This window comes from Papilio machaon, chromosome 1 (genome assembly GCF_912999745.1).
Source record: "Papilio machaon chromosome 1, ilPapMach1.1, whole genome shotgun sequence".
In the NCBI taxonomy this organism is placed as follows: domain Eukaryota; kingdom Metazoa; phylum Arthropoda; class Insecta; order Lepidoptera; family Papilionidae; genus Papilio; species Papilio machaon.
In genome coordinates, this window is record NC_059986.1 from 7,429,256 (window position 1) to 7,540,980 (window position 111,725).

A 111,725-nucleotide genomic window follows, 5' to 3' on the forward strand; every position below is an offset into this window, starting at 1 on the left:
ACATTCACATCAAATTTCATCGAGATCCGTTGAGCTGTTCTGGAGATACCTTCTAACAAACAAACATCCATCTATCTTTACATCCAAACTTACGCATTTATAATATTACTAAGATTACCCTATACTATACTTATATTACCCTATTTATAGCAGTCGTACTTACACTTTGTTTTGTCGCAGTCCTCTGGAATAAGTTAAAAGGTTGCCAATGCATTGTCTACTTTAACAGAGGATGTGTAGATCCACATCCCGTTGCCAACCTTTACTTATTAAAAAAGGCTTAAAATGGCCTTTGGCACAACATTTGATCAGCATATAAAATTACTTGTGAATCAGGTATTGCATCCGTTGAGTGGGCATTTGTGCAACAGCTAATACTGCTGCAGGGCTCTACCAATGTTCAAAAACATCATTTACAATGTAAATTCCTTTTAACATCAAACTCCTTAAACATCGAAATTGCCTGACTGGTTGTTTTCTGTACTTACAATCCATATAACATAACAAAAAAAGTGAGGGGAAAATCAATTTTACACATATTATATCTTTTATTTGTGGATTCATGTATGTAAAAAATGATTGCAAATACATTTATTTTGAGATAGTTATTAGATTATAAATAAATATTAAGTTATAAATTAGTGACAATAACCGCAAGAAGGATGACATCGTTTGCCTTCGACGCCACATCTGCAGCCGGCGCTCGTATCGCCGCGACCGCCCGGTCCCCAGCGCCGGCCGCGCGTCACCCAGCAAATCTCAGTTTTACACGCAGAACATTTTACCCAGTCACAGCCCCATTTCTTTGTGATGATAGCACTGCACTCTGGACACTCCAGAGCTTCGCCTCGACGTTTGAGTGAGTCCAGCAACACTCTGGTGCCTTCATCAGTTTCATTTGTTTGAGCTGCTGTGACGGCTGTGCGAAGTTTAGTTTGATAATGTTCACATGTTTCGCCGTCGTGTATGGCCTGGAAAATATATTTGATACATCAAATAATCATTCCTAAATTTCATAGAAAAATCAGTAATATCGCTTTGGGAAACTAATATCAGGTCCAACTCCTAGGTTATGGAAAAAAGGAAGATTTGTAATCTCTACACCTACAATACATGATGAAAGTAAAGAGTAAAATCACTAATAGTGTCTTTACATTACAAAAAGTCTAAGTGTAAAAGTAACTCTGTCTCTGAAGATTGTATTTCACCCGGACGGAGTCGCGGGGCAGCTAGTTATAACTATTTATACTATTAACTTTAGTCGAGTTACAAATAAGCGTTCGATTGAATACTTATACCAGGCTTTTGTTTTACGGCTTATTGTACTATACAACATCGCATCGTTAGAATATTACCTGGCAGGGCACACAATTATTGCATTTGCATACTGGACATGGGAACTTTCTGACTCCAGGTTCACAGAGAGCCCAGCCTGTACAGTCACGAGTGCGACAGTGGAATGCGTTTCGAGTTCCACATTCGGCGGTGGCTAAACCTCGTGCTAGCCATCGCTCGTACTCCTCTGTAGATAATAAGGCACGTATTTCACGCTCCTGTAGCATTCCAGGACATCCGATAGCCGGACACGACACTGCCGCCTCCTCGCAATGCCTTACAACATCAGCAAGACAATCTCTACAAAATGTATGGATGCATTCACGAAGTACAACGCCTCTCCCGGCTTCACATTCGTCTATGCAAACGCCACATTCAAACGCATCCATATTTGGAACAATGGCTTGCTGTTCTAGCTTCATCAGTTCCGTATAAACATCCCCAGTCCCATTATCCGGAATCATTTCATTACTTTGATCATCTTTACTGTCTCGACTGTCATTGCCTGTTACTTCCTTCTTAGTTTCTGAAATAAAGTTTTATCATCAAACGAGGAAATTGGCGCAATTGACCTAGTAGTTGCGCTACTAAGTGCAGCAAAGAAATAAGACAGACATTATGGCGACACACTTATTAGCCTTTAATAGGTTGCACATTAGTGCCACCAAATGGTTCCCCATCATTGTTTACTAAAAATAAAAGTATTTATATAACATTTATTGGTGTCGGTTCGAAATTTACACTGACGAATGAGAAGAATGTTAAGTCGCATACGGATTCCCTAGGACCTAAGTACAGTCTAATAACAAATCTTTAGGTTTCTCGATCAAATAGTTAGGATGACTTACCAGACTCTACTATACATAAGTAGAAGGGTGCACTCAAGTCAGGACCAGCTAGAGTTGTTAGTGGTGTGGAGTCATTCATACATAAGGTTCTGCCAACTATCCATCGTTGTAATCTGGAATCGAGACCCAGCGACGCCTCCGCCTGTCCCCGCAACTCCCCCATCGTTGCTTGTCTTGATATTCTGAACTGTATCGGCCCGCGAGTGGTTTCTTTATCCTCAACCCATATCTTGATACTGCAAGTAAAATCAAATTTTTGGGTTTAATGTTACCCTAGTAGTAACCCTAAACACAAGAATTAAACTTGTTATAGTGTCTATAGGAATGTTACAATTTTTATCTATTGGTTAATCTTACTAATATTATAAATGCGAAAGTTTAGATGGATGGATGTTTATTAGAAAGTATCTCCAGAACGGTTCCAAATTTCAGCGTAATCCATGAAGGATTTAATATATAATTAGGAAGGATATAATTTGGAACATCTGTTCCAAATTATATATGTATATCTATACAACGTAGTCTGGAAGCTTTTCTGTTTTGGAAGTTTTTTTTTTAATTACGCGCGGGTGACAGATAATATCGCATAAATGTTAATCAACCACATGAATCGTATTTCCATTTTTAAATTTATAAAAACCGTTTTATCAAATTGAGAGGTGAACGTTTACGTGCGGTAAAACAAGTACTTACGCCATTATCTTATTTTCTACATGACTAGATTTTGAGGCAGGGATTTTGTGTTTTAAATCTATCTGTGACATTACGCTTTTATCTTCTTTAGATATTCCTCCTTGGTATTTTGATGTAGAAGGTCTATTCGTATTCTCGTGCTCGCCAGTTTTGTTTAAACAAGTGAGTGGTGATTTTTGTTCTGGTGAATCTTTTCGCTTTGGTGATTCATTATTGACCTTCACTTGCACGGGATCGTTCTTTGAACCGCTTTTCATACTTTTATCATCTTTTTCTTCAAATTCTGGGTTAGAATCTATAATTCGTGGAACTGCAGGATTCCCAATTATTTGTGAAGAAAAAGATAAAACGGAACACGACAATCGCAGCTTAGCGAGTTTAACGGCAGCTTCAGCAGCTGCCTGTTCATCTCCTGTCGCTATAGATTGCTCTAACTGATTCACTAGCTGTCTTCGCCTGATATGATGTTCCGCCTTACTGACACCTTTATCCTGCTTGTCTTTGGACGATGAAGGTGTAACGCCTAAAACTTTACATACAGACGTATTTGTGCTATATTGGCTCTTTGTAAATGATAGAGATTGCAATTGTTTATCTTCAGTTTCCTTCTCACTTGGTTCGGATATTTCTTCGATAGGCATTAGAGATCTTTGATTTATCAATACTGTAGGAGGCTGTGAAATTACTGCAGATGATAAAGTTACGACATCGGATTTAGTGCCTATAATATTCTTTAAATTCGCCTCTGATGCAGACTTAGGTGATGTTATCGGGCGATAAACTGGATTCAAAAGCGATGAAATTCTCAAAGGCGTGTGAAGGCTCGGTGCGCTACTCATAGTTGAAACTTTAAAATTATCTTCATTTGTTTTAACTTCTATACTTTTAGTAGATTTTACATTTTTATCTAGATAATTTACACGGGTATCAGTAGCAGGTACTGTACTGATGTCAATATCTGTTTTCTCTGTTTTTCCATTCGTTGGCAGTTTCTTATTAGAAGTCTTTGTAAGTGTCACTTCAGGTTTAGGATTGCCTAAATTTTCTATGGGTTTTGTTCTTGATCCTTCACTAACAAACAAGACTGTTGTCAAGTTTTTGTGTTTTTCATCTGTTGACATATTTAATTTTAATGGGCTCGATGTTTGAGCTTTTACGTCAGATGAGGCTTGTGTTACAGCATTATCAAGTAATGTATTCTGATGGGTTGGTTGAAATCTTTTAACTTTTTCCGTATCCTCGACATCCTTTTGTGTTTTAAGTAATGACTCTTTTACCTGAATTGTTATATGACGAGAATCTTCTTTGTAATTGATAACATTTGGTATATCGTGTAAGTTTTTATTCATTAATGGTATACTTGAAACTTTCTTGGATTCGGTATTGTTAGAAATTAGTAACGTAGAATTCTGGTTTAATGAATCTGATTTAATTTGAGAATGTAGAGAATTTTGTTTTCCGCTGGTGGAAGGCGGTATAATATCATCTTTGGTTACTGTTACATCTAGTTTCTTTGAAGTGCTTCCGTTTTTAGTAGGCGGATCAGATATGCGTTTGTTCCGCGGAGATCCTATTCGAAGCGTAGGACTTTCAGTGGATAATACATTTTGTTTAGGCCGCTTAGGAAGGGAATCTTTCATTTCCTTCAACATTTCCTTAAGCTTTTTCTTCTCTTCTTCTTCATTTCGTTTACTCGTTGAGCCAATTTTTGTTAAGTCATTGTCGGTTTGCGTGTAAATATTTGAAGCGGCATTTGAAATGCTTAGATTATTTTCCGAAGCCTTTTCTGAATATTTTTTAGTCAATAAACAATATGAACAAGAAGAAACCGCATTATTATAATTTCTAAGACATTGCGCACAAATCCAATTCCCTGATGGATCTGAACCAATGTCATTAACAGAAACAGTTCCTTTTGCTTCCAATAACTTAAGTTTCTTGTTTTCAATAATTTTTGCTGCTTGTTTATCTAACTCACTAATGTTTGGTAATAGTTTTACATAGTTTGGCTCTATCGCAGAATTTCTTTTTCTATTTTCAAAAATTTGTTTCAAAAAACTTTTATCTGTTTTGATTTTTTCTTGTTTAGATTTTTCAATATTGATATCCATAGAGACATTGTTAGGTAAAGAACGTCTATCACAATTAGGCTTTGGATTCATTAGTCCAGAACGTAAAGTAACGCTGTCGTCGACTATTAATCTATTGGGTGGCTGAGGAGCTGGTCGCTTCCTTGAAAAATTTCGTGGAAGAGAAGCTGTGATCGCCGGAGGCAAAGGTGCGCGTCTTTTACCAGGAACGTAGGGAGCTCGCCTCTGAAAGCTTTCACTCGTCGCTCTTCGTCCCCGTTCAATATTATTTCCGCCGTCGGTTATATATTTGCGTTCAGACGGAAGGCTAAATGCGTCGTATCTATCGCCGTTTTCTCCTTTAAATAAACCGTATTTCCGATGTAGGGTTAGATTGCGCTCTCTTTGCCTTCGAAAATTACGATCCCGCACCCTTTTCTTATAAGAATCTGTGGGCGGGCTGAGCGGCGGCAAAACGATCGGTTCTGTAGCTGCCTTGTAATTCAGAGGTTCTAGGAATGCGAAGCTGACGGCGGTGTGATCAGATCCTGCGCTAGAAAGGCTCTCGCTGGAGATGGAACGGTCGTCGCGACGGAGCCACGAGAACAACGTCCAAATACCACCGGAGAGTGGTCGCGGCCGCGGTGCCTCCGCTTTTATATCGCCGTTCATCACCTTCTGAAAATTCAAACAGAGCAACATAAATTTCACTTCAACAAAGAGTTCATATCTGCGATATTTGCCTTAATATAATAAGCGATTTGAATTAAATTTCATCTTGAAATAGTACAATTCATACTTACTGCGAAACGATGAGAAGTAACAAAAACCGAAACTAGAGCATATTAACCTCGATTTCGCACGGATCGTGATATATTTAAAACGTTGTTAACGCCCTTCATCGTAAGAAAAATTGAATTAGTAGATTCGGGCAGAGGTCAAACACGGCAAACAATCATAATGTAACAACCTTTGTCAACGACCACAATTGTCAATAATAGTGTAATGCACGGCGCGGCGCGGCGCGGAGGTGGAGCGCAGTGGAGAACAAAGCGAGGTCGCGCGGCCACTGAGTCGCCAGCGCCGCCCGTCCGCCGCCCGCCGTCCGTTGCCCACCGCCTGCAGCGCGCCGCCCGCTCAGCTATATTTAGCCTATCTTCGCGATTCACTTTTTGCTATTTCTATTTCATTTTAAAACACTCGGCCCCACTTAAATTAGGATACTTCCCGGCTTTTTGGTAGCACCTCAATTGTTACGATCAAAAATTTAAGAGATGAGTAATACGCTGCTGTATATTTCACAACTTTGTCGATAAATTAAAGGTTTCTATATTCGTAACGCAATTGAGGCAATTTATTGGTAAAATTATATTCAGTATTGCACACGTACATTCTTATAAAATCATTCATGTCAACAAAAGTAAACTAGTTCAAAAATTTAATTGTAAATGACAAATAAAATTATTTAATTGGTCGTTCACTCTAACCTTGTTATCTCCGCTCTTGATTCATCTCGACAAGTTACCACAGTTAAATGATAGTATCCTATTCGCGTACGTAGACATTGTACAATTTAACATTACAGGTACGTATGCTCAGAACCAGACGTGTAGACAGAGTATTACAGTTTTCCATTTGGCTCGTGATTCATGATCAACACTCAAGGGTATCTTTAAAAGTCAAGAAAAAAAAATGAAACAACATATTCTTCTAATTTACGATCACTTTAATAATTTAAATTGACTACATAACAAAATTATACATTTAAGATCCTTGTTCGCTACGATTTTTTACGGAGAGGGAATGTTTCTCGACGCAGGACTGTATAACGAGGCATGAGGCTGCTACACGCGCTGTCAGCTCGGCCTGGTTCAGTTCGTGCGCCCACGGCACGCGACCCCACCGCACCAACTGACACACACAAAACACGCTCATATTTTCATAACTTACTAACTTCATAACCCCATACACACTAGTCATTTAAATACTTTCGTCCCTTTGGGGTTCTGAACTAACGAAAATAAGTTATTTATACTAATTGTAACCTGTTTATCACGTCTTAACAACACTCCTGTTCATCACATTTTAATGACACTGAAGATATCAATTGAATATTTTTCATCACAGCATGTTAGATTTTAGGGGGTGTTAGAAAGAGTTAGGGGGTCTACTTTTATTCTGGAGGGGCGTAGACGGACATAACTTTGGTTTATTAATTCTTTGTTAAATTATATTACCTGATATTCCTCTTCAAGACGGGCGAGCATTACAGCCTCAGTCGGTTCTAAGTACCGATCGACGCACGCCAACATTAGAACTGGTGATTTTAATGCCTCCATTCCAAATGTGAAAGCTAAAATATATATTTTTCATACTTACAACTCATAAAAATACATATTGTTTGTGATTAAAAATTTAATTAATAATTGGAAACATACCATTTAAAGCTGCGAAATCATATGATAGAAAATGACGCGCCAACACTTCTCTTGTTTTGAGGCTGACTGGAGGAGGTTCTAGACCAAGCGATATTTCTTGCTTTATACCAAATCTGTTCTGAAACCAGTCTAAAACTGGTCCCCACTTTTGTTCTTGTAATACTCTCAAATCTTTTTCTTCCTGAAACATAGCATGATAAATAATACATACATCTCTGTACTGACAACATCTAGATGTATAGTTAATAAATATTGAGTTATTTTCTACTAAATTTATAACTCCATGCATGCAGTCATGCATAGGTAATTGTGTCTAGCCTTTATCCAGCTATGTACTGTTTTTTCATGTCAGCATGTTATTTCATTATAAAATAGGCTTTGTTGTTGGCATCTCACTTTTGTTAGTATTTGTTAAGAGTAACATTTAAAGGCATTTTTGTATGAACCTTGTAAAATACAATATTATAACTTACATCTGAATGAAAAAAAAGTGTGTCCGTGCTTAGATATTCCAGTAAATATGTTGTTATATCATGTGAAGTTAATTTTCCTGGATTATCCAATGCTGTGTTGCATAGTGCAGTCTGAAACAACAAGAATTTTTATTTGTTTTGTAATAGCCATACTGATCAACAGTTTTACCATAAAACATTAGCCATCCATATTTTTTTTATGAAATTAAATTTAAATTTATCTAAATATTTCAACACTTCCCATGAAAACAATGTCTAATATAAAAATTGTGTTTATATCTATGATAGCATTCACCCATGACTTTGTCCGTGGGGAAATAAAAAAAAATTCTAAGAATATATAAAGCCTATGTTTCCAGGGATCATGTCGCTTTCTAATAGCAGTATAATTTTTGAAATTGGTCCAATGGTTTGTTTGAAATGATTGGTGAAATGGTTATTGAATTGTTATATAAAAAAATACAAATGTGTCCAATTTTAACATTAGAATTATCTATTATTTACCAAGTGCATAGAAGGCTGAGCTATATTCTCTTCTTGTGAGTCCCACTCAGCAGCAATGGCTCTTGCTAATTGTTCACTATCAACTTTGAGCACTTTCCCATTAGGAGTTTTTAGTCTCCGATGGTCCAATGTTATTTCCCATTTATCTTCATTTTGAATAATATCAGTACGACGATAAAATCGCTTATGAGTTGCTAAAATGTAAATTTTATTTAAATAATCTTTCTTTAGTGTTTGAAATTTTACCATGAAAGAAGCACAAAACCAAAAAGGTGGCAGCCCTACACAGGCCATGTTTTTAACTATTGCTGCTAACAAAATATTTATAAACATCCATTTCTATCAACAATTATCTCTCACTCACCATAAAATTGAAATCCAAGTAATTTTGGACTTTGACGCCTTAATATATTACAAAAAGGTTGACTTGACTTAGATAAAGTTTTAAAAATAGAATAAGCCAAAGCTCCAGGAACCATTGTGAGCTTTATTTGCAGGTTATAAGAAATCAAACACTGTAATAAAAAAATTTAAAAATTACTAAGTGACATCACACAGAAATTGTTTTTCAAAATCATTCATATCCACACATCGACAATTATACATCATTTTTTATCTTTAAATCCTACATAATAACATCCTTATCCCAAAGTGGTAAGTTTGAGTTCAAAACACCTCGATACATAGGTAATGTAACTTATCAAACTTTGATTATTATTAATTATACAAACTTACACAGTGAGAAATATTACATTTACATCAAAAAATAAGTAGTAATTGAAAATCTTTTACATTTTGAATTTGTATTCTAATTCCCGAATTAAAATGAATATTTTTTCAATGCTTTTGACACTTGATAATAATGACAGAAAAATGGAAAAATGACAGATTGGAACAAAGAACAAAGAGTTTATAAAATGGAAGGGGTTTAAAACATAGACCAGTGAAAAGAGACCTCCGTGAAGTTGGCCCCCTCACTTTAATTTTTTTAACTTTTTTTTAAGCAAATCGTTTGAGAATCGTTTGAGAGGGTTTGAGAGAAAAGAAATATCGTTTGAGAGTTCCTACTTTCTCCGTAAAAACAATTTCAAATTCTAGTGTGAAGTTGGCCCCCTCACTTTACTTTTTTTTATTTTTTTCAATGCGAATCGTTAGAGAGTCGTTTGAGAGACATTAAGAGAAAAGAAATATCGTTTGAGAGTTTTTACTTTTTCTGTAATAAATATTTTAATTCTGGGCATCGAAAGTTACAAATCGATTTTCCTTTTTTTCCGAATTAAATATGGCAATCATGCACTTGGACGTTTCAAATTTATTGTGTAGGTAGAGAATGGTAAGAGAGTGATTGAGAGAAAAGAGAAATCGTTTGAGAGTTAATACTTTTTCTGAAATATATATTTCAATGTCGGAATCGAAAGTAACAAATCGATTTTCCTATTTTCCGAATTAAATATAGCAATCATGCACTTAGACGATTCAAATTTATGGTGTAGGTAGGGAATGGTAATAGAGTGATTGAGAGAAAAGAGAAATCGTTTGGGAGTTAATACTTTCTCTGAAATATATATTTCAATGTCGGAATCGAAAGTTACAAATCGATTTTTCTTTTATTACGACTTAAATATGGCAATCATGCACTAAGACGTTTCAAATTTATTGTGTAGGTAGAGAATGCTTAGAGAGTGACTGAGAGAAAAGAGAAATCGTTTGAGAGTTAATACTTTTTCTGAAAAATATATTTCAATGTCGGAATCGAAAGTTACTAATCGATTTTCCTTTTTTTCCGAAATAATTATGGCAATCATGCACTTAGACGTTTCAAATTTATTGTGTAGGAAAAGAATGATTAGAGAGTGATTGAGAGAAAAGAGAAATCGTTTGAGAGTTAATACTTTTCCTGAAATAAATATTTCAATTTCTGAATCGAAAGTAACAAATCGATTTTCCTTTTTTCCGAATTAAATATGGCAATCATGCACTTAGACGATTCAAATTTATGGTGTAGGTAGAGAATGATTAGGCAGTGATTGAGAGAAAAGAGAAATCGTTTGAGAGTAGATACTTTTCCTGAAATAAATATTTCAATTTCGGAATCGTAAGTAACAAATCGATTTTCAAAAACTTACAAATCTCAAAAATTGAAATATTTATTTTTGAAAAAGTATTAACTCTCAAACGATTTCTCTTTTCTTTAAATCAATCTATAACCATTCTCTATCTACACAATAAATTTGAATCGTTTATCCTCATGATTCCCATATTTAATTCGAAAAAAAGGAAAATCGATTTGTAGCTTTCGATTCCGACAGTGAAATATTTTTTTCAGGAAAAGTATTAACTCTCAAACGATTTCTCTTTTCTCTTAATCACTCTCTTACCATTCTCTGTCTACACCATAAATTTAAATCGTCTAAGTGCATGATTGCCATATTTAATTCGAAATAAAAATAAATCGATTTGTAACTTTCGATTCCGACATTGAAATATATATTTCAGAAAAAGTATTAACTCTCAAACGATTTCTCTTTTCTCTCAATCTTTCTATTACCATTCCCTACCTACACCATAAATTTGAATCGTTTAAGTGCATGATTGCTATATTTAATTCGGAAAAAAGGAAAATCGATTTGTTACTTACGATTCCGATATTGAAATATTTATTTCAGGAAAAGTATCAACTCTCAAACGATTTCTCTCTTCACTTAATCACTCTCTTACCATTCTCTACCTACACAATAAATTTAAAACGTCTAAGTGCATGATTGCCATATTTATTTCGGAGTAAAGGAAAACCGATCTGTAACTTTCGATTCCGAAATTGAAATATTTATTTAAGAAAAAGTATTAACTCTCAAACGATTTCTCTTTTCCCTCAATCACTCTCTAAGCATTCTCTACCTACACAATAAATTTGAAACGTCTTAGTGCATGATTGCCATATATAATTTGAAATAAAAGGAAAATCGATTTGTAACTTTCGATTCCGACATTGAAATATTTATTTCAAAAAAAGTATTAACTCTCAAACGATTTCTCTTTTCTCTCAGTCACTCTCTAAGCATTCTCTACCTACACAATAAATTTGAAACGTCTTAGTGCATGATTGCCATATTTAAGTCGTAATAAAAGAAAAATCGATTTGTAACTTTCGATTCCGACATTTAAATATATTTTTCAGAAAAAGTATTAACTCTCAAACGATTTCTCTTTTCTCTCAATCACTCTATTACCATTCCCTACCTACACCATAAATTTGAATCGTCTAAGTGCATGATTGCTATATTTAATTCGGAAAAAAGGAAAATCGATTTGTTACTTTCGATTCCGACATTGAAATATATATTTCAGAAAAAGTATTAACTCTCAAACGATTTCTCTTTTCTCTCAATCACTCTCTTACCATTCTCTACCTACACAATAAATTTGAAACGTCTAAGTGCATGATTGCCATAATTATTTCGGAAAAAAAGGAAAATCGATTAGTAACTTTCGATTCCGACATTGAAATATATTTTTCAGAAAAAGTATTAACTCTCAAACGATTTCTCTTTTCTCTCAATCTTTCTATTACCATTCCCTACCTACACCATAAATTTGAATCGTTTAAGTGCATGATTGCTATATTTAATTCGGAAAAAAGGAAAATCGATTTGTTACTTACGATTCCGATATTGAAATATTTATTTCAGGAAAAGTATCAACTCTCAAACGATTTCTCTCTTCACTTAATCACTCTCTTACCATTCTCTACCTACACAATAAATTTAAAACGTCTAAGTGCATGATTGCCATATTTATTTCGGAGTAAAGGAAAACCGATCTGTAACTTTCGATTCCGAAATTGAAATATTTATTTCAGGAAAAGTATCAACTCTCAAACGATTTCTCTTTTCTCTCAATCACTCTCTAAGCATTCTCTACCTACACAATAAATTTGAAACGTCTTAGTGCATGATTGCCATATATAATTTGAAATAAAAGGAAAATCGATTTGTAACTTTCGATTCCGACATTGAAATATTTATTTCAAAAAAAGTATTAACTCTCAAACGATTTCTCTTTTCTCTCAGTCACTCTCTAAGCATTCTCTACCTACACAATAAATTTGAAACGTCTTAGTGCATGATTGCCATATTTAAGTCGTAATAAAAGAAAAATCGATTTGTAACTTTCGATTCCGGCATTTAAATATATTTTTCAGAAAAAGTATTAACTCTCAAACGATTTCTCTTTTCTCTCAATCACTCTATTACCATTCCCTACCTACACCATAAATTTGAATCGTCTAAGTGCATGATTGCTATATTTAATTCGGAAAAAAGGAAAATCGATTTGTTACTTTCGATTCCGACATTGAAATATATATTTCAGAAAAAGTATTAACTCTCAAACGATTTCTCTTTTCTCTCAATCACTCTATTACCATTCCCTACCTACACAATAAATTTGAAACGTCCAAGTGCATGATTGCTATATTTAATTCGGAAAAAAAGGAAAATCGATTTGTAACTTTCGATGCCCAGAATTAAAATATTTATTACAGAAAAAGTAAAAACTCTCAAACGATATTTCTTTTCTCTTAATGTCTCTCAAACGACTCTCTAACGATTCGCATTGAAAAAAATAAAAAAAAGTAAAGTGAGGGGGCCAACTTCACACTAGAATTTGAAATTGTTTTTACGGAGTAAGTAAGAACTCTCAAACGATATTTCTTTTCTCTCAAACCCTCTCAAACGATTCTCAAACGATTTGCGTAAAAAAAAGTTAAAAAAATTAAAGTGAGGGGGCCAACTTCACGGAGGTTGAAAAGAGGCACTATAATTAAATAATTAAATACCGATTTAATCTAGGGATGGGTCCATAATATTTTTTCGTTAACGAAAACTTTAACATTAACTTCCTTTTTCTACTTATTAATTTTGTCAAACAATTGAATTGAATGGAGGGGTTACTCCTACGTTCCTAATATGTACTTCTTGTCAGACAACGGTTGATCCATTGAAAGATCACACCGCAGCGATTAATTCATTAATAAATATATATAACATCATAACATAGCAAACATAAGATTTTGAAGGGCATTCGCATAGTTATTGTGTTTTTATAAATAAACGTATTTTTACAAATACATTAATGATCAAAAACAGATCCATATTAACTGCTGCATATTTTCGTACAAATGCAGCTCTAATAATTTTCTTATTTTTACTTCTTAATCATTAGCTAAGGGAAAAGGATATCAAAAAATAAAAACGTAACAATCTATCAAACTCGGAAACCGTATAAGCAATGCTGATAGCAATCGGTATTCGTATCTTTGTATGTACGTCACTATTGTGCTTTGTGTTTGTGTAATCGTTCCGTTTCGTTTTTTTTTTAGACTCCATTAGACTCTGTTTTGAGTATTGTGTAATGGTACTGTGATTGTGAGTTTAAAAATCAATTGTACTTCGATACTCGCTCAATTGTAATTGATAGTTTATAATTATTACTTTGTTGTGTTTATTTAACTTTTACAACGATGTCTTTCATGGATTTTGATCTTTAACAATACGATCTGTGTTTGTGAAAATTTGTAGGACAACAAGTGTAGTGACGCGCTATTGTAGACAGAGGGCTCAGCGAGCTAAAAATACACTGATACGAATTCTAACAGCAATTAGAAAATCTCTACTTCTACTCTTATTTGTGATGTTCCCGCATCCCATCAGCGCGGAAGAACAGAAGTCGAATTTAATTCCGAGTGTCAATCTTCTCCATTCAAAAAGAAAAGGAATATTCATACACCCCTCTGCTATGTACAGAAGTAATGCACCGTGCTGCAAATATACAAGCACAGCATTTATAAGAAGTTTTAGTGGGTAAAACAAAACTCAAAATACTGAAGATGAAACTTTTGGAAAGCGGTCGCTTGGAAGCGCTTAGCCGCGCACTTTCGATCTTGAACGGCGACAGCGCCGTGCAGGGTCGTGTCGAAAGTTACAGCTGTAAGATGGCGGGAAGCGAGAAAGCCTTCTACAAGCGTTTTACTGCTGATGGAGAGACCACTCACAACCTGCAGGCACTGTCACCTCCAGAAGGTGTTACATACAGGTATGTATTACTAGCTTTTACCCGCGACTCCGTCCGCGCGGAATAAAAAATAGAAAACGGGGTAAAAATTATCCTATGTCCGTTTCCTGGTTCTAAGCTACCTGCCCACCAATTATCAGTCAAATCGATTCAGCCGTTCTTGAGTTATAAATAGTGTAACTAACACAACTTTCTTTTATATATATAGATTGTATATGTTCTTCATAAAAAGATTTTTGATTCTGCCTTTCAAAAGATACCTACTGTAGTAAATTTATAGAATCTCATACAGTTGCTTATTAGGTTGCTTTACAAGGTAAATGACAAGTAATAGATGGTCATTAGGTACTTGTTACTTCCACTTCTTTTTGCTGCACTGATGTCAATAGCCTATGTATAAATTAACAAGTAAATTTTATGTTTATGTTAGTAAATAATTTAACTGAGAGACAGTTTACATAATTTACTTTGATATAGACTTAGGTGAGTTATATTTACTATTTAAATGAAAATTTATGGAATAAAATATAATTTTTGTAGTCGCAGCCTGTCAGGAGATGAGGATGGCGTTCTCTGTGATACAATATCTCGGAAGACATTATTCTATTTGATCGCCACATTGAATGCGGCATTCCCTGATTATGATTTTTCAATGGCAAAGGTAAAATATAAATACTTAACTCCTAAAATGTCAGTAATAATCATTACTACTTTCTCTAATATTTATTGTTTTTAGCGTCAGAAATGATTTCCTTAATGTTGGTGATACTTCTGTAATGTTGTGTACCAATAATATAATGTAAACATCAGAGCAACGAGTTCAGCGCGGAACCGTCGGTGACGTGGGCGCAGGGTGCGGTGGACGCGGCGCTATCGGCGGTAGGCGGCGCGCGCTGGCGGCAGCTGCGGCCGGCGTTGTGGGCCGCCATAGACGATGAGGTGGCACTCGCTGACTGCCGCATTTACAGCTACGGACCTGACCTCGCTAGTGACCCCTTCGGTGAGCCTGGCTGCCTCTGGACATTCAACTACTTCTTCTACAACAAGAAGCTCAAAAGGATTGTGTTCTTTACATGCAGAGCAATGAGGTAATATAAAAATAAAAAATTTCTTTATTTAACTATAAGCCATTTTTCACAAAATTAGTGGGGCTCTGTCTCCCGAACTAGTTAAAACTGTGTTTCGGGAGGCAGCGCCTTCTCTTATATAATATATTTAAAAGCATATCATTTCTTTATTTTTACATTATATATCTAAGTTACCACCAATTTTTTTTGTGTTTTTGGACTTGCCTTTGTTCAGAAAAGAATAATAACTAATTATCTGTTTTTTTTAATTCTGCGCAGATTCTGAGTCTTGGGCAAAAGCTAGTATATAATATAATGTACAACATTTTTTAAATGTGTTTTTAAATGTTAAACTAAATGTTACATTTTGTTAAAAAATAATTTGTGCTCAAAAGTAACATATTACATACTTTTATGATGTATTTTTATTCTTCTTGCAAAAGACAACTATTTTTCCATTACCATTATGTTTACCATTTATTCTCGTTATTCCAGCCCCGTGTGTGCTGTGGACTCTGGCGTGGACTTTGCTATGGATGAAGATGAAGAATATAACTAAGTTTTACAATCAAATTTTTCTGTATTGCACTTTTTTTTCTTCTTATTTCAAAATATATTTACATTTATATTACTTAGAGCAACTCTTAGTAGAAAATAGAAGATAATCTATAGGTAATTGTAATTTACCAATGAAGTAGTTATTCACAAATTTACTTATAGCAATTGTTTTTTTTTAAATAAACGCAGGTTATTGGCGTCATATCAATTATTTTTTCGTAACCATGTAGCTGAAGGTTTCCAGTACAGTGGCTAATTGAGAATGAAGTTTGTGTAATATGTTTTAACAACAAATTTTTCATGTTGGTGCTTGGTGTATAGACATTATTTTACTTGAGGCGTCTAAGTCTATGTAGGTATCTCTCTGTCTACCAAGGAAGGGTAACAGTCACTAGAGGTTAGTAGATAATAACAATTTTTCGTAAGCAAAGATACATTTTTCTTATTATATAATTATTTTTACACTAAGTCTAACCACATATGTTTATCGGTATAGACACAAAATGAACGGGACATTTCTATCAATTTTTTATCAATCTTAAGGTAGAGCTAAAAGTTAAGGTAAAAATATTGTTCATGGATAGATTTGATAGTTATGATGATAGTTTTAAGGAGCGATATTTAAGTTGATTACAGACACTACGCCCAAAATATGGCAACAATCAGTTTTTATAGGTTCTACATTTGCACAATTTCTTGCGTATAAGCTGAACATATAGTATTATGTTACACAAAAATTAATTCGTTCTCAATAAAGATTGGTTAATATATATGATAAATTACAATGAATAAATGATAAAAGTTAAGACTTGGAACTATTTATATACGAATTAAGAGAAGTCTCAAAAAATATGTTATTTCTACATTATATTAATACTGGAAGTAAAAACATGTTAATAATAAACGACTATCAAAGTATAAAAATAAATCCGACGAAAGTTTATGATAAAAAATAATGGAAATGGCTAGCTCAAATTTTAATAAACTATGTCTTAGAAAAAACAATCTGGAAATCGTTAAATTTTAAATAAGTTAGCCATTTCTATATTAACTGATTATTTAACGTGATTAATCTTAACGAAGTTTCGATGTGATCTGTTTCGTAAATCCGCCTGTAATTTGTTTTGGCATTCTTCTAATTTAATATAAGACAACGTATGTATTATTATTTTTTAAATATATTTTCTTTCTCTAAATGTTTTTTTTTTTTTCATTCTGAACCCCCATCCTTTAAACACCTTGAAGAGTGACAGGAGCTCCACATCATTTATATTATTCCTCGACGTGTAAAAGAGGTGCAAACAAAATATATTTTTCTAATATATTGACTTGTTATGTTATCATTTTTAGAACGGCTAAGATTTGATTTAAAAAAAAAACATCCAGTTTCTACAGAAAAAAACATAAATTTCACCAAAATTCAAAATCTGTAAATGCATCTCATTCGATTTATTCAATTTTGATTATAAGAGAAAAAAAAATCTAAGAAATAAAAACAACGCGAAGCAGTAAAAAAAACAACATGATTTTTTAAAAAATATAATGACGAACAATCAAAATATATCTTTATCGTAATTTACAACAGTGAAAAAGGGTCTCTTAAAAGAACTTACATTAAGTAAATAAACAAAATCATGTCGAAAATTATGTACATTACGCGATTCTATGTACAAACTCTACATAATACTATATATAAAGTCCAAGATCCTCACGCGTTCACCTTTATAACAATAATTAGGTAAGCGACCTGCGCTCGCCGGAAGACAGCCATTATAATATTTGATATTCTGAAATTTACTAAAGGGATAGATTGGACTTAGTTAAACCAAAACATTGTTACACTGTTAGCGGCCGGCTCCCGCATTGTACTTATAACACATTGATTAAGAAATATGATATCTGTAATAACAAAAAAAAAAGGCACCGTTAATCATTAGAACCTCCACAGTGTTGTTAGAAACGCTTTAAAAAATAATTCATAGAAATTACACTTTAAAGTTTGAAACTAAGATAATATTATCACATTTTAAAATTGATTTTAAAACTTATAATTGATACAAACAGATAAAAATTCTTAAAAGTAGTATAACATTATACAAGTACATATCTCCTTGGGATCCCATTGCCGAAACATGTTGCACAACAAGCATCGACTAATACGAAGAAAAAAGTTACATCTGTAAAAAGATCTTATAGGATACACTCTAATAAGAGTTACAACTCTTTTCATCAGTTGGTTCGATATTGGTGTACTGTTTTTTCAAAGCTAATGAAAATTACAATAATCTTTTACATCGATGTTTCGTCAGTGGGAACCGACATTTATATAAAATAAACAGTGAATTATAATGGTCTTTTTAATATAACTGATGGTATGAAAAGGATTAAATTTCTATAGAAATGAATATAAAAGATAAATAAAAGATAAAGTTTACTGCATTTCTTTACATCGATTGGCAGGAATTAGGAGGCTATCGCCTAAGTTGAATAATTGTTTTTCTTATTCAATATAGATATTTATGATTTCTTAGTTCTACACTTAGTTTAAGTTTAGAACATAGACCTACCATTTGTAATATTAAAACAGTATTTAAATTTGATTCCAATTTTTATATTAAAATAAATAAAAAAAGAATATTAAAAAAAATACATATAAAACTTTCAATCATAATGTACATATTTAATTTATTACATATAAAAGTATAAGTTAAAATTTCCAAAAAAAATAATAATAATTGATTCGATAAGTTGTGTTAATTGATTTTATAGATCTATATCAAAAGTAAAACAAATGGCAGTCCTACTTATCTTATATATTATTATAACCTAACCATATAACCTCTACATTCAACTGTAAACGTCGAATATTCATCTTATTTATATTTATATATACATATATATATATATATAATAGATTTATATTTAACTATGTAAAAAGCAGCTCGGTGAGCCATTTATGTATTTGTCTAATAAACAACATTTTATAAGCATTTGGTATGTTAATTATATGCACATAGAATTCATTTTAATAAATATTATGCTATGTCATGACAATTAAATGTAATTTTAGAAATTCATTGGAAAAAAAAATCATCAAGTTTCCCTCAAGCTAAAGTAAACTGTACTTTTTGACATTAACATAACAAAGTGGAGCCCTTAATTATTTATTATTGCTTTAAGAATGTAACGATGTGCGTTATTTGAATTATTTCTGTAACTACATCAAGTGCTTTATATATAAAAGATATTTGACATATAGATAGGGTCCTATGTATACAGGCTATAGTAACAAATTGACGATTTTTACTTTTTTCTGTTAAAAGTTATCCTTCAATTTAGTTCATTAACTAAACTAAATACACATTTATAGGTGTAAATGTAATTTTTTTGCTGAAATAAAAGGGCTTATGCGGCCTATTTTCTTATATGTTTGAAACATTAAGAGTGTCTACTGAAAAGTTTTCAATTTGCACTTTGTTCTTATTCATAGGAGGGCATATGAACCCTACTGTCAATAAAATGTACCACCAGTACAACTTCTGTTGTCAAATTTAACACTTAGTTACAGATAGCGGTATTAGCAATTAATTGTATAAGTTCTCGTAACTTTCAATTTATAATTAGTACTGTTAGTAGTTCTTTGATGTCAAACCAATTAGAGGAAGTCTGCGAACATACATATATAATTTTATATATTACATTGTTCTGAATCATCAACATATATTGTACATACATTCTAAAACCCTTACCAGTCTTTATGCCGCATTCCTATATCTATTCATACTTAATTAAATTCCTCAAAAAGTCACAAAAAACTTCTTTTTGATGTATGAACACAAGTTAATAGATATATTTATAATTATTTGGCTATAAAACATTTCAACTATTTAGATGTGTACAAATTATGTCCTTCATTTGCATATATTTTTATTTATTGAATTCACATTATTTAATAGTTTTCTTAATTTTTAACTAATGTTGTATGCAATTGGAAAGCTTTTTACTAAATTATTTTAGTTAGTGGAGGTTTGTTTACTTTTGCATTTAATTATAATAAATTGTTTATTGTTTAATACATTATGTACTGCACCATTAAAAAAAAACACGCGCTACGTATCTTTAAATTTAGATGCGTTGTTAAAGCGCATAGATTAAAAACTATTTGTTTATATTTTGTAAATAGTCAATGTGATGTTGCGTTGTTATTGTGAAATTCTTGAACCACGACACTTGTATTGTCAAATGTTGTCTTTGATTTATCATAGACAATGTTAGAGGTAAAATCACAGCTAGCGTTTATCAGCGGGTGTGGCGTTACCGGGTGTGGAGTTGGCGTTATTGGTGTTGGCGTTGTCTGTATCGCCGGCGGGTGGTGGTGCGGGGTTTGCGGGTGGGGGGGAGCGAAGCTTGGCTCGCGGCCGCCACGCATCCAGTAGCGCCTCCACGCGCTCCTCTGTGGGCCCCCAACGTGCGAACCCGGCCGCGTTCTGCAGCCACACCACCACGGTACCACCACCCCAACGGAAGTACACCTCGTTCCTGATACATCATTTCTACTGTTATATGTTCCAATTAAAGAAGAAGTTGAAGCGATTTTTTAAAATAATACTAGCTGTCGCCCGCGACACCGTCTGCGCGCAGTTAAAAAAAAACTAAATGGGGGGGGGGGGTATGAAAAATAGATGTTGGCCGATTCTCAGACCTACTCCAGAAAATCGGTCAAGCCGTTTCGGAGGAGTTCAAGTTTTATATAAATTTAAGTAGATAGTGTAGTGATAGCCTTGATGTGATAATTTTGTAAATGTGAAATCTATAGTGATGTAAAAAGGACTTACTTTGGAAGGACATGTTGGAATCCATGACGATATTCATGTTCGAAAGCTGGTATAACGACCTGAAATAATTTACATTATCATTTTTATCATTGCTCCGATAATTAATAAATTAGAATGCAACGAGACAGCTCAGTTAATGTACTTATTTTTAGCAAATTGTGACATGGGTCTTTTATTTTATATTTTAAAATACGTATAAAGTAAACCTTATCTGTATGCAATTGTGTTGCTGAGTTACCTGTTTCCGTTTGAAATGGCTGGCCTGCAGTTTGTGCAGCGCATGCGTGTGACGGTCTGGCCACTCGGGCAGCACCACCACGAAGCTGAGCGGCTCCGCGGACTCCTGCAGCAGCCGCTCCATGTGCCGCAGCGCCGCCTCCAGCAGCTCCTCGCAGTAAGGCGGGTGCGCCACCAGAGACCCCGACACCGGACGCAGCTCCAAAAACGGACTGTACCATAAATATCGCACACTTTTACTATGATTTTCATGGCTGAGGTCTTGAAAAAAAACTTTTAAACTTTTATATTTATAATAAATTTTGTACAGGCGTTTCGTCAATGAAAACTCACTGTTATGAATCATGTGACGTAATACTTAAACTAGGAGATCTAGTAAAATTATCGCTTGAGTGGGGAATCCCCCGAAGGTATATTTTTATGAAAGTACTTAAAAAACCTTTTTCAATTCTCTTTTATTAAAAAAAAAAAGTAACATTTCATATCCTAATAAATATTGACGTGTTCATAGACTGGTATTCCCAGCATCGCAAATAGTGTTTAAACAACTTAATGATCATTACGACATAACAAGCTGCATTAGTCTAGGAATATTAATTTACAATGAGTCACCAAAACAATTATTTTGCTATTCTACAAGCCATGACTAGATAATTATATCTAGTAATTAAGACATCTTACTCATATTATAAATGCGAAAGTCTAGATGAATGGATGGATGTTTGAAGGTATCTCTGGCTGAACGGATCTTGATGAAATTTGGCACAGATGTAGAACATAGTCTAGAAGAACACGTAAACTACTCGTTAAGTTTTTTTAGAGCCGCGAGGACAGCGACAGCTAGTCAGGTATAAAGCTTGAAGTTTAGTTTTATATTTTCAAGCAAAATCTTAATATAGGCTACGAAATATAACGATTTACTCACCCTCTAGAACCGAAGTAGGAGTCTGTATCGGCGAATGCTGAGCAGTACTGCCTGAAGTAGCAGTCGAGGGGGCTGGCGAAGCACTCGAAGGTGACGCCGAAGCAGCGATGCAGACATTCAAGGACGGGGACGGGCAGTGACATCTGCGTGAGGTGCGCGTCTCCGCCCGCCCCAACCCACGCCGCGTAGCGCCGCAACAAGCACCACACGCGAGACAGGAACTGCTCGAACTTCTTGTCGTCGAAGCAGCTGTATCTGTACAGGCACTCCTGCAATAACACACATTGTTTCCAAATCGTATCGATCATAGAAATATATCGATAATATATAACCATTAAAGGTAGACAACGCATCTCAATCCTTTCAAACTAATTGTAGAAGTCTTGAGCAACGTTCGATTCTGTATTTTAGCAATACCAAGTTACCGCTTGCTCGTTTGCCACCTTCTGGCATAATTTTTTTCGACCATGTTGCATTATGAAAATCAAAGGACATTTCACTGAAATGGTTAAGAAAAAAACATCCTTAATTGTACACATATAGAGTTGCCAAGTCGCCAAACCTAATAGCCGGACAGACCAGCCAGTTTGGCCGGACATTTGGGTAGAAAGGTCGGACACGACCGTAGGTCGACTCTCGTCGCCGGCGCTCGGCCACTCTCGTTTGCGAAATGTAAAAAGCCTAACAAAAGCTGGACAACCCAGACACCGTTTATTTTGGCCGGACACGCAATCAAAAAGCCTACCTATGTAGGGTTTATCCGGACGCCTGGCAACGCTATACACATATGAAGGGGTTGAAATATTTAATCTGATTTATTTACCAATTTCTGTAGATATGTGGCATTGATGATCTGCGTGTCTCCGAGGTACCGCAGCAGCGCCTGGTCGCGGTCCAGAAAGTGCTCGACGAGGGGTGCGCGGGGCGCGGGGATGCCGCACTGCACCGGGTAGCACCACACCTTGCGGAGCGCCGCCTGCTGCAGCGGCGCCGTCAGCTCCTGCAATAACACGCACGCGCTCCTACTTCGCTCTTACGCTCTTGAGCAGTAACTCAGTGGTTAAGCACCAGATTCATAATCTGCAAACCTAGGTTCGATTCTCGTCATGTGTATCCACGTTTTAACGTAATAAGTTTTAAATTTATATAGCAAACCAATTGCAAAGCTCAAAAGATATAACATTTTCCTTTCATTTTTTAATTATACTTTGAAGAATTGTGTTAACATAATGTAACATTAATTTATATTTTATAATACCTGAATTCCATTTTCTTTTAATAAAAAGCTATGTTTTTCTCTAATTTTTCTCGCATATTCCGCTGATAAATGATAGATTTTGAGGCAAATTCCTTCAACTGATGCTTTTGCTGTTTCAGCTAAATGAGGTTGGCATTGTCTCTAGAAAAAAAAAACGAGAAAAAAGATTTTTTAGTATGCTGTATTAAACTTGTACCTTGGTTTTTATTTTATTTGCTTAATTGTACCTATCTGACATATATTATAAATGTGAAAGTTTAAATGGATAGATAGATGGATGTTTTTTTTAAAGATATCTCCAGAACGGCTCAATGGTTCTTGATGAAATATGGCAAAGATATAGAACATAGTCTGGAAGGACACATAGGCTACTTATAAAGTAAATTAACTGCAACATTATGACCACATTGAAACAGAAGTTTGGTTTGGTTTAATACATACTCTTAGATGTGCCAATCTGTCTTGAAAATCATCATACGTAGCTCCAACAGTTCTCCGCAGCCACTGAAATGTATCCTCTGCATTCCATTTCACTACTTTACGACTCTCAGGTGATGCATTCCGTGACTCTATCATTTTCTTTGCTGCCTCAGCATACCGTGATAATTGTTTTCGAGCATCGCCCGTAAATTTCGTATGTGTCAGCTTTATAGGTATATCATTCATTATTTCTTCATACATAGACCTTGATATTTCAGGAAAGCAATGACTAGGGAGCAGCGGATCTGAACCACCTTGATCGTTAACCTTTCTCTCCATTAACCAACGATTAAATGAATCCTTTGGCGCATCTATGCTTTCTCTTGTGTGACACAGCTCTTGATAACATTGCCTCAGTTTATTAGCTAAAGTGAATCTAAATCCTTCTATTTCAGGATGGGGATGCGGACATATAGTTGGTGGACGCTCATATATTACAACATTTGTCGGTACTTCTATATCCCAGGGACCAGCCAAAACAAACTTCTTTGGTGGAGGGCCATTATCCTCAGAAGGTCGTCGTTTGCTAGCACTCGGTGTGACACTGCCTGCAGGAGGCGGGGCAGTGTGGCATATACCTAAGGGGTCTGTAATTGGATCAAAATCTCTTTTTACTGCTGGCAATTCCCACATGGATTCTCCTGATATTTTATTCCAAAAGTATGGTCTATTCTCTCGTTTAGACCAATACTTCCGCCATCCCTGTTGTAAGAGGTCTGGATGCAAATCTGCAGCGAGATGTTGGGCTAACGGGACCGGCGCTCCGGGGGTTTGAGGGGTTTCTCCGCCAGCGCTTGGCGATGATTGCGCTTCAGGTGGTGGTTCACTGTGCGTAATGCCACCCTCCCACGTTGAAGAACCGGCAGACACTTTGTCACGGACATCATTCATCGTGTATTTTGTATAAATGATCAATAGTAGGTACACAGTAAAATAAAAATATAAATAAAGCTGTAAATAAAACTGCAAAATTGTATCTGTAACCTTATTTCCCAATTACACTAATGAACTAATAAGTTTCCTATTAGAGCAATATCTTTGTTGATATTCATCGTATTCTTGCCGCCAAGACAGAGTGCAATAGAAAATTCGTAAACTTTACACAAACACATGATAATAATCGGAAATTAATATTTAAAAATATTAATTTTATGTTAGAAAATTTATTATCACGAACGATATAGTAACACTTTATTTTATATCAACAAATTACGCGAAGAACATATTTTTTGTTGGAACTCGGCGGAACGTATCACTTCCCAAGCATCGCCATCCTTGCACAGATTATGACATTAGCTTGTGTAGAAAGTAGAAAGATTCTGTCGAGACCGAGTTGAAAAATTACGTAGAAATACACCTAAAACCGTAAAAAAATATAATAAACGAATGGATTAGTCATATGTTATTCTATTATATAAGGTGTATTTTCCCAATTTTTATTTTTGGGCATTACTAAATTTTTTATTATCTTTGTCTTTGGCATGTGATTTTGACAAGTGACTATTGACCAAAAAAAAACAAACAGAACATTATAATTTTTTAATACAGTTTTGTTTAAAATATTTATATACAAAAAAAAATCATATCGTTATATGTTTCATTCTGAAATATAATGATTGAAATTGAAATCGGGTACGAGCATAAATGTATTCCAAAACATGACTACATAAATTGTACAATTTCAGTTGTGGATGGTTGTAATTTGTCATATGATTATTTTTTTGAGAATTTCATGCTAAATAATTTACCCTGCATTATTAAAAATATAAGCTTAGATTGGAATTGTTCCAAGAAATGGATAAAAAATGGAGATATAAATTATGAACATTTCACTACAGAATATGGAGACCTAGAAGCTCCTGTTGCAGACTGCTATAAAGTCAATTATAACGCACATTGCAAGCAATACATGAAAGTTCAAGATTACATGTCTTATTTGAAAAATAGTAAGAGAGATAAGCTCTTGTATCTTAAAGATTGGCATTTAAGAAGAATAAAACCAGATGATATGTTTTATGAAGTACCTAAAATCTTCGCATCGGACTGGCTCAATGAATACGCACAAGATAATAAGGACGATGATTTTATGTTTGTATATATAGGACCAGAAGGATCTTGGTATGTGTTTCATTTGGAAATGTAGTAGTCATTATTTGAATGTTTCTAAGTAAACTTTATTTTTGCCAATTTAATGAAGACATGTTCTAAAGGAAAAATTTGCACATAGTGAATAATAAGCTAGGATGGATCACACTCTTATGGCAACTATGCTCAATGGAAGGTCCAACCTAGGATTTAGTAAATAGCATGAGTTCACTATTTACTAAAAATTATTGCAATACAAGGACACATGACATTTTTCTTTTCAGGACTCCTCTGCATTGTGATGTTTATTCATCATATAGTTGGTCGGTAAATATAGTAGGCAGAAAGAAATGGACTTTGTTTCCTCCAGGTGAAGAAAACAAACTTAAGGATAGTTTTGGCAACTTGCCACTATTGTTTAATTCAAAAACATATCCAGATGTAAAGTATTTTGAATTGATTCAAGAAAAAGGTGATGCAATTTTTGTACCTACAGGATGGCATCATCAAGTTGAGAATACACTTGATACAATATCAATTAACCATAACTTTATTAATGCCAGCAATTTAGAATTAGTTTGGGAAGCACTTAAAAGTAATTTGTCCTCTGTTGAAAAAGAAATTGAAGAATTCAGAAATACACCTGAATTTGTTTCTCAGTGTCAACTTATACTTAATTCTGTATTTGGTATGGATTATATAGCATTTATAAATTTTATCATACACATAGGTGGTAAAAGAATCAAACAATGTCATGGTGAAAAACTATATAGTTTTAATAATTTCACTATTGGAATAAATCATTTGAAATTTGATTTACATATTTTAATAAAATTATTATATAAAATACAACAACATCCCTTATATCAAAATGACTTCCTTATACCAAGTTTAAAAAACAATGTAGAAAATATCATCGAAACAATTAAAGTATTACTGAATTAAGTATTCAAATTATTATTTAATCATAGTTTAGCTTTCTTATCTGCTTTAACTATGCCCTTCTTAATTAAGTCATCAATTTCATTATTTTTGTATCCCAACTCTTGTAGTATTTCAATTGCATCTTCATCACCTTTTGGCTGAGCTCTTTTACCTGAAGAATGTCCTGGAGTTGCTGATAATTTTGGTGCTGGTTCTGGTACAATAAAATTGTCACTATCTTTGTAAAATGACTCTCTTGATTTGTTGCACTCATGTGTATCCACAGCATCCATCTCAAGGACAGGGGTTACACAAGCATCAAGTTTTTCAAAAATATTACTCCATTCCTCTTGAGTTTTTCTCAAAAACACCTCCTGAAATTTTTCCTTACGCTCATTATTGCCATCTGGCAAATCATCCTCAGTCAAATTTAAACCCTGTAATAAATTTGAATAAAAATGAGGTTCTATTGCCCCAACAGCCATAAATTTATTGTCTTTTGTTCTATAAGTTGCATAGAATGGTGCACCACCATCTAACAGATTTGTTCCAGGTTCCCCTTGCCAAATAGGTAATTTTCTTGATTTATACACCCATGTTCCTAAATAAGCAGCTCCTTCCGTCATACTGCAATCAACAACTTGTCCTTTGCCAGAATTACTTCTTTCTAAAAGTGCCATAAGAATACCAAGAGCACACATTAAGCTACCACCGGCAAAATCAGCAACTAAATTAACTGGTATAAATGGTGGTTCATTATTTTTTTTAAATAATGAAAGCAATCCTGACATTGCAACATAGTTTATATCATGGCCACCTTTGTGCTTATAATACCCTTTCTGACCATAGCCAGATAATCTAGCAAATATCAACTTTGGATTGATTCTTGATACTGATTCTGGGCCCAATCCTAATTTTTCCATAACTCCAGGTCTATAAGTATCAATCAGAACATCTGAAGAAGAACACATCTTGGTTAGAACTTGAACACCTTCTTTAGTCTTTAGATTTATTTTTAGGATTTTTTTCCCATTTGTCATAACATCCATCATGTTGGCGATGCTATCAATCTGTTAACAGAAAAGTGTTTATTTCACAAAAATTCTAACAAATAAATAGCAAGTATCTTTTATTACTTCTTTAATATCAGCATATTGTGCTTATCACATATTTTAAATAATCATATTTATGAATTGGACTTCGAAAGAACAGCTTGGGCTTAATTTAGCTTCAGTGGAGAAGCAATATAACTAAAATCAAATAATTCTGAATTGACCTTGAATTTAAGTTGCAGCCATGTTACTTATTTAATAAGCATTTTACTTACCTTTTGAATTACTGTGACTGACGCACCAAAATCAGCAAGAATAGTGCCACATAAAGGACCTGGAGCTAATCCCATCATCTCAATCACTTTTACACCTTTAAGAGCCATAGTTACCCCAAAATTTGTTGTTTAATCAAAACAAAATTGATAAGTCTAAAGTCTATTTTGTAAATGTTATCAGTGCATATTGAGTATAAAATTTATACAGTTGTATAACATACAATAGGTTTTTGTTATATTTTGTTTGGGTTATTTATTTTAATTGATATAACATACATTGCTACGAACGAATCTTGATTGAATTTTAATTACAAAATAAACAGTATAAAAGAACAATTTCTATTTACAGTGCACTGAATATAAAATTAAAAACAAATTAATCTAAGAATACTCAAATCGAAGAGTATATAAGTATCCTGTATTAGGACTAAAGTAGTGAGTGAATAATTTATGTATTCAGATGTCGCCCGCGACTCTGTCCGCGCGGCATTTAAAAAAATAATAATAAGTATCCTTCAGACTGTTCTACATATTACATGCCAAATGTCATCAAGATATGTTGAGCCGTTCCGGAGATACCTTCAACATCCATCTATTCATTTAAACATTTACATCTATAATATTAGTAAGATTTGTGAATGATGCAGTCTGTCTGACCCACTTGTTAAAAATCTGCCAAACCAGACTCGAGAGAATGCTCAAAATAAGCCGTAATATTATGCAATGGAGTGGGTTTTAGAGGTGGATACTTAAGTTAATATTTAAAAGTTTAAATTTAATTCTTAACGTAATTTTCTATTCAAAATCAGGATCATTAGTTCTAGAAATATAAAAAAGCAAAGCAAAGGATCCAAGTCCCCATGGACTATACCATTATAGTTATTATAGTTCGGTTGTACGAACGCTCATATTTTCTCCATCATATACGGAACACAAATATACACATTGAAAGTTAAAAGGCACTGATCTGTATAAATGGATAGGCGATTGCTTGGAAATGACAGCTTTACCTCATTCCGTCCAAGTTTGAGTCCCCAACACCGCTACCATCAGCGCCTAAAAGGCGAAAATCAAATAGGCACAAAATACTACGTCTCATAGCCAATCCATTTTAGAAGTAATAAAAAGGAATAAAAAAATATTTATTTGAATCTTGATAAAAAAATGTAACTAAATTAATCCCTGCAATGTCCAGTATAGGAATAGAACAGAAGATGACCTCAGTATATAATTTTTTAAAGTCTATGTTAGTCTACATTAATATTTTACCTATGTTTATCGTATAATCTGTAAAAAACAATTGAAATTGTTGATGGTTGCTAACGCTTTGTTGAGTTATCGAGTGATTTGGATTTGTGTTATAATTTGCAATTTATGTTAAAATAAAACCTAAACATTTTTTTATTTTGTGATCGAGATATTGTCGCAGTAAATTTATATTGCTTGTGATAATATCTTGTAGTGAATCTAAACAAAATGTCTGTGGCATTTGCTCCAAGGGGAAATAGACCCCCTTTGACTCCTGCCCAAATTCAGAAAATGTTAGATGAAAATGCTCATTTAATACAAACTATTCAAGAGTATCAGGCAAAGGGCCAATTAATGGAATGTCACCAATACCAGCAAGTTTTACATAGGAATTTAGTTTATTTGGCATCCGTCGCTGACGCTAATCAAAATATTCAAGCAATTTTACCGGTAAATAACTAGTTGAATTACACTTCATCGACTTGTTTTTATAGAGTGTTTCCCGTTGGGCTGATCCGGAAACACTTTTTTAGATATAGCTAAAAAAATCATATCGTGAGCACTAAGCAAAGGTTTCTGTAGCATTCTATTTTTACCATACATAATATGTGTAAATGTCTCATTAAAGTTGTACAACATAAATTAATATCTGAATGTATATAGTCAAATATGAGTTTGTATGTTTCTAATTCACTCATTTGGTTAGCTACTTTTATAATATTCTATAATTTTAAATAAAACTTTAAATCTACTTTGCTACACATTAAAGGGTGTTTCTGTTTTATGATATTTTATATTTCCCATTAACTTATTTGAATTTCTGCTTTTAGATAAACATAAAATTACATGACTATAAATCCTAACAATTTATAACTTTGTAGATAAAATTTAAAAAATACCCAATTCTTTAATAAGTCGGTTAGGTAATCCATTATATGTGTTGAATTTTATTATGTAATAAAGTTTATTTCATGATCATTTCATCTGATTAAATCTTATTTACAATAACTTTTATCTACTATTTTGTTTGTAAGGAAATATGTATGTATACATACTATTTCATTGCATATATTATTTATATATGCTTTTAAAAGTCAACTTCAATTATGATTTACTAATTTATTTGTTTAATAAATTAATTTGAATTAATAAGTCAAAAGAATAAAAATGTTTTTCTTCCCCTTGACAAAAAATTTGTTTCTTGCTACAAATTTAACCATAAATCAAGTCTAAAAACTGATCTATTTAGAAGGTTCACTTTCTCTTATAAAAAATGGATTTAAGTTAATCTGCAGATTAGTTTTAAGAATTGATTACTTAGCATCAGATCCATGGCATAATAAAATCTAATTGATCCCTATACTGACATTCAAATAAATTGATAATATTTTTTAAATTTCAAAGTGTTATAGCTAGTTTTGAAGCCATATTTGACCTGTGGACTGTGTGGTGATTGTGTAATTTTATTCTTTTAATGCTTCAGCCACCCCACCAACTTGCTGCTGGTAATGTACCACAAGGACCAATGAATACCCCATCAAGTGCTGCAGAAGTGCCTGGATCACCACAACAAGCATATAGACCACCCTCAGGAGTTTCTTCAGCACCAACCAGGCCCACACAGTCCTATGGACAAAGACCATATCCACAGAATCAGTATCAGGGCCAATATCAAGGAGCCCCAGGTGTTTATCCTCCCCAAAGTGGATATGGTCCTCCTAGTCAAGGTTATGGACCACCAAATCCATCACAACAAGGACCCCAAGCATATGCTCCTAATTCTAGTTATGGACCACCCATAACCACAACACCTAGCAATTATCCACCATCTACACATCCTGGTCCAGGATATCCACCATCAACTGCTCAACAGCCGTATGCACCTCCCCCTGGAAGTCCAGCTGCTTCAGGCTCGCCATACCCTGTTCGTGGTGCGAGTCAGCCTGTCTATACTGGCAATTCTGCATACCCGCCTCCACAGTCAGGTGCAAATTACCCAAATGTTGGTGTCAGCACTTACAACTCAACATCTGCCCAACCTCAGCCATATCAATCTCAACCATTTCCTAACACTACCCCCACTTCTGCATATAGCTCCACCCCAATTTCTCAACCGAACCGTTCCCCTCAGCCACCGCCTAGTGGATATACATCGCAAAATCCAACAAGTACAGGCTATGGATCCCCCTCAGCACAGTCACCAACTTATAATTCCAGTTCTCATGGAAATAATCCCCCTCCTTCAACTGTTGCTTCTGGGGTACAATCTCAAGGTGGTCCACCTGTGCAACAGTATCCGCCTTCTGGGCAGCCATCACCTTATCCTCCAGCGACACAACCACCATATTCTAATCCTTCCTCTCAACCTGGCAGTCCTGCACCCTCAGTGTCAACTGCACCCCCACCTCAATCAACATACCCTCAGAATCCACAGAATTATCCGCCCAGCGGCGGGGCATATCCTCCGCATGCATATCAGCAAGGTTATCCTCCTTCTCAATATCCTCCATCTCCATACCCTTATGCTCGGGCACCGGCACCTGGAGCTCCGCCATCTGGTGCACCACAGCCATACCCAGGCTATGGTTTCCAACCTCCCAACCAGCAGTAGATTTCATTGAATAGAAATGCCTAAATGTTAAGCTTTGTGTCTAAGGAAGTACTGCTCAAATGCTTTGATTAATCAAAATACATTTTTTATTTGACACTAATATTCATTGTGCATATGAAGTAAGCAATTTACTGGACATAGATATTTATTTTATCATGCTTCGACATTACATCTTTTGTATGTTTTATTATTGTTTAATTTGAAAAAGTAGAAGAAATATTATAAATAAATTTGTTTAGGGTAGTCTATAATTAATAAGTAGTTAAGTGATTATAAAATTAAATGATTTTCTTATTGAAAAGCTGTTTTATTTTTAATTGCTCTTCTAGTACTATTTAGGGTTGTGGACAAAATTAATGTTATTAAGTTTTTTTGTGACAGAGTAGTCACTGTTTGCCGTGAAGAGGCATTTACAGTTTCACCAGGCTTGAGGTGGCCGGGCGCAGATGGCGCTTAGCCCAAAACCTTGTTTTAAGAGTGCCTCGAGAGCTCTCTCGGGAGCCTCAGCTGGGGCTGTTACTTCATTATTATTACTGGATTGGTCTATAATAAGCTTTAAACATATAGAATTTTATAGAAATTACTGAGATAGGAAAATTTCATAGACAATCAATATAAAATTCAATTAGTTTGTTAAATTATGAATTAGTATAAAAAAAACTCAATTTTGCATTTCTACTTTATTATAAATAAATCAACTACACTTCATCAAATAAGATTGTTTCTCCTTCAAATGGATGTATAGTTTCATCATAGTATTCTAATGGTAGATCATCACTGGCAGGGTGGGTAGGAAATGGTGGTGCAGTTTTAAGTTTCTTCAGAGGTAATACAGTATCATACAAATAACATACAGCTCCTGTTTCCCCAGGAATGCCCACTCCTAATGTCCAAAGTATGTTATATTTTGTGTTTATACGAAGTATTTTCACACCCCTTAACGTTCTCCACCTAAAAATATATGCATATTTTTAAATTTTAAAAATTCTGTCATAGTTTCCAAAAAACTATGTACAAATTTCATTTCAAAATGGTTGTTATTGATACAAACCTGTTACCCATGTGACCAGGCATTTTAGTACCAGGCCATACCCTGGCCTTTTCTCCACCCCCACCTATGTTACCTGGCCTCCTGTGTGTTTTTGTAACACCATGAGATGCAGGCATACCACTAAATCCCCATCTTTTCATTACACCTTGAAATCCTCTGTCGATGCTATAATTTAAAAAAAATATTAAAAACTATTGACAATATAATAAAAAAATATACTTCGAAACTTATATATAATGTAATATTGAAAAACAGACATTTAATATGCAATATTACAGCTGCATAAAACCCATACTTACGTTTTAGCTCTAACATCAATATGATCTCCAACTCTAAAATGTGTGGCAAACAAAGGTGTGCCAGTTGGTAAACTTGCATGTGGTGAAACCATGAATCTAAATAAATGTCGCTTTGGCAACATTCCAACACTGTTAAATATTCCAGAGTATTCTTTGGTGACTGTGCTAGGATCTACAGTTTCTGACCCCACTAAAAGACATCCTAATGTTTTCTTTTCTTTCCACTGTACTTTTGCTGTTTTCATGGGATTAAATTGCTCTGGCGGTATATACTTTATAACATGATTATCGACTACCTGAAAATAAATAATAGCACTAAAAAACAGTATTAAAATTATAAAATAAAAATTTTCCCGAAAATCATTCTCAGCCACTTTAGATAAGAAGTTAGTAATTAAAATATTTTCATCACCTGCAAAAGTGTTGTTTGATATTTCTTTCCTTCTTTTGACCATAGTGGATAGTTACCAATTTTTCGCGCTATTAAACCCACTCTTCGTGTAAAAGGATTCCACTCATTTGTTTGCTGTTCTGCATGTGCTAAAGGGGATTCTAATGCAATTTGTGAATTACGTTTATCTTGTATTATTTCTTCAATAAAATCTCTATTTTCTTGGGTAAGAAGATCTTCACTCATCTGTTAAATACATTGAATTATGTAAATATTGATAGGAAATCTCAGAATTAAATTTATGACAGAATATTGTAAACATAATCTTACCACTCTCTCTTTTGGTACAAACCAATGTGGAGGTCGATATCTTGGAGGTTTATAAAAAGCATTTTGTCTTATAGAAATATGGTCAACTCTGTAACGTATATTTTATCAGGTTAATTTAAAAATACATTTTGAGATACAACTTACAATCTAGTCTATCTATTTACCTTAACCTACTAAGAGTCGAGCACAATATTTTCATATAAGATGTAGCCATTATATGCTTAAAGATTATATTCTTTTTAATGCAGGTAAAATGTGTTGTACATAGTCTGAGAAATAAATAATTGCAGATTTAAAAGTGAAACTTAACCTACGAAATTAAATTCAGTACTTTGGTAGACAGAGACAGTAGACAGTAGACACGGTAGACACAGATTTAAGCACAGATTAAATATACAATTCAAGATAAAATTTTGACAGCATCAAAATGTTACCAGCTGAAATTTTTATAAAAGCGGTCATGAGATAACCATAAAGTTATGTTTGATAAGTCAATGAACTTTATCAACTTTATTAATCTTAAACTCTATGAAATTCACCTGTAGCGGTGATTATAAATAAACACATTATTTATTAAATCTAACCAAATACTCTCTTTAGCTTTCTTTTCTCTTTAATGTTGCTAATTGAAACTAAAATGAATTATAAATGGAAATATTTTATCATGTTAATACATTTATCAAGTGCATTTAAAGTAGAATTAACAGGACCGGGTTTACACCCTAGAAATATTGTGATGCCGGCTAGATATTTCTTTGTTAATTTTACTTCTTTTAATGAAGACACGTAAGTAAACAGATTAAATATGGTAAACCTCCAAAGAATTCTGTGTAACAACTATACAAGATTAAAATATTTAATATATAATATTAATATAAAATAAAGATATCAGGTACTGAATGATCTCCAATATCTATAATTATATATTAGTTTACAAAATAAAAAGTACAATGTTTTAAAAGTAGACAAAGTTATGGTAGAAATCTATTGGAAAAAATCCATAACATATTTTTCAACAATGAATGAGACGAGAATAAAATTTTGTATGCAGGTTTCAATAAAAATCAAATTTCTTAACATTACAGTTACACACCAGAGTTAGGAAAAATTTTTGCAGTGGAGATAAAAGGAAAATCAGTGAAAAATCACTTTTGCCGTGTTTGGGTTAATACACTTGACAGGAAGGATGGCAGTTTTATAGTTAGATACAAGACTTATGAAACATGTTTGGATCTTGCAATTAGCATTTATTACAAAAGCAAACTCATAAAAGACTTTCCATTAAAATTAGAAGGTATATAGATATGTACATTTAAAAAACTTGTATCCACTTCCTATTACTTCATGAAATCAATTTATTCTAGGTACTATTCAAGCAGACCAATGCGATTGTCCTGAGAAAGACTTGAATTTATGGTTAAAAAAATATGAATGTCCATCCTCATATGCTAGTATTATACAAGACCTGAGACCATTTAACAACCAAGATATGTTGAAACAAGTAAAATTGATTGTAGATAAATATCACAAACCTGAAAGCACTAGTTTCTGCCACTATGTCATAAAGAAAAATCAAATATACAGGGATTGTTACGGCAAACATATTGGATTTAATATGTTTGCCGACAATATCCTCTTATCTCTCACAAGAAAGGTTGTGTTACCTGACATGGAACTAGTTATAAACTTAGGTGATTGGCCATTGATACATAAAGACTCAGAGCCACTTCCTATGTTCTCATGGTGTGGTAGTGTTGATACTATGGATATTGTAATGCCTACTTACGATATAACAGAATCAGCATTAGAAAATATGGGAAGGTATTTAAATTGTTTCTGTCTTTATTTTGGTTTATGTACCATTATTATAGTTTCTAACATTAATTTATAGAGTTACTCTTGATACATTATCAGTGCAAGGGAATGTAGAAAAGAAGTGGGAAGATCGTAAGCCCATGGTGTTTTGGCGCGGACGAGACTCACGGGCTGAGAGACTTAAATTAATTGACATTGCACGAGCAAACCCTGAATTATTCAATGCATCTCTTACTAATTTCTTCTTTTATCGAGAAAAAGAAGCTCAGTATGGCCCAAAACAACCACATGTATCATTCTTCAAGTTCTTTGATGTAAGTTATAATACAAATATGTTTAGTTCTTATTAAAATTATTTTTTTATTAATACTAATTATGCTGCCTCACACTTTTTTTCTGAGGCAACAATCATTAATATATACTCAACACTTGTAAAATATAAATACTATTAATTTAATTTGTTATTGTTGTAGTACAAATATCAACTCAACATAGATGGAACTGTAGCAGCGTACAGATTTCCTTACCTTCTTTCCGGAGGTGGAATGGTTTTGAAACAGGAGTCTCCATATTATGAACATTTTTATAGTCAACTTCGTGAATGGGAACATTATGTTCCTGTGGCACGTGACTTGAGTGATTTAGTAGAAAAAATACATTGGGCAATCAAAAATGATGATAAAGCTCACAATATAGCTAATAATGGACGAAAATTCGCACAAGAAAACTTACTTCCCCAACATATTATATGTTATCATGCACTGCTATTCTCTGTAAGTATTTATATGCCTTATTACCAACCAAATGTAGTGTTCCAAGTGCTAAATATTACATGTAATTTTAATAAGATGATTCAACTTGTGCGTCGGTGGCTCAGGGGTTAAGCACATAACTTGCAATCTGCAGGTCCTGGGTTCGAATCCCGCCATGTACCAATATGTTTTTCGATTTACATATGTACATTTATCCGACGTTCTTACGGTGAAGGAAAACATCGAAGAAATTCAATATGTGTGAAGTCAACCAACCCACACTTGGCCAGCGTGGTTGACTATGGCCTAGTCACCCATAACTTGAGGTAGGCTCCGAGCCCCTCAGTGGGGTCATATAGTGAGCTGATGATGATGATTCAACTTTAACTTTAATTCAGGAATGGAGCAAGAGGATATCAAGTGAAGTGACCATTCGTGAAGGTATGACCCATGTACCACAACCCAAGTTTGAGTGCGACTGCTCATTAGGTCAAGAGGTTAACCATGAAGAGTTATGATACTCAAATAAAAAATAAGAAAAATAGTGCAGAATGTTACTGGTTGATGTAACTTGAAAGTTGACACATATTGTTGTCACTGGTTTTTTCAAAGGGACAATATGTGTCAAACAAGTGTCAATGCAGTTAAAACCCACAATAAAACAAGAGTGCCTAATTACATTATAGATTATAGCTATAGGCAGAATTTTATTAGGGGAGGTGAAGCAGAAATGTTTACAAGTCAATTATTTCCAATTTAAGCATGCTACTTAAGAAAATGGGAGATTCACAGAGTTACAAGAAAAAGTCTTGTGATTACTGAGTGCGGCAATATTTGAAATAGACTCTAATGAATATAATAAACTCATGTTATTGTATTTATAACAACCAATTTTTTTTACTTAGTATTCTAACCGGCTGCTCTATATGGAGAGTTCTGTGTGGTGGGAGTTATTGATAGTGTATTCCCTTCTTAAGTTTTACTACCAAACTTGAGGTAATCCCAAAATCCTTGCTTCACCTCCCCTATTATTAAGGATAATATAAGAAAAATGCATTACTTTTAAATTAAAATTGCTTTATTTTGATATTGAAATGAAGCATTCTAAGAATTTTAAAGTTTCTATGACTTACTCGATACTACTTTGATTTTCAGTCCATAACAAATTAAATTCAATGACCTAAAAGAACGTTGTTTTAGATAAAATAGGAGATATCTACTTGTTTAAAAAGTAGCTACATTTATTTAAGTTTTTATAATATTGTACAGAAATTGATAAAAAAACCTTTGAATCTCTATGATATAGACCTACGGTAAATAAAACTAATCAGTTAATTTTGCGAACTAATTTGTAGTGCAAATTATTTAATAAATAAAAACTAATATATTATTTATTATACAACATCTACTACTAGTGAAATAAATATAATTATAAATAATTTCAAATACAGTTTTTTTTTTCAATCACACGAAGTCAACAATTCTTTTGTCTAATTTTTGCCTTCATAGAACAATTATTTAAATTAACTCCACAATGTATTTTTAAATTATGAGCAAGATAATTATTTATATAAATAATATTAACTTAATATTAAAAATAAGTTATTGAAAGATAATTATGAAGTCAAATTAATAGTAGTAAAATGTAATGTTAAAGATTTATTCCAAAAACAGATGAAAGGTGAACAATTCTAATATAGTCGAATCTGGATAAGCGAGAGTCCAAAGGACCGCGATATTATTTTCCCTTATAGAGGTCTGTCTTTAGACGAGTTTCTTGTTTATGGACACCGTTCTGGGCCTGATACTTATACTTTAGCTTATAAAGGTTTCTCGCTTATCCAGGTTCGACCATAGTATTACTATAAAATGTTGTAATGGATAAACAGTTTTTTTTTATTTATAAAAAGCTCTACATTAATAGTTATGTAGATGCAAATCGTTTAGGTTGATCAGACTACAATCATTGCCATGTCAATATATACACTGTACTAATATATAATGCCCCGCTACAGTTAAATATAAATAATGTAACACAGGATGCTCACAATCGAAAATTATCAAACAATATCGAGATTAAATATTAGATTTATTTATTTTTAAAAAAAAAATTGTGTTCCCTGTATATGAAATGAGAATTTGTCCCAGTCACTCATCTTTAGTATCATCATTACTTCATCGGGTGGGATAGTGCTCAAGCGTCTAGATTATTCAATATAAAAAAAAAATTCAAACTTTATAGGTGGTAAGTCCTGTATATAATCAACAATGCGAGATTTTGCATTTCTATAGCTCTTATATACCAATCTATTATGTAAACGTATTCAAACCTAAACGTAGTAGACGTGTATGTGACAGATTACATAAGTGGAGTTCTAGCGGTACATAGCGACGTCGTGATTGCGATAGAAGCACATGTAGGCATCGGAGAGTAGTCGCTTGGAGTAAGCAGGCAGCTGGCGCTCACATGCGCCTTCGCGCGCCAGACATGCACCCAGCTCCGGCAGCGGGACGATCTCAGGGATGTTGTACCCGTTGCGTTCACCTGTACCACCACATTACATAGACCTCATGTCACTACCCTTAACCCCCTTCAAATCACGTTTACTAATGCGTATTTTAAAGCGCTTAGTGCATACCATTGGTAAAAAAAAACTAAGCACAAAAACAATAAATTTACTCGCTTCTATGAATAATTTATATATTGACTAGCTTTTACCTGCGACTCCGTCCGCGCGGAATAAAAAAAAATAGAAAACGGGGTAAAAATTATCCTATGTCCGTTTCCTGGTCCTAAGCTACCTGCGCACCAATTTTCAGTCAAATCGATTCAGCTGTTCTTGAGTTATAAATAGTGTAACTAACACGACTTTCTTTTATATATAGATAGATATAAATCAATATAATTTATTACAGTAAATTAGAAACAGCAAAAAGAGTAGACTTGGTAAAAGATCTCTGAAATATGAAGAATATCGTTTATGTCATGTTTTGGATTTTAGGAGTGTCCCGCAGTATACTACTGACCTTTTCTGTCAGCCATGGAATCAAAGAAGCACCAAGGGGCGTCATGTCCGACACCGGTCTTGACAAACGCCACGTAGTGACTGGTCTCGATACAGAGGACCGCAAACAGCTCCATGAACACTCTCGGACCGTCAAACGGCTCCGGGGTATCTAACATATCCTCGCAAATTTTTAGCGGAGTAGCCTAGGAAACGAAAATGAATGTTTTAATTTTTTTTTTATCTGAAATATATATTTTTTATGAAAAAGAACAAAAAGCCTTGGGGCTTTGGCTTTTGTTGGTAACAACACTAAAAGATAACAATAAAGATATATTTTATCATTTCGAACAAATCCTACTGTGCTGCTATGTTCGTTCATTAAGGACATTTAAAAGCCCATTTTCACAAAGCGAATGCTATATCTATGGAAGTGTTGATCGCTTCAGTTTATATTTCACATTTATACACACTCATAGAAATAGTAGACGCACTTAATATATGTCTTTTCAAATATTTTGGCCGCTCAAGGTCATTTGCGCGCAGCACAAAGTTGAGTTGTTTGCAACACGTACGATATTCCGAGCTGCCAAGATATATGAAAACCTCTATACCACTGAATTTATACACGGAGTCGCGGTGTTTTTTGTGTGTAATTTACGTACCCTATGTCGCGGTGTTGAGGGGTGTGAGAGACGCAGACACCTGTCGCAAAGTGTGGAGCCGTCCATTTCGCAATTACGTTGACATGGCCCGCACTCCCACGTCGCAAGCGCACCGCACAGAACACACTGCTGCGGCACTGACACAATACAACACACACATATTATTGTATTATACTACTACTACTTATAATATTATACGAAATCATGTAAAAGTTACATAGAAAATTAAAAAAAAAAAACATGACGGTACGGACAAGGATTTGGTAAGGATGGTAACCTCAATTATCGCTTTTAAGTCGGAATGAAGCAAAAGTTGTATTTCCAAGCAGCGACTTGTCCAGTTTAGTGGTTACTGTATAATTTATATAAAAGAGGCTGGCGAAATAATAAAAGAACACATTTATCTATGTTTTGTTCGGTGACAATTTTTTTTAAATAAATTTGTTTAGAATTGAATGATACGTACATCCTTCAATAAGATCGGTGATATCAAGATGTGGTGTAGGCAGGACACGTTCATAGGATTTATATTGTTTACCAAATCGAGGCATTTGTATTATTAAAGTTGAAGGAACCTGTAACAATATTTGTTTTTTACCAACTTAAATTGTGTTAAAAAAAAATTAAGAAAAAGTTTATTTAACAATATTTGATTAAATTATTTAAATTGTAGATTTAATTAAATATTTATTTATATTCCAAAATTAAAGGCCAATGAAAAATGAGTTTACCTCAGTAAGTTTGACACCCGATGTACGGAAGGACTGTTGCACCAAACACTGCACGCTGGGGAAAGTCACCTTTCTGTCTCTTTCCACAAACACCTGATAACAGTACGACTCCTGTCCTGAAGACAGTTTGAGGAATGGTTCAGCTCTTAATATTTGCGCTACTAAGCCGTTCAAAAATTCTTCCGGATCCTAAAAAATAACCAAAAATTAAATATTAAAGAATTAAGTTACATTATAAGAGCCCCTTACAGCCCAAAGAAGTGACTAATTTGATATCATTAGAGGAAAAGCGACCAAAAGGCAAAAAAGATATAAAATAAGTTGTGGACGAAGCCGAACTGGTCTTGGTATTCAATAATACTTGCATGAGACTTTAAACATATTATATTTAAAATTTATTCTTACTGTCACTTTCAGAATAGTCCATTATGCACTAAGGGTTTAACAACATTAAGGGTTCTGGTAGTGAGTTTTATTTTTTGGATTCTATGGAGTTAATGGGTTTGAGCGCAAACACCATGTTAGTGCACCTTCTCCTCAGAGGTGAGTCCGGGCACGTCAGAGAGGCGCTCCAGCAGAGTGCGCAGCTTCATGACGCGGTCTGCGCGCACGTAGCCATGTCTCCGCAGCGGGTTCACCACCTCCTCCCGCAGCACGCGCTGCACCTCCGAGTAGTGCGGGGAGTCCTACAACATAACTTACTATATACACTTCATTTACTTTTTTATCACTTATAAAATGCAATTTATAAATTACCTCCGGCTCTGGAGGTCTATACAGCAGTGAGTCAAAGACGCTCGTAAACGTAAACATTGCGAAGAGAGTGGCGTCAAGGTAGCAGGAGTTGTGGTGGCCCTGGATGCCGCGGTTCTTGCCCGCGATGGTGCCCAGCGAGCTCAGCGGTGGCACCACACCCGTCACGATAGGACAGTCGGGCTGGACAGTGCACGACATATAAATATATAGCGAATGCAAATCGGATAAAATAAAATCAAATCACATCGACATCATTTCAAATATCAAATTACTGATAAAAGTTTAATAAAGTAGTACATTCAGCGTCAAAAGTTATTGCAAACTTATAAACTGTAGCAGGAAAAAATCATTTAGAAATTAAAGGAAATATGCTTGTTCATTCCAAATAGAATAAACAGAGAATGAAAAAAAAAGTAGTTAGCAAGTAAAGACTGAAATTAAATATGGTGGTAAAGTGACCTGATCGTAGTGCTGTGCTTGTTGTAGGTCGGCGCGGTCTGGAGGCGGGGTGTCGCGGAAGCGTGCGTCACGCCGGCACAGCGGCAGCGGCACGAACAGCGCGCGGCCAGGCGCACACGAGAACAGCTTGGCCCCACCGCGGCTGCCATCGCCCAGCCCGCACACGCTCTCCTCCAGCTCCACGCCAGCCGTCGCCGTGTCTGATTATTACAACATACATTTTTGCAATATAATTTAACAGTTTTACAAGTTTTAAGTAGGCCATAGTGTCTGTACTAGGACGAAATGTGTGACAAGCATCTGAAAAATTGTTAACACATTTTCATAATTTAGTAACACGTCGCCGAATCCTTAGTTTATACACTGGATATAGGTACTGTGTTAAACAACAACATACCATCAATAATCCCGATCCACTTGACGACGCCGTAGTAATGTTGATCAACATCAGTGGCGACCTCCACTAGTGAACCCACGCCGATGTCTTCCGGAGCGTGCACTGGCGTGGATTTTGGTTGCGCCGAGCGCGGCGACCCCAGCGCTGGTGAATCGTACGACTGTTCGGGCGCATCGGCGCCTGGCACGTCTAAAACCAATTTAAAACTGCTTTAACACAAAAATTTTATTAAAGAAAACTATCCAATATTCAAAAGATAGAATAAACCCGCTCCGCAAAGAACGCCTCAATTTTTTTACTTTGCGAAAAATGCTTAAATATTTAGCCTGAAAACATTTCAAAAACTATAGCTTTCGAAACGTAAAAGCGTTAAAATCAAACTATGATCTCTAGTAGCTACCATCCAACGGATTAACAGTTTATACGTAAGTCTAACGTGATTTATAACAACCGATTTTGCGTCTAGGGTAAAAAATTGCAACAAATAACATACTATCTTCATATTGTAGCACACACAATGGTATATCGTTGATATCTATGTCTTGGTAATAATAAGTATGGGCCATAGTTCCGTCGACTAGAACTTATGCCAAACTCTCGTCTACTGCGCCTCTACAACTATTATTAGAAATTAGTCTACCTATAAATAGATAGTGTAAAGCTGCATACAGCCCGTAATGTTGTACAAACATTGTCCTATTTGACATCATTACAGATATTTGCTAAAATGTGTTTAAATGTATTCACACAAGAAATAGTGTTACGTGAAATATTTTTAATACTTTAAGGAAGTAATAATTACTTCAAAATGGTGAGATTAATGTTTTTCTTTACTCTCAATTCTCAAATACAAAATATATTTCTTCTTTACGTAAATATTCGATTTAGTAACGAATTATAAAACAAAGTCCGCTGACTTAATATTAATAAATACATCCTTTGAATTTGTAAACAACCAAAGATAACATGTACCTTCAAACTTATATTTAAATTAAACGACATTGTAAGAAAGTCTGCGAAAAACCTTTTTACCTTAAGATAGTGTTGGCTTTAAGATAAATTACATATAAAAATATATGCATTTTGTATTTGCGTGATAGTTTGTTGTTATATGTGTTGCCGATAAGATCTTTACAGTTTCTAAAAATGAAGTGTCTGTGCGTAATATAAAAAAACGTATTTCGCGTACATCATGTCTTTGCGTTAATTACAAAATCAAATTTAAAAAATTTTGTCTGTCTACATGTCCATGTTTGTTCCACCTGGACTGACTTTGACGAGACTTGTAATGAAAAATAACTTGTGGGAGTAACATATTTTTACAAAATTGACTGTTGAAACAAATGTATAGACAGAGAAAAAAATTTTTATGCACATCGTAAGCCAGCAGGATTTCGCCCTTAATTTTTGGTTTTTAAAATATACAGCATTCATACTAACATTGTATTGAATGTAGAGAGCCAATGTTTACTCAATCATTTCTCAAATTATTATATTATATATAGAATTAAAAAAAAAAACATAGTAATAAAATATAACCTACTAGCTTTTACCCGCGACTCCGTCCGTGCGGAATAAAAAATAGAAAACGGGGTAAAAACTATCCTATGTCCGTTTCCTGGTTCTAAGCTACCTGCCCACCAATTTTCAGTCAAATCGATTCAGCCGTTCTTGAGTTATAAATAGTGTAACTAACACGACTTTCTTTTATATATATAGATGTCGACCGGGCATAGTGTAGCTTCCCAACAGTGAAAGAATTTTTTGAATCTGTTCAGTACTTTTGTAGCCTATTCAATGCAAACAAACAAACAATCAAATCTTTCCTCTTTTTAATATTAGTATAGATTTGGCATAAAATATATTTTATCTCACCTACTAATATACCTGTTTCAACTTTCTCTGGCTCATTAACCATTTTGGTTGGACGTTGAACTTCTTCAGGATTTAAAGACTTGGCAGTTGATGGTAAATTAGGCCTATTTCTTCTTTTTTCTGGAGCTAAGTGATTAATAAGATTTACAGACTTAATTCTTTCATTTTGAGATGGTCGTTGCATAGTGTGTCTATAAGTCTTAGGCACTGTCCCATACTGGGCTTGTTCTGGCTCACGAGGAGCTGGGGGCCAGCTGCCTCCAATTAAAGAAAAGAGATCCAACTGAAAAAATAAGAGTAAAAGTAGAGTGTAAGATAAATAATAATATTATAATTTTTTATATAATAAATTAATTACATGTTATTTTATTAAATTAATAATAATAATAAATATTTTGGTATTAAATGAATGACAAAATGATTGGTCATCAGTGATAATAAAAACATTTCAAGATTGCTCTATTTTTGCCATTTCTTGTTGCTGTCATGTTTGAATAGCTATTAAATGTGTTCCCCATTACACTTCCAAACAAAAAATTATATTCGAATACAAAATATATAAATAGATGTTAAAAAAATAATTTAAATATTTTGTATGAACTTAATAAAAAAAAAAGAAAACATAAGATTTGTGTAACAACTTAGTACACATTTCATAAACTGAAATAGCTGTTTCTAAGCATGTAATATAATATTATGAGATTTTAATCTAAAAAGTTATTGGTAGTAAGTTAATTTAAAGTCAAATTAAACTGTAAGACACATTATTTTATATTTATGGTTAATAACAAGCCGAATCCCATTATTAAACCAAAAAAATAGTGGTGTAGTGCACAAAAATTTCAGTGTGGTTAGTGGTAATGACCATTCATAAGGCCAACCTGTGTGTCTCGGTTGTGGCCCGTAGAGTCACGGGCTTGATTATTTTCGTTACTCATTGTTCTGCTTGCTTTGTACTAATTTCATGTACTTGTGTTCAGCTACTTAGCGTGCTATTAAAAACTCATATCTCAATTAAAAACAGCACATATTACGCATGATTATTATCTTATCGTCTAAAGGACAAACCTGTTTATATTCTTTCACTAAAACTTTTCTTCTAATATCTTCAATATGTTTATGATTTAATTGAGTTTTACACAATTATACCGAACGAAACATAATTTTGTTCATTATATTTAACAATCCAAAGAAAAACAAGGATCATATAAATTTAATTGTCATAAAATCAATAACATACATAAACAGACGTCATTCTCGTCATTCTACTTTTCTACTTCTACAGAATATAAAAAAAGGTATACGTGATTTTGATTTAAAACTGTTGGAAGAAATAACAAATTGTTAAATAAACAAGCGCGTTTAAATTAATTTTAATTTTGAAAACTAAATATTTTTATGTGATTTGATGATTTGAAATTTGAGTGTTTACAAGGGACAGTTGACACTTTGACATTAGTGTTCTTATGTCAAGTCAAGGATAATAATGTAATGTCAAACAAATTGTCTTAAGTAATTTAATCTTAAAAATGATCAAATATCAAAAAAACAAAAACTGAATACAAGTTTGAAGAACCAAAGATATTTTATTATTTTAGATTCTTCATAAATGTATCAAACTCAATAACTTGACAATTATAAAGTTTGAGGATTAGGTAAAGTTTTACAAGTTATATATCTTAGTTGAACCTAATATAAATTACGGTTACTTATTTTCTTCATAGTGTGTAAAAACTCGAAAAGAATATGTTCTAAAGTGTTTGATAATTTTACTATAACTTTGGGCTCATTATTAAAGGGATATGTTATTTAAGCAAGACAATTAAATTGGAAATCATTAAATTTAAATTAATATTTTTAGGCGTTCCCAGACATAATGATCCGGCAAGGAAGTATAGACGATATCAATGCCCAACAATTTCTCAAGATATCTAATTATGAGGACACAGTCAGACAACTCGATATTTACTATGCAATAGGTATATCATATAATTAATATATTTTTATAACTGATCAATTACTGCACATCAAGTAGCTGCAGTCTTTTCGTGATTTAATTACTATATATCTACTCTATATCCTTACTGATTTATTATTTATTTATTTTTTTCAGTAAAAAGGCAATTGCTTAGATTCCAAAGTCCCATAACTGGGTTATTTCCAGTTCTATCATCTGATCTGCATGTAGCAAGTGTAAGAGATAGTATTTACTGTGCAGCTGCTGTATGGGGTCTTTACCAGGCCTACAGGTATCTATTTTAACTTATTATTAATTATAAAGGATATCATATACATGCATTGTTATGTTTAACTTCCATTCGTTTTGAGAGTTATTGTATTGTATCTCTCAAACAGTTAGGTTGCAGTACTCCTAGACACTTAGTTATAATAAAGATTTAATGTTTTTTTCATAATATGTAATTTTTAAACCTTGGTTATATTTCAGGCGCATTGATGATGACCGTGGTAAATCACATGAATTGGGACAGAGTACTGTCAAGTGTATGCGTGGCATCTTAGAATGCTGGATAAAGCAATCGGCTCGGGTGGAAGCTTTTAAGACTAGGCAGAGTGCGGCACATGCACTACATGTCAAATTTCATCTCACCACGGGAGAACCTGTGCTATCAGATGAAGAGTACCACCACCTACAAATAGATGTTGTCTCTCTATACCTTCTTTTTCTTGTGCAAATGATAACAGCTGGACTGCAAATTATATATACACAGGTAACACTTCTGTTTCTGTGTGATAATAATTGAAATAATTAATTAATAATTATTGAGAATATGTTATATTACATTACTAAATACATGAAATGGTATATAAACTAGTTGTGGCATTCAATGTGTTAATTATACAGAAATTGTTAACATTTTTTTTGCCTGGTTTTATTTGCAGGATGAAGTAGCATTTGTACAGAATTTAGTTTATTATGTAGAAAGAGCGTACAGAACTCCAGATTTTGGCATGTGGGAACGAGGTTCTAAATATAATGACGGCAAACCAGAAATTCATGCATCCTCCATAGGTAAACAACATTTGGAGAAAATATTTTTCCAACATTTTCTACATGGATCGTATAGTCATGAAAAAAACACTTGACTTTATTACATTTTTGTTCTTTTATTTCAGGAATGGCTAAAGCTGCTCTGGAAGCAATAAATGGCTGCAACCTGTTTGGTGATAAGGGTGCCTCGTGGAGTGTTGTCTATGTAGACATTGACGCACACAACCGAAACAGAAGCATTTTTGAGACAATGCTCCCACGAGAATCTAGTTCTAAGGTCAGGTGAATAAAAATGTCATTATAAAAAAAACCAATTTCAAACAAAATGCACTCAAAAGTAACCTAAAAAAACCAATTTCAAACAAAATGCACTCAAAAGTAACATAAAAAAACAATTTTAAACAAAATGCATTCAAAAGTACTATAAAAAACAATCTCAAACAAAATGCACTAAAAAGAAACAAAATAATGACATGAAAACTTCTTTCTTTCTTTCTTCTCTCTTTCAAAAACCCTCTAAACTCTAAAGAAAGTGCTCTTCTTTCTTGTAACATGTCTATATTGTATAATTATTGTTATTTTGGAGTCGGTTTCGGCCTAAGTAGGGACATAAACGTAAGTATGTCTCATACATCTCAAATATAAAATGTATAATATTATATTTACTTCGGCCGACACCGTTCTTTTTAGTGCATTTTGTTTGAGATTGTTTTTTATAGTACTTTTGAATGCATTTTGTTTAAAATTGTTTTTTTATGTTACTTTTGAGTGCATTTTGTTTGAAATTGGTTTTTTTAGGTTACTTTTGAGTGCATTTTGTTTGAAATTGTTTTTTTTAGGTTACTTTTGAGTGCATTTTGTTTGAGATTGTTTTTTTTTTTGAAGTCGGCTATTTTTTTTTCTTAAAATTTTTGTTTTATTTCACAATTTTTAGTGAATTTGAAGTTCAATTACAAATTTCCTTAATACATATAAAGACATAAATAAGACAAATAAAGAAAAGGACTTTCCTATTTGATATGTGTGTACTTCAATTCAAAAACTAATTTAGAATGCAGCAGATAACCACTTATCCTTTAAACAATGAAATAATTATCAAAATCGGTATACAAATTGAAAATTAACGAACTAATACATCGTAGCGTGCCTTTAATTTTGTCCAGCCGCGCGCCGCACTAGCATTTTTCGAATGCGCGTAGATTTTAATTATTTAATATCTCCCAAACTATTGATCAGAATTACATAGTTTAAAGGCTAATGTAGCCATCAAACATATTTATTTGGATAAGGATTCATATCGAATATAATATAATAGCGCCGTAAGCTTACGACGCTGATTTTCGTGTGCATTTTAATCGAAGTTTGTTCACAATAACATGGTTTTTGTGAGACATCCATAGATGATAGATATATGCCACCGAAGACTGTTATTTAGCAAATTTAAGGATCTATAATTACTCCATACATCATTTTTATGTAAGTCATATAGTTTGACCTACGTAAGCCCAGAAAGCAAAATTGTGCTTTTCGTGTAGCATTTTTCGTTTCCGCGTAATTTTATTCTTACAATATCTCCTAAACTATTAGACAGAATGATATAGTTTCAATTGCAAATATAATCTACATTAAATTCTCTTGATAATGAACATGTTTATTTACATAAGGGTTAATACTGAACTCGAATAATAGCGTCGGAAATAGGGCATGAATTTAATTGATGTTTCTGAAGAAAAAAATGGTTATTGTGAGAAAACTATAAAAGATAGATATATGCTATCGCTGACTTTTATTTAGCACATTTAAAGAGCTACAATTCGCCATACATCATTTTTATGTAGGTCCTATAGCCTACGTAAGCGCTGAAAGCAAAAATGTCCCTAATTTTCACGACAAATTTTGAAGCTATATTCAAAATCTACTAGTCTTCTAGTTATTTAAAAAAAAAAACAAAAAAATGGGACCCACCTGCAAGCACTTCCTTTCGATTAAAATATTTTTCATCAAAATCGGACCACCAGGGGCGGAGTTTCGCGGTAACACACATAAAAAAAAAAAATACAGTCGAATTGATAACCTCCTTCTTTTTGAAGTCGGCTAAAAATTCTCTCCCTCATTTTTTTATGTAAATTCAATGTACAGACTTTTGTATAGCATTCATTTTGCTCGGAATAATGTTCATATATTATTCCGCAATAATTTGCCTAATTATTATTTGTATAAATATTAGCTTAATTAGTTATTACATTAATAAGTTTATCAATCCAGTTTTGAAAATATAAATTTTAAATTCTTATTTACTTTTTTAAATCATATATTTTTAGGGTGTTGATGCAGCATTACTACCAACTATATCATTCCCTGCATTTGCTACACATGAAGAACTTTTAGTTCAGTTGACAAAAAATAATATTCTTTCAAGATTACAAGGGAGATATGGTTTCAAACGTTTCAGCCGAGATGGTTATAAATGTGCATTGGAAGATCCAAACAGGAGGTACTACCATGAAGGAGAGTTGAAGGAGTTCGAAGGGATAGAATCGGAATGGCCACTTTTTTATGTTATGATGATAATTGATGGTGTATTTAGAACATTACCTGAACAAGTTGAGGAATACCAAAAGTTGTTGAAGTCACGGATTTATATGGATGAATATGGAGGTAAATAAAATTATAATAATAGAGATGGAAAGTCAAATTGTATATGTATTTCAGATGAAGCATAAGTTTTAAAATGTGCTTGCCGTTTGTTGACTTTTCAGTTATTTTGAATTTATAATTTTTTTTTTAAATTGTTTTTACAGATCCTGTAATTCCTTGGTACTATTATGTTCCACGTGAAGGTATTGAGAATGAGCGCAGTGAGCCATACTCCGTTCGAAGGATGCCAGCTAGTAAGTTAATTTTTTTTTCTTGTTAAATTGAACAGGTACAATTTTTCAGCCATTTTTTTTATTTTACTTGTGTAGTCGTGTTGTTAAAAAATAAATTTTAATATAATTACAGACCAAGCGGACGATAGTGTAAATAAAGGTAACGCGATTTTGTTCGGCAAAGAATTTTTCTGTTTTTTACCTTTTAATGTAATGAAATGTCACTAATTTTCCTAAAATGCTTTTTGTTACTAATTAATATTGCATTGCCTATTTACTTCTTTAACTTTTATTTATCAAGCAAAATTATGTTGACGACAATAACATTTTTTTAGTAGCTATAGCTATAGTGAATAAAACATGTAACTTTAAGATTTTCTCTGTTTTAACTTTTTTGTGATGGAAAAGAAAGAGTAGTCTGTTGAGTTGCTATTAAATAATAAAAAAACCTGACTCATTTTTTTTAACAATTTTCAAACAAAAATCAATTTAGAAAAATATTAATAAGCACATATAACTAACTATTAATGGCTTATATTACTGTGACAATGAACTTTCGTGACACGTGACATGTTTTAATGAAAGACATGAGAATACTGTCATACATAGTGTTAAGACAATAGACACTTGCCTTTTCTAGTGCTTATAAAATTGTATTTATTGATAAGGAAAGTAGTTATTAGAAATGGAATTATTGAATTCTTCTTCAATTTCTATCCGCTTTACAGCTTTTTTGCTAATATTTGTAATAGTGAATTTAAATATATTTATTGTTAGACATAGGTGGTTTATTCCTGTGGGCGCAGTCGTTATTCGTGCTGGCGCAGTTGTTAACCGGCGGCTTGTTGCACGTTAACGAGTTGGATCCCATACGAAGATATCTTCCCTCTTACAATCGTCCGAGAAGAGCTGGCCGGTACTCCGCTTTTCAGGTCCAATATTATTTTCTTATGCGGTTAAATAACATCGTGAATGTAACCTTTAAGTTAATTGAGGGTAAACTAAATACAATCCAAGGGACCACGATATTTTTCTAGCTTATAGAGGTTTCTGTCTAACCCGACTTTCTCGTATATGGAGGTTTCTCGCTAGTTCAGATACGACTGTATTATTTTTAGTTTATTGCTAAATTTATTGTACCAACTTTTAAATTTTCTTACCCATATTTTTTTCATGCAAATCAGGCCAAACCAGCATTTGTAAGTACGGGTGTTGTTTACTCGAATGTACCATGACAAATGTAAATGTTTAGTTAGCACTCTATATAATATTGCATTTGCAACTAAAAACACTTCACTTGCAACTGTGATTTTCAATATTTCATGGCTCTCTTAGTGCCTTACCTTAAGCAAGGAAATATATTTCTATGATATAATTATGTATTCGTGCAGCTTTGAAATAGAATGCTTAATGCATACATTACACAAAATTTTATCGCGCACAGCTAGCTAAGTTATGAATCACATATTAATTTTATTTTCAACTATATTAAATTTCGACGATTAATAGTTACTTCGCTAAATTCACTCGATATTTGGGCAATATAAGCATTTATAGTCTCATACTTTATGACTGCTCGCAATTCCGCACGAACTACGAAAAACACAATTTTAGGTTTAGGTGGGACTAGAGGAGATCCGAGCACAGACCCCTGCTTTCGCTTTTATCGAACCTTAGACCAACGCGACACAAGCTGCAATAAAGTTGATATTAGCAGATAGATATTGTGTAGTGATTTTGACTAAATATTGTGAACAGGGCACGGCGACAGATCTGGTGGTGCAAGTGGTTCTGATCGCGGAGTCAATGCGTCTGCAGGCCATGATGGGCACCTACGGCATACAGACGCAGACCCCGCACGAGGTCGAGCCCGTACAGGTCACTAATTCAATACAAAATATATAAAATTTTACTTACTGTTTATTTAACCCCATATTTTGAAATTTTTAACATATTATGATAACTATCTTAATATGTTTCATTTTATGCGACTATGTTTTTTCGTATGAAATTCATTGAAATGTTTAAACGATCTGCTGGAGACGTTCTTGTTCTTTCTCGGTGTATTACAATTTTTTTATATATATTTATTACTTAAATCATACAATGAATAGGCTAAGTATCTATGCCTAGGTTCATTTTTCGACGTCCATAGATATCGGGGCGTCTTGTACAATAAATTAAGCTATTTTAGGTGTGCAGTTCCACACAGTTGGTTCACGTGTACAGAGAACTCGGCGTATGCCCAAAGCTGAAGCTTACCGGACGTCCGATACGACCTGTCGGATCTTTGGGAACCAGTAAGGTATGTAAAACTTTTTTAAATTAATAGCGAAGGAAAATTAATTTATTTTACCTAATCTAAATATGTATTTATGTTTTTTTATTTTGTTAATAGATTTACAGAGTGTGTGGAATGACGGTACTCTGTTATCCGTTGATATTCGAAGTGTCTGAATTCTATCTATACAGAGACATGGCGTTGTTGATAGACGATATAAAGACTGAATTGCAGTTCGTTGGCAAGTAAGTGTATGAGTGAGTGAGTGTTATGTACATTTCTCTTAGTAAATGCACAATTATTGATGTTCTTAGTGACCATTATTCTACTCAATGCATTATTACTTTAAATATAAACTAAGTAGTTGCATAAGATAAGCTAATTCTTATTAAGATTACTTTTTACTTTTCACAAAAGGCGACTATGTTTTAAGTACATGATTTATAACTATTTTATTATTATTGTTTATAGATGTTTCCAAGTTTTTGTTCTTGTTGTATTTGTTCTGTTTCTTTACTTAATTCTATTACAATAATATATACCTTATCATAATATTACACGACTGAAGGTGTATCTAACTGTTGTAGCTGTTTATAAATGTTGGTAACTTTATAAAAATGTACACAGTTGTTAATAAATTACTATAAAAAAGCTCTGAATTATAAATTGCGAGTAAGTGATGTGGTGTGTGTCAGATACTGGCGGCTGTCGGGACGGCCGACAGTGTGCCTGTTGGTGCGCGAGGAGCACATGCGAGACCCGCACTTCAAGCAGATGCTAGACCTCTTCGCGATGCTCAAGAAGGGTCACTGCGATGGCGTCAAAGTGCGTCTAGGTCGTCTGCAGAACCTCATCTCCAGTTCCTGTATAGGTAATGCCTAACTATTATACTGGTCGCTAAATTAACAACAGATTATGTTAATGGGACTATGTCAATTTTCATATATAGAAAATTACATTTTGTATAAAGAATTAAGACAGCTGCTAACTTTAATTTTGAACTTCGATTTTTTTTTTTGTGTATAACTAACAAAATATCTATTTCCCGCATATTATTATTGTTCGGACGTGAAATTACTATAACCAGGCTTTTATTGTACGAAATAAACTAGCGCTAAACCTCAATGAAAGCGCTAATTGAGGATATATTCCGTGATCAGAACACTTGGACTTCATGAGTCAGGGCGAGTTTCCTTCGGAGATGTTCAGCCAGTTCCGTCAGCTGGAGCACGAGTACATCGGCTACCAATCGCTGACGGATGTACCGCGCACTCTCACCTACAGAGAGGAGGACCTCAACTGTGAGGAGTACAAGCACAAGCCCACGCACGACGTGGTGCACGCGCTTCGCTCCACTAATAACATCTTCGCGCAGTGTCAGCTCTGGGGCATACTGCTGGAGAGAGAGGGACCCATGTATGAGGTACATTTCATTTACAACGCCTAATTGTGCCGTTGTTCAATTTTTAGATACTTTATATAATTTGCTCATTTGTTGTTTGTATATTTTCTGAATAATTTTTAAATAAAATAAGATAAGGAACGGACTTAGAGTATCTGTATCTTACGATCTTCAATTTGGTTTACAGTAATCTTAATCTATTTTACTAATAGTATCTAGAATGTTTAGATGGATGGATGGATAGATGTTTGTTAGAACGTATCTCTAGAACGGCTGAATGGATCTTGATGAAATTTGGCAAAGATGTGCCTATAGTCTGGAAGAACACATAGGCTACTTATCATGTTTTTTTTAATTTTGCGCGGACGGAGTCGCGGGCGATAGCTAGTTCAAATTTAGTTAGGTATGTTAGGTAAGGTTATGTACGTAAAGATAATGGATTATTTTGCTATTGAAGATTTAAAATTAACAACAGAATAATGTAGTATTTTAATTTTTTTTAGCTAGTAAGCTAATGATATAAGTGAGATGATGAGGTATGAGATATGCTGCAGGTGAACGGCAAGACAGCGCTGGAGTCGCTGAAGGGACTGTATCACAGCGCGGGCGTGCTGCGACACTGGCGCGCTGTGCGGTACTGCTCCTCCCTTCTCAACCACACAGTAGATTCCATCAGCCCCTTCATCACCACGGTGCTCGTCAACGGAAAACAGGTCAGTTCTGAATCGCGATAATGGAAGCCAGGTCTTAGAAAAACTTAAAAATGTTGATCTATTACTAATGCAAAAAAAAATTGATGTTTAAGATATCTAGGTTTATTAGGTATAAGTCCATATTTGTCGAAACGGTACTAGCAGAATGTGTCAGTTAAGTCAATATTTACTTGTGTCAGTTGACGGTGGGTGTGATCGGACGCAAGGAGACGGTGTTTGACAAGCCGATGACACCCGGCGAGATACAGTCCGTCATGTACTCCACCATACAGCCCTACGACGTCATCGGCGCAGTGCTGCAGCAGGTATTACTCTTCGAATACTTGACAGTCCAAAGTCATCTTTGGTCTCCGCAGTTCCCTCCCCCCCGCATCCCGCTACACCTAACAATGTGTTAGATCCACCAATATATCTGTAAACATTTATAACTACTTTGAAATTACGAAAAGTTCTAGTTTACATTATGCCAGCGCTGGTTTTGAGCGTCACTGTCCTACTGTACTGGCATAATGGAAACCAGATATAAATTTAAGATGGTAACATAAATAATTCGGTCAAGATCGGTCGAACTGATTTAGCTGAAAATTAATGAGGAGGTAGCTTAGAACTAAGAGACGGACATAGGATTTTTTTTTATCTTGTGTGCATTTTTTTATTCCGCGCGGACGAAGTCGCGGGTAAAAGCTAGTTCTGAATAAATGCTAGTATTTTTGTGATTAGATGTTGTGAGATTGTTTGTAACTGACAGGAGATAGTGTTGTACTGCGGACGTCTGATCGGTACGAACCCGGACATGTTCCGGGGCATCCTGAAGATCCGCGTGGGTTGGGTGCTGGAGGCAATCCGCACCTACCTCCGCCTCAGCCCGCGGGAGGGGCGCGCCGAAGCCCCCCTCGAGAGCCTCTCCCCTTACCGCCTCCGCACTCTGCTGCATAAAGTGCTCACCGTCTCTGACTGGGCGGATGAACAGGGGTTCGAGACTCTTTAATAATTTTTTATAACAAATAAACTAGCAATTGATTATCCCATCAGATGTCATATGATCGAAAGATTTTATGCGCTTTTTTTAAGTAACTGTGAATTCGCTGTTTTAATCATCCGTCCATTCAGCCTCGTTAGGCCCACTGGTGGGCATAGGCCTCCCCCAAAGAACGCCACGAGCTGTTTTAAACCATAGTTAAAAATTGGCAAAAATTTCCTAGTATGCAAAAAAAATCAATGAAAGTGAAAAAAAAAATATTTTTTTGAGATTAAACAAGTAATTGAATATTAAATAACTTGGTATTATATAGTCGTAAATGTTATGTAGGTTGACTCCCCTGCAGCGTCGTGAACTGGAAGGTTGTCTGTGTCGTGTACCTAAACATTTCTACATACAAGTATGGGATATACTTTTACGCACGCCCAAAGGAATTATTGTTCAGGTACTTATATGAAAAAAATATAATTCTATCTATATTTTCACCAAATTATATAAAAGATAACGAAGAGAAGAACTCAAGCGTTTGTGCCATAAGAAATAATGTAAATCTTTGAAAATCTTCCTTCTTTTTCGTACATCATAGCTTTAAATTGTATAGTAGTATTTGTATTCAAGGAATTTATTCAATTTATATCGTACTTATAATATAAATGTAAACGTTTGGATGAATGGAAATGTTTGTTTGAAGGTATCTCCAGAATTGCTTAACTGATCTCTATGAAATTTGGTACAGATACAGAACATAGTCACAGATAAGACATAGGCTATTTACTTAGTTTTTTTAATGTTTATTTTAGCTTGTGTATATAATGTGAGAGCGTCGGTGGCTCAGGGGTTAAGCACTTGACTTTCAATCTGCAAATCCTGGGTTCGAATCCCGCCATGTACCAATGTCTTTTTCAATTTTCGATTTACATATGTACATTTATTCGACGTTCTTACGATGAAGGAAAACATCGTGATGCAACCTGCACATATCTGAGAAGAAATTCAATGATATGTGTGAAGTCAATCCGCACTTGGCCAGCATAGTTGACTATGGCCTAGTCACCCCTAACTTGGGGTAGGCTCCGAACCCCTCAGTGGGGACGTATAGTGAGCTGATAATAATATAATATTGTGTGGTGCAGGGTCACGCGATCCCGGCACAGCCGACGCTGGTGAACATGTCGAGGTCGGAGCTGTCGTTCGCGCTGCTGGTGGAGGCGGCGCTGGTCCGCGTGGAGTCTGCGCCGCGCCGGCAGCTGTGTGTGGAGCTGCTCTGTGTGCTGGCCACCATCCTGCGCCGCAACCCCGAGCTCTACCTGCAGCAGCCGCTCGACCTCGACCAACTGCTCGACGACGCGCACTACACATACGCCAAGGTATACCCTGGTCTGGGCGCTTCAATCGCCATTTTTATTACACTTTCTAATGTGTGCAAGATATTACTTTTATATTTTTCCGCAATATGGCGAGGATTTTTATATTTCTGGTCAGGCTATAACCATCTGCAACTGTTCTTGGCTGCTATCTTACTTAGCGAATTTACCTCGTCTGATTTTTTTCGGCCTAAGGTAGATTTTGGTATTATTAAAGTTGTAAGCAGAATATTGAACGAGTTATTAACAATGAAAATATCATCATATTTTAAAATGCATGTATGTTTAAAAATATTTTTTTATTACACATTTACGCTTTAACGGTAAGTTAGCTGACACTAAGAAAGTTCACAATATGTGGGAGGTTTGACAGTGGTAGATCCCGCAATAACAATATATGTTGGGTCCACGAATTGTCCGGCTCACCTGGTGTAATACCACGACCACACAGAAGACAGGCGTCAAGTGGAAGCAATTCCGCGTTTTGTCCGATGAGTGTGGTGCCGGAGGCCTAATTTTAGTCCATGTTCCCTTCCCACCCTTTTTATAAAGAAAGGATGGGAAAGGGTATTGGATTTGACAGAGGAGGGGACGCACAGAAAGAGGATATATCCTCTTCCTATGCCTCCTCCTATGTCGATGAAAGGTAGGCAACGCATCTGCAATTAGGGATGTCTATGGGCAGCGGTCGCTTCGCTGTTTAGGCGGATTTAGGTGACCGATTGCTCGTTTGCCATCTTATGATATAAAAAATGTGGGTGACAATGATGTGTTTGTACATGATCATAATATATAACGTAAACAGGACAGTGGTATGTCTGAGAGTGAGGCGCGAGGGCGAGGTGGTCTGAGTGCGGCGGCGCCGGCTGTGACGCTGGGCTACCTGGCGCGTGCTGTCGTCAACAGCGTGCTGCAGGCAGCAGCCGCTCCACATCTGCAGCCGGCACCAGATGACTCCTGTCTTGTCTCTTAGATACCTATCACGTGTTACCGTTGGGCCGATCGCCTTACACGGTCAAACGGCTCAACGGGAATTTTCCCGATCATCACATCTCTAATACAGAGTAAGCTCGAACCGAGGTTACGATGTTTAAATTACGTTAGATATTTTTAAACCATCTTCTGTAAGTATGTGAAGGCCGTAAAAGACATTTCAGACTGTGAAATATTCTTTAGAATCCTAATAACACGCTTTGTAATTGAAAAAAAATCAACTTTTAAATCTACAGAAGTCTAGGCAAGTTTGGAATCATGATCCTTGTAATACAAATTGATTTCATACATACTTATTGGTTTTTATCAATAAATACTTCTTGGATTAGTTATTTCATGAAAAAGAAACTAGTTTAAGCAAAAATATCTTACGATTTGTATGTATTTTTAAAAAAATGTATATCTTTTAGGCTATAAGGCAAAAATATTTATCAGTAAATATAAGTGCCATTTTATTACTTTTAAATGTTAGTTCCTACATCAAAATATATTTAATATTTTAGTTACAAATTTAATCATTATTTTTTTTAGACAAATGTTATATATACAATGTTATTAACATAACTTTGTAGATTAATTTTTTAAATAAAAATGATCTTAAAAGTTGTTAGTTTTATTTCATCAGGCCGCAAATCCATGAAACAAAATCATTAAAATGATTTTAAAATTTAAATTTTATTTTAAATGCGTTTTTTTCTATTTTAATGAACAAATCAAAATAAGCAATAATGGTTAGGTAAAAGTAATTCTAGATAGTTTTACTAATATAGATAAAAGAAAAACGTATTACATTAAAATGGTTTATTTTGCAAAATTGACAAATCTCACAAGCAACACATGTAACTCAGTTCACACCACACGTATGAAACATCACCAATCACATACAATTTACTACTTAAATAATTTATAATATCACTAAAGTCCATTATAAAGTTTGTTATTCTTTGACTGCTTAAGTATTTTTCTCAGCGCTGAAACAAAAATAACTTAATGAAGAACACAGATTCATATCTATCTTTATATATATAAAAGAAAGTCGTGTTAGTTACACTATTTATAACTCAAGATCGGTCAAACTGATTTAGCTAAAAAATGATGGGGAGGTAGCTTAGAACTAGGAGATAGACATAGGAACTTTTTTATCATGTATTTTCTTTTATTCCGCGCGGACGGAGTCGCGGGTAAAAGCTAGTTTCTACTAAAGAACTTTTTAATTTTTTTATGGATTTGATTGTTTTTTCGCAACTTCATGTTTAGCGCTTAGTTTGTGTGAGCAGGACCCAGACTCACTCAAGCCAGCACAACTCTCAAAAGAAACCCAAGAACCCTTGGATGTAGAACTTTATATTTTATTTATCAAAAAAAAAAAAGTTACTAATTTAGCTTAAATTCACAAAGAACAAACATATTACAGTGCATCTTCAATTAAATAATCTCTAATTGGAAATTGGCATTTATTTAACTAGCGCATACCATTTTTTGACCACATCATCACTTAACATCAGGTAGGATTGTGATCAAGTGCTAGCTTAATCAATATTAAAAAAAAATCAGATATATAAAATAAACTTAATACTATTCACCAACCTTCTTTATCTTCTTCGGAGAAGTCTTGTTTAGGGAACTCAATATCAAATGTGACATACAAGTTACCATGGAGGTTGTTATTTTCAAAGTTGGGCATGCCCTCACCCTTCTTGCGTACCCGAGCCCCCGCCCACGTCACTTTGTCTCGTGAAACTGTCACTTTGTGTCCATCAAGATGTACCAGCTCTAATGTGAAGCCAGTCAGAGCATCCTGTAAAATATTGCTCAAATAATGAAAAAAACTGAGGGAAGAAAAAATAAGTTGATCATTTAAAAAGATTCTATCCCTCCTAGACAAAGTAATGTTTGATTAATGACATTGCTCATAAGAAACTCGAAAATGTACAGAACAATATTATTTGATCATCTCATCTAGTTATCACATATTTACATCGCTAATTGAATATGACTGCCTAAGGGCTTTTATCTATATCATACCAATAGAATTATATTTGAAAAAACTAATCATAAAATATTAATAACATTGACAGTGCTCATTGATTATTAAGATTCAATTCATTTGGTTTATCTCTACAATTGGGCAATGTGTTAAAATTAAACTGTATGTACCTGCAATGAGATTGTAACATTGGTGTACAAATCATCTCCTCGTCTGCTGAACTGATGATGCCTCTCTGTTTTGAATACAATCACCAAATCACCAGGGTCTCCATCCATGTGCGGTTCACCCTCTCCTCTTAACCTAGTTTTGTAATTGTCAGGAGCTCCTACTTCGACCTAAAATATTAATTACAATATAATACAGTTATATTTTGTTTTTTTGAAAATGTAATATAAGCAAGTTATAGCAGAATACTTATAGTATAAAATGAAGGAAAATAAGTAAACTTATAAATGCTCTTCCAAACTAATAATTGTCTTGGAGACAACCTTTTTTTCTGTGTTTTTGAAGAGAATCCTTATCTCCTATCCTTTGAGGAAAGCCACTGTTGACCCACTGGAGATTCATAGCCAAATAATTAAATTTATTTGAACCCACTGTTATCTATACTTGTTGCAAAATAAAGTTCTTGTTATATCTTTATTTAAAATTTGAGCAAAACATGTTTGTGATAACACACCTCAATTTCCAACAGTCTTTCTTCATTAACCAGCTTTACATTGGGGCATTCATCACACACTGTTTGTTGCATCATTTGGAATCTTCCGGGTCCTAAGTTTCTAGTCACCATTTCCTGCCTACAGTTACATTTACGAGTACCAGATGCTGGTTTAATTACTGGTTTATTTCTTGTCATCTGAGAAAAATAATTATATTAGTATATTAGGATTGATTTATTATTATAGGATGTAAAATTACAGTACTGTTTAGTACAGTATGTGGTGAGATTTGCATTTATTTTAATTACATATATTTATTACATCATAGATATTGATTATCACAATGCATTCAATACTCCCACTTTTCTTTATTTACACTGAGTAAATGATTGATTGTTTAAAGTATTCAAGTAGTTTTAGATTTATTTTCTATTATTTAAAATACTTTTTGAGAATTACTTACTTCTATGAAATTCCCATTATAGAGTTCCTCTAACGACACAGTCAACTCCATGACAATGTCCGCACCACGAGGAGTCTCGTGCTGCTGAGGCTCACCTCCGAAATGAAAGCCAAAGTCTCCGAAAAAGCTTGCGAATGGATCGTTGTTATTCATCATACCATCTTTCTTAAGACATTCCTCACCGCACCTATCGTACAATTCTCGCTTTTCCGGGTCTGAAAGAGCCTCATACGCCGCGCCGAGATCTTGAAACTTTTGTGATGCATCTGGATCATCTTGATTTTTGTCTGGATGTAAGGCTTTCGCAAGTTTTCTGTAAGCTTTCTTTATTTCATTGGTACTAGCTGAACGAGACACACCGAGTATTTGATAAAAATCACGACCGGCTAAAGTTAACAAAATTGATGATATTAAATAAATTAAACACACGTATACTTTATTAATTAACATTTTGAATTGTCCTCCCCTAGGAACTGTATGGATTAAAAATTGTTAACTTGTACTAATACGCCTGTTACACATTTTCATTTTTGACTTGACATGTAATATCATTTGACAAGTCAACTGAGACAATTCGTCTGGCTTTCATTGGTTCAATACCCCCTAAAAGAAAAAAGACATAGGTCGCAATCCTATCGTTTTGTTTTTAGGCCTTCGTACCACGTCATAAGGGCTATTTCTGGGACGGTTACAGTAACCAATCAAATGCGGACTCGTACTTACATAATGCTGCCATAATCGAAATTTTAAATGTTTATTTTCAATTTATTTGCACCAATGCAACTCGATAAATGGAATTTATGAAATTGAATGATATATAGTAACAGTATTTTATCCACAAAATAATTTATAATGTCACATTTATATCATAACATAAATCAATTCCGGATTCAAATGAAAGTACCCCCTGGAAGTTTGCTCCATGCTGCTGCAGCCAAAACACAATTATAAAGACTTAAAAATGTCAATTTCTTTCCTGTCACTGTCATATCAAAGCTACAATTGCTGGCTCATGCTTATCATTATTCACTGTATGTGTGGTTTACTGCTTTTGTAATTGTTGTATATGTGAATCAAAGTAATTTATCTTTATACAACTCCTTGGACCAACACCATAAACAATGGCGTCTGTTCTGATCCCTGAGGTACCAGCACCCGGCTTCTCTTTTGAGAATTGTCAACGGTAAATTTTGTTTAATTTATATTCGATATTTTGCACAGTTTAAAACTAAATTTAAACCAAGGGTTCTGTTTCAGCAATGCCTTCCTTGCTCAAAAAGGATTTCCTGCACCGAAGGCAACAAAAACCGGTACAACGATAGTAGGCATTATTTATGCGGACGGAGTAATCCTTGGAGCCGATACTAGAGCAACGGAGAACACTGTTGTTTCTGATAAAAATTGTCAAAAGATCCATTATTTGGCCTCTAACATGTATTGCTGTGGAGCTGGTACTGCCGCCGATACTGAGATGACCACTCAGACAGTGGCTTCTCAATTAGAATTACAGCGTCTTCACACAGGCCGTACCGTACCTGTCGAAACCGCATCGACTCTTTTAAAGCGTATGCTGTTCCGCTATCAAGGCTATATTGGGGCTGCTCTTGTGCTCGGTGGTGTTGACCGCACAGGACCTCATATTTACTGTATCTACCCACATGGATCTGTTGATAAACTGCCTTATGCTACTATGGGTAAATATATGCATTTTTTAATTAAAATAGAAAATGTATAGCATTTATTAACTGTATGAACACTTGCTTTCTTGTTTAGCATAGTAAAGTCCTAACATTTAAAAAATAAACTTACTGCTTTAAAAGTTTTTTATGATCTTTTTGACAATTAGCCTCATATCATATCTTACTTCTTTGTTCACAGGCTCTGGCTCTTTAGCTGCTATGGCAGTGTTTGAATCTGGATGGAAGCCGAACTTGTCTGAGGAAGAGGGTAAGAAGCTGGTGAGAGATGCAATTGCTGCCGGTATCTTCAATGACTTGGGTTCAGGATCTAATGTGGATTTGTGTGTTATTCGCAACTCTGGTCCAGCCCAATACTTGAGGACATATGAAGAAGCTAATATCAAGGTAATTTGTTGTTACCATATTTTGAATCAATAGAATGCCGACTATTTTTATTTTCTTATATATTTAAAAATCTAAACAGTCTTACATGGAACTAATTGTATATTAATACACTGACACCTATATATGTTTTGGAGATATAAAGCAATATAAATTCATCATGTTAATGAAATATTAATAAATTAATTTTATTCAAATTTATATAAATATTTGCAGGGTAAGAAGCAAGGATCTTATAGGTACCCTATTGGCACTACTGCAGTGTTGAAGCAGCGTGTGATTCCTTTAGAAGTTGAGTCTGTTTCTGTGCACCCTGTGCAACCTATGGATGTGGAACCTTCTCACAGCCGCCGTTAATAACAAACTTCAATTAATAAATTTTTTGGAATACATGTAGTTTTTTTTTATTTAAGTAGTAACTTGTATAAATACAGCATAAGAATAAATAAATACACTAGACAATTATTTTTCTAATGTTTACTAAAAAAAATTAAGCAACATTGTTTTAGCACTGCGCTGACATTCAAGATGACTACATCTTGATCATTAAGTGAGAGTATAGAAACTGTTCTGTACTCTTCACTTACTTAATCATCTAATACATATGTCAAAACCTAATCTATCATAAAATTTGAACAATCTTAAGGATCATTGAACTTTAATTATTCCATAAAACAACTCATAAAAGTAAAAAAATAAAAGTGCATACTTCAAAGAATGGTTTGATACCATTTTAAAATATATTTACAATGCACAATTCTATAGTGAGTTATAAAATAGTAAAACTAAAAAATGTAACTGCAAAGGGTGAATACCTAAACATCAAGAGAAGCTACAAAGGCATCCTAAAAGTGAAATTGATTGCAGATTTGCACAAAAAATTACAAGAAACAGAGATTACGGCTTTCTAGCTAAACTTTTCATTCCTTCCAAGTTGCCAATTTACTCTTCCAACAGCAACAATCACATTGTTTAATTAAACCTTTTCAGGTCTATCAATAATGAATTATGTGATGATGATTTATAACTGACATGAATTCAATACAAAAGAAAATAATGATCAATCTTACCAATAGTATAAATGCCGATGTTTAGATAGATGGATGTTAGTTTGAAGGTATCTCTGTAAGGGCTCAATGGATCTTGATGAAATTAAATATAGAACATAGTCTGGAAGAACATATATTCCGAGTAGATAGAGTCGCAGGCAACAGCTAGCTACATATAAATAGATAAAGCAGTCTGACCATAGCTTGCTTCATTGAACATTGATACATTTTGGAGCACATTGCTGAATTTTAACTACAATATTCATATATTTCATTAATGCAACATTCACCTCTTCCTATGTCATAAAAAAGGCTTTAAATTCTTCACGCACTGCAACTCCTTCAGCACAATCCATGCTCGGTACTCTTTGTAGTGAAATCATGCCTTGATTTCTATCTCTCCAAGTTCCTAATGTGATTTCCCCACTGACTGGATTAATTTCATCTAGTGATCCAGATGGAGTGTACAAATAGTGTGACTTTTCACTTTTCCTTAAAAAGTTGTGCAAGTATACACAAGCTAGTACAATTGTAGATGCTTTTTGGGGGGAAACTAAAATAGATTGACGTAGTACTTTAAAGCGTGCAGAAAGAATGCCAAAAGCATTTTCTACAACCACTCTACCCCGGTTTAACCTGTAGTTGAACATCTTCTCTGGGTGCCCATTTATCTGATAGTATGAATAAGGTTTTAATAAATGTTTGCTAAGTGCAAATGCATCATCACCAATTATAACATAAGGGGAAGGTTGGGTTCTTCCTGGTAATGGTTTGGGTGGTGGCAAATTTAATGTATTATTTTGTAATGATCTGTATAAGTTACTACTGTTAAAAACTTCACTATCTGATATTTTACCCGGTGTTCCAACATCTGCATATAGGAAATTATAATTAGCATCAACTAGACCTAAGAGTACAATGCTAAAATTTTTTCTATAATTAAGATAATCATTCCCATTCTTGGGCCTAATCATCTCTATATGCCTGCCGTCTATATGACCTATGCAGTGAGGTAAATTCCATTTTAATTTAAAATTTTGTGCAATATCTTCCCATCCCTCTGTAGTTGTTGGCATCTAAAACATAAAAATAATAGTTTGTTTAATTAACAAATAGTGTTAACAAATAATTTATATATTTGAGTAAAAATAAAACATTGATTTACTTACTTTGACATAGTCAGCTAGCACCTGTACAATAGCTTTACAAACCTCAGGTACAAATACACTTATTTTAGTTTTTGAGATTCTGCTTATTAACATCAAAGCTGTATATGTGTCCCCAGTTGCCAGATAACGTAGAGTCACTAACAACTGATCCTTTGGTGAAATAGCCTGTCTAAAATTCGTGTCATGTTTTGTAATTTTTGGGGATACTTTTTGCAATAAAATTTCCAAATCTTCTGGCGACATTCGTAAAGTATTTTTATAACCTATTGCATCTTGAATAACTAAATCATTGTAAAGAGAACTGCAAACACCATGGGTTTCCCTCTTCTTAAAAAAGTTGCGCACCCATAATCTGGGTTTCCTTCTTTGCTGTATGTAGGCTATACTCATACTTAAAAATAATAATTCTTCTTCGTCCGCTGAATCCATTTTAGTATACTATACTATATTACGAGATATTCGAAATTTCTAAAACATTCATTAAAATACTAATCAAACATCTTGCTTAAAAAAACAGATTATGTAGCAAGCTAGAAAAAAAACATGTCATCAGTGACAGTGACATGTCTCATGTACATGAATCAATGTGACCAGATTTAAGTCGAACATTCTGCCAGTTACTTATCTAAATTCTGCTATTTGTTTTTGTTAATCTTTCTATAACTCTGTTAATCGTTAAGGTTGTAATTTGTACGAGGATTTTAAATAAAAAAAACGACAGAAAAAGTCTTCAACTTGGTTTATTTTTGTTTGGTTTAGTTTATCTTATACTTATTATTCTATGTCAAATGAATTTTAGTCCTCAAAAGTATTGCTGCACCTGCAATTCTACATGACGAACAAACAGATAAACATAGTGATATATCAGCGGCGTCAATAGCAGAATAATTTTTTGATATAAAATGTAAAATTAATTTAACAATTTCTATGAGAACAACCATCGAAGATTCGTAACCTATTTTACTCAACCCATCTCTAGTGAATTGCCAAATTAATTATCAAAGTAATCATCCTTAAATAGGCATTTATTTTATACTAGCTGTCGCCCGCGACTCCGTCCGTCCGGAATAAAAAAATACATAATAATTAACCGATGTGTTCTTCCAGACATCTGTGCCAAATTTCATTAAGATCCGTTGAGCCGTTCTGGAGATACCTTCAAACAAACTTCCATCTCTCCATCTAAGCAATCTAAAAAGCAACGCGTGGTTCCTATACAATTATTCTGTAAGCCCTAGACTGGCATAGGACAGGCCGTCTACATGATGCCAGTTGCGGCGGAATGGCCGAACTGACCTCAAAAGTAGAACGCTCACTGTCATTATAGGGTGTCTACATTATGCCACTTTGTCTATAATATGCCAGCGCCAGATTTCGACTGCTAATGGCTTCCTCAGCCGGTATAATGTAAACCCGGCATTATGCCTAGCATAATGTCTTTACTGAACATTATTTATGGGTGGGATCCATAATTATTCTTTAAGATAACTGTATAGTTGTATGATACCTGATAATCTGCTTTTGTATCGCTCGGCGACAGAGGGTTTGGGTTACAAAGTGTATAATGGTAGCATATTTATTTATTTCTTTTTTAAAAACATTTGTACATAAAACATTAATATTATGGACGGAATATGTGTAGACATTAAAGCTCTCATTGTACAAGTAATGCTTACAGCTAAATGGAGCTGCAGATCTTTATCAACAATTATAAAATAAGTATTTTCTTTCATAACTTCAAGTAAGAACATACAATTTGCTCTAATGTAAAATTTTAAAATACTCAAACATGATAACTAAATTGAATATAAATTGAATTATGACATAAATTGAGTATTATGAAATGTTAGCTTATAAATTATTAAATATAGAAGTCAACCTCGCTTGTGAAGTATAAAGTCCCAAGTATCTTTCCATCTGAGATTCATAAGGTCATTTTCATTTAAATCAGTGTTGCCATAACTGAGAACACTAAATTTGATAAAAGTGAGCAAAACATATGATAGCCAAACCGTTATGCCTATAATGAATACATTGGTAAATACACGTGTTTTTTCTCTCAATTGTAATACTAAATATAAATGGTCAATTACATATGCTAGCAGTAATATTTTAAACATATAGGCAGGTAAGTAGTGGTGTAAAAACAGAGTACGATCCACAAAGAAATATGGCAGGTAATGGAGCCAGTATCCTAAGAAAAGAATGCATCCGGCGTTGTAAAATTGATGAGAAGCTTGTAATGGCAAATCTTCGCACATACGTCGCTGTCTTATAGCATAAAACGCGAGAAAGGCGCTGTATAGTAAAACCGACAATGTTCCCGCATACCACGTCACGATGTTCCCGATCAAGTGAATCTGCGCCTGTTGACAACAAGGTAGTATGACATAAATGTAATACTCCAATCTATAATTCGAATTTTTCTTTTCATTTCAGTCTAGCCTTTAAAAACGTTATCAGTAGGAGAGTCTTACATTAGAATGCGGCGATAACCAGTAAGCAATGGATCTGGAGAGAAGTGGCCACTCGGTGGGCTCGCTGGCGAACATATGACCGCTGGGCGCGTCGGGCGCATGCGCTATCATCTTGTACTGCAGCTCCATGAACTTGGCCCAAAACGACAGTTGTGTCACCGCCGTTGGAATCATTTCCGCCGATACAAGCTCCCGTTCCCGTTCCCGTCTGTCTTCCGCTGCAAAATGTAGGGTAGATTGATAAATGTTGATAAAACAATGAAATGATTTGTTAAGAACTGATTCGCATAGCATACTCGCACACTTAGAATATCACTGTTGAATACAGATCATCGACAATAAATCTTCAACCTTTCTCTATTTATGATTAAAAAATTTACCTTTTGTGTATCGATGTTCTTCAACATTCCATATAGTGTCCTGATGCGTCACAACTTTATCTGCGACGACTTCGTGCTGGTGGAAGCCCCATGAAGGCAGCTGTCTCCCACTGAACCGTAGCGCCGAGCCTGAATCCACGTGTATGAGTCGCACGAGGGACCTGATGCTGTCCCAAGTCGCCTCCTCGTTGTCTCGGTTCACAATCTCAACTCGCCACAGGTTCTGAGCTGGCATTGACACATTATAGTCAATGTAGCAAGACACTTCCTGTGCAAATAAAGGTGTACAAATTAAAATCATACTGTGCATTGCTACTACTGAAATAATCATAGCGACATTTCTGTTTGGACAAACAGGGATAATAATATATTTTTGAATAGCGATTTTTCTTTATGACTATGTAAATGTAATATCTTTTATTGCAAATAATATAATTTACATACTATGGTTAATAGCTATAGCTAGTTACCTGTGATTGTGGCGAAACAGGTGCGGCGACGTCATGTGAGTTCAATGCACGACTGGTGATCCCATGCAATAGTTGCACCACGTCGCCGTGTCGAATGGCGTCCGGCGGGTTGGTGACTGCCAGCGAGGCCTGCTCTGGTCTCTTCACTATCCACCAGTTATTCACATCTTTGAAACTGTAGCAGGTGACTTGCTGTTGATGCGAAGAGCCTCGGCCGTCGGTATAACGCACCGGGTAGACATGAGCGTGTGAATGTAGCCAACACGTCCGACCATGAGAGTGCCTGGTTAAGTAATGGCTTGTTGGAGCATAAGAGTCAGAACATTTTTATTTTTTAATTATTAAATATAAGCAAATGAAGTCTGTACCTTAAAGTTATTTGAGATCCATGTGAAACATGAAGAGGCTGTCCCTTCGTTATGCTTGCAAGTCCTCCTTGGAGTGAGGCTTGAAATGCACTCGTCATCACACTATCATGTGGCCCAGCTTTTGGTAACATTGCCAAATGTGCATAAAATACACCTATGTATACTATGAGTGGTAATGTTACTAATACAAATGATCGCCAAATTATAGACAGGGCAAGACGCAATGTGGACTCAGTATAACTAATTCTTTGCCACATTTGTCTTCCAACTAAAAATAGTGCTAAATAATATGTATAAATGCCTGAATATTTGACTCTGAAAGATAAAAAAAAGTTGCCTTAATATGTAATCTTGAAACAATAAAGTTATTTGGAACATTCTAACAGGTGAAAGTTAATATGAATGATTACTCACGAAAAACAACATCCAAGGGAAAGAGCACCAACACAAAGCCATAGTACAGACGTAGGGCCAGTCTTAGTAGTGCTTTTGATTACACAATAAATTCCACATAAACCAAATAATAATTGAATACTCTCCAACAACATAAACCTTGATTGCGTCAGAAAACAATTCTCTGAAAATTTTAGTCATAAATAAATTATAAAGTCAGTTGAAATCTCTAATAATAATCTAAATTCTCGTGTCACAGTTTACGTCACCGTACTCCTCCGAAACGGCTTGACCGATTCTCATGAAATTTTGTGAGCATATTCAGTAGGTCTGAGAATCGGCCAACATCTATTTTTCATTTTTTTTTAACTGCGCGCGGACGGAGTCGCGGGCGACAGCTAGTTGTCTATAATATTCAAAATTTGTACATACCAAATAGAACTAAAAGAGCTGCAAGTATGGCTGTCCATTGATATGATGAAATTTCTAACATCAATTGGTAAGTAATGCCCACAAGCAGACTACCACTAATAGCAGGAATCATTCGTAATGCTCTAATAGGCACGGAATCTGTATAGGGGGACCCTATTCTGTCAAAGGTGAAATTTCCATTGTAGCCTCCAAGCCGACCCGCCAAATATAATAATTGTTTACCAAGTGGTGGGTGAGCATCAAAAAAGAATATTCCCTTAGTATATAGTGATACATATCTGCCATAATGTAATTCATCAAATCTGAAATTTACAAAAAAAATATCATAATTTTAATAATATTTTGGGACTATTTAGAATTTTATTAACAGGTTTATTTATTGAAGGCAAGTTTTTAACAGTTATGATTTTTCCAAGATCCTGTACATATTACAGGAAGGCAACAGAATAAGTGCTTTTTTCAGACTTCAGATATCATATAGTTAAATTATTATTAGTGTAAAATATTGCATTGAATTGCAATCCTATTTAAAATTGTAGACTGTAGTGTAGACCACACTTTTCACATGCATAATATATGGCAATGGAGATTACAAGAAAAATAATGAATACTCTTTTATGTTCTCTATCAACTACTAATAAATATTGCAATTACAATTATACAGCCTTAGTTCTATCAGTTTATTAAAAAATTAAACATACACAATGTAATGGGGCTCCTCTAAGTTGTATGTACGAGTCCATAGTGCAAGTCCCAATAACAATAAAAACACTATATCGATTTCAAACTTTAAGTAAAAGCCTTTTGGAGAGTTTTGAGAGCTTTTGGCACTGCCTGCAGTTAATAATGTAGAGGGTTCGATATTGTTTTCCGTAACTGTCCCATCGACCTAAAATGTACAAAAGACTGTTTGTTATTTTTTCTAATCGCGAAGAATTTAATATTTTTTGTAGAATAACGTACAAGTTCTCTACTTGCTAGTTCAGGTGGCTCTTTTAAAAACTTTTCTCCTAGTTCATTGACCTCAATAGATTTTTTTCTATCTTTACGTTTTCGTACGCTTTTGTCTATATCCATTCCGCAATTTCGAATTTTCCTGCGTAATTTACTTTAACTTAAAATAAAACAAACAGCTTAAATAGTGTCAACAAAATTAAAATAAAAAAATTGTAACATAACTGTACATTTGCATTTTACAACTTTCAAATTTTGGCGTTTGACAAGAACCAAAGACTATGCTTTACTACTTACGGATAGTCAGCCAGTCAACAGCGGATAACGGTTTAGAAAACAAAAAATATAACCGTTTACTCTTTGAAAGTTTTTGTTGCACAGACAAAACTTGTCACTTGTCATGTCATGTATATCAAAACAAAACAAAATTAACAACTTACGTTTTCTCAGAAATTTTACTTTTAACCACTTTATAATATCAAAAGATATTTAATATAAACTTATATATATTAATTTGATATTCGAAGTTGGTTCACATTTTATTATACTCTTGATGAAAAAGTTATTTAACAGTTTGTAAATCTAGTGTATTTAAGTAGTAATTTAATTAATTAAAAAATGTCTAATCACAATTTAAATAATCCTAAAAGTGATAAAGATAAAGAGCCGGGATTGATATCTTGTCCTGTATGTAATCGAGAATTCCGAAATGAAGCTATTGAGAACCACGTTAACAAATGCTTGTTTTTATTAAATTCCCAAATGGAAAAAACGTTTAAAAGGGATAATTCACATTTAAAAGAAAATCAGTTTTCACCAAAGCGATTAAAAGTAGATTCAGGAATAGAAACAAATTTAAACAGCAAAGTAGGTTTATTACTATGTTAACATGTCTGAAAAATATATAATTTGGAAGTAAAAAAATTATAATGTTACCAGGACATTACAAATGAACCACATGCATCAAGTTCTAAGAATCCTTGCAAAACGAAATCACAAGAAGGAATCCCACTAGCCGAACAAATGAGACCACAACATTTGGATGATATAGTTGGCCAAATAGAGGCTTTTGGACAAGGGTCAATGTTGCGCTCTATACTAGAACAGAAAAAGATTTCCAATATGATTTTATGGGGTCCACCAGGTTGTGGAAAGGTGACCATTCAAATATAAAGCATAGCTTATGATTTTTTAAATTAAAATAGGAGCCATAAATATATTTGGTTTTACATCAATTCAAGAAAAGGCTTCTACAGGAATTAACAATCTATTAATGTAGTATTAAATAGATTTTAATGGTGTTTGATTAGTTACTCATCAAATTTACGCTTTTGTTTACTTGAAACATGGTGTTTTCTTCTCTTTCTATTAGACAACAAAGCGTATTTTAATGTCTAATTTATAAAATTTTCTTTTCAGACATCAATTGCTAATGTTATAGCACATATTTGTAAGGAAAGTAGCAATTTAAGATTTGTTAAACTATCAGCAACTATGGCAGGTGTAAATGATGTAAAAGAAATAGTCAAAATTGCTAAAAATGAAGCACAGTACAAAAGACAGACAGTGCTTTTTGTGGATGAGATACATAGGTATTATTATCTGTTTATGGTAAACATGGAAAATAATTTGGTATACTCTAACTTGGTAGTTAAGTTAAACTAGGACAAAATTTGTTTCCTGTATGTTTCAGGTTCAACAAATTACAACAAGATAGTTTTTTAGCACATGTTGAGAATGGGACATTAATTTTAATTGGAGCGACAACAGAAAATCCATCATTCAGTTTAAATAATGCTCTTTTGAGTCGCTGCAGGGTAGTTGTCCTAACAAAATTAACTGTTGATAATATATTACAAATCTTAATTAGGTCTGTAGTAAGAAATAAGTTAGCTGTACTTGTTGATGCAATTGAAGATATAAAAGAAGATATTAATGAAACAAAGTATGTCATTAAAATAAATTAATGAGTCTATTATGTGTTAGCAAAATACAGATAATATTATAATTTTTAGAGATATACCAATAATTGAAAATAAATCACTACAATGGTTGGCAGAAGTTTGTGATGGTGATGCAAGAATTGCCCTTGGTGCTCTTGAGCTAGCTATCACCGCTGCCAGAGCACAGGTAAAAATAAACGAGAATGTCTCACAAGTTATCACTTTAAGCGATCTGCAAAATGGGATAAAGGTAAATATAATGTTCTATAATAATAGATATTAAAATAGTAAAGAGTGCTGTAAAATACATACAATATTGAAAACATTCACTCAATGTGATAAAAACAAAATCCATAAAATTATTTCATATCAAGAGATTTGCAAAAATATATAAAAAAAATAGTTTTTTTGTGAGATCATTTGTTATTTCAGAGATCACATGTCCTGTATGATCGTCAAGGGGAAGAACATTATAATATAATATCTGCAATACACAAGTCCATTAGGGCAAGTGATGACAATGCAGCATTATATTGGACTACTCGAGCTCTTCATAGCGGCGAGGATCCTCTCTATATAGCGCGACGACTAATTCGTATTGCATGTGAAGATATTGGTAAAAGTTTTATAATATGTATAAATATTTATGAAAAAACAATAAAAAAAACAAGCTTCTTGCATGGTTTTTGTGTTATTTTGTTAGCTTCAAAAATGGTTTATTTTAATTTTATTCTAAACATTTGCAATTGGTATACTTTTTAGTTACCTTATTCCTGCTATATGCGTTGTTAATTTTTACAGGTCTTAGAGATCAAAATGCAGTTGTCGAAGCTGTGGCTTGTCTTCAAGGATGTCAACATATAGGAATGCCTGAATGTGATGTTCTTTTAGTACAATGTGCTGTTAGTTTGGCCAGAGCGCCTAAAAGTCGAGAAGTATATGAAGCAATGAAGAGATGTCAGGCATTTTTGAATGATACAAAGGGTAGCTTACCATCTGTTCCCTTACACTTACGGAATGCACCTACAAAACTGATGAAATCACTAGGTCTATATTTTTATTAATATTTGATATAATCCCTGATTTTACTATAATAATTGACGTATATAATTTCTTTTCTGTTTGAATATATATTTTTTATTTTCAGACTATGGCAAAGGCTATAATCTTTTGCACAAAAATGAATCTGGCTTGAATTATATGCCTGAAGGCATGGAAAGTATAAATTTTTTTCGGGAATTTTAAAATGCATCATATATTAATCATTTCTCATTCAGGCTGCAAGATTTCACAGTGTGATGATTGAATTTTATCAAGGAAATAAGATTAAAAAAATTGTTGTATGTCTGAAAGTGTACTATTTATAAGATTAAAGGAAAATCAACACATAATTTGTTACCAACTTAAATACATGATTTACTACGAGATTTATAATGGTAATATATGAAAATGAAATAATCCTAGTGTCAATATTTTATTTGGGATAATCTCATTTCACAATTTTACGACATGGTATAAATTTACTATTTACAATACTTCACATGTTAACATTTCTAAATTACCTATAATATTGTACCTTTGTTAAAACTGATGGCGTTTGCCAAAACTTCTTTTTTTTATGAATATAAAAAATAAAATAACATTATTTTTACTTTACAACATTTACTACTTGCACATTGTGCACAATTACTCACAAGTCACCTTACACAGTGCTACATCTTATGATATTACCAGTTGATCAATATTTTACATGTACATTGTAAATTTGCTTATACATAATTTTCTAAAAGGTGGCAAATAGATGATAAATGAAACAGCCTTTTATGTTTATGTACAAAATATAAGTAATGACTAAATACTTTTAAAAGTATTTATCATTTAGGTATTATAATAAAAAGAAGTGAAAAATGTCATAAATTTAAACAACTATTACAATGTTGAGAAAATGTACATTAATGAATAAAGTGCAAAGACACTGAACTGGTGGAAGATTGATAACAAAAGATTGCACTTTTGCTAGGCTTATCCTACAGAGTAATACTAACTTAACTAAACTACAAGCAAGTGTGAAAACTAATACAATAATTTTTATTAGAATCAGACTTCCAATTTGTATCCTTATCATGGAAGGAACATAATAAATTACAATAATGCTGATCAATTTGTATCCGAAAATTGGCCTATATTAACTAATAGCACACAACATACTTGCAACATTACATCGGGTCATAGTTCATAAAATAAATAAGAATTATGTAAAAACATAAAAATACAATATAAAGTGGAACGTTTTCAGATTTAACAAAATATAAATGAGTATAGCTAATGCTAAATACTAACTTAAAACACATATTCCGAAGTGGCCATGTCAATCGCCCAACGGAACTTATCACGCTGTGTCTTATTGTAAATTTTTTCAATGGGAACACCATGTTTCTTGCACCTGCAAAGTAAAAATATGATAAATATTTAATTCTATCACAGATTTATGGAACAGCGTAAATGAAATATACAAATATAAAAAAATCATCTAAAAATATATAAAATCATCGGAAAATGAAATAAGAAAGTATTTGTAGTAATGTTTCGTTAAGATTATTCAATTTCGATGTTGTTCGTCTAAGTTATAATATTAAATCTTACCAAGCCACCGAAATACGTGGATCCAGATAGTTCAACTTCGAGGTGCCCAAAGCAATAGTTTTATTTTCATCACGATCAGTTTCTTGCAGCTCAAGCTTTTTAAGTTGTTCCTTCAGACGTTCAAGGGCAGTTTTCTTTTTATCAGCAGCAATTTTTTCTTTAACAGAGCCACGTTTCGCTGCCTTTGTAGCTTCTCTTAAATCCTCTTCTGCTTCATCTATCTGATCTCGTTTTGCCTGTATTTTTTCTTTTAGAGCCTCCATTGACTTTGAATGACCTTTAAAAAACAAAATTATTAAACTAAAGACATATTTGGTGATAAAATGCTAATATTATTCTAGCAATCTGTTACTAACAAAATCTTAATCTCGAACCATAAAATAATAAGACATATTTTACTTTTAAAAAGCACTGAAGTGGTCATAAATTTCAATGCAACCCTGTTTGTGATAGTTTACATAAACTGAATCTATTTTAGTACAAAACAAAACCTAAAATTGATTATCATGGACTTTCGTGATATAAATACCTTTTGGCACAGCACGTTGATGGTTACATAGAACAGCAACTGCTCGATTCGCCCGATTGTATGCTAAGATCTTCTCAGGTATTGAGGCATTTGGATCAGTGAGCTCATCTAACTGCCTTTGCAATGTTATAGAAGCATTATAAGTACGGAAAACTTTTGCGGTCAATCCTGGCATCAGATCTTTCAAATGCTCATTTAATGTTTGGGTATTTAGTCGGTCAAACAAATCATCACTATCCTTTTTGTTTTCCATAAAGAGTTCGAGATTCTTAAACACTCTCTTCTCAACCGGTACTTCATTATAATATCTAATAGAATCTTTACCGAGAAAATCAAATACAACAACATACTCTTTGCCATCTTTTTCTTTGTGTAACTGAATGTGTTCCACTCGCAAAGAACAACAACCTACTGTATCAGCTTGATCATCATCTTTTTCATTACCAGCTCTCAAGGCAAGTCTATCAATGAAGTACAGGGCTACTGCCCGCTGCCTCACGCGCATTTCCTTTGCTTTCCAGTCATTTTTATATGTTTCTCTTATTTTGTCTATACATTTATGTAGCTTTCTAGCCGTTTCATATTTCTGCCAATCTTTTTCGCCTTTTAACTTTGAACTTGGATTTAACATGACATACTTTGTTTGGCCTTGAACATTTTCTGTCCAAGATGCTAACCAAGTAACCGTGTTGTCATGTCTTACTTCTTTCCATTTATGTCCTGGTGGTGGTTTAGGAATCTTACTGTCTTTTGAGCAATTAATCAAGACATCTTCAGGCATAACTCGTCTTTTTAACATGCCCATCTTTGGGTGTTCCCCACGACCTCTGAATAAGCCAGGAGGTTCAATTCTAAAGTTGCCAATTTTTTCTTTATGTCCATCAATTGTACAAAAGCCATATTCTTTTTGTATTTCTTCATTTTTTGCCTTTATTGCAGCTTTCTCTTCTTTAGTACGGTTTCGATTCTTCTCAGACACACTCAGGAAATATGCATGCATTTCTTTAAAATCACATTTATTGAGATCCTTGATTAACTTAGCTTCTTCATGTGTCATCATTTTACGCCAATCGGCAAAAAAGTTATTATTGAAGGTTGACTTTGTTGTATAGTCGTGATCCAACATTCTTGCATAAAATCCAGCGACCTCTTCTGCATCTTGGGATAATTTGACGATTTTGCCATCATAACGGAACTTAACATTTTCAGGCAACGGTTCATAGTCAGGTGCAAATACGGGTCCTTTATGTTCCAGGAAATTCCACTTTGTTCCATCATCCTTCTTTTCTTCTTCCCACCTATTGAAAGAATATTTCATTATTATATAAATTCAAAGTTAGATGAAACATTTTACTCTATAAAATACATTTACTTGAAAGTTTGAAAAAAATTGACGTTTATCAGTTTTACACGGCTTTGGACCGAAGAACACGTAAAAGATCTTATTCTCAATAACCTCAATCCTAAAGTGACAAACATCTTGTTATGAAACATAACCTAAAACTCGTGTCATGATAAATTTGAAAATAAGCGCCATCTACTGACATTCTTATTTAACATTACGAAAACTATTTGTTGCACTCATATTTTAACTATACCATAAACACATTCTTTTTTTTCATATCAGGTTTCCAAATTAAATTTGAACAGAGCAGAATTTTACATTTCACGCAATTTTTGGGTGTTGCAAACATTTACTGCCATTTGGTGCCATACCAATAACCTATTGCAGTTGTATTTTTTTTCACTTATTTAACCAATTAGATGTAGAATAACTAAAATAATCAAATTATTAATACAAAATTGTATGTCTTACAGTTCTTACTGCATTGTATTATTGAAAACCTACATCTTTTAAATCAAAATCCATACATAGCAGCTATTACATAGTATACATTACCATTGCAGGAAAACTATGGTTCATTCAACATTTACAATATTTCTGGATGGCCTTAATTTAGAACAAGGAATAGTTTTTATTGTTCTTTAAGAATCTAAGTCTAGTCATATTTGTCTGATATTTATATATACTACCATTATAAAACAAGATGTTTCTAAAATGTTAGTTATTGGTTGGTAAAAGGCCATTCATTTTCATATGAAAAAAACTTGGTGGCATAGAAAAGATCATTTACCATTTCCAAACCTCCTGTTCTTCTTCTTGATTTTTTTTGCGCTTTGTAGGACTAGGACCATCATTTGGTTCTGTTTTTACCTTAGTTGATTTTGACTTTTCTGGTTTCTTTTTCTTTTTCTTAGGGATATCGTCTTCGTCTTCATCATCATCATAAGTTGGTTCTAGAAAGTGTCATTACTAGAAATTAGTAAATAAATACAAAACTACTGGCATTTTGACATTTATATATTGGCTTTTAACCCATATGTCAATGCAATCAGTGAAGAAATTACAACTTAATTCTAAAATAACTATAATTGTCATATAATATTGTGTAATATGTATATAATATTTATGTCCAATGTGGAGATTTTCATACAAGGAAAAACATTTTTCAGTCAGTTCTTCAAGTGTCTTAAAATTAATATGCTCTGTTGGCAACTTATAGTAAACAACAATACAAACCCTTTTTCACTTTTTTCTTAGATTTTTTCCGTTGCAGCAATGGAGTATCTTCTTCACTTTCACTGGCCAAACGTTTTTTTGCACCCATCCGTTCCAACTATTTGAAAAGGCAAAAAAACTTTCATTAACAGTCTGTTATCTACTCAAAAACTAAGTAATAATGTCTGTGAATATTTCAATTATCAAATATCCTAACAATAACTGTATATATTATACCATGTCAACGCTGTTTTACTTTGACATTAAGTGAAACTAAATATATACAAGACTTGCTTATGTGACAATTGCTGATTTTTGGTAGTTTCCAGAGTATAACATTTTAATTAAAAATACATTACCAGTGGAGTATCCTCTTCACTTTCTCCTTCAGGCGGCAGCTCAGAAAGAGGTTCATCTTTAAACTGTGACATTGAATAGTCACATGATGAAACAGTTGTATTGCCTGCATTATACCCATCTTCACTTTCTTCTTTTATCTCTCTTTTTATTTCATGGTCATCAATCTATACACACAACATTTTAAACTATATAAAAGTAACTCTTCTAACATAAGCACTAATAATAATGGATCAATAAAATAATTATATCGAAATTGTCTGTTCGTTGTGCTTTAATTACAATAAATCAATTTACCTGCATTGGTTCATCTTTAACAGATTCTTTGTAGTCTAATTCTGATTTTATTTTGTCCTGATGATCGGAACTCCTTTCTTTATCCTTGGACCTATAAATAGAACAAAATATAAGTATTGCTATGTGCAACATCAAAATAAAATAATAAAAATAAAAGTGAAAGCAGTAAAAATAAAAGTCACCTATGCTTGTCTCTAGAACTGGAGTGTTTATCACTACGATGCTTATCATTTCGATGGTGGTCCTTGTCTCGTTCTTTAGATTTGTCCTTATCTTTTGAAGAGGAAGAACTTTTATGTTCCCTATCTCTCTCCTTGTCCTTAGATGATGACTTTTTTTCTCCATCACTACTACTATGCTTGTGTTTGTCATGGTCACTCTTTTCTCTATGTTTCTCTTTGTCACTCCTGTGTTTATCTTTGCTGCTACGATCTTTATCTGAACGATCTTTGCTTTTTTCACTACGTTCTCTTTGGTCACCGCGATCTTTATCTTTACTAGATGATTTGTGAGAGCTGCTATGATTTTTACTACTTGAATGTTTGTCTTTATCCCTATAAAAAAACAAAGGTTAGTACACGTTAAATTTATATTGTAATTATAAATGTAGATGAAAGTAAAATGAGAAAATTCTAGAATATTCACCTGCTTGAACTGCTGCTGTGTTTGGACGAGCTTTTATGATCGCGGTCTTTGTCGCGGTGCTTGTCTTTGCTGGACGACTTGTGACTACTTTTGTGCCTGTCAGAACTGCTGTATCCGTTGTGAACCCCGTTCACGTGTTCATTTTTATTGCCGTTTACTTTTCCCTGTGAAAAGATAAATTGCTATAACAACTAACCTATGAAATTAATTTTTGAAACTTTTAATTTTAGTTAGTCAACGTTTTAATAAGATATAAAACACATTCATACAAGAAGTTACAATTTAAAAAATGCCATCCGACCGACGCTTCTATAAGACTAGAGAATTGTCGTTGACGCCATATTGGGACTTAGAAAATTTTCGCTTCGAATCACTACTGAACATCAGTAAACAAGAAAATTGAGTGATAATTTAAAATAAGATGATATATCAAATGAAAGTACATACAAAATTTAGTTAATACGGATACTTACTGCTTCACAATCATTATCACTGGCTGGATTTTCAACACTCATTTTGCCTACGTATAATTTCCCTTGTGCGAGATTACATGAGGTCGCAGGCCGGTCGAGCGAACGCAAATTCTAAGTGCTGTAATGAGACGAATGCGCATGCGCTATCCGTGGTTATAAACAACTTCAGGTGAGTTGGTTCAATGTTCCCATTTGTACAAATTTCAGATTAATGGTAATGTAATGTTGCTCTATTATAAAATACTTTCACTCGATTTTGATTTTTGTAACATAAGCGAGACGTTAGATTTCTCTACCTTTTCTCGGCAAATTTCATTTGGTATTAGATATAGGGATAAGGCATGAAGCTACTTTATTTTTATCTAAATATTTTAATTTACACGTCAAGTCGTATGGAGAAGTCAAGAATAATACCCCGTTCATGCTAAGCCAGCTCAGTAGACCAGTTGCGCTCGAAATCGGCGCTCACATACAACTGGCCTAATGTGGACACCTATGGAAGCCAATAAGGCAGTCTGACCGATAATAATTGGGATGGCGTTCTACTTTTCAGGCCAGTTCGACCATTTCGTCGCAACTGGCATAGTGTGGATGGTTTGGGGCAGGCCAGTCTAGTTCTGATTAATAAATAACTAAAATTGCTTTTTTTACGAGGTTATAAAATGTTTTTTTTTCGCTAATTTATGCTCCCCCGGATCGCCCGCCTTGAACTGCTTTCACTAATCTAGTTTATAACCCAAGGTATTTGTTTATTATTTAACTCATAATTAATTTCTTTTACAATTTCCTGAAGTGCTAAATTGCAAGCTTGCTATGTAGCGTATTCCATTTTTTTCTCGACGACATTGTCCCTGTAGTTACTTAGCTTACCTCAGACTGGACTGGCGTAATTGGGACATCACCGTCCAAGAAAGGCTAGCGCGACTGGCCTACTGAGCTGGCCTGGTGTGAACGAGGCATAAGCTGTAACCCATGCTGCTTGCTGTTAATCTGTCAACCGGAATTCGATGAGAGATGGGTGACAGGTGTCAGTTCAGTTGTCAGTTGTGCTGTCATTGTGGTGTCAGTTCAGTTCAGTTGTCAGTTGTGTTTGCCACTGTTATAATATTGAATACACTTGATTTGATTGAATACTTATGTTTTATAACGGTTAATAATTAAATTGTTTTGAATTATTTATACCCAAAATTTTGTCAGTGAATTAATTAATAATAAATAAGTAGAGAGGCAACATAATTAAGACTAATTGTATGTTCAAGAAAGTTTAACTTTCAAAAAGGTTACATTCAGTTAACATTTATAAAATAACAGCCTAAAAGGTGTTTAATATGAGTACTTTAGATAATTCCGACACAAAAACTCTTAATGACAAAAACGATGGTAAAGGAGGGACAACCGACGCCGATAGTAGTGAAAATAGTCAGAGTAAAGGGGAACATGCAAGTATAGTTGCTGCTCATTACAACCACATAGAAGAAAAGGGGTTAAGAGAACGGTTTAATTCTCCTATTTTCTATTTGAGAAACTTTAATAATTGGGTCAAAAGTGTATTAATACAGGAGTACATAGATAAAGTGAGGGAAAAAGACTATGGTAAAGCTTTGAAAGTCCTTGATATTTGCTGTGGTAAAGGAGGCGATTTAAGTAAATGGCAAAAAGCTAGAGTAGATCACGTCGTTTTTGCCGACATAGCTGAAGTGTCAGTACAGCAGTGTCAAGCACGCTATGAAGATTTGAAGCGTCGACAAGGCCATTTGTTCTCTGCTGAATTTATTGCTCTCGATTGCACTAAAGCAGCCTTAAGACAAAAGTACAGAGATCCTTCTATAAACTTTGACTTGGTTAGTTGTCAGTTTGGGCTGCATTATAGTTTTGAAAGTTTGGGTCAAGCAAGAAGGATGCTTACAAATATATCAGAATGCCTAAGACCTGGTGGATATTTCTTTGGTACAATACCTAATGCATATGAAATTGTTTCTAGAGCACAAAAATCAATGGATAATATGTTTGAAAATAGAATATACAAAATCAAATTGTTGTTTGACCCAAAAAATGGCTATCCTCTTTTTGGTGCCAAATATGACTTTCATTTAGAAGGAGTAGTGGATTGTCCAGAATTTCTAGTAAATTTCAAGTTATTTGTAAAACTTGCTTCAGAATATGGACTTGAATTAGTATATCAAGCAGGGTTTTCTGATTTTTATAATGATTATTCAGTAAAATACAAACAACTGATACAAAGAATTATGTGTTTTGAAACATATCCACCACCACATGGAAAAGAATTAATAGGCAATGAGGCAGAATATGAACATGCTAAAGTATTTTGGGAAAGTAATAATTATAAGACTGAAGATACTTGCCTTGGTACTATGAGTTCCTGTGAGTGGGAAGTTGCAAGTGAGTCTATAAACACTCATTTTATTTTCAATTTACTCATCTCATCTTTTCATTTTATTTAATGGACATTGTTTGTTTCAGCAATTTACATGGCATTTGCATTTAAGAAATGTAAATCTTCTTGGGATGTCAATGGAAAGGCAACATATATTAGTTCCTCTTCAAATAATGAATCTGGGGGAGAAAAAAGCACTAAATAGTTAAATTGTTTTGTGTTTACATACTCTTTAATTTAATGAGTTTCATATTTGTATGAGTTTGAATCTTTAAATTAAATTATTCCTCTAGTGCAGGTTTAGAGGAGTAATATATAGCAATAATTTATTTTTAGTTACCATTTTAATTTTGATCCAACACTTAAAATGGATGTGGATGTCAGTCCCAATGTAGGTTTTATCTTGAGCAATGGCTCAAAGAATTTTTAAATTTTACATTTAGCTAATTATTAACTTATCGTCATAAGTTATTCCTAAATTTAACTGATTCAAGTTGTTTTTATTACTCTTTCATCTTGTCATCCATAAAAATGCAAGAAATATGTATAAAAATGTTAGTAAATTAATGAATTCAATAATGTAATGTTTCACTTAGCAAACATTTATAATATAATGTACTATATCTAAAAATGTGGTAGCAAATATCTAATACTATAGCAAGTCCCCACAAAATTATTCCTATAGACCTCTAAAAGCCAAGCCCCACATCCTACCAAAATTTTCTATTCTGTCCCTTTATTTCCAGTATCAATATAAATCTCAAGACTGCATTGTGTATAAGAACTTGGGACTAAGGGAAGATAACATTTTATTTAACTTTTTAAACTTAAGTTAATATGTATGTTATTTGTTAAAAAATTCTGTAACAACGAATTTTTTTCTGTTTCAAATATAAATTCTTTGTATATATTTGTAACTTGACAAATACAATACTATATTTTGACAAAGGCATTTCCAATTTAAGTAATATACTTACTCACCAGAATGATATGTGATTCAGTTCTGTATGGAGTAATATAACAACATTAATTAACAATAACAATATGGTGCTACTTGCAGACATTCCAAGAGTTCACTAATTGGGGACCATGGTTATACAATTTACATTGAGATTTTAAGTTTTCCAAGAGCCAGTTTTTATCCATTGTGACATGCATCTGTTTTGGTGTCTATGTATGTATTGAGTGAATTTAATATGAAATAATATTATATTCAAGAATAAATTAAAAATTTACAGGACTTAAAATATGCGTTTTAGGATGTTAATATTTTAATTTAGTTATTAAATGCAAACAATGTCACCTCACTAATTTAAAATAATAAAAACTATTGTTAATTATAGTTTTTTTAATTATTTACCCTATTACTCAAAATATGGTAATTAAAAAAAATAAAGAATTTGGCAAGCAGAGGTAGGTAGAAAAACTGTACATGTGGATTGTCCACCTTGTTTAGATTGTTTACAATATTTATTCAGGCATTCGTGTTTTTTTTATATCATACTAATATTATAAATGCGAATGTTTAGATGGATGGATGTTTGTTTGAAGGTATCTCCAGAACAGATCTTGATGAAATTTGGTACAGATATAAAACATGGTCTGGAAGAACAAATAGGCTTCTTATAAAGATTTTTTTATTCCGCGCGGACGGAGTCGCGTGCGACAGCTAGTAATTCAATAAAGCGAAAACAAAAACTGTTTTTGATACAACAGGAGCTAAACTTTGATTGATCAGTGTTTGACTTACAAACATACATAAACCTTCTAAACCATGAAGATAAACATAAGTTAGAAATAACTAATAATACATACATCCAAATTTAAGTAAATTGAGATCGCGCTACATTATTGCGCGTGTCTAAATATGTGATCACGTCGTGTTGATAAAACATTTAAACGATGAATTACAAAAACAAATTTAACAATAAGCAGTCATACATTGTATTGTGATTCGTTGGTTTCGTTTGAGTAAGAGAACTGAGTCGGCTCGGCAGTGAAGCGCGGTTTCGTGAGTCGGGCTCCGGGGCGATAGCAGCGGCGGCGGTGGCGGGGGCTCGGTTCCGTTACGTGTGCGCTCGCGGCGGCCACGGTGCGCGGTGCGCGGTGCGGTGCCACGACGCGGACGTGCTTCACTCAGTTCATGCGCGAAAGTTATTACCTGCGTCACTTTGATCGCATTTCCACTACACGCGAACTTCTGTTGATACATACGGTGAGCAAAAGTGATACATTCCGAAAATTAACGATGATAAGTGTTCGCTCCGATATATCCCAGTTAGAAATATCAAATTAGAATAAATACAACACAACCTTGTATTGCGAGAAAGCGAGTGACGTCAGAGTGACCGGCCGGGCCGATCATATGTTGTACGCGGATGCAGTGATGGAATGTGGTGTGTTGTTGTGTTGATATGCAATGGTGCATTGTGTATGGTTACCTGGTTTGCTGCCGTAGCTTCGTCCCCGCGCGAGTGTCCTGCAGGAACCATGCGTAGAAAACGATGAGCCAAGATGCTGAGAGCTTGGTAATATCATTTTTTATATTCGTATTTGTTATTTATTGATTTATTATTTTGTCGCCTTAGGTCACTTTCAGATCAAAGACTTCAAGTTAAAATAACGTGTGGTTTCTATGATGAATAATGTAATATTGACCAATTTGTACGTCTTAAGGCGATTCAATCTTCTATTTATAATGATGATATTAGAATGTAAACGTTACCTACGCTCATACAAGAGTGTTCAAGGTCACGGAAATGCTTGGAATGGCATGGCTTGTTATTTTAATGGAAAAAATGTTTAAATTCCCTTACAAATATATCTAACTTAAATATTGTTATTCATTTAAAATTATTTACATACATAATAAGATAACAAACATTAGTTGTATTGTACGCTAATTTACGATAGGTACTTATATATAGGTAACTATACGATCTACCTACGATACGATGATAAAAAAAACTAAAATACCTACCTATAATCTTAAAGTTACACTATATAAAATATAAAACATTTAAACTTCTTTATAACATTGTTAGTAGCTATTATTGTTACTATACCTTTGACATTAAACTATGCATTTTTAATCGCACAGATTTTTTAACACGTTGGCGGACAGTACATGTTAAGAATTACTTCCCAAATGACACTACTTAATCTCATACATTGCCTATGGGCGTAGTGTCAATGCGGTTGCATGTAAAATGTTGTTTAGTGACAGTACGCATATGGATCTTCACTAGATTCCGGAGTTTCAGCTTCATTGAACAATTCTAACAGCCGTTTTTGTTCCCTTTCGTACGGATCTCCAGGCGCCATCTGTAGATAAATTCATTCAATACCAAAAAACTGCATTCAATACAAACAACCACTAATTTTAGAAGCACAATTACCTTATACAAAATTGAATTTGAATATTTCGATAAACAAAAACACAAAAATACGTCAATAACTTACCACTCGAGCCGTTATTTGCGCGCGAAAATATGAGGTGACACGAAGCCCACCGCCGACGCGCACTACGTGACTAAATGTATGAAAACATGACGCCCACGGGCGTACTGTACGGGGGGAGGGGTACCGGAATTCTGTCAATGTGTGTGTCCCTTGACGTGTTGTAGAACTATGTACGATGACAGTAGGAAAGCCGCATTACTTTTGCGGTGACACTACAACATTCTCTTCCTTGTAAAAGTATTGAAAATCAAACGCCCTCAGCCGTACTGCCGTGACACGAGTATAAACTATTACGACTAAAGGCGTTCTGTCGTATCATTTTTTACTATAGGAACGCCCACAGACGTTACTGTCCATCAATGTGTTAAAGAATTTTTGAAACCAAATTTCATCGACATTTACATTAATATTCTTGTCGGGTCGGTGAGCTGTAACCAAATATCTACAGATGTAGATGGTATAGGCTGAAGATGTTTTGTTCGTTTTTTCGAGGCATTGCGTGAAAAAACAACAGTTCCATCATTCGACAGTATCTTCGAAACGTCAGGGATCAATTAGCATAGTTAAGAGAAATATTGATAATGATAACTAACTTAATCTCAAAATATACAAGACCTCCTTAATTTTAATTTTAGACCCACGCATATCCGTGGCAAGCAGTGCGGATTATTTGAAACTCGCTCCGGCTAATGCCTCACAATATTTCTTTGTAACTAATTGATGCCGAATGTAGGTATTATGTGAGATTGTGCACCCGCCTTGGTGAAATTTTACTCCTTAAAGTCATTACGTCATAACGAGTTTTGCACAATTTGCGTTTTCCAAAAAATACTCGTTAGATAGAATATGCGAAGAAAGGGAAAGGGCGCGAGAAATGAGGCCAAGGGAAAGTCAAGTGTAGTTCCCGTGAGAATATATTGCGTGTTTAGCAGCAAACTCATGTCCAGAAAGCCTTAAATACTGTTGCTAAGTTTATAACTATCTAGGCACTCTGTCACGACATTATTACCAAATAGGGTGCTCAGAGAAATCAACAACTAATACTGTCAGAAACTACTTTCACCGGATATTATTCTTACCAATGCACGAAGTTTTGAGGTATGGGAAATATTACCGCATTTACAACAAATGAATTAATGAATTATCACATGTTATTTCTTGTTTGTAAGACGACGGCACTTGGGAGTTATTTCACGTGAAGTACAGGAATAAGAATATGAAATGAATATGAAAATAAAATAATTTATTGGTTTAACAATAAATTGTACAAAGTTAAACTTGTATCAGCACTTCCATTAAGGCATCCCGTAGCTACTTGTGATTGAAAGTCCCGCTCTTCCGTGCAAAATTTGATGTAAGTTACTATCGAGAAGATAAGAATTACCTGGAAACTTATACAAGAAAATTTGTAAAATCGTTAACAAAAGTTGTAAAAATTTACATTACTATAATTTAATGTATGTGCGAGTGTGCGTGCATTGAGTGTTTTGTGAGAGTGTTGTGTGTGATATTTTTTGAACCAATGTTTTAGAGTCATTATAAGTTTTAGTCATCAACCCATCAGTTACAATCTTTTTTCATTCCAAAAAATTAGATTAATAGAATTTATGGTTTATTTCCGTACTGTAAGAAATTACAGTACAGTGCAGTGAAATTACAGGCATAAATAACAATATACTAGACGAAGTACCTACTTGTAGTTTACAAACCGAACGTTTATTTATCGCAGTAACACGTAGCGTAGTAATTATATTCTTATTGCAATATTTGTTGTCTTGTTTCAGCAATTTCACTTGTTTCGTAAGTGTTCGTGGGACCTGGTGTTATTAATACACAATGTGTGACGCAATAATTATTGTATCGGCAACCGGGCTTTTTAAAGCAAGTTTTCAGCTACATTATGGGATATTATCAGGGCGAGCGAAGAGTGCCCTCTAATATTCCACAATGTTAACAGTTTTGTGGTACACTTTATTAAGAAATTATAACTTTTTCAGATTTGGCCTTTGGCACAGTGTTTTAAATTTATTTCTAGATGTGTTATCTATCCTCCTATCCTGTGTTATCTATCCTATCTATCTATCCTTAAATAGGATTAAAAAAAAACAACATTGAAGATTTTAATGAATTTATAATGAAGATTTATGATGAATTTTATTGTATTTCAATATCATTTGTAAGTAAATTATAAAAAGAATAAGATATGTATAATACACCATTTTAATAATCTATACGTAAAAAGATATAATTTGTTTTTAAATTATATTTTACAAATTATGAGAAGGTCGGTTATCTTCGCGAACATCTCCTAAAGCACCGTTTTTGCTAGTATTTAAAACCTAAATAAATTGGTTCTTCATTGAGTTTTTAACATTAAATAAATCAAGAAATATTACTTTTACGATTAATTTCGTTCTAAAAACAGTGATAGGACCTCGTAACCTATCCTGGCAGTGAAAGTATCTCAATTATTGTAAATAACTGGCATAACCTGTTTGGCAATGAAATGGCAAGGTTTATAAGTAGATTTATGATATATTCAATTCAATTACCAACAACTGTTAAAAAACATTAAACTTGACATTTATTTAAATAAATCCTAGCTAACATGACTGTCATTTCAAGAGGTTAGCACAGCCGTGTATATTCTTATTTTAAAACGCGTACTATAATTTACCAACCGCATTTTTGTGTAGAAAGTGCGAGTAAATGACGCGCACCATTACAAACATCTACTTCCTGGTCGATGGCTTGTTGGCTTCGGCTGATATTATTAAATATTCCATAATTATTAATTGTATGTTTATGGTTAAATTGGAAATATCATATATCCACAATTATTTTATAAGTAGGTGTAGATCCGTTCAAGAAGCAATTTATAATGATTTTGTAGAGTTGTAAAAATTTGTCTTGCTTGGAGTCTGCTAAATTTAGTAGTATTCTTTGATAAAAAATTAGTTGCCAGCCAGTGACTTTATTATACAATAATCACGATAAAAAACAACCAACTGCAAACAGGATTGTCTTAAGCCTAACCAAGGTTAATCCATCTAAAATATGTAACATTTGGATATATCCAAATAATGTTGGGAAAAATGGGATGCTAATTTATCCTGTGTGCGCCGTTGAATCTATTTTATTTTCTTTATGCAATTAATACACATTAGTTAATGCAATAACTTAAAATGTTGTGCTGGCTCAATTAATAAATCAAAAATTGTCAACTTGCTTAGGCCGGCTTATCATGTCGACGTCATAAACCCCAAGCTGCTTAGTACAATGACATCAGAACGACGAAACGATTCGGAAAAGCCGAGAGCGTTCCTGCGCATGCGTATCGCCCCTGCGCTTGTCTCGCGTATACGTTCAGCTCGGCTCTCGGGTCGCTCGCGTACTCAAGTTGGCGTCTCAGTCAGTCACACGACGACACTTGTCGCGGAAGGGCATTTTATTTCTCCCATTTGGAAATCAAGAATACATCGCTGCCCTCTTTTGCTTATTATTTTTGGTTATTATTTTTCTTTGAAAGTTTCTGTTTATTAAACTATATGTGATAAACAATTATTTAGTGAACAGTGATAATAAACAAAACCAGTTTTTAGTTTTCTCGTGTTAATCGTTAACAAGTTATTTTGCATGGTAATTAACCGTCAGGTACATCAATTAGGGTCCAACTATCACAGGATGTAGTCAATGCCAGGTTTAATTTATAGTTCACAACAATCCGTACTGTTTTAAACATTTCTAGTAAATTCATTAGTTATTCAATCGTTATTTAAAATATGTCTGATGTTCTAATGTCTATTCATATAATGTTCTTGTTGGGCCAATGAAGCCTAAGCAAAAACGGAACACATAAATTGTTTCATTAATGTTATAACAATCGCAAATAAACAGCGCCTCTTGAACTATAAAGATTGATAACCTAAAGAGGATTCGCAATATAAAAATAATGACCCGATTAAATATTTGAATCGTAAACGCAATAAATTAGACGTTCTTGAACCTAACTTGATATGTTTGACTTAGGCTAGGCGCAATCAACTAATGCTGTTATTTATTTAATATTGCATTATGTAATTTATGCCTATCCTTCGCCCTTAATTCTTTTAATACGACTACCTACTAACTCTAAAATGCCTTTGTCAATTCCTATTATCATAGTACCTGCGAATTGGTTTGTAGCTCAGAGAGCCAGAATAAAACCTTTTTGAACAGTTTGTCAATATTTATTATCAGGTACAATTTATAGCTATGGACCTTGTACCGCATACCACCTGCCGCCCTTTTTTTATTTAAAAAAAAATAAAGGTTCGAAAGCCACATGCTATTTGAGGATGCACAGATTATGAGATAAAGCGATATTTTTATTGTAAACTTTGCATTTTAAATATTCTTTTCATACGTACTTAAAAGTATTATCGACATTCTACTCTTTTTTGGTATTTTTTTTACACTAACTGCTGCTGTAGTTATAAAGGAATAAAAAATTATATGGCATTTTAGTTTTGCACTTTTCTTCTTCAATGCGATATTCATAGTAGGTAACAGATTCTCAACTTCTTCGTTCTTTAACGAAACATTAATCTTTGCAATGTTGCATTTGAAGTGTTCATAACAACTTCTTCTCTGATTCGTTTTTATTTATAGTAATGTTTTTCAACTTTTTAATTCAAGTATGAGTAGAAAATCCAATCTAGATGTAAGTTGTAACATTATATACATACTTGTGTTAAGACAAATATTTTGGCCCGCGTTCCTAGGTCGTACGTTTACACCATTCGTATGCGTAAATATGTCACGGGTGATCACAATGAGGATATCCCTCTTATTGTTGGATATCGGTGTGTGTCATTGGGCTAACGTACTCATTGCAACTTTAAAAGGGGGTCAGAAAGTTTTTTTTTGATATTGATTTACAATTTAAAAATATATTTCTAATTCAAATTCATTATCAGTTTTCCTTGCTTAGTTTTCGTGGAAATCGTCCATTCATCCATCGCAAAAATAAACATGACATCTTGTCTCTTGGTACTGTGTTACGATATTTAAGTGGTTATAAATAATTATACCTTTAATCTCGTTTTTTGACCCAGACCCTGACTAATTGACTTCGGGTCGGTAGTAAAGTTAACTAGAATGTTGCCTACAGTGACATCATCATTTGATGACAAAGCCCTGATTGAATGGACGTGACAACTTTATTGTCTATAACTAACTATTCTATTTGGAGATTTAACAACATTGAACATGGCATTGACTATTACTGGTTACAGAGACCCGGTTTAGTATAGCTAGTGAAGCTTATTAGAAATGAATGACTTGGTAGGATATACGAAAGTGTTGGGGAAGGAGTTGTGGTGTGGATGAGGTATGCTGGTGCGGGGTTGCGCGGGAGGTGAACTCCGGCACTCGCTGGCAGAGAGGACCAAGGCCCTGGCGGCCAGGTACCACGCACTATGCTCGCCTGCGCGCGAGGAGTCTCGCAGCGTCGACCGTAGTCGCACTAGGCATCGCAAGTCGCAGACGCGATGGTATGTCAAGGTTAGTGGAGATCTTGGACTTAACCACCTAAGAAGAACAGTAGGATTCTTGGAATAGTACCATAAACTATTCCTTTTACAATAAATCGGTAGCGAAACTAGGTATTTACTATTGTTAAATGTACTGTTAAATAAGTATACGTAGAGTGAGCTAAATTAGGCGCAATAAACATAAACTACGTATTACTTAATTATAACTTCATGTTTAAAGATGGATGAAACTCGTAGCGTAAAATATCGGAAAATAAACTCATAGAATTTGCTAGTAAAATCAATCATTACTATTTGTTTGTATTTGAAGTCTTTTATCTCATTGAATCGTTATCTAGTTTAACTACGATATATATCGTAGTACGTAGTATGTATATATATACATGATTATAATACGTACTATGTAGCATTAAGTCATTCAAATTGTCTACTTCCGATTTCGATTCATTGATGACTAACCGTTAGTTTCTGAGACCAAAATGTCTGTATGAAACATATCGTCATCCCTGTCATTATCTTTGACAAAACAGAGATAACAATATGTTTTTGTTTGGGATTTTGGTCTCAGAAACCTACGGCAAATCGAGTTCTTAGTATAGGGGAAAAGAAACATTATCTAAATAGACATTGAGTTATTGAACAATAAATGATATCAGTCAATATTTTAGATAGGATCTGTGTAACCCACTTTTCTAATAACTTTAGACTTAGGTAATCGTCTGTGATTAAGTTTATATACGTAGTTTTAGTAAGCATTAGTAGACTGCTTAGTATATCTTCGTTATGTTATTGTCATTTTTATTTTGTTGTAGATAGCAAAGGAATCGTGTAAGCAGCAATTTGTTAAACATTTTAAACACCTAATCTTCTTGCTTTTTCATATTAACCTACATATCAAGCACATCGTAAAAACACCAGCGGAATGTGTTATGGTAGTTTTGTAGTTTTCGTTGTCGTATGCATGTCATGTGTGTTGCGACAGTGCAGTTCCGAATTCAGAGCGCGTCAACATTCCTTCGAATGATGTGCGTACTGCTGTTATGTAGTTAGATCCATCTTTGGTTTCCGCCTCTATGTAACAAATATTTCGAAACACTACATTTTTTATTTTCTTTTATAACAGAACTAGCGACCCGCCCCGGCTTCGCACGGGTGCAATGCAAAATATACCTACTACAGAATAAATGCACAATTTATTTAAGGTACTTAAATGGATAAGGATTAATGCTGTATTGTTTAAAATCACTTCGTAAAAGAATAAAAATGGTTATGCTGGGTTATCCCTAAGAGATAGACATATACCATCGCGGACTTTTTTGTTGAACTTTTTAAGGTGAACAATACTGTAGTACATTATTTTGGTCTATCTCGTAGGGTTCAGCCAGCGTTTGCAATATAAGCGCAAAAAAACGTGCTTATTTACGACATCACATTAGAAACCTTTAAATTTATCAGTGTTTCTCTACTATATTATGCATTTATTATACATACAAACCTTCCTTAAGAATCACTCTATCTATTAAAAAAAATCAAAATCCGTTGCGTAGTTTTAAAGATCTAAGCATACGTACGGACATACAGCGAAAGCGACTTTGTTTTATACTATGTATTGATTGATGTTAACTATATATTAATCTTATACTTATGAACATACATTTTTAAATAATGCTTAATGACAAAAATCTGATGTAAAGAAAAACAATTTTTACTCAGATTTTTATCTGGTATTGGTTACCCGCTTAACCCCTTTTAATGGCTTCTAGTTTTTAGTTGAAACGGAAATGTGCTTACATTCTTGAATTACTAATGAACAAATTGCGTACTATGTCTAATTTAATGTTAATTAGCCATAGCTCCTCACCGCATTATTTCATTTACCGATCCCGAAAAATAGCATTATACTTTATCGCTCTGATTGACTTTCATTAATAAAAAGTAAGCGGCGGGATAAACCTTGGAGCACATTTACTTCTTAAAGTTGAAATGCAAGTTAAAACAAAACATTTTATTAGTTCAAAAGCACTTTGATTAATTCATTTTGAAAGTAGTGAGACGCGGATATTTATGTTTCGTAGACATTTGCATCAACATCGCTGCATCCACGGGAAGCGGAAATAGGACGCCCCGGATTTCGATGAAGACTTTTGACACAGTTCTCATTCTGTCTCGCCAAAGAGTCTCACGTATTTTTTTTTAACTTTCGTAAAAAAATTGATAAACAAATCAACATATGACATAATATCATAAAATAGTTTATTTTATTTTATGAAGGTGAATTAATCATTATTATTTATGGCGTAGGGAATTATTTTTTCGTCACAACAGTTTAAATGGCAGAATGTCATGATGATGACGAATACAAGGCCAAGTTTATATTAAATAAAAATAGTTTAGTAGTCATCGAAAAATCACAGTTTTCCGATAACTGGTCTAATAAGAAAAGGAATGTAATGTCAACGTGAATTTTATGGTGTGTTCATGATTCATAGTTTGACGTGTCTCGTGAGGTACGAAAACCATTGTTGCTTGTTTGCAAGTATTATCGACCAACCCTAGCATACAATATTGTTAACAACTTTCATGAAAATTAATTGGAAAATTCTTGTATATTATTATTATTGTGTTAGTCTCGTATATCATTGCCAGAATAATAAAGAGATGTAATCGAAGACTAAACTTCATTTTTATGCTATCGTCAATAACAGCGTTACATAACAATTAGGTTGCTTTCTAAGAGACAAAGCGTCTGTAATTTATGTAATATATAATGACAACAGATAAATTGTTCTCTGATATATTGATATTACCTTAACTAAATGACATATGTATACCCAAAATAACTATATTCTTGGTGAATTGACAATTTATTTTTAAATTTTCCATCAATACGATTGATTTAAAGTTGCAATTCGAGGCGTGTAATTGAGTGAATCAGCGGTAAGTACCGACTTACTAATTGCGGTGCCTGCTGCTGCACTGATGGCCTTTGTCTCGCGTTAGTTTCAGACCGTGTCGCTAATACCAATTGTGTACTTAAACCATGTACTAAAGTATTATAGTTATTACAGTCTTTATGGAACGTATAACTGAACCACGCTTCTTTATCAAAACTCACAATATTAGATTCCTACAACCACTATAATGATCTAATCTAAACAATAAATAAACCGTCTATGCTGAGCGACAGGACAATGTTAGCAAAGAAAAACAAAAAACACGTCATAGTACAGTATTTTACAATTTGACACAGATTCATGAAAAAGAAAAAAAGCGATTTCATAGTATAAACGATCAGTGTTTTTTTAACAGTTCAGAGCGGACGTTGGACTGTCGGCCGCATAATAACACGTAAATATGATATTGTATTAACGCAATTTGATATTTTATTTATCATACCTGTAATTGGAACACCAATTAAACGTGCCAACGAATATTTGAATGTATTAAGTGTTGATTAAAATAATTATTACACCGGTAGAATTGTGAAGTAATAGCTCAGATAAACGATGTCCAAGACTGAGTAAGTGGCAATCGAGACCAACTATGATGCTTCTAATATCGATTACTGCTGAAGTATCGAGGGCGACGAACCCACGTTACTTCCATTTTCTCACTCGTTTTAGAGTTAAACTATAATCTAGTCGAATATACATAAATATAAATTTTAAAGATTAGAATTTGATATTTAAAGATTAAAATACTACAACTTACATTAACTAATTACTACTATTAGTATAACGAAATATTTTTTTCACAGATGTTATAAGGTTAGAATGAGGTTTTCAATATACTATCTGTGCCTTTGTATCGACGGATTTAACTTTTTTCTCAATATTTTCTGTACTATCTCAAGTTGCATCTTATTGCATAGTTTTAGAGAATTATTAGTCAAGATCATCTCGAGCGTTTTGCGCGCTAAAGTTCCCAAAACCAAGTGACAGATAGCTGTAGTGAGGCGACGCAAGCGTTGATATTTGACATGTCTAGTGCTGCGCCGATACACCGGCAGAGTGTTGATTTTTGTCTCTAACAGTTCGGCCATCCTGCATTTCCTTCGTCCTCGAAGGAGTATTGATCCTTGTTGCATCGTTTTCCCAAGCGCCATGAAGAGCCAGAACACCTCCAAGAAAAAGGACCTAAAAGCAAATCAGCCCCGTAGGCAGAAAATATAGCCCCGTAGGCAAACATATAGCCCCGTAGGCAAACATACAGCCCCGTAGGCAAAACATATAGCCCCGTAGGCAAACATATAGCCCCGTAGGCACAACTTAGCCCCGTAGGCAAAACATATAGCCCCGTAGGCAAACATATAGCCCCGTAGGCACAACTTAGCCCCGTAGGCAAAACATATAGCCCCGTAGGCAAGACACAGCCCGGAGGCAAACATATAGCCCCGTAGGCAAACATATAGCCCCGTAGGCACAACTTAGCCCCGTAGGCACAACTTAGCCCCGTAGGCAAAACATATAGCACATTTTGTATCAACCATGTATCTGAAATAAAACTAATAATAATTGTTATTAAACATACGCCCCGTAGGCAAAACATACGCCCGGAGGCTAAACATACGCCCGGAGGCAACATATACGCCCGGAGGCTAAACATACGCCCGGAGGCAACATATACGCCCGGAGGCTAAACATACGCCCGGAGGCAACATATACGCCCGGAGGCTAAACATACGCCCGGAGGCAACATATACGCCCGGAGGCTAAACATACGCCCGGAGGCAACATATACGCCCGGAGGCTAAACATACGCCCCATAGGCAATCTTTGATTTTCTTTTATCAATCATGTGTCTGAAATAAAAGTTTTATTAAACATACGCCCCATAGGCAAAACATACGCCCGGAGGCAACATATACGCCCTGAGGCTAAACATACGCCCCATAGGCAATCTTTGATTTTCTTTTATCAATCATGTGTCTGAAATAAAAGTTTTATTAAACATACGCCCCATAGGCAAAACATACGCCCGGAGGCAACATATACGCCCGGAGGCTAAACATACGCCCCATAGGCAATCTTTGATTTTCTTTTATCAATCATGTGTCTGAAATAAAAGTTTTATTAAACATACGCCCCATAGGCAAAACATACGCCCGGAGGCAACATATACGCCCTGAGGCTAAACATACGCCCCATAGGCAATCTTTGATTTTCTTTTATCAATCATGTGTCTGAAATAAAAGTTTTATTAAACATACGCCCCATAGGCAAAACATACGCCCGGAGGCAACATATACGCCCTGAGGCTAAACATACGCCCCATAGGCAATCTTTGATTTTCTTTTATCAATCATGTGTCTGAAATAAAAGTTTTCATTATTATTATTTTTACTACCATGTCAAATACCTGGCATTCCGCGTACCCTGTACTCCATGACATCTATACATCAAGACTCTCCACAGGTTCGCGGCCTCGGCCTGCTCGCGACAGGCACTTCACGAGCGTACTACTCGCGACGGGTGCTCCACAAGCGCCGTTGCTCGCGACAGGCGCTCCACAAGCGCCACTGCTAACGACAGGCACTTTACAAGCGCACTGCTCACCACACGCGTTTCACTGGTGCGCTGATTGTAAACAGGCACCGCTCAGGCGCGCTGATTGTAGACAGGCACCGCTCAGGCGCGCTGATTGTAGACAGGCACCGCTCAGGCGCGCTGATTGTAGACAGGCACCGCTCAGGCGCGCTGATTGTAGACAGGCACCGCTCAGGCGCGCTGATTGTAGACAAGCACCGCTCAGGCGCGCTGATTGTAGACAGGCACCGCTCAGGCGCGCTGATTGTAGATGGGCACCGCTCAGGCGCGCTGATCGTAAACTGGCACCGCTCAGGCGCGCTGATTGTAAACAGGCACCGCTCAGGCGCGCTGATTGTAGACAGGCACCGCTCAGGCGCGCTGATTGTAGACAGGCACCGCTCAGGCGCACTGATTGTAGACAGGCACCGCTCAGGCGCGCTGATTGTAGACAGGCACCGCTCAGGCGCACTGATTGTAGACAGGCACTTTCACAAACGCGCTGATCTCGACACGCGCTTCAATGGCGCGCTGCTCTCGACACGCGCTTCAATGGCGCGCTGCTCGCGACACGCGCTTCAATGGCGCGCTGCTCGCGACACGCGCTTCAATGGCGCGCTGCTCGCGACACGCGCTTCAATGGCGCGCTGCTCGCGACACGCGCTTCAATCGCGCGCTTCTCGCGATATGCGCAGGTTCGGACCCTTAGGCGGTAACTCGATCTACACGATTTCTCTTGTCATCTCAAACACCAAGTATCTTTATGGATCTATAACATTCATCACATGACCATGTAGGGCAAGCATGTCATGACATACCAAACAATAAAATCAAGTTTTAATTCAGAAGTATCCTGGTGACACACAAATTAAAATAAACTGAACTTAGAAAGGACATCAATGACTTAAGACATAATGATATCCATCTGACTCAGGTAATGGCTTTAATTTTATCACAACTCTGCTTTACCAGACCCTCACTAATAAACTGATCTATATTCTCAATTTCAGTTGTTAGGAAAATTCTTTAAATTAATTGAAAAACCTGATCTTGTCTTATTAAACATCAACACTAAAAATATAATAAATGTTGGTTTGATCTTACCGCAGTACGAATTTAATAAGTATCCATGCCAGGACATCCGGCAGCTTATACCAATAATGGCCTTTGGTTTAACTCAATTGGCATGTTCCCTAGTCTGAACTACTACTACTGTTCTTAACAAATGGAAACACTTGAATTAAATTTGTCATCAACTGACATAATGAATACATGGGGTCCTCCATTCATATTTTGGCAAAGTTATCTTTGCCATGCAATTGCATTGTAACATCTTTTCATGCATATTTGTCACAACTTCAAAATTATATTCCACATAATACACCACTGACTTGTATTTTAGTTTTTGTACCAACTCCTTTAATACCTCAATTTGACTGTCTTTTCTCTTTATTCCTCTTTGTGTGTCTTAAAATACAGAAAAGTATTTTTAATTATCCTGTTAAATTATAACATAACTTGTAGTCTTTAAAAGTACTGTCTTAAAGCCAACAGTATATTTAAATATTCTACACAAAACTTTTATCTATTAACCAAATTATAATCTTAATATTAAATGTATGATTCATATTATTTTACACACCACTTTTGTGTCTCAACATAAATCATACCTTGTTTTAAAATGAAAGGCACTTTTAATATTTTACACAAACTTTTGTGTCTTGACAAACCATAAAACCAAAACTTTAAATCAAACATTAAAATAGAAATAAACACAACAAATGTTGATTTTGTGTTTTCAAGCCAATGGTCTTTTCATGGTCTGTTAATAAAACAATTTTCGTAATATGACTTTATGATTGTACGATTACGGACTTTAGGAAAATGTTTTCAAGTCTTTTAGAAATCACCAAGTTAAGAAATCAGTAAATACTTTGATACAGATAATTAGAAACAAGGAACAATCTCACCAAATATGAAGATTTTCACGCTGGTGTGCGTTTTAAGTTTACCATTTACTCGAAGTTCTCAATATCCTTACAAATTTTAAAAATCTTACTCTCCGGTAAACAATACGATTCTTTTATGCAACAAAATCACTTTGTGAGTTTGGGTAATATCTCACTTCTGAACTTTTAGAGAATTATTAGTCAAGATCATCTCGAGCGTTTTGCGCGCTAAAGTTCCCAAAACCAAGTGACAGATAGCTGTAGTGAGGCGACGCAAGCGTTGATATTTGACATGTCTAGTGCTGCGCCGATACACCGGCAGAGTGTTGATTTTTGTCTCTAACAATAGTGTAAAAGTTTTCTCTAGGAAGCCGCTAGACTACCTTTCATTCATATTAAAACAGGTACGTTTTCTAGTTTTCTATGTGCAGCACTTCCAACTTTTACCATGTTATGTATTAGGTCCTTACATATGAATTTGGCGTTTTTCGTACTGGCCACTTTAATCACGAATTTCTCCTCTTTGGTAAGGAATTCCAAATTCAAATTTGTACAGCTATAGACTCATGTATTTGTGGTTCGATGACCGTCATTCATTTGTTTTTTTTCTTCTGTTTTTTTCTGTTTGCGTCACTCATTTTACAAAATGGAAAACTTAAAATATCGCATTATTTACGTGTACGAGTTCCGCCGTGGCACTAGTGCTGCGGAAACGACTCGAAGGGTGAATGATGTGTATGGCGGTCGTGTTGCAAAAGAAAACACAGTTCGTTTTTGGTTCCAACGTTTTCGTTCTGGAAATTTCGATCTGCAGAACAAGCCCCGTGGACGGCCTGAGACTCAAGTTGATAATGAAGAGTTGAAGGCTATTGTGGAAGCGGATCCATCGCAAACCACGTCCGAGTTAGCTGCAGGCTGCGATGTTAGTGATAAAACTGTTTTAATTCACTTGAAGCGAATTGGGAAGATTAAAAAGCTTGAAAGGTGGGTACCTCACGAATTGACTGAAGCAAACCGGCAAACGCGCGTCGACTGTTGCGTTACATTACTAAACCGGCACAATAATGAAGGTATTTTAAACCGAATCATTACCTGTGATGAAAAATGGGTTCTTTACGATAATCGGAAGCGCTCAGCGCAATGGTTGGATCCTGGCCAGCCAGCCAAATCCTGCCCCAAGCGAAAATTAACCCCAAAAAAGTTACTTGTAAGCGTTTGGTGGACAAGTGCCGGTATTGTTCATTACAGTTTTCTCAAATCTGGCCAGACTATTACGGCTGATGTCTATTATCAGCAATTGCAAACCATGATGGAAAAGCTAGCGGCTAAACAACCTAGGCTGGTCAATCGCTCCACGCCACTGCTGCTTCACGACAACGCTAGACCACACACTGCGCAACAGACGGCTACTAAATTAGAAGAGCTTCAATTGGAAAGTCTAAGACATCCTCCGTACTCCCCGGACCTTGCTCCAACAGATTACCATTTTTTTCGAAATTTGGATAACTTCTTGCAAGGGAAAAAATTCAACTCCGATGGGGCAGTCCAAATCGCCTTCAAAGATTTTATTGATTCCCGTCCGACTGGTTTTTTTAGTAAAGGGATCAATGAACTACCTATGAGATGGCAAAAGTGCATAGAAAATAATGGTTCATACTTTGATTAATTAAATATATTGTATTAAAAAATATTCGACTTTTTGTTCCTCCCATACAAAACGCCAATTTCATATGTAAGGACCTAATATTTAAATAGCTTTTTCAGATTAAAGATTACAAAGCCAATACTTGACACATTATCATTTTTTTAATTTACAATTGACTCATTCGTTAGAGTTGGTTCCTGCTGTCTGCGATTATTTTAAGATTCAAATTATTATGTAAATGATTTAAAATCTTAAAACAATGAAACAATAAGTTTCCCAAGAGTTATCAGTTGAGGAAGCTGTCGTTAAACTTATGACGCTAAACTCATAGAATAAAATTAATTTTATGATACAAGTTTTGTAATGTATTTGAATAAATACACCAATAATTTAAAAATACGATCGTGAATATTTTTGTAATTTAACTTTTGCGTCTGATGAAGCCTTACTGATGGAATTGGTAATTGGTGATATTATGCATTGCAGTTGCATTAAACATGAATAACAACTGTTCTTCTCATATATAGATTTTTGATAGTTATGTGACAGTCGGATAATCTTTTGTTGGTCGCTGATGTGTCAGGCCGCTAACATACGAATAATAGCTTTGATATTATCTGTGTGGTACTTGTTTGTAGTTAGGTCTATAAATATACTATGGGACATAGTTGTATTGGTCAATTGCTGGCACTACTTCCGGAGTGATCATTGCGTAGGGCGCTGCGCCGGAGCGAGGCCGTCACGCGCCATGCACGCCAACGGACTCCCAGCGACATGTTTTAAGTTGTGCTTAAATTACGCTTTAAATCTATGATCGTTATAATATATTTTGAATTGTTCCAATATGGTGGTGATAAATGCACTAATGATCTAATATAAAGAGCAAACTTCTATACATATAATCAAAGTAATATAAGAAAACATATAAGAAAAACTATATAAGAAATCGACAAACGTGGTGATATTGTTATTCGCCCTTGTTACTTTACAATTTGTACCTACTTTGTACGTTTATTTGCAACTCAGTAAGTTGAAAGTGATTACATTAAAACTAAAAGTTTAAGGTAAGAAAGGAAAAAAGAACAACTTTTTTACGTCACAAGCAATGTCATAATACGTATTTTTATCGTCACAAGTACCATTATTTTTAATGGCTAGGGGAGCGATGGCTTTTTGTCAGGGCTGGCATAAATTGCAAACTACAAGCAAATTTCCGTTTTAACTAACTACATCACATATGGCGTCTTTAATTATCGCTTAAAGTGATATGTACTAAAAGAAGTCTTAATACTAATGGAATACTTTTTTTTACTTTACCAGAAATCAGTTGATTCAAATTTCCATAACTTTTTACGTTTGCATCATTCTCGTTTCGTAATTGCTTATTTTTGTACGAAAATACTTGCCGGAAATAAAACTAATTTAACAATTGAAATGCACTTTCTACATATCAAAATCGTCTACAAACAATACTTTATGCCGCTTAAATATGTCAACACAACAAGCTTTACAACGGAACATTTGATTTACTAGTTTAGACTCGACTCTTCTAACCACTACTGTTAAAGGGTATGTAAACATTTACTACGAGCGTAAAACCATTAGAAAGTTCCATGTTAGTACTAATAGAAATTGAATTTATTGATATTCCTTTCCAAGGAATTGCTAACACATAAGAAGCAGATAGTCGAAGGACGGAGAAAATTTGTTCTGCGTTTATTTTTAGAACTTCACGACACCGCTACACGTCTGGATCGATACAAGGTATCGGGAAAAATTTTCCACTGTATTTATTACGTATACAAGCATACAGAAAACTTTCATGTAGATTTATTACTTAAATGTTTTCTTCTGAAGTTTATAATGAAAAATTAAATATTTCTTGCTTAGTTTTAAAGCAGAATTTAATATTGAACTAATCAAACTAATAAATACAACTTTATTTGTATTTTTTTTACTTTGTAAATGGTCTAAATTAACAATACATGATTTAAGTATATAAAACCATTTTTTAATAAATACACATTGAATCTACGTTCATACAAATGGAATGTCTCTTTACGTAATAAACCCCCATGATAGCAACCGGAAGTGGAAATAGTTTTGTTATGTTATTGACTGTGTTTGTTCTTTGTTCGAATAGACATTTAATTCTACAATATTGCTTATAGTAAAATATCGTTAGAAATACGTTTTGAAATTAGTGACGTAATCTTTTCTGCTGCAAGTAGAAAAGGATTTTTGTTCAAACTTGTTTTCCTATTCAAACCTTTTTTTAATCTAACATAAGCGTAGTTTTTAATACTTGACTTGTCCAACTTTCGATGTTATGCAGTTTGTAACCTTTTACTTGGCATTGTTGCGAAAACACAATCGAAGTGTAATTTAACGCCAAGATCAGTAGCACAAGCAGTCACAGACAATTAAACGAAAGCCGGGTCACAAAGAAAACAACGTAGCGAAACATAAGAGAACGTTGCGTACGTTACAACAAAAAACTGACGGTTCTATATAATTTTTTTATATTATTGTCGTTTAACTTTCATTTTACTTGTTAAAATAACAAGTCTTATGGTGTTGATGAAGGTGAATGGTGATATTTTCAAATTAGTAAATTAACTTTAACACTGTTCAATGAATATTGCCGAATTACACTACATCCCAGCAATTAACACGTTGCTGGTAGAAAATGTAGTTTATATGTACTTTTTTGAACGAAAATTTCGTTTAAAAATGTTAATGTATCAAAGAAGGACTGTATTTTTCTATCCATTTCTTTGATTAAAAGTCAAGTTTAGTTTTATAAGGATGAAATATACTGGTATTGTGACAGTAAAATAAAGTTCAAATAAAACATCGACTCTCCAACAGGGTCGTCACTACGTTTTTGGAATATACATATTATTAATTATTTATCTTATCATACATGTTTTGGTGTAATATCGTCTTATAAAAGGAAGAGTTTGGCACCAAAAATCAGTAACAGTCTTAAAACTTGAACTTGTCCTGTTATCTTGTTCTGATGCTGCTTTTGTACGCAAACACTAAGCACAAAAACCTTATTAAGTAAATTTAGTAGAGCGTGAATTGCATTGAATTATGATGAAATTGTATCGGAATATATTATTTACGTAAGTCGTTAAACATTTGAAAGCTGTGCTAATTTTAGACATAATTTATTTTTAGAACGCGTAAACTGTATCTAAATGCTCGTTATTTAGGATCTATGATTCGTAAATGGCAACCCTACATTTGTGAAAGGTTAACAGAGGTCACAAGGCGCCCCGGCGGCTACGGACGCGTCGTTGAACAAACTACATCTTGCACAACCTTTTTATTTGTATTATTCCAGCTGTAACAAATTGTGGTGTTTTATATTCCTTATTATTCGTCTACCATTTATATTGCAGCAATGTCATTAATAACGTAAAACAATGTTTACAACCAACATTAAATTTAAAGTTTTGTTTACTTATGTGATTATTATTATTCAAATATTGACTTAAAATTAATTTAATTAGAAAGTCGTAGAAATTTATATTCGGAATCTTTGATACTTTAGGTGCATAACTCAAACTTTCCTGTAAAAAAGTTTATATTATCTTCTTAATTTAATACTGTAGTGAAAGTTTATTTTATAACTGTTATTTGATTATACAATCTAATTAAATCTATAATCACGTGTGTAAAATGCTTAATTGATCTTGAGCTCACCTCATGTTTACGTATGTGTTGATATGTTCTTGTGGTAATTCCGCGGCACTTGGCGGTCTCTCTGACGTGTTCCATCGCAGTTTTTCACGCGATCTCTCCGCGAGAGAACAGTCGTATTGCGTCCACGCCTCTACAACCGCGTCTCTATTCCCATATTAAGTATTTTCCTCGTCGAATATAGTAAATTAATTTAAATAAACATGCCCACATAAAAGTACACGTTATGTTCATTTGTGTCGTGTTTACAAGATTGTTAACGTGTGTTGTGATTAGACATGCATTGTATAATTAATTTACTAATATAAATTCGTTTGAATAACATGCAAATTTGTGATGTCATAAAGAACATTATACATAGTGTTACATATAAGAGGAAGTTATTAGACATTCGATACACATAGGAAAGCTACCGGTTAACTCATTTGAGAGTGTTGTTTATCAGTGTGATATTTGTGAATCAAATTATCGATTCGCTGTGTATTGCATCTATTAATCGGAATCGAAATCGCGTAATCGCTGGGTCGGGATATCAGTGGTGCCGGTTAGCGGATAGCTGCGTCTACAAGTGTGTCGCGTCTGATTTCACCGTCGTCACGCACGTTCGCGCGTCTCTCGTGCTCGTTAGCGATTCGCTTTGATTTCGATTAAGCCGATTGGAATCGGATTTGTGTGATATATCTACTTGATATGGTAACGCAGCAGTGAAAGTATTCGTAATGTGGCGCTCAGCTGGGCAGACGTGACGTCACACAATATGGGCCAGTGGCCATGTGGAGAATATGCGGCGTTAGCAAAGCTCAGCCCGTACATTTTGCAGATGCAAACGATGATGATTTTGTAAGTGAATCAAATGGTTGTTAACTTTAACATTTATTTTAGTAAAGAGACATTAAATCATCCCTTTCCCTAAGACAATACCCTGTCATGTTTTAAAGACGAAACTCAACAATATAAAATTATCCTTTGGTGTTGTATTCTAAACAATTTGTAGAAAACGATATTGGAAGCATGATATTAAAAAAGTTTACAAATTTTTCTAACATTTCTTTCTTTACAAAAAGCGTTGATATGTTTTTTTCACGTGGACATTGTTCTGTAAATAATTTCTACAATAATTAAAATACATTTGTTAACAATTACATTGTTTTCATTTAAATAACTTTTTTCTAATAATTTAAATCGTTTTTGTAGCTATCCAAAGTGTTTTTGTTGAAATATTGTTATTGTCTATTTTTTTATTTGTACCGATTAATAAACAAAAAAATTATTAATATATGTAATACAATAATGTAATACATTCTAACCTTTTATACCTTATCGTACCGAGAACGCTTCAAGAATTGGGTAATTTCTTGTTAATTCAAAAAAAAGTAGCAAGCTTACGCGCACATTTTGTGCGTCATTGATTTTATCGATTGCTCGTCCTGGGCGTATTATAAACGAAGCTGCTGCTATTTACGTTGCAATTTAGATTTCTATGGTTTTTCCCTCTTATTGATACTAGTACTTGCAGTATTAAAATAGAAACAATAGGAAGTGGTATATGTTGAGTGTAGTCAATATGATGTATACAAAGCCTTATGTAATTATATTCATCAGATAGTATTACAGTAGTATAGTTTACATTACATATATTGTCGCCACAGAATGTCAATGATGAAAACTATTTTAAAGTACAGTACACTCATATTAAATTGCAATTATTTTTTTTTACTTTTTATATATTTGTAGTTTTTTATAATATTGGGTATTACTTAAGAGAATGACCGGTAACATCTTCAGTCACGTTGTTGTTGTATAATTTTGACATGTGTTAAGGAATTGGTAATATGTTCCAGCAGCCGACATGGCGGTTGTGGGGCGAGGAACGTGTGGACGGTGCGATTTACACAGTCTATTTGAAGAAGGTGCGCTATCATCGGCCTACGAGGAGTGCTTCAAGTGTAAGCCTTTACTTATTATATCTTACTAACAAATTATTGAATGCATTTATCTGTTTTAATATAAATTTTGTTGATTAAGTTATCCATAATTGTATTAGTACTTGTTACTTAGTAAATTTATTGCTGTCGATTATTAGTAATACATTCTGAGAAAAAACCGGATCATTTTATGTGTAACATATTTTTTTGTATAAGTTCATACTTATTACTAGTCACCTATGGTTAGGTACTTCATTGTTCTATATACATTATCTCGGTCAGTTTCCTCATTAAACATGAATCATGATCAAAAATAACTTGTACTTACAATGTCAAGAAGTGTTTGTTGTTTTTCATGTTATTATCTTAGTTCGAATTCCCAAGCTCTGCTTATTTTATATTTTTATTTCTTACAATTATTCAGTCATCAGTTTTAGTCAAGTTTGTACAACCGATAATTGACAAGTACAAAAATGTTTAATCGGACGTGAAAATAAACTAAACAAGGAGTTTCCCATTTTAAAACCAATTATATACTTCTATCTATCAATAGATGTTAAATTACTAAATTGCTCACCCTGTCCGTTTTCATTAGGAACAATTGAAGATGAGCACAAATAGCTATCAACAATGCAACAATCTATAAACATATTCGGCTCTGCCCTTCCAGGAGTCGGACGACGAGATCTCGCACTTGGAGTGGGAGACGGTGCGCGTGCGCTTCGTGAAGGCAGGCACCGTGGAGCGGCTGGTTGAGGCTCTGGCCACCGACGACGGAGAGCTAGAGTCCACCTACGTCAACGTTTTCCTTGCCACATACCGGTAAACTAAACTACAACACTCACTCTTGTTGCCCAATGGGATATCCATATTCTTTTCCAGTTTATAAAAAACATGTCTGTGTTTTTAAATTAACTACAGCTTATTCTATTCTATGTAATCCTAGTCGAAATAAAATAAATATAAGAGTGTTAATTTTAAATGTTTGTATTAATTTTTTCTCTCTTATATGATTAATTTCTAGGTAATATGACTTTATAACAATATAATCGGTTATCGACTTATCGATCTAGTTACGAGTTAATCTTATAACCATTGGAGCAAATCGTAACTGAATGTCTTTTGTTATATCGCACAATGCATACATTTTATTTGAATTCATACTTAAATCATTCAAAATAATTCATAAGTTATATTAGTAGAATTATGATCTACAGCAGGTGGTGAGAATTATCATTAATTTCATTTATTGTTACTTCAAATTAATATTGATTTCATAATTTACCCTTGTTACCTTCAACGTACCAAGAAACGAAACCCAATTTTTAAGTCAAAAACAAAAATTACCAGTAACTATTCATCATGTATTCAATTGCGACAACTGATTGTGTAATTTATTATCAACTTCTACTTTTATCTTTCGACCCAAAGACCTTAGGAGTGATATTTTTTATATGTATTCTAATTAAAGTGCTATAATGTTTTCAGTTCATTCGCGGAATGCAGCCGCGTGCTGGATCTGCTGGTGCGGCGATATGAGGCGCTCGCAGCGGAGGACACACTGCCCACTCGTACCCCCGTCACACCCGGCGCAGACCACTCCCACCAACATCGAAAGTAACTAGCATACACAACGTATACCTCTACTCTTTTTGCTAATGCTTCATTTTATATTATATTAAATATCCCTCTTCTTAACAACCTTGCGCATGGAAATCATATTTTTCATGACCTTCACGAGTTCCGTCTTATAATAATCTAATTTCGTTGTTAGGACTCTGGTGGCATGTCTCCACGTATGGTTGGACACCTACCCGGAGGACTTTCGACAACCTCCACACCACCCCGCACTGCAGCAGCTACTCGCCTTCACTCAGCTTCACTTGCCTGGCTCGGAGCTACATTTGAAGGTTCTTTTCTCATTTGCACTCTTACATATAGTTACTATCGTTTCGATACTCAACATAAAACATTTTCAGGTATTACAGAAGCTAGCTGTGTTCAGTGCAGAGCGCAATGGCGGAGCGCACACGGGGGGCGGGGTGTGCCTGGCGCCGGGCATGCGGCTGTCCGCGCACCACACCAGCACCTACCGCCTGCCGCATGTGCCCCACCGACACTTCGCCGAACAACTCACACGAATGGACATGGAGCTGTTCAAAAAGCTGGTGCCGCATCAGTGTCTCGGTGCCATATGGTCTAGGAGGGACAAGGATCGATCGCACGACGCCGCCACCGTTTTAGCCACCGTTAATCAATTTAATGCAGTATCTTTTAGAGTTATATCGACCATTCTAGTGGAGCCGAACCTGAGGCCGGCCGACCGTGCGGAGATACTGGCCGCTTGGTTTGACATCGCGCGAGAATTAAGAGTGCTTAAAAACTTTTCATCGTTGAAAGCGATCATATCCGGATTACAGAGCAACGCGGTGTACAGATTAAGAAAAACGTGGGCGTTGCTCCCGAAAGAAAAATCGGAGCTGTTTGAGGAATTGGCGCGAATTTTTAGCGAAGACAACAACCGTTGGGCTCAGAGGGAACTTCTGATGCGCGAGGGTACAGCGAAGTTTGCGGACACGGTCGGTGAAAACGATCGCCAACTGCAGAAGCTGCTGCACGAGCGCGGTTCACCCGGCGTCAGTCACGGCACCATACCTTACTTAGGAACATTTCTAACCGACCTTACGATGATCGATACCGCCATTCCCGACACCGTGGCGGACGGCTTGATAAATTTCGACAAACGCCGGAAAGAATTCGAGGTGCTGGCGCAAATAAAACTGTTACAAGGCGCCGCAAACGCTTATCATTTACCATCGGATGCGATGTTCGACAGGTGGTTCGATTCCGTCATAATTCTTGACGATCGTGAGGCGTACCAGCTCTCTTGTCAAATAGAACCGCCCACGAATCCTCCCAAAGAGAGGAGACCGAGAAAGATCGCCGACAATAACAATCAGTGTCATAGGAAAAATGATTCCATCGCCAGCACGAGTTCTAGTAACAGTTCGCAATTTTACTGCGAAACGGACGGCGCCGCCAACGCCTGGAAGCGAGACAGCTTGGAGAGGCGGACGTCGCCCACCAGACTGTCGCATGGCTCCTCCTCCTCATCTCTGCCCTCTTTAGATGTATCATTATCGAGCGCGAACAGTGGGCAGAAGCCGCCGAACGGCAAAGCTCCTGCCATGAGTCCGGCGTATGCGAATTCACGTAACGGTCCCGATTTCTACATAATACGTGTGACTTATGAATCTGATTGTGTGGAGACGGAGGGCGTGGTGCTTTACAAGTCGATAATGTTGAGCAACAACGAGCGCACGCCGCAGGTCATCCGCAACGCCATGCTCAAGTTGAACCTCGATGGTGACCCCGACATCTACACGCTCGCACAAGTCCTGCCAGATCGAGGTTAGTTAACTTAATACTACATAGCTATATTAAGTTGAAAATATTATTTTTATACAATTTTTCTCAATCTTGTTGATAAATTTTTTCTTAACATTTTGTAGAAGACTTTCATGATTTTAAAAAAAATATTAACATAGCTGATTTGTACTTTAAATAATTAAATCCCTGGCAGGGGTCAAAATATTATTTTGGTAGCATTTACACTTAGAAATTAATGATATTTGTTACAGAAATGGTGCTACCTGCAAATGCGAATGTATACTACGCAGTTAACACCGCATATAACCTCAACTTTATACTGCGTCCACGAAAATCACAACAAGCAGAACCTGTGGCCAACGGGAAACCAAAAAATAAACGAACTTAAATAAAAAATATCTGAAAAAAAATCCAAAAACCATGAACATTGGACAAGAATACTTTATAATCTAATTTAAATACTAGTCTTTTTCACCCGAAACGTGAATATGATCAGATCGCATTCTTAGATGTTTGTTTTTAATTATACAAAAAGGCAACATATAATCTAAACTCATAGCTGGTCTATTCTTGGTGCAAAGAATTAACTATAAATTTTGAAATAGTGATCTTTGAAAGTTACGGAATATTCGAAATAATAAAGATTATTACACAGAGATTTTGGTACCAACAGTGAGTCGCGTAAAGTCTGTGCATTTCGACTGTAGTGATATATTGTCATCTCTAAATTTCTCTTTAAATAGAGACAACAATATGTAATAATACACGTATAACTGCATTCTTAATTCGTATCTAAACATACCACCTTTAAAATATTACCTATGGTGTGATATTCGATTATTAATTGTTTAAATGAACTCTTTGTGTATATATTGAATGTAAAAATGTGTAAGAATCTCATTTAGTTAATAGAATATAACGTAGCCAAAGGCAAATTAACTATGTGCTAGGAAGGTGCTGTCTCGTCTGTTTAATCTGAATGTTTTAAATAAAGCTTTAAAATTTAAAAACATAACAAAACCGAATTTCTTAAATGATCTTTCGAAGTGTCTACCTGGTTCTACTAAAGGTGTCGTGAAGTTTTGTAATGATAGGTGCTTAATATATAAGGTAGTAAATAACGGGAATTTAAATGTATACCACGAACAGTTTTATCCTAGCTCAATATTTTATCTAATATGGGTGCCTAGTATCCTATAGTTATATATAAGTATATAAAATCTTATATGTATTTAATTTGATTTGTTATTGTATTTATTATGTTTACGTTACTACTAGCAATGTTAAGTTTGTAATGTAAACCTTAAGCTTGTCTAATTATGTTCCATTTTCCTTTAATAGGTAATTTCACTTTAGACTGATTTTATATAAATTGATGTGCATTAAATCTTCATAAATCGCTAATATTATTGAAATTAGGGAAGTAACTATTATTATCTGTAACTGACTGCTAAATAATGTGTTCGACAGTCAATGTTTAGATAACCTAGGAAGTGGATATACTCACGATTCAGGAATTAACGTGCCTATATGTTTATGAGTGTTATACTCATTATGTTAATATTGTACATTTTAGGTCTATATGTTAGGCACTGGTTTATGTAAAATATCATTCCACAATAAATGGGCTTGTACATTATTATGCCTTAACGTTGTATGTAATTTTTTTTAATGTATTTTCGGTATTTATAATCTCTACTCTTTATTTGTAAATAAGTGTACTGTAGCTGTG

At 34.3% G+C, this 111,725-nt stretch overlaps 19 protein-coding genes across 33 annotated transcripts; 9 read left to right on the forward strand and 10 right to left on the reverse strand.

Annotated features, from left to right (window-relative positions):
- Positions 1 to 604: 604 nt before the first annotated feature.
- On the reverse strand, positions 605 to 6,078 carry LOC106713327 (uncharacterized protein DDB_G0292642). 2 transcript variants are annotated; one of them, XM_014506123.2, is made up of 5 exons: positions 5,916 to 6,078; positions 2,877 to 5,623; positions 2,184 to 2,419; positions 1,356 to 1,861; positions 605 to 971 (listed from the first exon to the last, which is right to left on the reverse strand). In XM_014506123.2, exons 2-5 carry the CDS (start codon positions 5,615 to 5,617, stop codon positions 639 to 641), a joined length of 3,816 nt encoding a protein of 1,271 aa, XP_014361609.2. In that variant the 5' UTR covers positions 5,618 to 5,623; positions 5,916 to 6,078; the 3' UTR covers positions 605 to 638. The 2 variants fall into 2 exon arrangements, with proteins under 2 accessions (XP_014361609.2, XP_014361608.2); XM_014506122.2 differs by having other exon boundaries at positions 5,749 to 6,078.
- A 578-nt stretch (positions 6,079 to 6,656) lies between these two features.
- LOC106713293 (ATP synthase mitochondrial F1 complex assembly factor 2) lies at positions 6,657 to 8,863 on the reverse strand. Its single transcript, XM_045678695.1, has 6 exons — positions 8,725 to 8,863; positions 8,361 to 8,554; positions 7,857 to 7,967; positions 7,384 to 7,564; positions 7,183 to 7,298; positions 6,657 to 6,856 (listed from the first exon to the last, which is right to left on the reverse strand). The coding sequence occupies exons 1-6, from the start codon at positions 8,837 to 8,839 to the stop codon at positions 6,710 to 6,712; spliced, it is 864 nt and encodes a 287-aa protein (XP_045534651.1). The 5' UTR covers positions 8,840 to 8,863; the 3' UTR covers positions 6,657 to 6,709.
- A 4,892-nt stretch (positions 8,864 to 13,755) lies between these two features.
- LOC106713318 (repressor of RNA polymerase III transcription MAF1 homolog) lies at positions 13,756 to 16,646 on the forward strand. The gene is made up of 4 exons (XM_014506104.2): positions 13,756 to 14,453; positions 14,973 to 15,093; positions 15,243 to 15,520; positions 15,995 to 16,646. Exons 1-4 carry the CDS (start codon positions 14,248 to 14,250, stop codon positions 16,056 to 16,058), a joined length of 669 nt encoding a protein of 222 aa, XP_014361590.1. The 5' UTR covers positions 13,756 to 14,247; the 3' UTR covers positions 16,059 to 16,646.
- A 3,604-nt stretch (positions 16,647 to 20,250) lies between these two features.
- Positions 20,251 to 24,962, reverse strand: LOC106713315 (mRNA (2'-O-methyladenosine-N(6)-)-methyltransferase). Its single transcript, XM_014506100.2, has 7 exons — positions 23,754 to 24,962; positions 23,313 to 23,453; positions 22,878 to 23,054; positions 22,055 to 22,323; positions 21,131 to 21,341; positions 20,893 to 20,951; positions 20,251 to 20,596 (listed from the first exon to the last, which is right to left on the reverse strand). The coding sequence occupies exons 1-7, from the start codon at positions 24,681 to 24,683 to the stop codon at positions 20,347 to 20,349; spliced, it is 2,037 nt and encodes a 678-aa protein (XP_014361586.1). The 5' UTR covers positions 24,684 to 24,962; the 3' UTR covers positions 20,251 to 20,346.
- A 446-nt stretch (positions 24,963 to 25,408) lies between these two features.
- LOC106713294 (2-oxoglutarate and iron-dependent oxygenase JMJD4) lies at positions 25,409 to 26,822 on the forward strand. Its single transcript, XM_045680157.1, has 4 exons — positions 25,409 to 25,424; positions 25,631 to 25,910; positions 26,162 to 26,634; positions 26,785 to 26,822. Exons 2-4 carry the CDS (start codon positions 25,702 to 25,704, stop codon positions 26,820 to 26,822), a joined length of 720 nt encoding a protein of 239 aa, XP_045536113.1. The 5' UTR covers positions 25,409 to 25,424; positions 25,631 to 25,701.
- On the reverse strand, positions 26,740 to 28,306 carry LOC106713317 (alpha-methylacyl-CoA racemase). The gene is made up of 2 exons (XM_014506103.2): positions 28,129 to 28,306; positions 26,740 to 27,871 (listed from the first exon to the last, which is right to left on the reverse strand). Exons 1-2 carry the CDS (start codon positions 28,234 to 28,236, stop codon positions 26,843 to 26,845), a joined length of 1,137 nt encoding a protein of 378 aa, XP_014361589.2. The 5' UTR covers positions 28,237 to 28,306; the 3' UTR covers positions 26,740 to 26,842.
- A 1,137-nt stretch (positions 28,307 to 29,443) lies between these two features.
- Positions 29,444 to 32,127, forward strand: LOC106713316 (proline-rich protein 2). Of its 2 annotated transcripts, none has more exons than XM_014506101.2 (2): positions 29,444 to 29,826; positions 30,860 to 32,127. In XM_014506101.2, exons 1-2 carry the CDS (start codon positions 29,605 to 29,607, stop codon positions 31,985 to 31,987), a joined length of 1,350 nt encoding a protein of 449 aa, XP_014361587.2. In that variant the 5' UTR covers positions 29,444 to 29,604; the 3' UTR covers positions 31,988 to 32,127. The 2 variants fall into 2 exon arrangements, with proteins under 2 accessions (XP_014361587.2, XP_045535845.1); XM_045679889.1 differs by lacking the exon at positions 29,444 to 29,826 and adding an exon at positions 29,865 to 29,948 and having other exon boundaries at positions 30,860 to 32,126.
- Positions 32,128 to 32,659: 532 nt separating this feature from the next.
- LOC106713301 (39S ribosomal protein L3, mitochondrial) lies at positions 32,660 to 34,393 on the reverse strand. Its single transcript, XM_014506070.2, has 6 exons — positions 34,223 to 34,393; positions 34,059 to 34,146; positions 33,750 to 33,974; positions 33,338 to 33,633; positions 33,039 to 33,203; positions 32,660 to 32,938 (listed from the first exon to the last, which is right to left on the reverse strand). The coding sequence occupies exons 1-6, from the start codon at positions 34,270 to 34,272 to the stop codon at positions 32,686 to 32,688; spliced, it is 1,077 nt and encodes a 358-aa protein (XP_014361556.2). The 5' UTR covers positions 34,273 to 34,393; the 3' UTR covers positions 32,660 to 32,685.
- Positions 34,394 to 34,675: 282 nt separating this feature from the next.
- LOC106713328 (protein O-glucosyltransferase 2) lies at positions 34,676 to 37,686 on the forward strand. Its single transcript, XM_014506124.2, has 6 exons — positions 34,676 to 34,844; positions 35,144 to 35,352; positions 35,423 to 35,879; positions 35,950 to 36,187; positions 36,347 to 36,646; positions 37,024 to 37,686. The coding sequence occupies exons 1-6, from the start codon at positions 34,696 to 34,698 to the stop codon at positions 37,141 to 37,143; spliced, it is 1,473 nt and encodes a 490-aa protein (XP_014361610.2). The 5' UTR covers positions 34,676 to 34,695; the 3' UTR covers positions 37,144 to 37,686.
- Positions 37,687 to 38,282: 596 nt separating this feature from the next.
- On the reverse strand, positions 38,283 to 45,726 carry LOC106713312 (ubiquitin carboxyl-terminal hydrolase CYLD). 3 transcript variants are annotated; one of them, XM_045679769.1, is made up of 12 exons: positions 45,582 to 45,726; positions 45,395 to 45,505; positions 44,526 to 44,796; positions 42,639 to 42,827; positions 42,242 to 42,441; positions 41,783 to 41,962; positions 41,557 to 41,712; positions 41,027 to 41,215; positions 40,762 to 40,870; positions 40,296 to 40,432; positions 39,653 to 39,836; positions 38,283 to 39,170 (listed from the first exon to the last, which is right to left on the reverse strand). In XM_045679769.1, the coding sequence occupies exons 2-12, from the start codon at positions 45,449 to 45,451 to the stop codon at positions 39,001 to 39,003; spliced, it is 1,842 nt and encodes a 613-aa protein (XP_045535725.1). In that variant the 5' UTR covers positions 45,452 to 45,505; positions 45,582 to 45,726; the 3' UTR covers positions 38,283 to 39,000. The 3 variants fall into 3 exon arrangements, with proteins under 3 accessions (XP_045535725.1, XP_014361580.2, XP_045535730.1); XM_014506094.2 differs by having other exon boundaries at positions 44,514 to 44,796; XM_045679774.1 differs by lacking the exons at positions 44,526 to 44,796; positions 45,395 to 45,505; positions 45,582 to 45,726 and adding an exon at positions 43,132 to 43,265 and having other exon boundaries at positions 38,284 to 39,170.
- On the forward strand, positions 43,291 to 58,427 carry LOC106713311 (probable phosphorylase b kinase regulatory subunit beta). Of its 3 annotated transcripts, none has more exons than XM_045679753.1 (21): positions 43,291 to 43,449; positions 46,375 to 46,492; positions 46,627 to 46,762; positions 46,960 to 47,242; positions 47,415 to 47,544; positions 47,649 to 47,800; positions 49,845 to 50,181; positions 50,325 to 50,414; positions 50,527 to 50,553; positions 51,171 to 51,325; positions 52,152 to 52,271; positions 52,588 to 52,698; positions 52,792 to 52,919; positions 53,370 to 53,545; positions 53,835 to 54,097; positions 54,631 to 54,789; positions 54,969 to 55,094; positions 55,538 to 55,761; positions 56,099 to 56,213; positions 56,902 to 57,135; positions 57,938 to 58,427. In XM_045679753.1, the coding sequence occupies exons 1-21, from the start codon at positions 43,447 to 43,449 to the stop codon at positions 58,103 to 58,105; spliced, it is 3,255 nt and encodes a 1,084-aa protein (XP_045535709.1). In that variant the 5' UTR covers positions 43,291 to 43,446; the 3' UTR covers positions 58,106 to 58,427. The 3 variants fall into 3 exon arrangements, with proteins under 3 accessions (XP_045535709.1, XP_045535717.1, XP_045535711.1); XM_045679755.1 differs by lacking the exon at positions 43,291 to 43,449 and adding an exon at positions 46,016 to 46,168; XM_045679761.1 differs by lacking the exon at positions 50,527 to 50,553.
- Positions 58,428 to 58,947: 520 nt separating this feature from the next.
- Positions 58,948 to 61,799, reverse strand: LOC106713296 (dnaJ homolog shv). Its single transcript, XM_045678057.1, has 5 exons — positions 61,238 to 61,799; positions 60,795 to 60,971; positions 60,283 to 60,450; positions 59,713 to 59,923; positions 58,948 to 59,096 (listed from the first exon to the last, which is right to left on the reverse strand). Exons 1-5 carry the CDS (start codon positions 61,685 to 61,687, stop codon positions 59,041 to 59,043), a joined length of 1,062 nt encoding a protein of 353 aa, XP_045534013.1. The 5' UTR covers positions 61,688 to 61,799; the 3' UTR covers positions 58,948 to 59,040.
- Positions 61,800 to 62,199: 400 nt separating this feature from the next.
- Positions 62,200 to 63,703, forward strand: LOC106713313 (proteasome subunit beta type-7). Its single transcript, XM_014506098.2, has 4 exons — positions 62,200 to 62,420; positions 62,495 to 62,931; positions 63,116 to 63,321; positions 63,535 to 63,703. Exons 1-4 carry the CDS (start codon positions 62,359 to 62,361, stop codon positions 63,673 to 63,675), a joined length of 846 nt encoding a protein of 281 aa, XP_014361584.1. The 5' UTR covers positions 62,200 to 62,358; the 3' UTR covers positions 63,676 to 63,703.
- An 830-nt stretch (positions 63,704 to 64,533) lies between these two features.
- Positions 64,534 to 66,061, reverse strand: LOC106713303 (putative nuclease HARBI1). The gene is made up of 2 exons (XM_014506071.2): positions 65,537 to 66,061; positions 64,534 to 65,443 (listed from the first exon to the last, which is right to left on the reverse strand). Exons 1-2 carry the CDS (start codon positions 65,963 to 65,965, stop codon positions 64,664 to 64,666), a joined length of 1,209 nt encoding a protein of 402 aa, XP_014361557.1. The 5' UTR covers positions 65,966 to 66,061; the 3' UTR covers positions 64,534 to 64,663.
- Positions 66,062 to 67,381: 1,320 nt separating this feature from the next.
- On the reverse strand, positions 67,382 to 71,284 carry LOC106713331 (protein O-mannosyltransferase 1). 2 transcript variants are annotated; one of them, XM_014506129.2, is made up of 10 exons: positions 71,241 to 71,284; positions 71,020 to 71,170; positions 70,758 to 70,945; positions 70,057 to 70,358; positions 69,646 to 69,808; positions 69,232 to 69,546; positions 68,864 to 69,146; positions 68,394 to 68,661; positions 68,014 to 68,231; positions 67,382 to 67,902 (listed from the first exon to the last, which is right to left on the reverse strand). In XM_014506129.2, exons 2-10 carry the CDS (start codon positions 71,131 to 71,133, stop codon positions 67,411 to 67,413), a joined length of 2,343 nt encoding a protein of 780 aa, XP_014361615.2. In that variant the 5' UTR covers positions 71,134 to 71,170; positions 71,241 to 71,284; the 3' UTR covers positions 67,382 to 67,410. The 2 variants fall into 2 exon arrangements, with proteins under 2 accessions (XP_014361615.2, XP_014361614.2); XM_014506128.2 differs by having other exon boundaries at positions 71,020 to 71,283.
- Positions 71,285 to 71,622: 338 nt separating this feature from the next.
- On the forward strand, positions 71,623 to 74,287 carry LOC106713310 (ATPase WRNIP1). Its single transcript, XM_014506086.2, has 8 exons — positions 71,623 to 71,877; positions 71,950 to 72,165; positions 72,430 to 72,602; positions 72,704 to 72,955; positions 73,026 to 73,203; positions 73,386 to 73,569; positions 73,755 to 74,000; positions 74,101 to 74,287. The coding sequence occupies exons 1-8, from the start codon at positions 71,629 to 71,631 to the stop codon at positions 74,196 to 74,198; spliced, it is 1,596 nt and encodes a 531-aa protein (XP_014361572.2). The 5' UTR covers positions 71,623 to 71,628; the 3' UTR covers positions 74,199 to 74,287.
- Positions 74,288 to 74,900: 613 nt separating this feature from the next.
- Positions 74,901 to 80,596, reverse strand: LOC106713308 (DNA topoisomerase I, mitochondrial). Its single transcript, XM_014506077.2, has 10 exons — positions 80,458 to 80,596; positions 79,985 to 80,148; positions 79,522 to 79,893; positions 79,340 to 79,430; positions 79,045 to 79,209; positions 78,707 to 78,803; positions 78,261 to 78,423; positions 76,126 to 77,423; positions 75,597 to 75,873; positions 74,901 to 75,396 (listed from the first exon to the last, which is right to left on the reverse strand). Exons 1-10 carry the CDS (start codon positions 80,497 to 80,499, stop codon positions 75,294 to 75,296), a joined length of 2,772 nt encoding a protein of 923 aa, XP_014361563.2. The 5' UTR covers positions 80,500 to 80,596; the 3' UTR covers positions 74,901 to 75,293.
- Positions 80,597 to 81,485: 889 nt separating this feature from the next.
- Positions 81,486 to 83,039, forward strand: LOC106713297 (mRNA cap guanine-N7 methyltransferase; the record flags this gene model as incomplete). The annotated part of the gene is made up of 2 exons (XM_014506066.2): positions 81,486 to 82,857; positions 82,939 to 83,039. Coding segments are annotated over exons 1-2 (1,173 nt in total), but the record flags the coding sequence as incomplete, so codon positions are not given.
- A 1,903-nt stretch (positions 83,040 to 84,942) lies between these two features.
- LOC106713309 (ral guanine nucleotide dissociation stimulator) lies at positions 84,943 to 110,636 on the forward strand. 8 transcript variants are annotated; one of them, XM_014506081.2, is made up of 8 exons: positions 89,595 to 89,968; positions 91,591 to 91,858; positions 106,523 to 106,624; positions 107,274 to 107,425; positions 108,092 to 108,220; positions 108,378 to 108,513; positions 108,583 to 110,014; positions 110,245 to 110,636. In XM_014506081.2, exons 2-8 carry the CDS (start codon positions 91,688 to 91,690, stop codon positions 110,379 to 110,381), a joined length of 2,259 nt encoding a protein of 752 aa, XP_014361567.2. In that variant the 5' UTR covers positions 89,595 to 89,968; positions 91,591 to 91,687; the 3' UTR covers positions 110,382 to 110,636. The 8 variants fall into 8 exon arrangements, with proteins under 8 accessions (XP_014361570.2, XP_014361571.2, XP_014361567.2 ...); XM_014506078.2 differs by having other exon boundaries at positions 89,596 to 89,968; positions 106,520 to 106,624; XM_014506079.2 differs by having other exon boundaries at positions 89,596 to 89,953; positions 106,520 to 106,624.
- Positions 110,637 to 111,725: the final 1,089 nt, after the last annotated feature.

Bases quoted from the DNA above. Each gene is read 5' to 3' on its own strand.
- LOC106713327 (XM_014506123.2), bottom strand. From the start codon at position 5,617: ATGAACGGCGATATAAAAGCGGAGGCACCGCGGCCGCGACCACTCTCC. The intron at 2,420-2,876 runs GTAAGTACTTGT...TTTTACTTGCAG, and splicing joins GTAGAAAATAAGATAATGGC to TATCAAGATATGGGTTGAGG. The intron at 1,862-2,183 runs GTAAGTCATCCT...ACTTTATTTCAG, and splicing joins CTTATGTATAGTAGAGTCTG to AAACTAAGAAGGAAGTAACA.
- LOC106713293 (XM_045678695.1), bottom strand. From the start codon at position 8,839: ATGGTTCCTGGAGCTTTGGCTTATTCTATTTTTAAAACTTTATCTAAG. The intron at 7,565-7,856 runs GTAAGTTATAAT...GCTATGTTTCAG, and splicing joins CACTTTTTTTTCATTCAGAT to GAAGAAAAAGATTTGAGAGT. The intron at 7,299-7,383 runs GTATGTTTCCAA...TATATATTTTAG, and splicing joins TGATTTCGCAGCTTTAAATG to CTTTCACATTTGGAATGGAG.
- LOC106713318 (XM_014506104.2), top strand. From the start codon at position 14,248: ATGAAACTTTTGGAAAGCGGTCGCTTGGAAGCGCTTAGCCGCGCACTT. The intron at 14,454-14,972 runs GTATGTATTACT...TAATTTTTGTAG, and splicing joins CCAGAAGGTGTTACATACAG to TCGCAGCCTGTCAGGAGATG. The intron at 15,521-15,994 runs GTAATATAAAAA...TCGTTATTCCAG, and splicing joins TTTACATGCAGAGCAATGAG to CCCCGTGTGTGCTGTGGACT.
- LOC106713315 (XM_014506100.2), bottom strand. From the start codon at position 24,683: ATGAATGATGTCCGTGACAAAGTGTCTGCCGGTTCTTCAACGTGGGAG. The intron at 23,454-23,753 runs GTATGTATTAAA...TTTTTTTTCTAG, and splicing joins ACAGATTGGCACATCTAAGA to AGACAATGCCAACCTCATTT. The intron at 22,324-22,877 runs GTAAATAAATCA...GTGTTATTGCAG, and splicing joins CCACATATCTACAGAAATTG to GAGTGCCTGTACAGATACAG.
- LOC106713294 (XM_045680157.1), top strand. From the start codon at position 25,702: ATGAAAGTTCAAGATTACATGTCTTATTTGAAAAATAGTAAGAGAGAT. The intron at 25,911-26,161 runs GTATGTGTTTCA...TTTTCTTTTCAG, and splicing joins ATAGGACCAGAAGGATCTTG to GACTCCTCTGCATTGTGATG. The intron at 26,635-26,784 runs GTGAAAAACTAT...AAAACAATGTAG, and splicing joins AAGAATCAAACAATGTCATG to AAAATATCATCGAAACAATT.
- LOC106713317 (XM_014506103.2), bottom strand. From the start codon at position 28,236: ATGGCTCTTAAAGGTGTAAAAGTGATTGAGATGATGGGATTAGCTCCA. The intron at 27,872-28,128 runs GTAAGTAAAATG...TTCTGTTAACAG, and splicing joins CAGTCACAGTAATTCAAAAG to ATTGATAGCATCGCCAACAT.
- LOC106713316 (XM_014506101.2), top strand. From the start codon at position 29,605: ATGTCTGTGGCATTTGCTCCAAGGGGAAATAGACCCCCTTTGACTCCT. The intron at 29,827-30,859 runs GTAAATAACTAG...TTAATGCTTCAG, and splicing joins ATATTCAAGCAATTTTACCG to CCACCCCACCAACTTGCTGC.
- LOC106713301 (XM_014506070.2), bottom strand. From the start codon at position 34,272: ATGGCTACATCTTATATGAAAATATTGTGCTCGACTCTTAGTAGGTTA. The intron at 33,634-33,749 runs GTGATGAAAATA...ATTTATTTTCAG, and splicing joins ATCAAACAACACTTTTGCAG to GTAGTCGATAATCATGTTAT. The intron at 33,204-33,337 runs GTAAGTATGGGT...TTTAAATTATAG, and splicing joins ATTGATGTTAGAGCTAAAAC to CATCGACAGAGGATTTCAAG.
- LOC106713328 (XM_014506124.2), top strand. From the start codon at position 34,696: ATGAATTATAAATGGAAATATTTTATCATGTTAATACATTTATCAAGT. The intron at 34,845-35,143 runs GTAAGTAAACAG...TTAACATTACAG, and splicing joins ACTTCTTTTAATGAAGACAC to TTACACACCAGAGTTAGGAA. The intron at 35,880-35,949 runs GTATTTAAATTG...ATTAATTTATAG, and splicing joins GCATTAGAAAATATGGGAAG to AGTTACTCTTGATACATTAT.
- LOC106713311 (XM_045679753.1), top strand. The intron at 52,699-52,791 runs GTATGTAAAACT...TTTTGTTAATAG, and splicing joins GATCTTTGGGAACCAGTAAG to ATTTACAGAGTGTGTGGAAT. The intron at 53,546-53,834 runs GTAATGCCTAAC...TTCCGTGATCAG, and splicing joins CATCTCCAGTTCCTGTATAG to AACACTTGGACTTCATGAGT.
- LOC106713312 (XM_014506094.2), bottom strand. From the start codon at position 45,451: ATGAGTAACGAAAATAATCAAGCCCGTGACTCTACGGGCCACAACCGA. The intron at 42,828-44,513 runs GTGAGATAAAAT...AATTGGTTTTAG, and splicing joins TGAAACAGGTATATTAGTAG to ACGTGCCAGGCGCCGATGCG. The intron at 41,216-41,556 runs GTGCACTAACAT...GTTATTTTTTAG, and splicing joins GACTCACCTCTGAGGAGAAG to GATCCGGAAGAATTTTTGAA.
- LOC106713296 (XM_045678057.1), bottom strand. From the start codon at position 61,687: ATGTTAATTAATAAAGTATACGTGTGTTTAATTTATTTAATATCATCA. The intron at 60,451-60,794 runs GTGTGTTATCAC...TTAATATTTTAG, and splicing joins AAAGACTGTTGGAAATTGAG to GTCGAAGTAGGAGCTCCTGA. The intron at 59,097-59,712 runs GTTGGTGAATAG...TTTTTGTTTCAG, and splicing joins CTCCGAAGAAGATAAAGAAG to CGCTGAGAAAAATACTTAAG.
- LOC106713313 (XM_014506098.2), top strand. From the start codon at position 62,359: ATGGCGTCTGTTCTGATCCCTGAGGTACCAGCACCCGGCTTCTCTTTT. The intron at 62,421-62,494 runs GTAAATTTTGTT...GTTCTGTTTCAG, and splicing joins TCTTTTGAGAATTGTCAACG to CAATGCCTTCCTTGCTCAAA. The intron at 62,932-63,115 runs GTAAATATATGC...CTTTGTTCACAG, and splicing joins ACTGCCTTATGCTACTATGG to GCTCTGGCTCTTTAGCTGCT.
- LOC106713303 (XM_014506071.2), bottom strand. From the start codon at position 65,965: ATGGATTCAGCGGACGAAGAAGAATTATTATTTTTAAGTATGAGTATA. The intron at 65,444-65,536 runs GTAAGTAAATCA...TTTATGTTTTAG, and splicing joins TGCTAGCTGACTATGTCAAA to ATGCCAACAACTACAGAGGG.
- LOC106713331 (XM_014506129.2), bottom strand. From the start codon at position 71,133: ATGGATATAGACAAAAGCGTACGAAAACGTAAAGATAGAAAAAAATCT. The intron at 70,946-71,019 runs GTACGTTATTCT...TGTACATTTTAG, and splicing joins AACTAGCAAGTAGAGAACTT to GTCGATGGGACAGTTACGGA. The intron at 68,232-68,393 runs GTAAATTTTTTA...TACATTTTGCAG, and splicing joins AGAACATCGATACACAAAAG to CGGAAGACAGACGGGAACGG.
- LOC106713310 (XM_014506086.2), top strand. From the start codon at position 71,629: ATGTCTAATCACAATTTAAATAATCCTAAAAGTGATAAAGATAAAGAG. The intron at 72,166-72,429 runs GTGACCATTCAA...TTTTCTTTTCAG, and splicing joins GTCCACCAGGTTGTGGAAAG to ACATCAATTGCTAATGTTAT. The intron at 72,956-73,025 runs GTATGTCATTAA...TATAATTTTTAG, and splicing joins GAAGATATTAATGAAACAAA to AGATATACCAATAATTGAAA.
- LOC106713308 (XM_014506077.2), bottom strand. From the start codon at position 80,499: ATGAGTGTTGAAAATCCAGCCAGTGATAATGATTGTGAAGCA. The intron at 80,149-80,457 runs GTAAGTATCCGT...ATCTTTTCACAG, and splicing joins GTGATAATGATTGTGAAGCA to GGAAAAGTAAACGGCAATAA. The intron at 78,424-78,706 runs GTTTGTATTGTT...GACACTTTCTAG, and splicing joins TAAGAAAAAAGTGAAAAAGG to AACCAACTTATGATGATGAT.
- LOC106713309 (XM_014506078.2), top strand. From the start codon at position 91,688: ATGCTGGTGCGGGGTTGCGCGGGAGGTGAACTCCGGCACTCGCTGGCA. The intron at 106,625-107,273 runs GTAAGCCTTTAC...CTGCCCTTCCAG, and splicing joins CTACGAGGAGTGCTTCAAGT to GAGTCGGACGACGAGATCTC. The intron at 107,426-108,091 runs GTAAACTAAACT...TAATGTTTTCAG, and splicing joins GTTTTCCTTGCCACATACCG to TTCATTCGCGGAATGCAGCC.